General features: G+C 38.2%; 4 protein-coding genes across 5 annotated transcripts in view; 2 read left to right on the top strand and 2 right to left on the bottom strand.

The window, feature by feature from the left end:
* Nucleotides 1-52,214, top strand: part of znrf3 (zinc and ring finger 3) — a 78,697-nt gene extending 26,483 nt beyond the window's left edge. The window contains exons 2-9 of the mRNA XM_088618072.1: nt 13,466-13,588; nt 38,186-38,260; nt 40,626-40,757; nt 42,963-43,073; nt 44,044-44,211; nt 47,994-48,096; nt 48,246-49,916; nt 50,683-52,214. Coding sequence (XP_088474198.1) covers nt 13,466-13,588; nt 38,186-38,260; nt 40,626-40,757; nt 42,963-43,073; nt 44,044-44,211; nt 47,994-48,096; nt 48,246-49,916; nt 50,683-50,738 — 2,439 coding nt within the window. The 3' untranslated portion in view covers nt 50,739-52,214. The remainder of the gene's footprint in view (nt 1-13,465; nt 13,589-38,185; nt 38,261-40,625; nt 40,758-42,962; nt 43,074-44,043; nt 44,212-47,993; nt 48,097-48,245; nt 49,917-50,682) is intronic.
* A 3,842-nt stretch (nt 52,215-56,056) lies between these two features.
* kremen1 (kringle containing transmembrane protein 1) lies at nt 56,057-109,321 on the bottom strand. The gene is made up of 9 exons (XM_088617959.1): nt 108,923-109,321; nt 84,888-85,050; nt 78,215-78,306; nt 63,658-63,782; nt 62,500-62,653; nt 61,760-62,092; nt 59,814-59,981; nt 59,374-59,458; nt 56,057-59,089 (listed from the first exon to the last, which is right to left on the bottom strand). The coding sequence occupies exons 1-9, from the start codon at nt 108,987-108,989 to the stop codon at nt 58,933-58,935; spliced, it is 1,344 nt and encodes a 447-aa protein (XP_088474085.1). The 5' UTR covers nt 108,990-109,321; the 3' UTR covers nt 56,057-58,932.
* A 12,131-nt stretch (nt 109,322-121,452) lies between these two features.
* On the bottom strand, nt 121,453-139,623 carry susd2 (sushi domain containing 2). Of its 2 annotated transcripts, none has more exons than XM_088617841.1 (15): nt 139,094-139,623; nt 138,283-138,487; nt 137,348-137,499; nt 137,063-137,230; nt 136,563-136,737; nt 136,144-136,345; nt 135,739-135,824; nt 135,148-135,416; nt 134,471-134,614; nt 133,934-134,092; nt 132,930-133,181; nt 131,563-131,835; nt 130,764-130,940; nt 125,405-125,516; nt 121,453-123,174 (listed from the first exon to the last, which is right to left on the bottom strand). In XM_088617841.1, the coding sequence occupies exons 1-15, from the start codon at nt 139,173-139,175 to the stop codon at nt 123,138-123,140; spliced, it is 2,493 nt and encodes an 830-aa protein (XP_088473967.1). In that variant the 5' UTR covers nt 139,176-139,623; the 3' UTR covers nt 121,453-123,137. The 2 variants fall into 2 exon arrangements, with proteins under 2 accessions (XP_088473967.1, XP_088473968.1); XM_088617842.1 differs by having other exon boundaries at nt 121,453-123,190; nt 125,420-125,516.
* Nucleotides 139,624-139,663: 40 nt separating this feature from the next.
* On the top strand, nt 139,664-142,108 carry LOC148641495 (retinol dehydrogenase 14). The gene is made up of 4 exons (XM_088617843.1): nt 139,664-139,979; nt 140,302-140,544; nt 140,664-140,966; nt 141,434-142,108. The coding sequence occupies exons 1-4, from the start codon at nt 139,859-139,861 to the stop codon at nt 141,691-141,693; spliced, it is 927 nt and encodes a 308-aa protein (XP_088473969.1). The 5' UTR covers nt 139,664-139,858; the 3' UTR covers nt 141,694-142,108.
* Nucleotides 142,109-144,179: the final 2,071 nt, after the last annotated feature.

Here is a 144,179-nt window from a genome sequence, read left to right as displayed (position 1 = left end):
CTTTCAGCCCCAGGCTGTTGGAAGCCAGCTTTCCTTAAAGATGGAAAAGCAGTGGGATAAACCAAACCAAAATCCTGAGGCTGTTCTCGTCTGGAAGCTTAAGGTTTAAAGTGGAAGACCTTTCTGCTAAGTGTCCTGTGAGATCAGTGATTGGCTTAGACAATTGTGCAAAGCGAAGAAAAAATACTGCAGTTTTTGTATATGAATTACTTCGAGACGTGGTGTTGACTTTTTAAAAAGAACAAGGGAAGGAAATGCAGCATGGCGACTAATTTACTACATAACTACGGCCCTGTAGTTTTTGCTAACAGGGTAGTGATGGGCAGTAGCAACTGTGACAAAAACTCTTTCAAAGTGACATAGGACATGGTGGTCTCATTCATATATGAATCTGATCCGGAAAAAAATGCCATTTTGAATTCCTAGCTGAATATTCTACAGTAGACACTTGTTAAAATACTCCCCTGTAATCAAGATTATGAATTAAAATATTTTATGTTTTAGAGTTGGACTGGGTTGCCTCTAGATTCGAAGTTTAGCTAATCATGTCAAGAAAGCCCTCATCAGGAGTTTAGGAAATATTAGTTAAATTCCAGCTAAGTTATACAATTCACATACGTTTTGTGAAGATATTTTTGTTGTTGCATCATGTTGAGATTGATAGAGAGGGTGTGTCAGGCTTTGTTTGATAAAGGAGAAGAAAATAAAGACATATCTGTTATCGCAGAAGGATGTCGCCAAGATGTTTCTTACTTTATTGCAAAGCAAATGCTCATTTTCAAGACCTGGGGTTCCAGAATATGTATGCTATTAAAATATATAGATATGGAACATTTTTATTTTGACAGCAGCACAGAAAGAAAAGTAATAGTTCTCAAAAACTGTAAATATTCATCAGAATTTTTTGTTTTCCCCCTCTGGGGGGATGCTGTATAGTAGTTTGGGTAAGACATTATAACACAGGGTGGGTTTTGAAAGCAAATCTCAGTCTGGACAGTTGTTTCGCTCCCTAAATTAGTTTATTTTCTATCTGCTCTCGGCCTCTTAATGCCACTCTGGCCTCAGTGTCTATGCCCATGTTTTTCATTCCTCTGTCCAGAACTCCTAGTGGAGCTGTATTCTAATTCCATTCCAACAGGCCAGGCAACAGCTTGCACTGCATTCCAGAGTTCTGGGGGCTTTCCAAGAGACGAGGGGATGGATTTCTCAGAGCTGTAATGTTCAAAGGGAGGGAGACTTCAAAGGCGCTTCAGAAGCAAGGTGTTGATGACTCCTGTCCTCCAGGGTACCGATTTAGCTCGTTCTGGACTTCAAGAGTAATTTTAAAGATCTTTCCCGGCATTTGCCTTCCTTCGGCTTTACTCGTATGCCATGAACTCGGACGTTAACTCCGTTTTACACCAGGGGGATCCGTCTTTAAAAATAATTTGCTTTTCATCAGCGTTTAAAAAGTCAAAGGCAAATGGCACCAAAAGTGCCGCCAATGAAAACTGTCGTCCAACAGCAGAATTATTGTTTAAAAATAGGGTCAAGGTTACAGAACACATTCTTTAAAGCCAGGGAACATCCTCTAGGAAAATATGCAATGCTTGTAAACGATGATGATGCTATTAATATCGTTATAAGATTGCCACGGTGGGAAGCTGCAGCTTGCATATTATCTTCCTATTACTGCTTTGTACCGTTTTCTAAAGTGTCCGTCCATCAGCCTGCTGGACACCTAGAGGGATTTGTAGTGCACATTGCTATTTCCTGTTGACTGACTACACATATCCAGGTACAAATGGACTGCAGGGATAGGGGGTTCCTGGTGTATGTGTATAAAACACACCTAGGCTGCAAGTTAATTTTATGCCAAGCAGGAAAAAGACCTCCACACTGTGCTGTTTTTCTTGTACATTTCAGCGTGGAATTAATCTGTGCATGTTTCTTTTTAATAGTAATTCTGTGATACGGTTATGTGTGTGTGTGGTCGAATTGTATTCCAATGTATATCCTAGTAAAACGACGCCCAGGTATCCAGGCTTATAGGCAGAAAACACTCAGCTTGTCTGAGCTGTACTGGCTTCACAGCAACATGTTCATTTTTTTGCACGGAGAGAGGAAAGCGCCTAAATAATGGCTTTTTAGAACCCAAAATGAATAAGAGGATCAAATGACTTCCTCTTTGTAATAGGCAAACCTGCAGAACAGTGTTAGGGAGATTTCTAATGGACCCATTTACTCCACCGGCTGGCCTTATACTCTTGTGAAAGATGGCAGTGCTGAAACTGATACGGTGCTTCACAGTCTTACACCCCATTGATGGTTTCACTCATGGCTCCAAAAAGGCTAATAGAGTTGCAGGTTTTCAGGGAAAGTCCTCTTGGCTTTAAAGCTGTCAACTTGGAGCCCTCAGTATATATTGGCATATTTACATGATATTAAGTGTCCATTTGGAGTGTCTTCTTCCAGCATTGAAACTGCAACTGTGTTTGCTTACATGGTTACTATGAGGACGGGGTATGGTGGTAATTTCACGGAAGGCTTTGAGCTTTCTGTTGACAAGTTACTTGTAAGATTAGGCTAACAACCCAGCATTCCAGATTTTCTCTGCTCGCTGCCTAAAGTCTTTTATCCCACCAGCAAGCTGCGCCAGAACTGAATTACAATTAATTAAATTACAGCTTTAAGGGTGTTTCTTTGATGCATAACCTGTTTTTCTATAAATGTAATAAAACTGAAATTATAAACAGCGGTACTTTATGTAAGGGACCTACAGAAATTGGAAAGCTGGAGGGATTTTGTTGCACAAAGGAAAACAGCGCAGCTTCCTTTAAGTCCTCCCTCCGAAACATTAATATGTGTTCTCCTCTGTTTTTCGACTAAGGACCAGGCAGTGTCTGCTAGGATTCCACATAATGTTAAATCTTGTTCTTCAGAGAAGAAAGATTCTGACAGCAGAGACTGGGAAAAGTTTTCGGTTTTGTTACCGTGTCATCCTATCTTTTCTGCTGCCTGGACAAAAGAGAGGAAGTTTTCTTCTTTTAAAGCCAACGGAACCTTTATGAGATAATATTACACAGTAAATGTTCACTCCACCTGTGGGGCTTCTCCAGCTGCTTTAATGTAACTGTAGCTGTGCTGTTCAAGGCTGCGTGTCCCTTTGAAGTTATTTTGAGCACTAGGGAACCAAGGAGAGAGACAGTAGCTCTGAGAGTCAGGCTCCACCCTGCTTCAGCCTTTTCTTTAGTGCTTCTGAAATTGTGTTGCCACTTTTACAGTAGTATAGTATGTATGCATACACAATCTCCTAACTTGTAGTTGGATCGTTTCAATCAATTGATAATTGCATTAGAGGTTGTTTTTTCTTGCTAGAGTTATTCTTTTTGTCCTCTTTCAGTGCCTTTTTTCTCTTGCTTCCTGTCAAATGCAGCACCTCTTTTTTCCCCCATAGAGGTTAAAGAAGACAAAACGCAACAAAACGTCATGTGAAAGGATGAGATGTACTTGGGCTGTCTGTAAAGATTTTAAACTGTGAAATGAATTTTAAACGCTATTCCATAGACAGTGTTACGCAAACAGAGTAGCGGAAGCCTTTATTGATGTCAGTAATTTTGAGTTCAAATTATTGCTCTCAAATTTGGGAGCTAGCTTGTCCAGTATGTTAAACGGGTAAAATGTGTTCCTCTGTGTGGCCTGTTGAAATCTGTGGGCTTCAGGGAGCAGTGTGAGGAATTGGAGAAGTGCTTGAAAGAAAAAGAATGCCCAGTATAAAGATGACAGATAACACATTTTCCACATAAATACTAAAAGTACTGTAAGAATCTTGTTTTTTTTTAGCTAGAGGTGAATGCTGATCTGTACTATGACTTGCATTAAAGCCTTCATCTGTCAGCAGCCTCTCTATCCCCAGGAAGTCGTGGTTCCCAGTGGGAAGAGTTATTCATGCGGTCAGTGCCTGTGAATTCCAACACTCAGGCAAGGACTTAATTGGTTAAAACATGTGGTTGTACTGCTCTCTGTGGATTACTGACAAGAGCTAACCCTGTACTGCCTTTCACAGTATTTCTGTGGTGTCCAGGAGCTCAGTTCCTTGTTTATATGGCAAATTGAACCACAACCACAAAATGAAGAAGTAAGCAAACAAAATACCAAAACAGCCAAACTTACCGTGATGTTCCTCTTCCACATTCGCTCCACTGTGTCTTTGCTGTCTACAAAGAAGCATTTTATGGCAAAGTGATATTTTACTAAATCTTTGTTTTGAGTAAGGTTAAGCACAGGCTCAAATAACAAACAACTCTTTTCTGGCAGTTTTGACAAAGCGGTCAGTTTCTTCTAAATGCTGATTGTTAGCAATTCATGTGTCTTTGAAACAGTCTTTCATTGGGCATTCAATAGAGATTTATACTGTATATCTTTAGATCTAATTAAATTGTCGCTTACTTTTGTATCAGACAATTTACCCGAGAGCCTCAAGAAGATGGAAAAAAAATACAGGTAGCACAGCTGACTTGTTATTATGTCCTTTGACAAGATTAGTCAAACTAGTAACTGTTTTGCAGACCATTAAGTAATTAACCCTTGCTTCTTTTATTAATCCTTGGTAACAGGAGATGTGGTGTTGGTTGTGTATTCCTTTGCACTAGAAGTAGTATATTGCATGAGCTCATATTTTTGGAGAGGGAAAGGGGAGTATGGAGCAGAAAGGTTAAATTGCAAACACATAATTAATGACAAAGGGTGCGAGTCACTTCTACAAGAAGAGGAAATTTCATTTGTACCCCAAGTGTTCAATGCCACAATGAGCTAGGCAGCCTTTGTGTCATGTTCTCTCATGATTAAATGATTGCTGTGGGAGTTGTGGTTTAAGAGTGTGTATCCAAGTTTCTGAGGGCCCGTGAGGCTGACTTGTGGCCTTGATCAAATATTCTCTAAACCTTTCCTGGCAGGACAGTTTATTATTTCAGGAAACAATTCATCTGTTCCTGCCTGGTGTTCAAAGCTGGATTAGCAGGCAGATTTTGCTGCGTGTAGGTTCGTGTTGTGACTTATTAATATGAGCAGATAAACTGCTTTTCCAACATCTTAAAGCTGGCATGGAAGACTCATTGACAAGTAAAATGCAGAGGATATTTTCTGTCATATCCTGGGTTTGTATTTGTTCAGGAAAAGAATTCTGGTGGCGGTATTCGATAGGGGAGGGGAATATATCTAGAAAACAAAAGGGAAACATTTTACTGTTGCAAAAAAAAAAAAACATTCCGAAATGCTTCAGAGCCTTGAAATGAAATAGATTTCCAGTTATATTCATTTTTTAAACATTTAGGGATTTTTTTTCTTGTTGGGGACACAATGAACATTTCTTGTCAATTAAAAGTGCTTAGCTTTGCGAGCTCTACTGTACCCTGTATGGCACACATTGCAAATGTAAAGGTTTGAATGACAATGACAATGCACAGCGTCTGCAATCCTTCTCCCTGTTCTGCTGTGCATAGCTTCTCGCTATCACTTGTCGAGAAGCTAGTTCGGTAGGAGATCTTGAGTTAGGCTTAACTGTGCCCTTTAGCTGTAGCAGCTCCATAGCAGAGGTCACTGTGCCATTGTCAAATGATAGAAGGTCTGGTTGACTGAAATAGTTTATAGATACAACATGGCTGAACAACCTTTCTGTCTCTTCAATCCTGTATCAAATTACAGCAGCTGTGTCATCAGGATACCCATAGGCAACATCAGTATACATAGTAGGGTGAAATCTGTAGGCTGCTGTAGCAAAGGACTTGTGTGCTCTGCTCTGTAGAGCAGAAATTAGACTTATTCCAAGACGTGTGCGCTAGCCTCGGGCTTAGTGTTTCTGTCTGGGCTCTTACTGATTTTTTTTTTCTTCCTTCTGTCATGGCAGTGCAATGTATGACAGGATTTACTGACAGAACTGAGTTTCTCTGGGATCCAATCCTGCATTTCTTCAGTAGGCATCACGAAAGAGTCCCAGTAGCAGGATCGGTACAGACAGCATCAGACGCCGTGCTGCTGAGAGGGAGTAGAAAGATGAATTCAAAGGCAATTCATTCAAACTCTTTGTTTGGTCTTCTAGGATTCCAGTTTCACAATATGGAAACAGACATGCTGAGCTGTGGAAGGAGACCAAATGTAGTGTCTTCCTCTGTTGTCTAGAAAGAACTTGTTGCGCCATGGGTGCAGCATCATTTCATTAACACTCTTAATACAGCTCTCTCTTGTGTTATTCAGGGTTCATTATCTTCTAGGATTCTCGAAAAGAAAAAATCTGTTTGTTTGCCTTAGATGTTTAAAATGTTTTGCTTCTCTCCACTCAACAACAACACTTGAAACTGTTGTTGGCATCTCTTTGATTCTTAAGGTACCCAGTTATTCTTCTGTTCATATGCTGCTAATGTGTTGTGTGTGCTGTTTATGTGCGCGCATTGACACTACCGATATAAAAGGATTTGTTCCCCAGCTTTTAAGCAGCTTTTAATTGCACTTTGGGGATGCAAATACAAGCCTCATGTCTTTTAATAACCTGACATAATTGCTGGCAGAGCAACACCTAGGGATCATTTGCACACAGCGCACTGATGTCTTATGTTCAACTATTGATGCCTTTGCTAACAAGAAAAGAGGTGGAGGGCAATGATGAAGTCTTGCTTTGCACCACTTTCTTTCATCGTTCAATGGCTGGAGTTGACTTTGTACTCTTTAAGTTTTTCTTTTGTCTCAGCAGGGAAAACAACATCTGTTCTACAGGGATCACGAGCTCTAGCGCACACTGTTATTATTAAACCTTTTGGAAAAATCCTCAGTATAGTTCTGCAGCCCCACTCTTTTTACTCTACTTAGTCTTCATCTTTTTTTTAAAGCTGTTCCTTTATTCCTCTTATTTTACCAGGTACAGTATGTCAGATGAGGACAGCTTCTCATTAACAGGGAGGACCAGGTTACTATTTTACTCAGACGGGTATCTAATGGAGCAATTTGAGTAAAGGGTATGAACACTGTGTCTGACTGAGGATTTGAACCCATGATGCCCTGGGTCAGAACCTTAATCACTCCACCATGCAGTTGTCTATATCAGTTATTTTTTAATCTTTTTGCTTATTCATTAACCTGAATTTAGCTCCTTATTTGTCCCAAAGATCTGCAAACTGTGAGGTGTTACACTTAATCCACATAGCTCCTTGATTGGACTGATTGTAGTAATTCAGGCCTGCTGTAAATCTTTATTTTTATTTTACGTTGCGGATACAACACAACAGCATTGTTTGGCACATCAATACATCAGACCGTGTAAGTTGATTTACTTTGCCTGGTAATTGAAATAACATTATTTAAAAAAGTCACACCATGGCATTTTTTTCACCCGAATCTCCGGAATTTACAAACATTCACTCTAAACAATACTGTTTTGAATAAAGTCACTTTTTTCCATTGAGTTGCATTCTCACTCATTTTAATCCTCATTTTAATCCTGAGTTAAAAACATGTAGCCCATTTTGTAGTTAGCAGCTAAATGATCTAAGGATCTCGTCCAGCTGTTTCATCCTGAAAGAAGCCAGGGTATCGGGTTCAGCAACTCTGATACTCCCACAACCCTTTGTGTAAAGAAGAGCCACCTGTTCCCGGTTTTAAATGTACCTCAGCTTGAGAGCTGCTGCTGAGGCCCATTTGCTGTCTCTGGATTTTTTTCTCCAGCTCGCTCTGCGGCTGTGAATTTTCCCTGAATTTCTGATGGGCTCGCTCTCACAAGAGAAGCTCAGCGTGCTGCTGGAAGAACAAAAACATTAGGAATGATGGAAATTTAGGGGGATTTGAAAGCAAAAAATGAAGTGGTTGTTGTGGCGATGATCAAAGGCAGGGCGAATTGTGTTGGTGACAAAGAATAATGGGCCAAGTGGTGTGACTTGCATTTTGATTTCCTCTGAGAGGGGAAACTATAAAGAATTTCCTAAAGTAGGCATGTTTTGATCCCATTAAGGAACCAAATCGGGTTAATCCTTTTGGGAATCTTTTTTTGTGAGTTCTCCCTCTGTGCTTCAGTATCCAAGAGGTTATAATGTTGCACTGATTTCACCAATGAAACTGTGTGTTTTATGGAACAGTTTACTGCACTGTAGAATTAGATTTTGTTCTCGGAATAAATCGATAAAACAATAGTCCTGAGTCTCTAAAGTAGTAACCAAAACCAGCTTTAATGCCAGCCTCACCTTACCAGTTATAACTTAATTAAATAGAAAACATGCCCTTTTCTAGATTTTGCATTACATTTGAATGTACGGACAACTAATGAACAATTTTTTTTAACAGTGTTTAATTACCACTTAGTGAGGGTCGCAGAAGGGCTGGTTCTGAGAAACTAAGTAAAAAAAGGGGGTTATTACTGTTTTTAATTCAACATCGAGCTTTTATTTAGTAATTTTGCCTTTGATTGACAAGTCGGGCCCAGATCACTGCTGTGATTTCATTGAGTGTGTTGTCCGTGTAATGGGATACCCATGTGAAAGCTTCTAAAATATGGTACGTCCCCTCAGGCATGTCAGGAATGGAGGCTTGGAAAACCAGGGGACACCCCTTGCAGCAGTAGAAGGAGGAGGACAGGCCAGAGAAGCCTGTGACACAGCGATCATCATTCATCTGTCAGTGAGGCCTTGCAGGGATAGCTGGGGAGTTGCAGAGAGGGGGGGGGGGGGGGATGAAGCCATTTGATGAAACAAGGGACTCAAGCATCCGGTGTACAAGAAGAAGTGGAAAATGTTTAACAAGGTGTACCTCAGAGCCAGGCCAGTCCCTGAAGGTTCTGCTTCAGGGCGTTTTAGCATTCTGAATCGTGGCAGCTGACCCATTAAAAAAAAAAAAATAGATCAGTCACCCAATGATAGTGCAACAGCTAGCTTCTAAAAAAAAAAAACCTTTCCAAGTGAGGGTAAGCACAATAGAGCAGTGTTTGCGGACCATGAAGGCAGGCGGAGCTGCATAGCGTTCTATCAGACTGGAAGCCAGAGGTCATAGCACTGTTTACTTCCTGTCCCTTTTTCCATTGGCCAACTGGCCTCCTCATGTTTACCCCCTCCCTTCCCTCCCCCTCCGCTGTTGATATTCGGATTCCGAAATGGGCTTAATCTTTGTTTGATTTGCAGAAAGGTTCCTGCAGTCTTTGCACAAAAGCATAAAGGAGCAATCAGCAGGTTCTGTAAATTTGATTTCAGGATCCTCGTTTTTGCCTGCTCTGTGTGCGCAGGTGTGTCCTTTGCTTAATCGACCCTAAAAGTGCAACATAGGCAACAAATTTTGGTGGTGGTGGTGTGTGTGTGGGGGGAATCTCTCAATCTAAATGGTTTTCCTGTGGTCTGCTCCAACTGAGTCGGAAGCCTTCATGTTTTTTCTTGGCAATTTGCTTTTTTTGTTGTTGAGTTTTTGAATAAACTCCCTCACATTACAAGGACTATGCAACCCATTTTATCACGTGCCCAAAGTACGGGGTTTAAGAACGTCAAATTGCATAATTAGTCGTCTTTTAAATGCACGTTATGTAGCTTTTTACTGAGCTTTCTCTGTAGGAGGAAAGGAGTTTCGGTCATATGCCAGCCAAGCAAATGGTTTATGCAAAAGATTGGTACCACTTACCTGTAGGCATACTAAAAATATACTGAGCATGAATTATGTTAAGAATTTTCTATGCCTTCTCAGTCTTTATTCTGCATCCTCAAAGCCATCTTCAGACGGTAATTCTTGGAATTGGGTTGAGTAATTTTAATAAATGTTTATATGATATTAATGATCCCAAACATAGAAAACTCAGAAGTGTTGATCATTAATATTCAAGGTGCAGGTTGAATGTTATGCTTCTTGAATACTTTTACCAGCTTTGGTAACTGACTGAATTTGTGATTGATTGTCAAATTTAACTTCTTGTCCTAAGAATTGGTCATTTTGGATAGCAGAGATTCCACTTAATAGCCGGATTTTGCCAGATCCCAAAAGCTAAGCAATACCTGACATTGGCAGTCCTGGGGTGGGCAACGTCCAGTGATAACCAGATTGCTTGGCGATCTCGTGTTGATGAGTTGTAGGTGGCATCTTTCCCTTGGAACCAGAATTTCCAAACAGATAAACCAGTGTGGTAACGGGGCACAATATGGCCTCCCTAAAGCTCCCCCTTAATTCAGCTGGTGAAGCATCATCTCACTTCTTCACCTGATCTGCTGTGCAGTGCAGATCTGGTCATGTAAATCATACGGAGTGGTATGTAATGCATGCAGATGAGCACTTCAGTGGTGGATGAAGTCAGTCTCCTTTATGTAAGAATATGTGGGATCCTTTAAGTTGAAAATCATATCCTAATGTAAATAATACCTGTTAATATTATTTTCAGTAGTAATCTGTAACCCCCTCTTAAACACAGACATGGGACAATGAATATGATATATTATTGAGAATAAGTGCTGGGATCAAATCATTTTGTATTCTTATTGTATGTCTGAGACCTCGAATATCTACCATCATTCCTGGGAACATCTGGAAGGTCTGGAAATGGATATCTGGATTAAATGTTGTTTACTTGTTGTGTGCCTCAAAGGTGTTCATTAATGTCTTTCTTTTAATGAAACAAGCAGAAACTGCCTGCAAGAATGAAGTTTTATTGGGCCTTGTTTTAAGTTGAGAAGATAAATCAGAAAAAAACCTAACCACTGAATTAATCTACCAAATATGCCTAGTAATTCTAATGCAGCAGACCTTAAAATGCATGACATCAACCTGTTTATTTTTTCTTTACTCTGCCCTCAAGAACCTGTCACTAAATGCTAATAAATGTAAAAAATTAATTACTGTTTAATATGGATGAATTATAAATGCAATATAAAGTTGGTATTATTGAACTGCTGTTATTTGTTCTCATGTCTCTCTTTTCTCTTTGTGTATGCACTAGGTGGCAAAAACACAAAGCTACCTTAATCATATATTATTTGTATTAATTGGGTAATGAATAAAATGTAGGAAAAATGCAAAATGTCTCCCCTCCTTTACTTGTAATGATTTGATATATTAAGTGGTTTTCTAAGCTCTTGAGGAGTGCTTGAGAATCTTTTAATGCATATTTACCCAAGGAAAACGGGATTTTCACTTCATATCAGTTTGGGGTGTTTCAGATTTTATGCTTAAGGGGTTTATATAACTTGTATAAGTAAGCTGTTGGATATCTTAAACTTGTACAATTGTAAGAGCTGTTTCGTAGACGGATTAATTTTATTGTAAAGCAAGAAATTGCTGGAAATGGATTCTTCTACAAACCCTTCACAGACATTACACTTCACTCTGGTACTCCTTCTGACAGAGATAGGAAGAATGTTGAAAGGGAAGTGTAAAGTACCAAAGAGCAAATGGTGTGCTGTACTACTGCGGTTTTCTCTGTTTCAGTGGTTAAAAAAATAACATTCTGTTCCAGTATGAAAATGATGTGTCTCAGGTGGTGGATCACAGGCACAGTGCATAATGGTGGGCAAGGAGATGAGGACTCTTTGGAATCGGCCAGTCATTGAATGCCTTTTCAATTGGCTTGTTGCACTCCCAATGAGCTTTAAAGTGATAGAGAAGGGTCAAGGGGTCAGAGATGGAAAGGGCATCAGGGGTCAATCGGAGCCCTAAGGCTAGAGGGCTGTTCTGGCGCCAGGGCTACAAAGCTGGTTTATTGGGAGGGAGGGGGACTGTTTGGTCACTGGGCTAATAGGATAAATGAGAACGGGTCAGTTTGGCAACTTTAATGCAAATGCAGTAACTTTGTGTTCTTTAAGCAGGGAGGGCAATGAATGGCTTGGAACAGAAGGCTGCTTTAGCCATTAATCTGCTTTAGAAATAACAGAAGATTTAATCCAATTTGTTCCATCAGATGGCAAAATTGCCTACTTTTTTATTTGCCAGATGTTGTTTGGTGATTTTTCTCCTGTTCACTTTAGCGAGCAAAGGCTTTTGCATTTTTTTCTTTAGATTTAAAAGCACTTCCGCCTTTTCATTGTCGGAGTAATTTTCGCATTTTGCAAAGACTCTGTGCTAACAGAGGCCTTATTTTTGGTCAGCTTGTTGTGTATAACTTTCAGCTGAACAAAGTGTTTCACTGTTTGCATTTTCATCACCCGAAGTAGTGTTTCTTGTGAACCTTCTTGTTCGGCCTTACATTAATTAATGAAAATGCCTGTGTTCTTCAAGGGCAGAAGCTATTAAGACGTGTCTACAGCAGTGCCCTGTGTGCTTTAACAGTAGGGAGCATCATATTGGTAGTTCTATGCATTACTATTGTCTAGCTACACATTGGGCTCTTCTGCATTGTGTATTAAGGAAATAAGGACCAAGAGACTTAAGATTTTGGGGATTTTGCCAATTTAGCCCAGGCATTTTCTTTGAAATAAGGCATAATGAAAAATATAGGAATCATGCTCTCAGATTAATACAGCACATACTTAAGTATGGATAAGCTTTTATGCGGCACATGTGGATACTTTGTTCAGGAGCCATTATTATTGGTTCTTAATTTCTTACTTGAAGGATACATCTGTGTGGTCTTATTTACATGCTGTTCACTGTGACTGTAGATTGCTCATGTATGCGGTCATCCTCTCAACACCTTAAGTTTAGTCTTGGTATATTATACATCTCTAGGTTGGAAATAAGAGTAAAAAGTATATTTATATGCTGAAGTATAGATCTGATGCAATCTAGTCCTACCAATGAGTCAGTGTTTTTCGTGTCTGCCATTCCCTATAGCCTATCTCCCAGGTGAAGATTCTCTGTGGATTTTATGTGATTTGTGGAGAAATTAAGGGTAATTAGCACCGGGACAAAGAGGAGAGGGTGGGCAGAGAGAAGGGTTACAGTTTAGATGTCCCTCTAGGCTCCGACTGGAATGTACATGAGGACCTGAAAAGTTTTTCTTTCTATGATATGTTTTTATTTTTTTTGCTTCAATGTCCATGCTTTGTGGTGCCTTGCTTTTAAAATCCATGTTTGATGAGAGAAGCAGAGGAGTCTAATTGTCGGGTGCATGCAAATCAATAGCAAAAAAAAATGGTTTAAAATTTCATAGCCCTGGCCACCTCCGCACCTCTATGTCACCACTTCAGTTAGAGCAGAAGCACAGAGGGTTCAGAGGTACTGTGAACAGTTTTGAGGACTTTTGTTACTTTCAGAAAGACACGTAATTGTTGCAGTAATTCAGGCTTCCACAGGATGTACCTTGAATAGCAGCTGACATACTGTACATCACACACTATAAACTCAGGCAAAATTGAATTATTGTTTGTCTTGCATATTTCACAGCATTTGACACTGTATTTTAGCCTTCATTGTTTTCCAATTTAATGTTTTCATGTTTAGCATTCATCTGGTCTGGTTCTTAGTAATACAGGCTAGCCCTGTATTACTCAGTGAAACATTGCAGCAAACGGGCTCATCTTCTATTTTTGTCTACCTGTTGTAGATGCACCCTTTGGGACTATGTAACAATAACGATGAAGAGGACCTCTATGAATATGGCTGGGTTGGTGTCGTCAAGCTTGAACAGCCAGAGTTAGATCCAAGCTGTCTAACAGTACTGGGAAAGGTAAGTAGATATTTTCAAAGCTGATCTAAATAAATGTACAGTATGCATTTGCTTTGGGTAATTGTCCAACTAAATGTTGAAGATGCTTGTATGCATATAAAGGATGTGTTTTTTATGTGAAGAGTTTTTAATTTCTGTCTGGGGTTAATGTTGTATAGTTTTTTTTACCACTGTACTTCAAAACAGAAGAGGGAGAATGAGGCGTAAGAGATGATAGAAGGAAAGTATGATTTAGGAACGCATTAGTGATGTTTGCTGGTGTGAAAAGAGAATGTTAAAAAATTAGAGAAATGAGAAAAAATGTGTTCTGCTGAGTGGGCTGTCCTATGCACATAATTTCCAATTTTGTGAAACAACCAAGGCTGCATAAAGAAAATTCAACAGAGTAGCTTCTTACAGATGATGGAGTTGCTGTCAGATTGCAGAGCTCAAGCCAGGTTTAGGACAGTGAAGGAATGAGGTTTTTGTCGGTTATTCTAAAGCAGTGTTGCACAAGCGAGGCCATGCTCTTAAAAGCGTGGTTCCCGGTGTGCCTCAATACACAGCTGGTATCTGCTTAATTAATCTGGAAAAATCAAAGCAGCACAGTTCAGCTTGAAAGGCTGTGTCTGCTTTGGTCACTGGAGTACAGCAGGTGGGCAGGTGAGGCCTGCTTGTTTGTTTTCAGGAAGCAATTCGTTTGAGCAATTGCAGTTTAACCTTCTTGACCTCACTCAGGTTTACAACCTGCAATTTTATTTCTCTTATAGTTCCTAAAATCAGGAACCCAGTTGTGTGGACATGAAAAAGATTAATTGTTTTCTTACCCACTGAGGAGAGAACATTTGAATTCACAAAACAGGCTTAGTTTGCATATTAGTGTGCTTCTGCATCTTGATTAGCTTTACTAATTACATTATACTAATTACTTTAAGTAGCATTTATGGACTCCAGGATTAGAATCAAAGAAATGTGGGTTTAACAGATGCAATGTCCTACTTTAGTAGACATATCACTGATGATAGTAAGGATTTTTCAGTAATGAGAACACAGGACTTAATCGTCTCACAGTTGTACATCTCTGGGTGTAGAAAGTTAAGGCAACTGAAGTGAAAATGTGTTAATTAATCCTTTCCTGGTTCTTACTACTGTATACATTTTTAGCCTTGATATCCAGGGTCTTCTGACAGCTCTATAAATGCCGTGGCTTCACAAGCCTAACAAACACAGGGCTGTGCTGTTTTTCCTTGTACTTCCTTTGCTCGGAGGCGGGTTCGGCGGCCGGCTGCTGCAAGTTCTTTTGAAAATGATCTTCATTACAACATCAGTAGCCTCATTAGAACGGACAAAACGGCTTCCTTTTTTAGGACAGTGCTATAATTAGAGTGGAATTCATTGTCACATCTTGACAATCCCTGCCTGGGCCCAGCACAGCTGGGGGCCACTTTCCCAGCCACTGTTGCCAGACGCCCTAATCTACCCCTGCCAGTCTTTACACGAAGCTTTGCTTTTCTCGGGCTTGTCCCAATCTGCACTGTAGTGTGGCAGTGGCCCTTGTCTGAACTTTATCTGACACTTTTTAAGGATAAATAGTACTACTGCAGTGTTCTTTAGTCTAGCCCTGCCCTCACAGTACAGACGGGCACATCAGTGGGGGAAGAGTGCATTGAAGCAGCAGTGAAAAATGCACTCTAGCTTTTCGCTTATTTAGTTGGCAGCCAAACCAAAGATCTGTCTCTTCCGCTTGGCTGTTGTACTAATGCATGTCATACCTGAACAGAGCATATGAATTATAGAAAGTGCTGAGCAAAAGTCTTAAATGTCATAAACACAATCAAGTTGCAGTATATGTATGTTACAGCATTAGCAATTTGATCTAAGCCTCCACTAGCCTTCTCTGATATTATAACGGTTTACTTTAACTTTTATGAATACATCTTAGTTTGGGTGAGATGAAAGTAAGCTTGTCATTTCGAGTTCATATTGATCAAAATCTGAAAGACTCAAGGTAATCTACACGACAAGAGCTAATATGATGGGTTTTGATCACTAATCCATCAGATTAACCAATGAAATCTATTGGTCAGGTGTTCCTCATCACTAATACAATTTATTCCTCACTTAGACATCCATAACGATAACAGGCCATTTTTGAACTACAAAATATGAGTACTGTTACCTGAAAACAATGGCTAAACATTCAGTAGACGATCACTACATAGGGAAAGCATTGTGTGAAAAGACACTTGTACAGCAGTGTGTGTGATATAATAATTATAATAATTGCTTACACTTATATAGCGCTTTTCTGGACACTCCACTCAAAGCGCTTTACAGGTAATGGGGACTCCCCTCCACCACCACCAATGTGCAGCATCCACCTGGATGATGCGACGGCAGCCATAGTGCGCCAGAACGCTCACCACACATCAGCTATCAGTGGGGAGGAGAGCAGAGTAATGTAGCCAATTCATAGAGGGGGATTATTAGGAGGCCATGATCAGTAAGGGCCAATTGGAAATTTGGCCAGGACACCGGGGTTACACCCCTACTCTTTTCGAGAAGCGCCCTGGGATTTTTAATGACCACAGAGAGTCAGGACCTCGGTTTTACGTCTCATCCGAAGGACGGCGCCTGTTTTACAGTATAGTGTCCCCGTCACTATACTGGGGCATTAGGACCCACATGGACCGCAGGGTGAGCGCCCCCCGCTGGCCCCACTAACACCTCTTCCAGCAGCAGCCTTAGTTTTTCCCAGGAGGTCTCCCATCCAGGTACTGACCAGGCTCACACCTGCTTAGCTTCAGTGGGTTGCCAGTTGTGAGTTGCAGGGTGATATGGCTGCTGGCATATAAGATGTGTACAGCATACATGCCTATGCTATATGTATATAACCTGTGTATAGCATATATATATACTATAGAAATATACACTAGATTAATACACAGTATAATACATAATACTTATGTAATCATTTCCCCTAACATTCTTCTGTGAAATATTAAGAGTTGAACCCAATGTTAACCTTCAACCTTTGAATCTAGTGCTATGGAAGGTGAGTGTTACAAAGAGTGACAAGAGACACTTTGACTAAGACAAAGAGTTCTGCTCTTTTACAAGACAGGCTTTACTATTGACTTTTGACACTTCTTGCATATTCTCTTTATAACAGCCTTCACGGAGAATTAAATTTGCCGTTCAGCTGTGTTTGTTCTGAATACTGAAACAATACGCTTTTATCGCCTTTGTAATTTTTGTTTTAAAAATGCAAGTTTTTTTCTGGTGTTTATGCGTGTTGTTTCAAACAGCTGACTTGAATGGCAGTGTGTTAGACTGCAGTTGGGCAACAACACTTAATTCTGGCATTGTTACAGATGCCGTTAGTTACTTTTGTAATTTTCCATCTTGATATTCTCCTTTCTTTGCATTGCGCCAGTCCATAAGCTATGTCAGACTGCCTCAAATGGACTGTTTTATCTCAGTAGCTTGCTGCTTGTATCTTTCTAATTACAGTGGCCACAGACAAATAGCAGTGAGTCTGTGCCAGTCTGTGGACAGGGGCCGTTCATCTCAATCAGTGTGAGCAGGGGATGGAACCCTGTTAAATTCAGGCTGGCAGATATCAGATGCAATGGCAGCATCAGACCCAGCAACAGAAGGGCTAACTGTCCCCCTACATTTCCCATGTGAATTTGCGGGATTTGCAGGCAGTTGTGTTTAGGACAGCTTTTGGGTTCCTTGCTGTCATCTAAGGCCACCAGAACTCTTCATCAGTCACTATTAATTATAGATCATGTACTTGTCTTCTTTTGAGGTTAAGTGTCCTGTACAATGTGACGCATGTCATGGACAAGTCTGATGATGGGGCAGAGCAAACAGCCGCTCCTTTTCATAGCTAAGTAGCTTTCAGATCAAGATCGGTTTTGGCATAAAGGAGGAGAGGGAGCAGTTAAAAAGGGGGAAATGCCTATTAACAAGGCCTATGGAAATGTGGTTTGCCAATAGACATTGGCACAGGAATAAAATGCTGCTGCCCCTTGCTTCATTGCTTCATTCAAGGTACATTTTGACATGAAAGTTACATTTTTAAAGGCTAGTAACTCTTGCATTGATTAGCAAGTGAGATGTAAAACATTTGGCCTATTCTTCACAGAAGCTGTGTGGGTTCATCAGTGATGGAAATGGTTCAATTTAAAGTGTCTTCAAAAGGACAAAAATTGCAGACAGCAGAGTGGTAATTCTTAAAGCTCTTTGACGCTTGACGACTGAGTAGCCTGATAAAATCTTCCCAGCACAAAAGATTCACGGCATTCTTTGCTGCTGCTCTAGTCAAATGTCTCCTTCCTTTGCAGCCACATCTGGTTAATCTTCGACAGTGGTTGGAATACAGAAAGTCTTTTTTTTCACAAAGATCATTTGATTGTGATGGCAAAACAGACCTACAGCAGAGCATATCATGAATTCTATGAAATGGTATCAATGGTATAAAAAGGTGTCAATAAAAGTAGTACTTCACACTACATGTCTAGAGAAAGCAGCAGTATAAAAAGATGAAATATTAAGAAAACAGCAGTCAATGTTGCCTACAGATGTGTATGTCAAAATCTTTGTGGGTCGGAGTGTTCTCCTAACTTTTAAGCCCTGCTATGAAGCAGTTGTATCTTTCAAGTTTACTTTTCCAGGTAAGAATAATCAAAGAACTTTAAGATAAGCGAGCTTTTATCAAGTGTTCTACAGGCCTTTGATAAGTTTCTGGCTCTGTTTTATTATTCTGAGTAATAACTCTTGCCTGTTTGGTTCATTGAAAGCAGGAGACTAAACAGTGAAAATCTTTTCACCTGGCACAAAGTAATGTGTTTTCCATCTGAACTGAAAGAGTGAGTGGTTAGAGCTCTGTTTTAATTAAAAAATGTGGGCAGAGATGTTTTGATTTGAGATGTATTTTAGCACTTTGCTGTAATTATGTGGGTGTGCAGTGTGGCTTGTGAACCTATTTTGTATAGTACCTTACCAAGGTGCTGTGAGATGGGTTTTCAAATTATTGCTCAGCATTAATGGCTTTTCCTGCTGAGAACAGCCTACATAATGTGACTGTTTTTCTGAACAACTTCTGGAGTAAAGTGTTCTGGAGTGCAGTTAAAATGTTTTTTTTTGGAGGAAGGATTTTTCAGTAGGAGCTGATTTAAAAAATGTATGCATGCACTGGTTTCAGTGATATGCTCTTATCAAGTAATAAGTGGACCTCGAATGTTGATTTGTTTATTGATTTGTAGCTGCATTTGTGTGTATATATGCTTGAATTAACTGGAACACATTACAAATGCAAGGACATAGTCAATTCAGAATTGTTGAGGCAATAGATCATTTCCCAGATGCTGAGTGGGCTTCATCTGTGTTGTGCTTTGTGAATTGATATGGCCATTCAGTGTGTATACAGTAGATAGGTATGAACTTTCACATTAACAACCTTGTAATTGTTTTCATTTTAGTAGTGGTCTGTCAGAATTTACAGTTAATTTAAAATGACCAACTCTATTAAATCAAAGTGCATTTGAATGTCATTTAAGTATGACATTTAAGTAGGACCTTTTCATATTGTTGGTGAAGTAAAATTAAACACTCAAGACTGCGTGACTTTTATATGGGAGATTTTCTATGTTCATTAGTGACAAGCGTATTGTTAAGCTGAAACCTTGCGGCATTTGGCTTCTCTCTTATAAAGCCTTCAAAAGCACATTGGTGTGCAAGAATGGGTATCATCAAAGAGTGGTGCAGTCTTCAAAGCATTTCTGAAATTTGAATGAAAGACTTCGCATGTCACGATCTGTGTTCTTTATTCTTTCTTTGTAACATGCATCTTGTTAGAGGTTTTCTCAGTTTTTAAGAGTTGGTCACACATAAACAGCCAACTTTGTGAATAAGGATACTGCAGATGTTTTCATAGGCTGGGAGAGAGTTGCGTTTGTAGAAAAAATGTCTGCATGATGGAAGCCTCCTCTTCTCCTACCTGTCTTTACCAAACCTGCTAAAAGAACCCTTCACAAATCTCTTGGCTCCCTGACTCTGCAATTAACCAGAGTAAGCTTTTTTAGTCTAATCTTTTTCTCGATCCGTCATATAAACGTGATATCGTGACAACATGACTCTTTTAATGATTTCTTATGGTTGCCAAATACCATTTTTATAAGACCTAAAATTGTTTTACAAAATTATCATGTTGAGGCAATGGAAAAGAATGTGTTCTTAAGGGCTTTGCAGTACAAAAGCGGTAGGTCAAGAATGTGTTTTTGTTTTCCTTTTACCTTTCACCTTTCCACTGCTTTTGTGGTTCAGTTAATATTGCAGCTTGCAGTGCAGAAAACTGTTTGTGTCCCAGTTTTTTTTGTGAAGTATTGTTCACAAATCTCATGTCCCAGGCAGATTTTTCATCATTGGTCAGACTGGATTTCAGTTAGAAGATAATTCTGACACCTGGACCATTGATCAAGGCTAGCTTTGTTTACAAGAGGATTTTGCCTTCTAATCAGTGGAAACTCTCCATCAACTGCTTATTTGTAATTTGTGATTGCAAGGAAGGTCCAAGCTAAAAAACATCAGCATAGTTTTTCTGAGACTATGAAGACTAGGATGAAGATTAAGACATTCGTCACCAGTTTCAGTGCAATAACTGCCTCTGGATTTTAGTGCTTAGGTGAAGAGTGATTATGGAATAGAAAACACTGTTTTATTTTGTAGCACACGCAGCACACACAGCTAGCAGCCACTCACAACTCAGAACTGGCAACACACTGAAGCTAAGCATGTGTGAGCCTGGCCAGTACCTGGATGGGAGACTCCTAGGAAAAACTAAGGTTTCTGCTGGAAGAGGTGTTAGTGGGGCCAGCAGGGGGAGCTCACCCTGTGGTCTATGTGGGTCCTAATGCCCCAGTATAGTGATGGGGACACTATACTATAAAAAGACCCCATCCTTCAGATGAGATGAAAAACCGAGGTCCTGACTCTCTGTGGTTATTAAAAATCCCAGGGCGTTCCTTATGACAATGTATTTAGACAGCAGAATGATAGGCCAATTAACCTACTTTTTCATATTGGTTCTTTGGTTATTTGGTGGTTTTCATATTTGCTTATGAGTGTCCCTGCTATTTGCACATACCTGGTACTGACCGTGATTAGTGCTGCCCTGTTTTTCCTTCTTTAATGTAAATGATTTACATGTCCTGTGTCATATTCCGCTTAAGAGCACATGTCATCCAGTCCTGTTTGTCATGTAGCAAGGGAGGCTTCGATTCTTTACCAGTCAATACTAAATCGTTTACTCCCAGATGCCTAACCTTCCATTTTACAAATCAAGCTTTTAAGAATGCAAGAAAACGTCACAAATGTTCGCTAATTAGTAGCAGATTGATCTGAGGATCTCATCTAGCTGTTTCTTGAAGGAAGCCACAGCACTGTTCTTCCACAACAAGACTGGGTACCCTGTTCCTCCATAATTCCTCTGCTCTTTGGGTAAAGAACTTCTTGCTGTTCTCAGTTTTAAATGCACTTCCACACAGTTACAAGTGTTTCAGTGTTAATTGTATAAAGTCCCATAAAGTCCATTGGTTGACTTTCCCAGTGCCTTTGATGATTTTGAATAGCTTGGACCGCACGATCTACAAAAGTGAACAGTTTACTGACTTTCCCAGAACATAGATCATTGATATAAATTACAAAGAACAATAATTCTAATACACTCCTCGAATAACTTACTCCATGGTGCTTATTGCATGAATAACGTTTTCCGTGGTACTCCATGAATAACTTAATCCCAGTTTCAGTACTCACACATTATTTGTACTACTTCTTTGTTGAGTACAGTTCTCATATAGATGATCCTCTAGTTCTAATAAGTTCAGTTTATTTGCTTAAATGCTTAAGTGTTCCCATAGCCTTACATGTAATAAAATATTTTAGTTTGTTTGCTTAATTTATTTGAGGTTTAATGCTTCCCTCTTCAAAACACTTTTGTGTAGCCTGAGGTAAATGGAAAATGTTATATTTAAATAAATGAAGCGGCTTGGATCTTGCTGGCAAGAATAGGAGCCCTAGGATTTTTTTTTCTCTCCCCACTCATCTTAATACTTCTTTAACATGGTTTGGTCTACAGAGGGGAATAGAGTGACCCCGCAATTTATTGATCTGATGAACTTTGAATAGGTTGATAGGCTGCTCCAACAATCTGGGAAGGAGAAGGATGGGGAACATGCCTCCTGGCCTTTTTTTCCCTCATTTGTTTTTGCCTCAACTTGCAGATATTATCTCACTGGATTTTCCTAGCAGGGTGTCGAATGTTTTCTTGCTAGGCAGAGCCTCTCCCAGTAGGCCGTGTTTTATCTACATGGCCCCTGTGTATGAAATCATGGGTTCACAGGCTGGGAACCCACTGAGTCTGTTGCCATGGTCACTGGGAAGCTCCTAATGTCATGTGGCTCAAAGTGAGCCGTCCCCCTAGTAGAATTACTCAGCTTTGAATAGAAAGCACAATGAGTATTATTATACTCTGCCACTCGGGCCTCTATAAAAAAAGAAACAGAAGAAGAAACCATGGGGACTTGAGACGCAAAAGAGAAAAAAGAAAAAGAGGGGGGAAAATGTAAGTTAAGGAGCGCAGAGCACTGCTGCTGTGGTAGGACTTAAATCTTTAATCGGGCTGTGCCAATACGCGTCTAAATTGTCGGTTTACAGGGTGAACTCTTAAACTCTGAGCTTTTCCCTCACTTTGTTCTGTGAACTTCAAAAGGAGTGCACAGTCTTCAGGAGTAGCTTAGATCAGCTGTGGGAAGCTTGCTGGTAAAAATATTTTAAGAAGCGGCGTGTTGCCGAGAGTATGAATAGCTGTGCACATTAGGAAGGGGAGAGGAGCTTGGATGAGCCGGGCAGGTTGGGATGGGCATAAATTAAAGAGAGAGGGAGGTGGTGCAGGGGGTGTTAATCAATCTTTACTGGCTGCTTTCACCACAAGCCAGAGCTTTGTGTCCCTCTCGGATTCCTTGCTGTGCAACCCTGCTGTGCTGGGTCTTACCCACATTCATCGGAGGGCTTGGGCTGTGCAAGTCCTCTTCATGAGGAGTCCTCTGGGGAAGGTGGCCTGTGATTTAAGCCTTTCATTGTGATGCAGAGGGGGTGTGCTGGCCAGCTGTGACCTGAGAGGTTGAGCTAATGGAGGGAGAGGCAAGAACTTTGGAAAATAAGACACAAGCACACCTGGAAAGGGAGAAGCACTGAGCTTTCTTTATTCATGGTCACACTGTTCATGGACTAAATTAGATTGGGCTATTGTCTTCCTGTCAGAGGAATATATCGATATCTCACTGAAGTGGAGCCTGAAATGAGTGTCCAATTTATAAGCCAGAGGAAATCTTAAATAATTCTTATCTTGCATCCTCTTATAGTAGGTTTATTAGATTTTTTGTGACTTGTTCTATTCAAACATCACTGGCCTGTCATTGGAATTGGCAGAGGCTAGCGAATGGGGAAAAAAAATGCCAATGGATTCAAAGAAGCGTTAATGTTGGCTTTCCCTCATTGCCATGTATAATTAGAAGCCAAAGTCAATCTTGGAGAACCCATACAGAATAAGGCTATTAGTGCACATATGCAAACAAAGGGAATATGAGCTATTAGACTGTCATGCAAGATGTTAGGAGATGACCTCTGAAGAGACTTTTAATCAATATTGTCCTCTCCCAAGATCATTTGAGGACGACTTGCTGGGCCAAGGTGACACAACCACTCCCTCCTCCTCCCATCCTATTGGAATCTGGCCATATTCAGCCTGTTCTCATGCCACACAACACTAGCAGTGCTTCTGCTTCATCCCAAGGCAATTTACAGTTCAGCTTCGGCTGGCAATTATTTTGAACAGTGCACGGCACAGTTCACTTTAGGTTACATCTGGCTCCAGGCGGCTGCACTTGCTTTCTCAACCTGCTGATTCCTTGCGGAAATGTTTCTTGTTGCTGTAATAAATTCCTTGGAGAAGGTGAGGAGCGCTACTGTGTTGCATTATACTGTGAGCACCCTTCTGTGCAGCGCTCCATATCAAAGCAAAGCATTGTATTTAGGGGCAGGGTGTGGCATGATTAAATAAAGAAGAAAAAAAGAGGAACAACACAAAAGCACAGGATACCACATTGGAAAATCAACTTTATTATGCACAGGGTTATCTGACTGATATAGGTGACCTCGGACTCACGCCCATTTCTTCCTTATATTGACAGCCGTGTGGCCCCTTTCCAAACTCCTCAATGTAGTCCTATCGGGTTGTGCATTACAATTTTCATTTACCTGGCTGGGAAAGCACCGTATTGTAATTATTTTTTGTGCTCTAATTGGAAGGCAAAACCAACAGTTCCTAGCTCAACTAGTTTTCCCACTTGAATGCAGATCTTTGCTTTTGATATATACCTTTAATATGCAAACCGCTTGTTACGTCTGTTACTTTTTAATTAGAAAACGCACTTGTCTCTTCTTTAATCTTGAGATAATGCGGCAGGGGAAGTTGTTTCTTGTGAGCTTGATTATAGAATACACAAAACGCAGGAAGTCTAATAGATTGTTTTTTTTTAACACAAGAGATGGTGGAGATCAGAGGTATAATTGAGCTTTGGATGGGGCTGTCTTTCTGACACAGTTGAAAAGTATAAATGCAGCTCACGGGTATCTGAGCATGTAAACACTCCAATGCCAGTTGTGCAAAGCTGAGCTGCAGTTTCTTCATTAAACGTCTGTCCAAACCCAGTGGAGGAGATTGCACCCCTACTTCAGTGCTCTGTGCTCATTTCATTTTGCTCATTTTTATTTCTCTGGAATTATGAAATTATGAAAAGAGAATTAAGAAATTGTGAAAAATGGGGGGAATAAGGGAGGGGAAGTTGAAAGAAGTAGGCGGCCTATGGAACCGAAACCTTTTTTTCTCCAGCGCGTCTTAGAAAAATAAAAAAGGAGTGTCTTTTGTTACTGCTTCTTTTCTGCATTCATCAATTAAACTCATTAAATCTTCATCCATTCCCCAAAGCAATTAGCTCTCCCTCTTCAGAAGGTAAACCAGATGTAAGTTGTTCCCCAGAATTAGGATTTTGGCACTCCTAATTTTGGGCATGTATCGACAAAGAAATAAAAATGTGAACTTTATTCCAATCACCCAAGGCAGCAGAAATTGATCATTTCCAACAGCCAATGGTGAGGTGTTTTCTGTACATATTGGATCAAAAACTAGGATTAGGATTGAAGGATGCAAATATGTCAGAAAGGGATTCTTACTTTGAAATATTTAAACTCTGTGAGAGCGGAGTGTCTACTGCAAATAGACTTGTTTTTCTAATGCCCACCTCCGAATTTTTCTTTTTCGATTTGCTACTTAGGGGTTAAAAATCTCCCAGAGAAAGAGGGCTCTAAAGTTCTGAAGACAGTGTGCTGGCCTGCTGCTGTGTTTGCCCAGAGAGAACACTTTTTTCCCAAAAGCGGATATCATTACAAAGGAAGATGGAACCTCTTTTATGCAAGCAGAGACACAGTCCCTCTGGCAGCTCAAAGGGAAAAGATTAGGAGAAGAAGAAGGCATAGTGTATCCCCCTTTAATTAGGGTCTTCAAATTGCCTGCCATAATTCCACAACCTGCACATTTATATCTCTTTCTTCCTCCTTATAAATTACATTATCTTATATGGTGTTTAACATGGTTATGGTTCTTGGTGCACTAGAAGATTCCTTCCTACCAGATGTAGCTGCAACGTGGTGGCACAGCAGATGGTACAGGCTACAGTATTCTATAGTATTCTCTGTATCTACGTGAGGGATGCTGTACTGTGCAAATGCAAAGTTCATTCATATGCTTATTTTGTTGAATGTCTTTCTTTTTAGTGTGGCAAGTTGGCCTGCTTTGCTGTCTGACCACAAACCATAAAGGGCTTTGTTATTTTTTTGCTTAGTTCCACACTGAAGGGATTTTTTTGTATGTTTAAATAAAAGACAAGAGAAAAACCACATGTACGGTATTATCCCACATACCATAATTCTTTTGTCACAGCATCACACCTTTATGATGTTGCAAAATTACTAGTCTGACTGTTTTGTTGCAATTCTGGGAAACATCATTTTATCAGTGGTAGATAATGACCGACTCTTTAAAATTGTGATTTGCAGCAATCAACAGATTTGCAGAGTCCCTGAAGATGCTGAGGAATAATTAAAGAGCTGGCCCATTTACTAAAATGATGTTGGACAGTGCTAGTTCTGTATTTAAACCGCAAATTAACAGAGCTTTCATCTTTTTGACATCTTAGTTGTAGATCTTAATGAATAGTGTATGTAAGCTCTTCAAGATTTTTGGCTTGAATTTTAAAGAAATACCCACATTTACAGTTTCCCCGTTTTCGTTTCTGCCCAATCAAAAATGCATTTTAAAGATGCTTATTTTTTTCCCATCCAGCTCTTTAAATTGAAATAATCTTTTTTTTAAAACTGATCAGTTAATTGAGAGAAAATTCTCCATTACAACACTGACCTGGATAGTATCTTTTTATACAGCTAAGTGTTTTTCTGGAGCAGTTAACATACATTTGCTCAAGGGTAATGACTGTGCTTCAAGCAGGATTTGATCCAATAGTCTCGAGACCTGACCTTCACAATGTACCGTATATATAAATCAGAAAAGAGAAAGCATAGAAAGTCACCCTGATCTAAGCTGTATAATACATGAATAATTTTTTTGTAATTTTAACTCTTAAACCTGTGTATATTTTAGAAATCATAAGATTTTTTGCCCTTTTAGGTTTGATATTTTTTTACTTAGTCAATAGCTGCACGGCTCTTCATAGCAGATGAAAGCCCAGCTTGATGTGATAAAACCATAACTCCAACTTTTTGGGGGGGTATTTTTATAATTTGAATAAAATTGTGCCTTTAAATGTTTTTGCTTTGAAAAAGAAACATTCCGAGCTGAAAAAGTCTAAATGAAACTGAAAAGAAACTTTTTTCTTCTCCTTTGTCATAGCAAGAATGACATTTTCAGGATTTGGATTTCAGGACTTCTGTAGTTTTACCACTTTTTATGTGTGTTTAAGTTTAAAAGGGGGAACTTTTTTAGGTAGGGGAGCACAGAATGCCCTTCATCTAAATGAAAATAAACTTAGGAAAGGGCAGTTTGGATCCTTTTTGTACACAGCACTGCATTCTACAGATACGAGTGTTGGGAGTCAGCACCATAAAAAAAAACAAAACAAAACAAGAGGAAATTTAATTAGCAGCTGTCCATTACCGGCTGTTGAGCTTCCATCATGTTGCACCAATTACAAGCTTTCAGACTCTGCCCCGCTTGATTAGCAGTTGTTTTGGAATTTTGTTTGGGGGTTGAAGGGAAAGTGGAGTTTCAGGAGGAGGGGTTGGTTTCCAGGCCTCGGTTGTTTTGTTTTAACTTGAGCAAGAAAACCGAGCCTTCTGTCCTCTCAGACTACAGTTGTACACGCAGTGATCTAGAAAACACTGAAACCAGCCTCCTGTATGTGAATAATTTAAAGAACTCAAGGCTTTGCTTCCAGTGTAGCAATTCATGCATGCAAGTTGGAGCTGAACTCTTAACATCAAACAGACAGCCCAGCAGATGTTGTTATGCTGCAGCTTTGAGGCTGGAGTTCTGCCTGTCCATACTCTTCTTCCCTCTGAACGACATTCTGAATTGGTGACCTATTACTCCAAATTCCATCTTCCACTTGGAGCCTGAAGCCTTGGACGCAGCCCCTAAAAATGACCTATAATTGGTGGTATAGACATTAAGTCTTTCATTACCAAACTCCTCCCCAACCTCACATTTTCTTCTGCTTTCTGTTTTGGCAATGGGTCAATATTTAGAGCAGAGGGGAAATAAAGAGTTGCTTCACAATTAATTGCAAGACACTGCACTGCACCTGCACTATCTGTATTAATGTTCTCATAATGTAATTTGTCATCTTCGCAGCCACCTTGTTGAGAAGAACTTGACTATAATACAGCATGCAACCCAAAACCTTGTCTTCCCTTTTTATGGTCTACTCTTCTCCGCGCCCTGAAGCATTCCTTAACTTTCTTTTTTGGAGTTTAAAACAGAGGACTTTAGTTCCTTACAAGGCAACAATGCAACATCAGCAACAACAAAATGTTAAAGTGCCAAATTCCTTTCTGAGCCTTGGAACTGCATTTGATATTTTTAATATTTCAATAGGAATGAGGAGAAAGTAAAGTTGGAAGAGGTGAACGTTAAGCTTAATTATAATGCCAGAATATAGGGAATCTAAACACTGTTTTAAGATTATTTTTATCTTATTTTAAATACTGTTACAGATTTGTTTTTTCTCCAATTTCCCTTCTTGCCAAGTAGCACTCACCCATGGCTTTTGGTGGTGCCCCTAGTACAAACAGAGTGAAATTCAATTGTATAATTCTTGATTATGCAACTGCAGCTGAATAGCAACACTGCATTGTGCATTGGGCCTTGGTGGAGATTGCGAGAGCATGCCAGGGTTCGAGGTTGTTTCTGAGCCCTCCCACAGTCAACCATGTGTCCACTGGTACTGCTCAACTGAAGCATACCCATTCCCCTGTCAGACATGTAGGACGAAGTGTCATGCAGTTGCAAATAATTGCTCTGACCTTCCTTATAGTTTTCTTCTTTTCTCCTCTTTAATCTGCGCTGAGGCTTGCAAGGAAGTTTATTTTCTCATCACGGCTCATGTTGAAAACCACTCTTGCATCAAAGGGGAACAAAATAGACCTTCACCTCTAGTTTGTGATACCACTCTGGAGTTGTCATATAGATATATGACAAATTCATTTGAAGGAAATATATATATAACCAAATAATGTTTGTGGCCCATTATTTGCATTTATTATACATTTTGTTGCAACCATAACTGCGTGTGGTCAGTTTGTTCTGAAAATCTTTTAGAGCGTTTGGTGTGGGCCAAGCAATCCAGAGATTATTTAAACATCTGCATGGATTTCAAAATGCCTCTTTTCTGTTTTCTGTTTATAACCTCTTGTAATTCAGTGATACACATCATTTACACATACTTGCACAAATCATTGGCTATCAGATTTTTTGTCACGTTCAGCTGTTCCTCTATGTGCATATAATGTTTTGGTGAGAGAGGGAGAAAAAGAACTCAAAGGAAAGAACGATCAAAAGGGCCGTCCTCGTGGGACTTGGTAAGGTTTTGTCATACCTTGCTGTAAGAGAAAATCTCACATTTCTAACGGCTCTTGATGTGATGAACAGCCCCATTTCTCAGTAGTTGTCTCAATACATTCTTTCTGCTCCCAGAAGACGGTTCTTTTCGTTCTGAAGGAAGGCTGAGGGAGAAACTTTCTTTAATGAAGGCCTTTGGTTTATTCCTCTGGGGCAGTTCCAAAAGACTGTTTTTTTTTTTTGCTATGTTCAGAACACTCATGCTGTACAGTGTCTTTCTCCAAGATGAAGGGAAACTGGCAACAAAGCTCTCGATTTTCCTTCTGTGGATAGCTTTGCCAAAATGGCCTGTAGCCCAAGTTGGTATCAGGACTCTGAAATGAGGCACAGCCCTGCAGGGTTAAAACTGCTGAAGCCTGGCCGGAAATTATTGTACATTAATTATGCACTACTTCACTAGGCCACCAACGAGATTGGCACCTTTTTTGGACGGCTCTTGTTGTGTTTTTGGCCAAGAGGATGGGTAAAATTATAAATAACTCCTATAAATGTCAAAAGTTATTACAAAACGAGTGGTAGCATTCTGCTTTTGGAGATGCCTTCTCCACATTGCACTGTCTGTGCTTTTTACATTTTAAAATAAGCATGTGCTTGTCTGTTTTCAAGACAGGGGGAAAAAAACTACAAAACCGTGGATGTTAAGAATTTACCTGTGTGTGCATTTATGACAAGGGAGGAAAGAATATACCCTTCTGTCTTATTTGCTGGGTGGGGCGGGGAGGGGTGACTTTATACCATAATCAAGTGTTAGTGACACTGCTGCCTCACGGAGATAGTGTTCCTTTCTGCTGTGATACACAGATCAGGGTAAATCATGATCAAACTAGGTCATAGCTTTTGCCTTTTAGAGCTTTTTAAAGAGCCAGTATCCAATTTTTCTTCAAAGTCTTTATTGTATAAGCAAACCTGAAATTACTTTAGTACTTAGCACCCAGTGCTATAATACAGAAGCTTCATAAATAGTAATGCATGAATGCAATGTGTGGGTTTTAAGGTATGTATCTATTTATGTAGGCAGTTCCTTGGTACTCTGACTGCCTAGATGAGATCCTTTTTTTAAACCAGTTTTTCTTGTGATATGATTTTTTTCAGAGTTGTTATTAATCTGAAAATGGGTAAGAAAAAGTGGATTGCATGCTTATTTCTCAAAGGATACATTTTAATCACTTTTTATTATTAAAAGCGATTATTGTTTATAAATTTTTTTTTGTGATGCACAAGGGCTGCAATCATGAGTTGAAGTAACAGTCTGTGTTTGTGTGGTTGCACAGCTCATTTCAATATATTGAATATCAAATCTGACATTTGTTTTGTGTTTCACTAGTTTAGGGTAGAATGTATATTAAATGACCTTGCACAGTTTCTCTACTAGTCATTTTTTGTAAACTGCTTACAACATTTCACATAATAGTCAATTGGTAATGCATCGCTGCTTGTGTATTCAAGAGTGTACATGTGCCTTTGTGAAAAAGTTAATAGCTGTTTATGGGTTTCCATGAACAGTTCACAAACTAATAGGTTGTAGAATGTTCTAGGTTATGTAACAATGCAGTTCAAAGTAATCACTTGTCAATGTGTTTGGCACTCATGTGATTAATAAAGGTTTGTCTTATCTATAATAGGCCTTATTGTGTCAAATAATTTACCCAGGAGCTAGTACAGTATATGTTACTGGTCAACCGGTAACAGTCTCTGAAGCAAAATCAAATAGTGAAAGGGAACATTTAAAAAAAAAACTTTAATCTTATTAAACCCAAGGGCATGCAAAGTCCAGCCTTTGTACCTTCTCTTGCATCACTACGTAAACTCTGAACCTGGCAGAACTTATCCGGTACACATTATATACCATTGGTGAAAAAAGAAGGGCTTTCTTATTTTATAGTCCGCGTAAAAACAAACAAAGCTTGAGGGCTTTTAATGTGGACATACATCGCTTTTAAATGTATTTCAGCAAAACACACCAAATATATTCCGTGCTCTGGTTTTTCCTGATGTGCAAAGTAATACCAACGTTATTAAAACAAAATCTGGAAAGCAGTTACTAATTGTCCCCTGTGAAAACATGCCGGTTTTTTTAAATCTAAATACTTATTCTGTTTGCAAATATAGTTATTACTTCTGCTAGGGAGAATTTATACATCCTCAAGCACTGCGTTTCTGCAGAGTGTTCAATGTAAACAGCTGTAAAGTGCGTAATTTAAATAGGTGGTAATGGTTTAGTCTAAACAAAGTCTTTCCATGTTTCTGACGAGAATGTCTAGCAAGATGTTTCACATCCAGCCTGATGATGTTTTAATTACCATGTTCTCAATAGCATAGAATGGGGTGTGTGGTGGGGGATTGATTAGAGACTTAGGGGTAGCCATGTCATGGGAACCCTAATTCTATTAATACTTACTGTATACTGTTCTTGGACTGTTTTGTTCCTCTTTTCCAAGTCTTATTTTCCATGTATTCAATAAGGACTATTTTATTTCAAGTGCAAGAAGAGAGGACAGATGTAAATTATGATTTGTTTGAAAAAAATGTGCTTTTAATCTACGATCCTGGGTTATGATGCCCCCAAAGAATAATTAAACGCCAATAAATTGAAAGGCACAAAGCACCATTTAGAGATTCCTGAAAGAAAAGAGTTAATTACAGGCCTAGAAATTTGGGTTTATTTATATTCAGGGAATGTAAATAATCCCTTGGCACCTTATTTGAAAAAAAAAGTTTATAGATAACTTAAAACTGAGAGAGAAAAGTATGCCTTTATCTTTTAATAAAATAGAGGAGCCAGGAGGCAACATACAATTACAGTATAATAGTAGAGAGGAACCTTCAGAAGAATGAATTGCCTTAATTACACCAGTGGAGAAAGAGAGTTGGAATTTAAAAGCAGACTTCTCTGACTTTAGATGTTGGTGTGGGGAGGGGAGGTGGTGAAATATCCCATTGTAGTGGGGTGAATAGAATTTGCCATATAGGGCTTCTACCAGATCCCCCTTAACTCCTTTGTGCAGGTGTAGTGCTTTCTGTTCAGTTTAGAAATGCACTCAGCCTGGGCCAGCCACTAACCCCATCTCACCACGCATGATTTTGTTTTTTAGTAAAAGGTGCAGGCTGCGGCCTGATACGTTTCTGAAAGGAAGATTGTGTCAGTTTTCTTTTCGTGCGTGTGCTTTAAAAAGACTGCACTGGAGAGAGAAAGTGTGTGCGTGCGCAAGGGAGGTTGTGTATGTGCGCGTGCACGTCGCCTTGGTGGTATTCTTGATGGCGAGGGAGGGGGAGGCTGAGTTTCGTGTGTACGTGTGTGTGTGGGGGGGGGGGATGGTGCAGTAAAAGGGGTAAGAAAAAAAAAAGTATAATTGTTGAGGGGGCTTGACTTTGCGGTTCAAGCACTTTCATCTCCTGCCAGTAGAATCTGGAAGGTCAGGGCTAACTAAAGCCTGGAGAGCAGATCAGTGATCGGAAAACACGGGATGAATTCTCTTCACACTGAGCTAGCCATTCTAGCTCGGAAGCACTGCTCCCTTCCTCTGGAATTATCACTCCCAACAAGATTTTAAATTCAGCCTGGCCATGATGTTGACTTTGTGTCTGTTTGCTTTTGGTAGTTGCTGCAAATTTCGGAAATTATTAGTAATGGAAATGCTCCAAGCATCGAATTCCTATTGTAAGAATAGGCTAAATGTTTTTTTATTTTTATTTTGGGAACTGAATGATATTATATTAAGCGTGGGATTTTTGTGAGTAATCTCTTGCTTTTAGCTGTGCAAATCTTTATGAAGCGATTCAGTATTCACACTGTGTATTCATTTTTCTCCCTTAAACCACATTAGGTGTAAAGAAGCAAAATGTGCTGTTTCTTTGGTTAATGTTTTTACAATTGTTTTTTGGTGTTTAGTTACTGACCAACGAAGTGACGATAAATGTGACATAGTGACGTGTTTGTTAGTATCAGAGTGTAATAGCCGCAGTGGTGTTCTGGTCCTCAACACTCATATGGTAAAGCACTGTTTATGTGTTTGTGTTTTTAGTGTGACTGGGGGAGAAAAATTTGAATTCCTTTATTATGTACAGTCTGCAGGAATGGGGCAGAATAGAGGAAGGAAGGAGGAATAAACTTATAAACGTAGAGAGACGACCTGTGCTTAGCTGTTAACTTATTCTTGGTGAGTTTATTAAGATCAGTGTACTTCTCAAAGTTGTGATCACTCCACTATAAAGTAACTGTTGCAAAAAGATATCTGCTAAAAGTATCTTCTAGGTGAGCAACTGCTCCAGTTTTTTAAAACGCTTGCTGGTGATTATGCTTTATGCTGTAATTTACACTTAAGGGGGAAAAAGGATGAATCTTTTTGTTCAATTCAGTGGAAAAAAGGATGCTGGATGTTCTGCCAACACATGGACCACGCTAAAATAAGTTATTTCTGTTTTTCTGTTGTTGCTTGCTTTTTAGTGGGGGGTTGCTGTTCTTAATCTTTTACATTTTTAAACCAATTAAAAGCAAATCAGTCCACTATGTAATAAAGCCCCAAAATGAAATGCAGAAAATAAAAGTTCTAAAACCAACATCAGGGTTACAGAAACCATGTGCTTATACTGTACATGTGCACGTATAATTTCTTTCACATTTTGCACGCGGAATTTGGTTTGCTTTGAGTGAGTAGGTGCCGTGAAGATGTGCAATATACAGTACAGTACAAGTAGGCCTCCACGCACCCCAGCCTCCTGACTTTCAGGGGAAAAGGGAAAAAATGTTTTAAAACTGTGGAGAAGTGATGTGTGGCCTACTACGTGCCTCTAGGTGCATTTTTGCTGTCGTCAGGCAAGTCCCTACATTGCAGTGGCTGCCTAAATGTGGATTCTTTCTTTCTTTTTTTAAGCTCTTTTTACCAAGGCCTATTAATTATTAACTGGGATCGCAAACATCAAAGGGGCAGAGGCAGGCAGTGCTGAATGGACTACAGCTGAGACTGATCTGGGGGGGGTGGGGTGGTTCTCCCAGTTTCTTTTTGATCATGAGGTATATAAAATTAAAAAAGAAGACAAACACTTTAACCAGTACTAATAAAAGAAGATAAAGCAATAAAAAGTTGCTCAGATATCACAGCTTAAGATCACAGTCTGTTGATTTCTTCTTTTTTGTACTCAGTCTTTAAGGGAACCTTACTTTTTAACCACTTGAGGTTTTTTTGTAACAGCAGTGTGTGTTATGCTACACATTCTTTTTTACATATCCAATCCGTTTCCCTTCCCATCACGTTAGCCTCTTTGTGGATACTTGCACAGAATTTGCGTTTCAGTTTGCTGAGAGGCCGAAGGAAGAGATGATCTGTGTTTCGTTGAAGGAATGCTTTATTTCCCCCAGAGGGGCGAGCCTTTCACTGGTTTCAAATATAGAAAAAAAAGCAAAGCCATCGTTCTTGCGCTGTATACAACTTCAGTTTGCTTGGGCAGACCTAAATGTCAGAGCCAGAGTTCTATTTTAAAAACTGTGCTCCAGTGCTGTATTTACAAATAAGTGAAATTCCAAAACTGCGCATGGGGTCTTTCAATTAAACGTTTATTTGAACCTTTTTCATGACAGACCTGCATCTCAATTATTTAGCAGCGTTAAACGATCCCACGTTTGATACGTGGGAGTGCTGAACTGAGCATGTTTCTATTTACATTCTCTACGGAATCTTTAGATCGCCTGTATTTGCCGTCAGTCTTCACGAACTTTGTAGTATGACAGTGATGCTTTTTCAGGTTGGATAATTCAAAAGTTGGTGTGCTCTTGTTCATCGATAAATACTGTAGCAGCATGCGTTTTGCATGCTGTAGGAGGTGAATGACATTGGTATGGCTTGCATACTGTTCAGTTTAAATTAATTCTGTATTTCCGAGTAACACCAGGATAATAAAAATATTTTGAATTAAATATACAGTATTTAACTGAAAGTTAAATCATTAGTTATGTCTTGTTGCCATCATTTGCAAGAATGAGCTAAAGTTGATAAGCTCTCGACTCCTCTTATGATACTTTGAATTCCACATGCTCTATGAACAAAACAGCAGTGGTTTTAGGTGGTGCAGAACATTGGAACATTGGAACATCCTTATTAATTGAAAGCTAAATTGGATCTGATGGAGCTCCGAATTTGAAACCATTAGAATTAAAATCTACATGAGATTCGCATTACAACAGTGAGAACCATTGTATTGCTAGTGGTTTAAAGATGGAAGCAGATGCATTAAACAAGAATGTATGCACTCCTCTGTCTGTGTCAAGTGAATCATTCCCTGTGACCTAACTGGAAGTTTATTTAAAACTGTTAGTACAGTCGCTGAAAAGTTTCTATCCACAAATTGCTTCCTCTTTGAACTCTGTAATAATATGAGTCCTGGCCTCTTTTGTCTTGTTTTCAGACCACGAACTTCCTTTGGCCAGCAATGAGGTGAGAGCATGTGGAAACAGGCCAGCGCAGACTGGCGTTGTCCGCAGATAGATGGAAATGAGCACAAAATGTGTTCATAGGCTGACTTGCACACATTCGTACTTCTTTGTCCTCTCAGCAGGATTAATTAGGTTGATGATGATTCCCTGCATTTGTTCAGCGCTTTTCATCTCGATGGTTCTCAAGGAAGGGAACCCCAATAAAAACCACTACAGAAGTGCAGCATCCGCCTGCCCACCTGGCTGATATATGGCATTCTACATTCAGCATCCGCTCTGAACAGCAGATTACATGGAGAACTGAGTCGTTTCTTCACCTCTTGAATTAAGGGGCAACTTTATGGAGGCCAGACGGCGCACAACCAGAGAGGAATTTAGCCAGCACACCGGGGTTATTAGCAGACCCTGTATGATGCTCTGTAGAATGCTGTATCTCAGAATGTTTCCTACAGTATTACATAAATACAGGCCCTGCCTATCTTTAACTCCACCCAAGTGCACTCTGTACTGACATTTAATTTTATATTAAGATTAAATGCAGATTGTTCATCCCTGCAATTTACTGGTTTCATAGCAAACTAAACCAAGAAATTCCCTCAGGGACTGCATACTAACAACTATGTTAAGGATATGGCATAAAAAGCTTTCTCACTTCGAGCTTTAGCTACTGAACTAAATTGCAGGCATTACCTGTCAGTCTATTGATCTGTCTCCATCCATATATATTCATCTGAGAGATACTAGATTATGGACGGAGGTTCTTTAATGAGCATTTTCACGAGCAGTAAATCAGAAATCACTCCTATAGAACTGTGAAATTCTGTCATGCGCAGATAAATGTAAAATGTTTAGGCATCTATTTGCCGTAACAAATTCATTCCCTGGCACTCTGTTTTGTCCTGTGTCTCAAAGCACTTCTGATTGGGCCGCCCGCATCTATCATCCAAGCGATAACAGAATTAAAGCACATCTCTCCCAGCCACTTTGATCTCACAGCGTTTTTATTAAACTGAGAGTGAGTTGGAATGGAACCAGAAAGCTCAAAACTACAGGGATAAACTTGATCCCAAACATACTGTTCTGGTTCCAAAGTCAAGGAAATGCAGCTTTGAGTCAAGAGTTGGTAGATGTAAATATAAGAAATGTTTTCTGTGCATTGTTATACAGGCATTGTTTCTCTTTGAAATGTTTTTAGTTCATCTATTTTTTGGACTGAAGCAAGGGGAGTTTGTCAGCAAAGTCTTGGAAATAAAATGCTTACTTGCACATAATCATGGAGGCAAATTATGCATTTCATGTCGTTTTAATTGGATTTAAAGATTCATGCTAGAGTTTACTAATTTTGGTCATCTTATAATCAGTATACTTAAAAATATCTGGCTTTAGATCTTTTTCACTTTTCACGTTTTTCAAATTAGAGGAATGGATTTCTAATCATTAAAAGGATTGTTTAGTTTGGAGGATTTTCTGTTGTGTTTTAATACAATTCATCAGCAAGTGGAAAGTAGGATGGTGCATATATTTAAGGTGTGATATTTGCTGTTCATTGGTGGTTTTCTGTTTCTGCTTTTATTATAAACTGTAGTTGCACACAGAAGAAAATTCATCTTACATGCATGAACTTGTCACTCATTTATCTAGAAGGGCAAGGTGGACCTCTAGTGGAACAGACAAGGAAAGAAACAGTTTTTTCCAAATGTATGTGAGGCACCCACTCAATTAACGAACCATTATACATCAAGAAATAAACCTAGTGTTTGAGGAGGGTAATGTGAATTTTAATTATTTTGTTATATGAAGATACATTGCATGTATATTTTCAAGTTAAAGAAAACGCGTACCGAGGATTGCAAACACAGGTACCAAAATATATTAGAAAGGAATATTGCAGTGTAGGTCAAAAATAAGTTAAGCACTCTTATGGTAAAAACTGTCAAGGATAAAATGAAATATCTTTGAGACAATTCATGGAAACTTCTTGAAAATGGAAGGGAAATGGCTGATGTACTGCACGAGTTTGTTACTCTGGTGTTCACTAAGGAAGAAGTCAATCGCATACCTCAGGCAGCAGAAGAAAAACATTCAGTATGTAGCGTCGGCATAGAAGACACTGATGTTTTTTGGGTATGAGAAACATTCAAGAAATAATTAATTCCCAACTCACAATGGTATCTCTTGTTTCCTTGAGTACTGCTGGGAAGATGTTATTCAGAAGCTGTTGATGTGACTCTTCCACTTCAGCCCCTAAAGACTGGGAAAGTTACTTTGGAAAATTGGTAGTGCCCATCCATAAGAAGGGTGGGAAAAAATGAACCAAGAAGTTGTAGATCAACAAGCCTAACCTCTCTTACTTTAATGGGTATAGAAACAATTTTTAGAATTATGCTAGACAAAATCAAAGGATTGTAGGAGTATGGAACAAGCTACTGTACTTAGTCATTTTGTCAAAGTTAAAACCATGGCTTCTTTTAAAAACTGTCTGGGTGAGATCAGCGCTTCAAATAGCTACTAACTCCCAAACAAGCTACATGGGCTGAAGGGCCTATTCTCATTTGTTACATTTCTTTTAAGACTTCTTATGGGGCTTAAGAGTACCTTAATCAGGAGCCTTTCTGAAAATATCAAGTGTAAGATTGCATGTTTGCCATTTGTACCCATTACAGCTGTTTAAAGAACTCTTATACTAGAGAACCTAACTCAAGAGATGGACAAGTGTGAAGGTCTGAGGTCACAGTATTTGCCTCTTTATACTAGAATCTGATAGAGAAAAGTAAGTATAGATGTATCATTGCAAAGTATCTGAATAACATCACTGTTTCCCATAAGGTGCATCAGCCAGCTTTGTAGGGTATCTTTTTAGAACAAAGGCTGTGTTAAAAACATATCGCTTGATGATCTCTACGCAGTTCTCAATTATTTCTTCTTCCTGCAGGCAAAACGTGCAGTCCAGAGGGGGGCGACAGCTGTCATCTTTGATGTCTCTGAAAACCCTGATGCGATTGATCAGGTATGACTTGTACGTTAGTTGTACTGTAGCAAAGCATCCATTCAAGAGGTACAAAAGTACTTGTACCTTTTTAGACGGTTTGTGTGCTAGCTAATATTTGATGGTGTATATTATAGCTTCTCAGCCCCCAGTGCTTGTTAATTATAGCTTTCAAAGCATTTAGCATGGTGTTTGTTTCTATTTTAAAACAGCTTTGGAATAAGGTTAGAAATTAACACGATCTCTGTTCTAGGTGCTGTATTTCGCATCCTCACTCCATTATGTGTATTTCAGTGACATTACTGAATTGAACCAGTGAGCCTTTAAGTGGATAAAATGATTTTTTATAGGAGGTTTTGGTGTAGTGTCTTCCCTCCCTCTGCCCCATGTCTGTACAACAATAATTAATGACCAGCTAAGAGTTATTTTGAAAGTTGTGGGGGAGCAGTAATTTTTAAATTACACCAAAACAGGTCTTGTTACTTTTGTTAAATCTGGAACACAAAAAAAGAAACTGAGAACAGTGGACACTTTTTTGTTACATGACGGGCTGTTGGAGTGATAACAGGCTTTCCTTGCCATGTTGTCTAAGCCAATACCCTGGCTTCTTTCAAGAAATGTCTGGATGAGGTCTATAGACCAGTTGCCCAGTAGCCAACAAATGTGCTAAACGGCTGCTTTCTTTTTCTCCTTATTTTTTTATGCTCCTGCTTGAATACAGTTAAAACCTTATATAAATATTGCTATTGTCCATTTACTGCGAAGAGAGAGGTCTCAATTTGTTTTTACCTCCCGTTGAAAATCTGTACATTGACACAATAACCAGAGGCATTCCTTTGAGGACATACACCAGTTATTTAAAGGGAACTAGGCAAAATTATCTTCTCTTTCACAGATTTGGTTCTGTAAGTCCTGCGGGTAGGCTTGGCTGCTTCTTGGGTGCATTTTTGCTTCAGCTCTAATTTGGGAATGAATAACAAACCTAAAAATGGATGGCCTGGCTATACAATTACTAAATGTCCTTGACAAGTTAATTGGGCTCTTTGTGGGGCAGAAATTGTTCACTCGTAGCATACAACATTTTCTTAGTACCAGATAGAAAATCCTAATAGAATGATATGTTCTGAAGTGTTGTTTTATTATAGTGTTGTGATCTGCTTTTATTTAAGTACTTATTAGATAACTTATTTAAGGCAATTTATTTATGTGGCAAAGTTTCATCTGCTATAACAGGCTAGGAATTTTGACTTGTCCTTGTTACGGGCACGATAAAGGATTATTGTTTCAACCACATAAAACAATATAAAAAGTACAGTTCTCAGTTTCTTTTACTGCTTTACATTGGCGTTAAATTTTCCTAAACCTATAGTTGACGTAAATTCAAAACGACATGTCTGGGTGTTGAAGGAGAAAAGAAGAAAAGACAAACGATGGAAAGAGTGCTAATTAAAATCCCTGAACAAAATTGCGAGGAACATTAATAAAAGATTTATATCTCCAAAGCCTGCACTCCAATCTTAACACAAACAGGAACATACAATTAACTGTCTGAGACTTGTGTTTGAAGTCTTTCAGGAAGGAGGTTTCTTTTTTTGCTTTCAGAAAAGGAATTCTGTTTTCTTAAATTCCTTGGGATATGTATCGCTTCAGCAAAGCAGACATGGGGCACAGCAGTACTAGAACCTTAGGGACAAAACAGTAGAATTGCAAAACAAAATGTATTTTGGTTGGAAACTAGCTATTGGGGAGAAACAGCTCTCCGGATCTTTTCTTTTCAAGTTGTAGATTTTGTAGCATTAGATAAGAAAGCAAGAGCAGAGCTTGATCTGTCTTTATTTTTTTTTTCCAATTTCTATACTGAATGCTGTTTACATTCAGAATTTACGTTCCCAGCTGTTCTTATCACATAGGTCACATTACTGAATACTGGGCCTAACATCTTAGGTCTTAAAAATATGTATTAGAAAATGAGATTTACTACACTTCTGAGTATTCTGATTATTTTAGCAGTGGAGACTGGAGAATGAACTAATTTTCTGTTTGAAAATCTGTCTTATTTCCAGGAAGCTATTTTCCAGTATCTGATGGTTTTAAACATACAGTACCAAGCTTTTAAGACGTAACACTTTAACTACAGTGCTGTGAGTCATCTTGAGGATGCACAAATGCACAAAATGCATTTCTGGGACGTCCGTTGACCCGGATTTCAAATACACTGGAACAAACAACACAAGTTCTGGAGGTAGCAATGTCCTAACTATGTTGGGAACTAAAGCAACACAAGCTTTATATAGAACACAGAATAGAGTTTAGATGACAACAGAGTAAGAGACATTGAGCTTTCTGTGTCCCGTAATTTTGACTTCTGTGGTTCTTTCGCCTCTAGCTCAATCAAGGCTCAGAGGATCCTCTCAAGAGGCCAGTTGTATACGTGAAGGGTGCCGACGCTGTAAAGCTGATGAACATTGTGAATAAACAGAAGGTGGCTCGAGCAAGGATCCAACACAGACCACCCCGGGTAAGAGGGGAGCTCCGCACCGTTTTTTTTTTAAACAGTGAATGTGATCTTTAGAAGGGTTTTGCTCTTTGTCTTTTTAACAAAAACTTGGACTGAGTTTTAAGCTAAAGCCTTCTCGTTCCCTGAGGCCAGTTTCCTGTCTTTGAGACTTTGATACTAGTGAATCCTAATGCATCCAATTCGACTATACATGCTTGGCCTGTGACAAGCACCAAATTTGCCACTTCCTTGATAACACAGTGCATTTCACTTTGTGGCTTTTTAAAAATAAGTCTGATGCATTTACCCCGTGAGCTACAGACTGTTCAATTCCTCACTGTCTATGATTTCTAGTAGGTGATTTAGTTGGGTGACTGTCTTCGTCAGATCACATATGTGAACAAGCTGGACTGAACAGTTCATAATGGCCTACCCAGTAATTGAGCATCATTTTTCACTTGTAATGAATTTGTACATTTACACATTCTGTCTCGCCACAATAATTGATTCAGTTTCTGCTGCAGTTTACTTGTTGCTACTTGTTGCACTTTATTAACCAAGAGCACTGCAAGGAGATATGGTTTTGTTATTTTTTACTTTATTTTTATTATTTTATAATGCACCACATTTAATTTAGAATGGCTGGGATATGTTCTCTGCTTTCTGAAATGACACTGTGAGTTACCAGGGTTATTCTGCTTTTTCTTCTTAATTCATTCCTGTCTGGGTAGTTCCTTTATTTTGCTTTACCACAGTTTTGTTGGCCCTGTGCATGATTGATAAGCAGAAGATCAAAGGAATAGTTTTGCAAGGTAGTGGTTTGGAACGTACTGAGATTAGCTGCTGAGATTAGCTGCGGGCAAGAGACTTCATACACACCCTTTGTTGTGAGTGAAAGAGACAAAAAAAAAGAGGAACTCTCAAACTAGAGATGTTTTTATTGTTATTGTGGGGTATAAAATCCTAGCTGTTTCTGAGCCATTGTAGTAAGGTGATATAGCAGTAACCACCTGAAAATAAGGAAGTTTAAAAAACCTTGAGGTGACCTCAATGTGGACTGACATAAGAAACGGCAGTAAATAATGGATTTTGTTGTAAAAATGCAGCACTAGGATAAGATGTCCCACAATTTCTTGAACAAAAATATATAGGTGTTGATCTTCACCCTCCATATTTTTATTTCATGGCAAAGTTACCCGTGTTTTTCAGTCATTTTTCAAATTATTCTGAGATTTCAAAGCTTTTTCTGTTTTGAACAAATTCATTGGATTCCCAGGAACAATCTTCTTTTGAAGAGAAAAGATTGCTAATTACAAAGGGACGATTTCAAGTCTCAAGCTACTCGCTGGCTCGCTGAACTTCAGTTAATATCCGATTTAATCTTGATCCTGTAAGATAAACAGATTTAATTTTACAACACAAACATTACTGTAGAGTTGAAGTGGCATTAGTGCTTTGATCACTCCTGCTGTACACACAGACACATAACTACGAATCACAGTCAGGACCTCACACGAAGCAACATTGGGGTCTCCATCTAACATCTGCATTCAGATAGAATTGGATTGAACTTTAAGATGATTTTAAAATTCAAGAGATTCACTTGGGAGCAATCTCAAACTTAAATTAAGATGCTTTGAATGTCAAGCTGTTGTTTATGGTCAGTTACAGTGTATTCTGATATGGTTTTGTTTTAATTTTTCGAAACCTTAAGATTACATTTTATGTTTCTGTGTTTGAATAAATATTTCATATTTTGCTTTGTTTATAACACCAGGAAGGTTTTTGTTTTAGAAAAGATACCATGAAATTTCCCTCACAGGACAACGCAGGGAGTCTGTCCGAACTTTAACCAAGAACATCCTCGAATGTCTTACAGACACCCTTACCTATAAGTGCTTCTCAGGCCTTAAAGTTAGGGATTTGGGATGGATTTGGATTTTTAATCCAAATGATATGGTAGCCCCTCAGATTCTATTGTTTTGCCAGGGAGGTTTTGTGGTATTTTGTCTTCTGAGCCTTCCAAGATCAGTGGATTGTTCTGTATTACTGACAAAATAACAAAGTGTCTATGTAAAACAGCAAAATAAAGTAATATTTTTTCTAACATGTATAAATACTTCTATAACTGGATTAGTCAAAATTTCCATTCTTTCTAATGTACACTTATGTTCAGCATAATAAAAGATGTCGTATTGACAGCCTTTATTTTGTCTGTCTCAACAGCAGCCAACAGAGTATTTTGATATGGGGATTTTTCTTGCCTTCTTTGTGGTGGTGTCCTTAGTGTGCCTTGTCCTCCTCATTAAGATTAAATTAAAGCAACGAAGAAGTCAGGTAAGCGCACTTGAAAGTTTGCAGAAACTGTTGTACTCTTTCCGTATGCCTTTCCTGCTGGTGTTTGTTCTTGTAAAGCCAAGAAACGATTCACTTCAAGTGCATTTTTCATCCATTGATGGAAACAGAATGTGATAAACATACAGAACATTCCAGAATTTGGGCACAGTGTTCTTTAAAAAAACATGCTTTGTTTCTCATAATGCTTCCCCTGAAGCAGTAAATGGTGGCATAGTAATCATGTTTCACACCTTGAGAAATGAAGGTGTGCAGGAATAATTAGGGCGGACTGTACGTGCATCTATCTGTGTCCTCCATGTTGCAATCACTGTGCTAAATTAGCTACACAAGCGTGTGTCTGCACAGTAATGTTATATTGCTTGACACACAGCCGGTTACAGGCAGTTCTCTTGATCATGAGCCAGATTATGAACTGTCGTTAACACAGACACTTATCTTCTGTCCATTAACTTTCACACTGTTGCGCCATTCAGTAAGATTGAATGATGAAATAAAACAAGAAGATCAGACAGCTTTGTACAAATGTTGGTTTGGCTAGTTTGCAAAGAGTTTAAGGTGTTGGTTTCTCTAGAACATGAGTTTATTAGTTTGATCCTGAGGACTTTCACACCTCGTTGCTCCAGGTGATCTTTCTGTTACCTTAATTGACCTAATAACAGGATTCATTAAACATTTTTAGTTGCTTTCAGTTCTTGAACGTGTTTTAATTATTATGTTTCAGAAGTAAAATTAGTTAGAAAGAGGTTCCAACCAAGCAAGTTGTTTGGATTGGGTTCAATTAAGTAAAGAGCACAGCTGGAATGCAGTCCAGCTCTCCTGATCAGGGACCAGGGAAACCCTAGTATAGAGTCACTTGTACTGTTCTCGTAAATTGCCTTAATTATTAAATTATAGTTCAGGACCAGCACCTAATTACCATGTTCTCCTTTGCTATTTTACTTGACACCAGAGCTCTATGAACAGGATGGCCATCCAAGCACTTGAGAAGATGGAAACGCGAAAATTCAAGTCGAAAGGCAAAGGTCTTCGAGAGGGCAGCTGTGGCACATCAGACTCGCTGAGCAGCAGCTCCACCTCTGACTGTGCTATCTGTCTGGAGAAGTACATTGACGGAGAGGTAAGGGGGAGAAGGATTTGCCACTTTAACAGTGCCACAAGCACCCACAATTGCTCCCGATTACACATTTCAGCTTTCTTCATCATGTGTGGTGGTTTAGCCCCTTTGAAAAATAGAGCTTTTATCAACTTACCCATTAGGTTCTGAGCTAAATGACAAATACAGGCAGGAATGACTACTGTTTTTGTGTTTTGTCATTAAAATTCTTATTTGAAACTTTTAAATTTAATTTCTATTTATAGAGCACTTTTCATTTCAAAGAATTCAAAGTGCTTTATATAGAAATTGGGACCCAGTTCGTCAACAAGCAGCCCCCATAAGGGGGATACTTGGCAGCCATTATGCACCAATAGCTCCTCTGCACTACCACTGATGAAGTTTGCCAGATTGTACAGTCCTAGAGTGGACTTTGGCTAGGACAAATCTACACTAAATTAAACTACACTAAATTGACATTGGCACTTTGGTGATCAAGTAACCAAGACATCAGTTATATATGGCACTCCACCTACTAATACTTCAACTAATACTGGTCAGCAGTAACCTGGTTTTCCTTGGAGGTCACCCATCCCAGTACTGACCAAGCCCAGACTTGCTTAGCATCGTAAGATTTGATGGAATCAGGCTACAAGGTGTTAATACTGCTGCCAACCTTCCTACAAGAAAACTACCTGTGACTTCTACACTGTTGGTCATTCTTCTACTCAATGTGCTTTGAGAGCTTTGACCTTGTAAAAATGGGACTTAACCCACTTACTTCTGCCTGTGTTCGGTTACTGTATATGTACCCCTGTGGTGCATTCAGCGTCTCGTCTACTGAAGCAGATAGGTTACATCTACAACTGTCCTGATCCATGACTTGAATACAGCGTTGTGTGGTGAGCTGAAATATTCAAAGGGCAGGCCCTGGCCCAGCAGAGTTGTTTTTGCGTGGTTTTGTGTTGACATTTGGGCAGAAAAAGGTTAAGAAAAACAGTGTGAACAAAGGAAGGCACATTTGACTGGAAGGAGGAAGTGGTAAAATAAAAGGATGAATAGCACCAAAGAGATTAAAGAAAATGAAATGAAACGCAGAACAAAAGCACAGGAAGATCTGATGACTCATCCTGTGGTTTTTTTATGAGTTTATAAAACACTGAGGCCAAGAACTTAATGCTCGGTTGCTGTTCTGTGAAGCCTGGGAGTTGTCCTTGTTGCCTTCCTATCAGCAGCTCAAAGGACATCACTTCCATCCCAGAGCACGTTTCAGGGTGACCAGATCTCTCCCCCCCTTCTCAGACGGATTAAGAAGGGTCACAGGTTCACATGTGCCTAAGACAACCCAATAAGCTTGTCATCTTATATTGTTCACCTGTCAGTCATAGGTTTTGGTGAGTATGCTTTCCTGCCGCATGTTTGACTCTGCTTTCACGTTGGTGGTCACTCTTGATTAGCATGGCCCAACACCTCTGAAATTTAATAAGACTTTCTATCAGGCAGGTTCGTTTGACAGTGCAGCAAACATTTGGATGTTTCACGGGTGTAGCATCCATGATCAAAGCAAAAACCTTTTTGTTTTTTTTTTCCTTTCACTGGGAGAGCTCCGGAAGCTAAACCCATTGTTCTATACTACTTTACTGCCCTCTACAGGGCACCTGGGTGTACACTTTCCATCATGTTCCTAATAAAACAGTTACACGGCGAATACGATTCTTCAGACCTCCAGTCTTGCTCAGTGGCTGGCCTGAGGCTCTGGAGACAGATTTCCATCAGCATCCCTAGTTAGAACAATGCCCACACGTCAGTCTGATTGATTTGTTGGGACTGGTGGAGTGTGGATTCCAGTCCCAAAACATCTTTGCTCTCATCGCAGCCACTTCTGAAAACAGTCCCACCAGGAGGATGGGATTAGACTGCAGGTGTTTTTAAAGTCTTGTGAAACACATGCCACACCCTGTTCTCAAAGAGATCCAGTCAGTCATCTGTGGGGCTTCTTAATGTGATTAGTGGGTTTTACTGTGTAAGATCACAATGTTAATTGCTTCAAAGCTGACCGTGATCCATTCCATTATACTTAAAGTGTCTGCTTTAACTTTCCATAATGCTTTAACTTGCATTGAAAAACCAAAAGCATCCCAGATCTGCAGCCTTTTCTGTAGTTTGACAGACTGTTTTCATTTGTTGAGATTACTCCCAGCACCTTTGCATTTATTTTAATATAAACAATTGAGATTTAATTTCATCTTATGTTCATAATGCACAATCTTCAATGCATCACAAGCTTTCATCGTCTGAGGCAGTTTTTTAGGGTATTTATTTGATAGAAATACTTCTGCTCCTTATGTAGTAGACATCAATGTGGACCTTTGTCATACTGTGTGTGGCCATTCTTCCAGACGTTACACAAAAATGCTCATTTCTGGTGAGGAACATGTCTATCAAGAGCCTAGTTTGAAAGCACAGAAAACACTGCGGCTCTCCATCCTGGAATTGAAACCAGGAAATCTGTACGCATTTACACAAGTTCCATTTTTATAATTACAGTACCAGAAAAATGAATATACTGTATATATACTTCAATATAAATGAACAAAGAAGGGATGTAAATAGAAGCCATGAAATGTGGGTGTGGAAGCAAAGAAAAAAATATGTTCTGATGTTTGTTTGGGCTTTGTGACATGAAAGCTCAAAATGTGAATGTCTTAGCTTTTAATTAATCCAAAAGCCACACACAATTGTGCAAGAGTGTGTGTATATATATACATTTTGTTAAAATGGAAAGCTGTTTCAAAAGAGGAATGAAAAAGAAAGCAGGCTCAAAGCAAGTAACCATGGAAGATTTTCCCTCTAATCTATGTTTATAAAATAAAAATGTTAACAATATATAGTGAACATGAAGGCTTCTCCCTCAGGGCTGAAATCCTATGTTTTGGGTGAAATATTAGCTTCCATAGGTTGTCTGATTTGTGTCTGGAACCTAGATGCTCATCTGAGATACTGCATTTTCTGCCTTTGGTCCCTTTGCCATTTACATCTAATTCTGCATCTTTAATGCCAAGCATTTCCAGTTCCATTTTGAAAAATATTTACAGCCGTCCTAAATAGATAAGCTCCTAAACATAGACCAACTGTAATAACAATAAGCCAGTTTGTACCGTTGCTGGATTGAATTTTGGACATGGGTAGCAAAGAGATAGAGAGGCTGAGCTATGATTTTCTGTAAGCTACAGTAGCAAAGTGTATGAATCACCCTGTAAGTTTTGGGGGTACATTTTTATTAACTGAAGTTGGTGTAAACAATTCAGATTGGGAAGGGTACAGAGTGAAATACTTGGACCAGGTTGTATTGCCTTCAGTTGAAAGAGATGTGCAGAGCTCAGAAGTAGCCCGTGGAGGATTACTTGGCAGGTGGAAACAATTTTGCTTTATTCCCAAGCTCTCCTCTAATTTAAGAAATGGCAGATGGTTTGATATTCCTTGCCAGCCTTTTCAAACCATAACCATGCTGTGAAATGAGCTGGAATGTTCAAGACCTGTTTTCTTAAGAAAGTAATGGGTATTCTTGATGTGCTGCTTTTGCCTCTAGTGTAGCGTAATTGCTGCGCTGTGCTCATTACATGTTAAAGTGTTTCTGGTTTTTGTGGCAAAGCGGACGGGTTTTGGTAGCTGTGAAAACCAGTTCTATAGACTGAGCGGTGAGCTAAGTTTAAGAGGTTTATCTGCCGTTTTCTGTTGAAGTAAACAGTTTTCCCTGGAAAATACCGATTCTCAGAATGACAGCAGACATCTCTTCAATTTTGCAGGAACTGCGCGTGATTCCATGTGCTCACAGATTTCATAAGAAATGTGTGGACCCTTGGCTGCTTCAGCATCATACCTGCCCCCACTGCAGACATAATATAATTGGTGAGTTTGTCCCCCCCAAAAAATATATTTGTGAGTTTGTTCCATAGTTGATTTTTGGGCAGCGATGGCAATAAGCTAAATCGCTTTTTGCAACCAGGCTTGGGAAGTCTTAATGCGGTGCCATCCATTTCTCCTTTCTCCTTTTGCAGAACAAAAAAAGGGAAACCCTGGACCTATCTGCATGGAACCTGGAAACCCAGCCCACGGTCGACAGCAGAGAGTCGTTCTTCCTGTGCATTACCCGGGGCGAGTGCACAGAGCCGGCCAAGTGACTGCGTACCCCACTCGGACCAGCATCGACCCCCACGGCAACCCCATTACCGTTCTGACTGTGGAGCAGCACGGCGACCAGAATCTTTATCCGGCCCAATCCTCTGCTTTCATCCAGAGCTACCCTCCCCTCCACCTGGACCACCCATTGAACCCCCACCACTGTAGCATGGAGCACCGGGCTGCACCTTACCCCCAGCCTCATGCTTTCAAGCGGCCCAAGTTCAACGGGCGCAGCTTTTCCCGGGCCTCCTGTTTTTCTCAGTACGAGACCATGTACCAGCACTACTTCTTCCAGGGCCTGACCTACCCTCAGCCTGAGGGCCACCCAGGAAGTGGGCCCCACAAAGGCCACAGCCGGGCCTTCCAGCAAGGCATGCTGTACCCCACGGTGGTCCACATGGCTCCCACCTCCTCCTCCTCGCGCCTCGGCGAGAGCGGAAGCTCGTCCAGCTTCAGCTGTTACCATGGCCACCGCTCGGTGTGCAGCGGATACCTGGCGGACTGTCCGGGCAGTGACAGCAGCAGCAGCAGCTCGGGCCAGTGCCACTGCTCCTCCAGCGACTCCATGCTGGACTGCACCGAGGTGAGCAATCAGGGAGTCTATGGGAGCTGTTCCACTTTCCGGAGCTCCCTGAGCAGTGACTATGACCCTTACGTGTACCGAAGCAAAAGCCCTTGTCGAGGGGCAGCGGGAGAGGCTGGACCTAGCTTCCTTCCCGCCCCTCAGGACGAGTCTCCTGCCTCTTCTGGCCAAGACTGCCTCCAGCCCCCTGCCGGGGCTTCCTTCATCTCAGGGGACCAGCTATCCAGCTGTAGCCTGGAGCCGAACTATAGCAGTCACTCTTCACTGGAACCCAGGGAAACCAATACCACTACCTCAGCCAGGGCCCCAGAGGGCGCTGGACCAGAACTCCTGGGCTGGAATAAAGTGGCGGAGGAAAGGGATCAGGGGGCGGCCTACAGCTGCTGTTTTGAGATTCCGCCCTCGGCCTCTGAGAGCAAAGGTCAGGAGGTGGGTGGAGCCACGTTTCTGGGAACAGCCCGCTGTATGCAGGGGGTGGAGCCTAGGACCCCTTTAGGATCCACCCCTCAGAACTTGTACAGTGTTAACACGGACCACTTGTGCCCAGCGGAGCAGGGGAACTACGAAGGACTGCCTTGCTGTTTTTACGAGGAGACGAATGCTCGCCGGAGCAACGGGGGCTGCTATGCCGAGGACTATGCGGTGAATGTACAGTACGCGCGGACTGATGCCGACCCGCAGGCGTTGCAGAGGTGCTGTGAACTCGGTCAGCGGATACCAATCATCACTGAGGACATGGATTGTGAGCTGGGTTTGGCCCCAGGGCCTCAGACGGGCTTGCTTTCCGCAAACCTACCTGAGGAAGGGAGAAGCAGGGCTGGGGACCGGGAAGAGTCTAATGAACTGTATGTGCCCTCTGCGCAGTTTGGGGGTCAGATATTCCCCCATGAGGAGGAAACCAGGGCTCTTTTCCGCAACAGTTGCTCCAGTTTCCACAAAGCACAGGGAAACTGCAAAGCTGGAGGTGAGAGTTTTAATCACCCTTGTGTGAAAACAGGCTGCTTGTCCATTGTTTTGGCCTGAATTTGCCACACAGATTTTACTGCTGAGCCCTTACTTTTGTATGTTTATGCATCCTAGTAAGTATTGTCAGAATGTATTTTCGGCTGATAAAGTCCAGACTAGATAATGCCAGTGCCTGAAAAGAATATTACCACTGATTTTAAACCGCAACAAAAAAATAACAGCAAATATCTGCTACAGGCCTATATTTTGCCACAACTATGTGTGGAATGCCAAATATTGACATATGGTAGAGGGCACAGTATGAAAGACTATATATGTGCTGCCACACTGTTCTTTTAAGTTTTGTTTTCTAAAGTCAGTCCCAAAGAAAATGTTTTTTTAAGTTTGTGTTTAAGAAGGGATCTCGTTTTTGTTTTTGTCAGTACTGACTGGTTGAAAAGCATTGAAATGTCTGAAGGTGACGTAGTGTTCCTACTTTTGTTAAGCTAAATCTGAAAATAAGCAGTTAAAACAGTTCCACACTTTCCTTCTGCAAAGGAAAGAGTGGAACTTTTGATTACAGTCTCTGACCACTTCATAGGTTTTTGTAAGGAAATGCGTATCAAAAGGACAGACATCTGAACTGGAGTTTTGCAAATTATATTGATTCAGCTCGATAGATTATATACTTTAAATAGCATCTCCCTAAAATTCAGCATCACTCATCTCCTTTACTTCTTATGTGAACTGATTTGTCACTAACAATATTTTTTTTTTACCCGTAGGGTCAGGACCATCCCATGATTTGGAAAAAGAAAGCGTGGCAGACCCCAGCCTGTGAGGTTTTTAAGTTCGGTTATACGGGAAGTTTTTTTATTCTTTAAATTAATATTAAGACTCCAGTTTGTGTAAGACTTTTTGAGGGTTTTTATTTTTGTTATATATATAAATATATATATATTTTTTAGCTTTGACAAACACAAAAAGTGGTAATATGGAGAAATGTTAAAATCTTAATTTCCTTTAACCCCAGACTGTCGTGCTGTTCTTGTTTGTTTCGCTTTGTGTTCCTTTGTGGGTTATAGGAGAAGCAGTCTAATGGATGTGCTCTACTTGGTGTGTGAAAACCAGGCCACACCAGGACCCTAATCTATCGAACCCTGCTCTCCAGAGTTTCCACCCTACTACTTGACTCAGGGTTACTGCTGCCTTAGTAGCAAGCCAGCATTTAATTAATGTTCGCTCATTGTTGTGAATCAGTGGAGCTTGGTTTTAGCACTGTAGGTATAGAATTAACAAAAAAACAACTCTGATGGGTAAAACCGTTGAGAAAGGTTGTTTCAGTGGTGTGACAAGGGAAAGACTGTTTTCTGTGAGCCTAATATTTACGGTCAGCAAAGGACTGGTGTTCCATCTGTGTTTCCTACAAGTGTCATTCTGAGCTTTACACAGCCTTTTTTTCCTGAGGCAGGGATATCAACCCTACACCTCCTTTTCAGTCAGTTTTCTTCAGGTGTAATGTATAGGGTCGAGAAACTAGTTTTATTTCAGTGTGTCAGGGAAAGGCCAAAGCAAGGTAGTTAACCAAGATAGTAATGGAAGATTAATTAAATCCTCAAAAAGTGGCATTTAAAAAATATCCATCTGGTATCGTTCAATATGTTGTCAGCTTATGCCTTGTTTGTTTTACAGACTTTTTAATACTGTTTCTATGAAATGTATCCATACAGCTGAGAGACTACCAGTTCAAGAACCCTATTTATACGTGACATTTTAACTCAATGCTGTAATTCTTGAACACTAAAAGACTAATCTTGCCTTTTCTTAGAGATCTACACTGCAAAAATAGCATTTGTGAGGGTACTTGAGGCACTATTTAATTTTTTATTTGTAGCACTTAAAAAGGATTGTATAAAGAAAAGCTTGGTGTACAAAATTTGTAATATTTTTAATTTTTTAATATAATTATTTTCTCCGTCATTACCATTTTACAATGTTTTAAAAGGCTAGAAAATCAATCTGTGTATATTTCTGTATATGTATAGCAGCACATTTCATTTATGGAAATATGTTCTCGGAATATTTATTTACTAATATATTTATCTTTAAGCCATGTCTTATGTTGAGAGTGTATGAACGCTATTGAAATCTTTTTTTTTTTGAGAAATCACTAACATGAGACTTTGTAAATACATGATAATTGCACACAAAGATTAAATATTCTCTGACCAAAAAACGATTTTTAAATTTTAGTACTATACAGTTTTGTAACAAAGTGTACAAAGGCCCTGTAAAAATACAGTTTTATTCAAGTAAAGCTGCGTGGAGTCCTTCTTTCCAACCTTCTGTGTTATGTTCTAGGATTTGTTGCATAGAGTTTGGGTAAGAGTAGATCCATCCATTGATTTTGATTGATCTGCTGTATCCAATACAAGGTAGCTGGAGAGCTGGAGCCTCATTTCTACTGTATGTGTAAATACAAAACTTGCTGTTGGAATCACAGCTGAGCTGCAGTTGTGAACCAGATATTCTTAACCACCAGTTGACAAGCAGTCACACCTTTTTCAACACAGTTAAGACGGAGAAACTGGTGCATCCTCTTCTCTTCATTTCAACACAGGGCATCGACAACGCTACTTGAAAAAGCTTCCAGTCCTGATTAAAGGGGTTAGGTTTGCAAAAAACATGGACATTGTTGACTTTCCTGTGCCTTTCTTCTTATGTCTATCATTTTAGTTCATTTAGTTATGTATATGTATGAAACACAGTTCATACCATAGTTTTTGTGATATATTCACTGCGGTCTCACTAAAACCAAAATCCAATTTGTTCCTTTTGTTTGCAGTAGGTCGCCAGTTTCCATTTGTAACCACAGGGTGGCAGTCTTTCATCGTGAAAGGGTTTTCATTCCTAATACATTCTTTTAATGCAGCTTTGGACTTACTGTATAATAGTTAAGGTTTTACTCTTCTGATAGTAAGAAGAGAGGAAGCAAGTTACTGTCGTCACAATTTCAAGAAAGAACAGAACTGATTTTTAAGTATCCTTTTTTCTTACATTTCAGTTAAATTTTAGTTTAGTTTTTAAAGTCAAATAGCCCATCAAGAGGCATAACCGTGTCTTACATTTCCAGATTTATGTCATGTTAGTTGTGCAAATTCATGTCTGTCAGGTAAGATATCTAAGGAGAATGTCAGCTGAAGTATCTGCCTCAGACCTCTCTTGAAATATCGCATGCTTTCAAAAAGCTAAGCTAGAACCTACTTTTATTGCCTGCGCATATTTTTAAGTTGACATAATATAGGCTTTCATCTTTTATGAGCGTGTGCGTTCTTTTCCTTCAATATTCTGTCAGGTCAAATCATCCACAATGTAATTCATAATTGGTAATAATAACTTAAAGCCTATTAAAACACAAAAAGACTACTTGTGGAGCCTCGCGTGTCATGGTCAGTCCCATCAAGCGTATTAGTTGCCCAGCACCTGGAGATGAAACATGACACAGCTCAACTTGATTTGCTTTCATTTGAATGTGATCTGATAGGAGAGACTGTGCTGGAGGGGTAGTTTTCTGCACAGTGAAGAGAAACCACATGAGCTGTACTGACCTTGAGGTGGACACCAGCACCTGTTCTGATGTAGGTATATAGGTCTTCGGTAGCTTCTGGCTATTAGCTGATCCAAAAAACATCAATATAAAATATATTTTTAATTTAATGACGAATTTAGGCTAAAAATGTTATTAGCATGTGTCCAGTAAATCGTCGAGTTATGGAACAAAAAGCAAACAGTATTTTTAGACATTATTCATATTATTATTATTATTATTATTATTATTATTATTATTATTATTATTATTATTAGATTGTGGGCCTAAAAAAAAAACATTTTAATTTAGTGCCAGACCAATATTGTGATTATCTGGTTTATATTAATAGTAGAAAAACTCAGCCAATGTATTCTGTTCCATGTGATTAACATTAGTAATCTCATGATAGAAGATAAACCTGTTTTGGGTGTCCTTTTCATTTTGCACAAAAATGCTTAATTTTGAAGGTGCCCTATGCTTTTACTTTTAGCAGAAAATAGTTACATTTTTAACTGCAACAGTTTTTGTTGCAATTTTTGTTTAGAAAAGTGCTGTATTGTCAGAGATAAGTATACGAGAGATCAAATGAAGTTCCATTTCAAACTCCAGGAAACAATAGACCTCTTGTGCTGGTTTGTGAATTTCTGATCTGACCTAATGACATCCTTTTACCCTTTTGCTCAATGCAGCAGGTTTTGTTTCTGCTTATGCATTGATTGGTCTGAACCGTAGTTTCCCCAGTGACACCAGAGACCAGGTATATCATTCAGTTAATCACACTGTGTTTCATTCCTGCACAGAAAGGCACTGCTGTCTACTGCCTGAGACTTTGCTCTTGGCCTTCTTGGTGGAGAATAGAAGAGTGAGTGTTTCTCTCTGTCCCAGGAGGAAAGTTATTGTACCAACTTCCCTTGCAGAAGGAAACAAAGGTCTCACAGTTCTCAGAATTACAGGTATTCAAGATTACGGTCCGGGGGTCTCAAATTACGAGTTCACAGTAGCAGGCCCCTATGGAGAGCATTGAATGCATGACCATAGTGTCGGTGGCACTATGTTTTCTCTTCTATATCGGATGATACTGCCCTTGGATTCAGTATTGGGGAACTTTTGGAGACTAATTATTGCTCACGGAATCTGGTTCATTCGTAATTGAAGGGATGCTAGCCAGGTGCATCAGGGCTTGAAAATGTGTATATGGGTCACCAGCACCCATATGGATGTTAAGTTTCAAGGGTCCCCCCTCTCGAACACACATAGGTTACAAGACCCGAGTCTAGACTGGAGAGTTGAAGTGGGTAGCTGCATCAGCATGCCTAGGCTGCAAAGGAACAAGTAAAGGTTTATTCCATGCTGAAAAGAGAAGAAAAGAAACACAACGTTTCAGCTGTGGAGCCTTCTCCGGAAAGCCTTTTTCCTGGCACCCAAGGAAGGCTTCACAGCCAGACGTTGTTGCTTTTCTTTGCTTTCCTAAGGGCAGTTGCTGGAATGTGTTTTGGCCCTTGGAAAGCTTTTTTTAATGCAATTCACATGCTAGAGTCTAGGGGACATGAATGGATAAATAAGTGTTTCAGTTTACAACATATCCTTCACTAATTGTAGAATTCATGTATGTGCCATATGGCCCACAGTCCTATACTTAAGATAGAGGCTGTGAGTCTGACCCCCATGCAACATGGAACACATGGTAGAACAGGAACAATGGATTGTAGATCATTTACAGAAGACTTCAGAGCGATTTATGTCAGACAGATAATTATCAAATGGCAGGAAGCACTGATGTCTGAGTACTTGGGTCTGGGTTGCATTGTGGACTTTGTGTAAGGAGTTTGCATTGTCCTCCAGTGTTATAGGTCATATGGGTCTTCTCAGGTGCTCCTGTTTCTTGGTAGCTGCATAAACTGGCATCTCGAATTTGCTCCTTTGTACTGGTGAGGGCACTGTGGTGCACTGACACCCTGTCCAAAATTAAGACTCAAATTTGACCTGGTGTAAACCTCTCCATTACCATAGGTCCTAAAAGGAATAAATGATTTTGTGATAGTGATCGAATTATTAATAATTTGTCCAATACAACTATATACATATTTCCACTTTCTGGAGTTTGGACTCTTAAATGCAAGAGTACAAAGTTGAGGTATAATTCAGGTGGACACATGAAATGAAGCCTGTAACTATATCTCAGTATTTGTTATTGCAAGAAAGATTTACTTAAATCTGCCCCTAACCTTTGTCAAGGATGGTTGCCACATAGGTAAAATATCTTAAAATTTTAACCAAAATGAGTAAATTTGTTGATCTTCTGAGAATACTGGCACTGGTTACCACCACACCTCTTAAAATTTACCAAGATTGCAGCGCCAATTCAAAATAAAAAATTATGACCTTATTAATTTCGCTGAGTCAATGTTTACTTTTAATTTAACTCTGCTTTCAACGAAGTTTGCAATCCATATTGGTGTTGTTGATTCCTAAAATCCCCTCACCATTCTAAAACGGCAAGCAGCAATCCAGTAACTTACGTTTGAAACAGAAAAAAAAATACAGGAACAAATAAGGAGCTAAACAGTGACTTAAAAAACATGCATATTTATTTTACAAACGGAACACATTAAATAAAACTACAAATTAACTTAGCTCATATAAAAAGATAAGGATAACCCATTCACATCCAAAAAAGAATAATTTACTGCATAAATTAATATTCTCACTATTTTCATATACAATTCATTGGAAAACAAAAACAGTCTTTTAGACCTCTTGTCCAACTCTTGAATCTCTTGTCTTGCTTGAATATACCTTGTGATATTCTGATAAGGTCAAATTGCAGATGCAGGAAGTACATACGGCATTTCTTTTGAGAAATCATGAAATTCCCAAGTTGAATTAACAGAGGAGTTCTGAGGTCTGAGTAGTATTCAGTATGCAAACACAATGTGTACTTATCAGAATAAAACTTGTTCAGTATGCATGAACAGCAGAGGAAATTTTGGCTTGTCAAATAAGGTCACAAAATACAACCACTTTTTTTTTTTACAAAAATACACTAGTTTGTTGGCTTAAAACTACATCATACACATACTATCAAATATTATTTCAATGAACAGAGAATTATGTCAAGTTTATGGGATGAATGGATCTGAACAACTGTAACAATGTGTAAAATGTTGCAAAAAATATATATATATATTCTATCTGGTAGTTTTAAGTAGATACACGTTCTTGTGGAAAAAAAAAAGATCCTAAAGTATGTATCTTTCCCAGAGTGCAAGTACATGCAGACACTATGATTCTGATCTTTTCATGTTTTGAATTTGCATTGAAGAGTACAGCCTCTTCACAAAAGCCAAAGGGTAAAAAGTCTGCGAAAGAGTTTCACGTGAAACATGCAAACACAGTTCTCAACAGGTAATGTTAAAGATATTTAAATGACAGGTAAGTGCATGTTTATATAACTTGCATAATAGTTTCATAACAATGAGTACTGGAGACAACGTTCAGCAGGAGAAATGCCTCAAACCTTTGTTTTCTGAAGTTTTAAGTTTTCATTATTGCTCGTTTTATACTCCAACATCATGGTATTTTCTGATATTTCAGTGCTTTGCCTATTAATTCCATTATTTTTCTATAAATCAATGTTTACTAATATGCCAAGTTTAACATAAAGGGATGGCACACATTTTGGTGTCTTGTTTGATTTATAATACCCTTCTTCATCTATTTGACATTCTCAAATCCAACGTATTAAGATGTGAGATGTTGAGTACTGGGACGTGTGGCCCCTTGGAAATTCAAGTTGTGTCAGGGAAGTAGTGGACCACAAGATGTGGCTATGCTATGTTTCTGACGAGACATTAAATAAAACTGTCAACCCCATGACAGACATGAACGATCAGCAATCACTTTTCGCAAGAGTGAGGATATTGAACCAAGATTTACAACCAGCTCCAATGCAGATGTCGCTACCTAACACCCCTCTAGTTTAAATGAGGTTAGTCTGTTTCCTGCCTCGCTGCTCCCTGCCTTTTGAAGCTGCTCCTGTGGTCCAGTTGTTGTATGATGTGGTGGCTCACTATGGCAGCCACATTGAATTCCAAGAAATCTTCACTCCACCTTATGACTGGTGATTGAGCTGAGCCTTTCCTGGGAAGTGACTAGCGATCTCCAGTGTTAAGAGAGGCGCTCTTTGTATTGTAAGTTTAATCAAGTGCTAATATACAATCTAAGAAATTTGCCATTCAATTTCAGATTTGTTTGCATGGTGTGAGTCAAGGTTTCCATACTGAACTTGAATTTTAATCCTTAAATTAAATTCAATCCTTACAAAAGCCAATATGTCAAGTATGACAAGTGGCTTTTGTCATAGTGCTGTGGTCAGTGAGCATCACTTTTTTCTACTTTCAGCTCTTAGTAACATGTGAATTTTTATCACACATGTATTTAGTTTAAAGAGAGGCCAGAGGAAAGCTCCCTCCAAAGCTTCTGATTGTTAATACTGAAGTGTTATCGCATGACATTTTTTATCCATAAGGCACTTGAAAATGGTCAGAAAGGCAGGAACACCTTAGCACTCAGAATGAGAGAGTGAAACGTTTCTAGCAATCTTTAGGGGTTTTTAAATCCCATTTACCTGAAAAGACCCTCTGACAACATTGGTGTTTTTCTAGTTTCAGGAGTGGTTATATAACCAGGGCAGTCTTTTATTTGGTCTGAGCTCAATACGTTCAGATTATTTGTTTCTTTACTAATATTTATCTTCATTTTACCTTATCTTATTAGATCAATCAGAATTCGGCATAAAAAGCAAGAACTTACTTAAAGTACAATGTGTGAGAAGGGCCTGTTTTTTTTTTTGTTTCTATTCCATCAATATAGGTTTTTGGTCCCCTTTTTTGCCCATCTGGTGTTTTGAAGGTCCATGACTTGTTTTTTTAAAGCCGTCTTTCAGTGTCCTCCTGAAATAAACAGGATTCAACTCCGCAACTTACGGAACATCCACTGACCGTGTAGCCTGCAGTGTGACAGCTGTAGAAGACTGGTTGTGTGACTGAGTAAGGGCTCTGTCTGCTATGTATTGTGCCGCAGAGAAGCTCTTTTGAATATCAGTAAAAATGAATTGTCAGATCCCTCAACATCTCCAGTTCAATCCATGTGATGTTTTTATGATACTTGCACGTGCCCTCTGTCGACACCGGGAAACCATCTCCCTCTGCGTTTAAGGCACCGATATTCAAGGGCAGCTCGTACAAAGGAAGCAGAAAGTTAAACCACCCCAGCAATGTCTGGCAACACCCGGCCTCCTGTCTCTACATATAGGATTGTCGCTCGTTTGGTTTGGACCGTGCTGGATGCTGCTCTCCATCACGTCAGTCTGGTAACTGTGAGCTCGCATGTTTGAGAAGTCATCTAGCTCCCCTTGGAGAATGTCTTGACAGCTGGGCATGCCTCCTTAGTTTCCCACCAAGGGACTGAGGTCCCCGTGATGGTTCTTTAGCTTTTTCTTGAAGAAAGATATGGTGGAAGGCCTGTAGAAGATGATCCAGGGCTCAGATGCTGTGTTCTGACTGCAAGTGTCAGAGCCATTATTTGATGGTATCGTCGGGGATCTGAAACCGACAAAGTATCACCAATTATTGGCGTAGTCCACATAAAGATGGACAGTTTTTGATCAATCAATCAGGAAAGCTTGGTTCTGATCAACTTCCTGCTAGTACAGAGCTATGCAGATAGAGGCTAGAGCACCCCAGTACATTATCACAGTGAAAAGGCCATGTAGTACTAACATTATGAATTTTTAAATGTTATCACTATGTCCTATGCAATTTCTTTGCTTGTATTATGTTGTATACTGCATTATTTAAACAATGGCCTCAAACAAATGAATACTTACTTCACTGTGACGTGTAAGAGGAACTTCGCAACCATGGCTATGACAGTCAGGATCAGAAGAGCTGCTAGAGCATAGATAGTCCACACTGTTGGAGGGAGGGAAAGCAAATGGAAGAATGAACACCAGGTAAAATCAGCCTATTTCCAAGCACTTTTCATTTTCAAAAGTATACTTGTTTGTTTCTCCACAAAAATTGTGCATAGTGCGGATATGGGTGACGTATTTCTAAAATGAAAATTATGAGAGTAAATTAGGTTTTTTTTTTTTAAAAAAGAAAAGGTCCTGGGTATATACAACAAATTAATACAGGAACAATGCTCAGTAGATTGTGCTTTATAAAATAATCTATCCTTAATCCCACAAATGGCAAAGAGCAACAGACTCTTTACCAGAAAAGCAGAATTTGTATATTAACACAGCTAGCAGAAGGAGCTACTGACCTGGCATGTTATGGTCTGGTTTACTCGGGCTGGATGTGATGACATACAGGATTTGAGAGGATCTGGCAGCATTTAAACTGATATTAGCCTTTTCTGTTATCACTTCTGGAATGGGTCCAGTTGGAGTGACAGGCTCCTCAACCGATTTTGGCATCTGACCCCTCAGAGCTGATAAAACAACACATAGCAAAGCAATCAATTCAACTTCACTGCACTACACTCCAAACCACTGTCATTCGATTTAATCCACCAAGAGTGCCAAGTGACTCTAATTATGAGCCTTCAATGGCAGCAGAAGTAGAAATACAGTAGGAATGATTGTGCATGTAATTATATATAGAAATAAAGTTTGGAAAGGGCATTAATGGTAATACATTTTTAGATAATAGCTACAATAATAACATACAGTTTGGTTTTCTTGGCATATTTTCGTGTTCATGTAACTCAGTGAGGTAGGAATAGCCATGCACTTTCATTTTTATAAATGTATCCTTCATTTGCAACCAGTGTATTTTGTTTTAATATCAGCTGTAAATCAAATTCCAAGCAAACCACCATAAAACCTTTCAGCCTTGCTGAAAATGTTGCTGAGTGCTCAGCTTCAGAAATAAATCTGTGCTGCCATGTATTACTTTTTCCAGGATGGCCTTGAAAGAGCGGTGCATGCATCTAAAGATGTTTTTTCTCTACAAAAGATTTTCAAGTATATGTATTTTATTCTTTAAGCATTAGCCTAACTTTGAAATTCTGTTGGTCAGCTTTCAGATACAAATGCAGGACGTCTGCCTTTAATTGATGCCATTAAACCTGTCACTAATCATATTAGTGATATTTTATTTCCACATTACTACATTAGTTTGGTTAACAAGGTCACGGTAGTACAGATAAAAGCAGTAGTTCTTTCTGAGTAAGAAACAGGCTTTGTTTTAGTGTCTATTCAATCCAGAGAACTTTGTGATTTCAGATTTACAGCAAGCTCTCAAAGCATGAAGTGGAACAAATATTGTATGCTTGAGGCTATCACAGTGTTTGTATAACAAGGTTCAAAATATATCTGAAAATATTTTACATAACAGTGTATTTTAACTGTATGGAAAAAACAACATTGAAAATACATTGTCTTCATACATAAACATTTCATTTATCCTTCCTTTTAAAGACTTCACCAAATTAAATTGTAACTCTGATATGGAAATAAGGTATTTCAAAGTAATAGCTCCTTAAATTAACTAACATTATTTTTTGATAATTTAACTGTAATGTGTAGAAATATTCTGTAATATTACTCATGCTCTGGAATGTTTATTTAATTCCTCCTGCTTTTGTACATTTTATTCCAAACCTGTGCAAACATATACTGTACCAGATAGTGTTTGCAGACTTTATAACACATGCAGTTAAATCTTACACTACATGCTTGTTTTAATACCCCAGGAGAAAGGATTTTTACAGATGGATCTTTATTACTGAGTTTAATTTGTTTGGATAAACTATGCTTTATACTTTTATTGGGTCATAATACGTAATTTAAATGGTTATAAACAAGACTACATGATGGAAACACTAAACAATAAATTCACAAGATGCTGATTAGCACTAATTGTGGACTACTTAATGGTAACGTTGGTCTATTTGCAGTCCGGAAACCTGTCCTAAGAGTATTTCAAAGAATATCCAAAAAAATGGACGCTTTTCTGAAACGGTCTTTAGTCTTCTGAATTGGGGTATAAATCAGTTATTGAATGTGACACTGTTCTGATCTTTTTGTATTTAAAAATTACAGCTGGTGTGACCATTGGAGAAGCTACACAATTTCCATTCCTAGTTACAGAACAGGAGAGGATCTTCTTCAGTCTGCAGCTTGTGGAAGAGTGTTAACTGGAAATCAGATGCACCTCTCGAGGCAAAACACTTCAGAAAGGAAAAGATCAAATGATTCATGGTACCTTTGTAGACCACAGCAAACCCGTGGGCCTGGTTCGTTCTGTCAGAGTAGAAGTAGAGGATGACAAAGTCGGCTGTGATGTTGACGATGCTCCGGGGGTGGTTCCTGCCGTCCAGCCTGGCCACCACTCGATTGCTGTAGCCATCTAGCAGCTCCACCATGTCCGTTGAGTCCACGATGTCGAAGAAGGTGAAGTTGAAGAGGATGACCGAGGCTCCTGGCACCTGGATTGTCCAGTAGCAAACCCGGTTGGTCCCGTAGTTATCAGGGAAATCCGGAGAATAGATGACTCCAGATGGCGAGGTGTAGTTTCCACCACAGGCTCCCACCCGAGCTGGGAGACAGAAAAACATTAATTCTCAAAGCTAAGCAGCCTTATGAGCCTAAAGGACAAAATAATAACAATCTACACCCGCATTATCTCCTCGTGATCCTTTACTAATCTGAAAGTAATGTGTCAATCAATTACGAAAGGTATATACAAAACTATTTTATATTTTAGGCATAAACGTGTTTTAAAAATATATATATATTTCATGTACAAAGAGTAGCAAAAATGTCTTTGAAAAGCTCATAAGGTGCACATTTGATATTCTTTCTGAATGTCTGTAACCACCTGGGATATCACCGCAGTGTGAATAAACACACTGGTGACTATCGGAGACCGCGCAGCCAAAAATCCAAGTTTAGCCGAGTTTAATCAAAACACGTTACTGAAGGTTAAAAAAATATTCCACTCACTGTCAAAAATGATGACTCTCCCGTCACCTCCACAGGGCTGGGTGTGATCCCCGAAACATACATGATTACATTCTGTGCTAGCCGCTGCTCCGTGTCTCCGAAAGTCTGGGTCATTGCCACAGAAACAAGCATAGCCTGACTCCATCCCTGCAAGCTGCAGCAAGCACACTGTACGTGAACACCCTCAGCCGGAGAGGTATCACACACAAGCTTGGAGCAAAAGAGCTCCGAGTAGAAAGAGAAAACAAGTTGATCCTTTTACCTCTAACATAAAGCCCGCTCTTCATGTACTAACGTTTCGCCTTTCAGTAAGGCATTCTGTTAACACTCTAAAAAATGGTGCAGTGGACCACAGTTAGTCAGGCTACACAATCAAAAGAATGTTTAAACACAATTTTTCCTTGGATTGAAATCCCTATCTCCTGAAATGCACTTATAATGTCTGAAAGGATGTAAGATGTCATTTGTAGTGCGTTTTTTCTAAGACACTAATTCTAATTTGTTTCTTGCTGACTTAATTCTTCCCAAAGCGATATGGCAGGATTTCACTAGGGTGGTATTTCCATATGCATAAAAAAGACACTTCCTATGGTTTAACAGAAGCTGAATTTCTCTTTATCTAAACACTGAACATAATTTGGGTTGTGAAACAAGCTCACAATTTCCATTGCAACTCCTGATAACATATGAGATGAATCGTTCAATTTTACTGAGTATCCAGTTACCAGGTGGGGTCTATCTACTGACAGAGCTCTTTTGTCTAAAGGATGCGCTGTTTCAAATGATACATAATTTGCATGTCTGCGACATTTGCATATTGTTCAAGCAAGTTCCATTTTGGTATTGTGATGTGTCAATTTAAAACAAACAAATTAGTCAACTAATCAAATGATCCTTGTTCCACAGTTCAGCAGGCATTGAAGTGTTTTATTTCTCACAGCATACCAATTACTGACATCAAACATTGGAATCTGAATGTATTGGTTCTGTAGCTTTTAGTTGTGTTTCAAAACATAAGTTGTAAAGGAAAAACACCATTATTGTTTGCCTGACCCAGGTGAAGACAGGCTTATTATTATGTACTGTAGTTAAGCTAGAAAGGGAAAACATGAAAATGATATACATTAGAGCCATCTGCTGGATAAATAATGTAGTTACCTTGTATCTTTGTCGTCTGCAGAAGCTGATGCAGTTCTGAATGGTGAGCTTATTGGAGGTCTCACTGATGCCTGTCAAAGTAGGAGGATCCCCACTGTCTTTGAAACAGCCAAGGTTTCCTGGCACTGCCGAATCAAGAGATAAAAGGACAACAAAATACAAATGGATTACTGCAGGAAAAGGCTGTTGCATTGATAAAACCTCAGAAATAAAATTACACATTTAAACGTATATATGTCAAATAAAACTGTGGCCCCTTATAAACTATATTTTAACTATAGGAGTTTTATTTTTTATCAATCTACAAAATAAAAAAGAGCTCTGTAGCAATTATTTAATCACACCAGAAGAATTTCCAATGACACCAGATTTTGAGTTTAGCCGTCTCATGCTAATTCAGCTGAAAATGGTGAATTTTTTTAAGGTTTGCTTTTATTTCAAAGGAATAATCAGGCTTCGACCTCGTCATTGTGCGAAGATAAAAAGATGGTCTTCGTCTTTTTCTTAATGGGAGCGGGAGAACACCAGAATGAGGAAGCTCAACCAAGTTCAGACGTTCCATTTTTGCTAGTATTTTGAGATAATGGACTCAAGAATGGAGCTCACGGTTCACATGCATTTGTATTTGTTTATGGATGCTGTAACGATGCACTGAAGTCTCATTCTTCCTGTAGTCACAGGAGCATATGAAGCCAACAGATGGGCGCTGCAGACAAAACGCATGGTTTGTCAAGCACCCACAGGCTTGCTTTTGTTGCCTGAAGCAAGACAGTTATTAATGAGCCTAGAGTCTGGTGCCCCCTGTCCTACTGGTTGGCACCACAAGGAAAGACATCTGAAACATTAAGTCCTGCACTCTTTCCAGACAGACTTGATTAATATGGGAAGGGAGTCACAGCATTGGGAAGCAGCCTTGTAAAGTATGAGATAAGGGCAAAAAAAAAAAGTTCACAAGAAGGGAAGGCCTGACTAAGTGATCTTTCCTGTATTAAACAGACATGGTTCTGGAGGCTGGACAGCTACTGTTCTAGACTTGTAACAATTTAATACAGCTCAGGAACTTACACTAAAAACAGGAACAAGAATTACAGTAAAAAACCAGCATACAAATACAGAGCAACAAAAAGTCTGTTGGTGAGAACATAGGGTTAAGGTTCCCAAGACATATCACATGCAGTTGAATGCCAAATTGAATCTCTCAATCAAAATACACAAGCAAAAAAGAAAACATTTAAATTGATGTCTGATTAATTTTGCATATTTGTGCAATTAAATAAGTTGAAGGAATCACATGAGACAGTTTCTATTTTCTATTCTCAAGGAACCCAACATTTTGTGGTATTCCCAGCTATCTTCTTAAATTAACATGCTTCAAAGTCCAGCCTGAGGGTAAAAAAAAAAACTACACAGAGAAACTAAAATACAGTCAATCAGTGGGGCTTATCTTAAATGCTACGTTTAAGATAAGTTCATGTCCTTCGCTTCCCAAATGAACAAATCTGAACAAGGCAGTTTTCCATAACTTATGGCAAGTACAATGTGTAACACTGTGAATGCCAGGAATTCAAATGGATTAGGAAAGTGTCTGCTTGTTTCCTTCAGCAAAAGCAAACCGACCACATTTTTGGGGGAAAATGTGCAAATGAAATGAAATAAAGAAAAACGTTGTCCTTTTGATCTCTCAAAAAACCTGGAGCATTATTACTTATAGTACTAGGCTAAAAAAATAAACAAAAGTAACTTAGGAGTGTTAAAAAAACAAGCAACCAATTTTCTAAAAGGCAGTCAGTAGGTTGTTTCTGTGCTTTACTTTTTATGCATTCTGAAAAAAAAAATGCATTTATGTAGGCCTTTGCACGTGCTGGCTGCCACTTGCCAATGTAAACTTCAGCTAATACAATACATTCTATATTTGAATACCAGAGGCCAGCGACATGGTTATTTGTGCCAGAGTGAAATACTAGCAGGGAAAGGTGAGGCTTTTGGAAATACTCTACACTAAATGTGGTACAAAAGAATGATAAAGGATTATCCTACACAGAGCTCACAACATATTACTGATTTTCATTCCTTGCATACATTGAGGTGGAAAGACTATACCTTTGTGACGACAGTTAAAGAGGTTTTTTTTTAAAATAAGAAAACACATACTTCCATTACCAACATAAATATATATATTTAACACCATCATCATACATATTCATTTTTGGAATTTTGAAGTGATCTGTTGTCGACAGCTTCTTTTACAATAACTTAAAAAGAGGACTGTATTCCAATGCATTGTTACGCAAATGCTGTCTTCTAGTTTTGAGGGGTTTAAAAAGACTTCCATGTGCTTCAGTTTTATTATTAAGTCATGTCACAACCCTGGGCACATTCAAGGGCTTCTTGGCAATATACGGTACATGTACTAACAGTATGAAAGGATTTGTTCATTCCAAAGCAGGCGGCTCCTTTGACTGCTACAGAACGTATGATGTCTGAGGTTTGGATGGCTTTTCTCTCAGTGCAGGCTCAGTACATGTAAAATTAACACCAGGCTACAACACCAGGAAGCCTCGAGCCATTGAGGTATTAAACTTCCATTACATATTCAAGGCAGTAGAAGTGGCACTTCAGGGCTCCATAATAATGACAGAGACCGTCTTTACTGCTGGGCAGTTGGAGGCCACACAATATCAACTGCCCTTTCTGTCCATTCCAATGCAGCACTTTAGTTCTTATATTGATCCCGCTACTTATGAATTCAATAATTCAGAAGTTTCCTAGAGCAAACGTCTGTAATGGAGTGGACTGGGAAGAGACACAAAGTGAGAAGCCATGAGCAACAGTTCAATAGTCAAATGCGTTTAGGTCGGTTGAGATGAGTTCCACTGAATATTAGCTGAATTCTGGAGATAAAGGACACAAGAAGAAAGTGCTACACTACTTAATTGTAGTTTAGCACTTATCAGTCTTGCTTGGCAAAGGCAGAGGGACTGAAATCAGCAAAGAAAAAGGGCTGTTAGAGAGTGGAACGGAGGTAAAGTCTCACTAGACATTGTTCCTGAACCAGGGTTTTTGTCCATTTTCCTTTATGAGCCCTGGACCGCAGCCTCACAAGTGAGGAAAACAGTTCCCCTCTCTCCAGCTTTCCACTTGAGAGAGGGAAGCTACAATACAGCAGCAAGTAGCATTTTTGTATCTGACAGGGAATGGCATCCAAAACAATACAACAGTGGAAGATGCCAGGACTAGACCTGTAGCATTCATAGAAAATAAAAAAAAGATAAGCAAAAAAAATAGTCAGGATAACAAACAAAACAACATCAAAAAGTACTGAGTTGGCAAGTGCACTAGTACTTTTGGCAACATTACTGGCCTAACATGTCTGCAGTCAGCCTCCTCTCTGTATTATTAAAAAAGGTAATTACAGACATAAATTGTGATGACATCTGGAGAGAGTTTTGTGGAGGACTGTGGGTGTTTCTCTTTCAAAATACATTTTCGCTAAGCAGGCGGCTTCTTAAGAGTCACGCCCAGGCTGCACTGCCAGAGACATTTTTAGTTGAAAGAGGAAAAAAAAAGAAAAAAGAGGACTTGTCATACTTAATAAGACAGGCTGTTTTCCGGATCTTCCAAACAATGTGTGTCCCTTTCGGCAAAATAGCTGCAGACTATTAATGAACGTTTTGGCTCATATATGCGTAAATTGTTTCTGTAGAAGATCCGAGACATGAGAAAACTTTTCTATGCAAACATTTTTAATTTAATGCTCACTTTCATGCATTTAATCCCATAAGTAGTTGAGCGTCTGAAGAAAGGTTGAGTTACTCCAGGTAAAAGAAACCTGATTAAATCGTATGTAAATGAATAATTGTTATCTGAACTCAGACGTCTGGATTATGATTTTCAATCACCACGACCCTCACCAAGAGAAGTGAACTGAAAAAAGACGGGTGATTAAAAAACAACTAAAAACAGCAGGTTTTCAGCTACACAATTTCTTGTTATAGAAATATAGGAGTCACTTATTGGAGAAGCATTTTTAAAATATCCTCACCTGCCACTGAACCTAATATCAGAATTGATAGCTGTCAAGCAGGCAAAATGCTAATGAATACTTTACTGTATTAGTAAAAGAAATAAGCTAATGGACTACACGTTGGTGGTGGTGGAGGGGAGTCCCCATTACCCGTAAAGCACTTTGAGTGGAGTGTCCAGAAAAGTGCTATATTAATGTAAGTATTTTTGTGTTTCTTAACAGTGTGAAGAGCAGCAATAAAGTTAAACTTCCCATGAAGGTGAGCTGAGGTACACCAAACCAAACAAAACTGTCACATTGCAAGCTTTGAAGTAGCTTCTCTCCCTGTCTGTGTGTCTGTGTGTCTCATGGAGAGCAAGCTGGGATATCTGAAAAGACAAATTCCTAATGCCAAAAATCATATACTGTATGGCTAATAAAGTGATCTTATCTTAAGTAGTTGAACTTGTTTTGTTAACGTTCCTTTCAAACATTCTACAGCTCATAAGGAGCGTCATCTTGTGTTAATTATTGTCTAAATTATTATTATGTATTAAATGTTTTCATTGCAATTAACTAGATCCTCATAACTACTTAAAAATCAAACACAAAAGATCTTTCACCCGTAATCCGTTTTTCTGGTATATCTTTTTAATTTTTCATTTATTCTGAAAAGCTCCTCTTTTAAGAACGATTTTTAAATAGGGTGGGGCAAGTCTTCAGCCATGTATATTCAATCTTCATTTCATCAATGACAGTCGTTGAAGTGCAATAAGAATTTTGGAAAAAATAGCTTGGGGGAATATGGTTTGTTTACTAATCCCATTGATTTGATTTCCTGAAATAAATTTTAAAAATCAGCTAATTTTATTGCAGCTTTCTGGCTCAAAAGACATCAGTCACTGGACACCAGACACTGAATAATGTTAAATTTTGGCAAATTGCTGCTCTCCATTATCTCCACTCTATCATTGTAACATACATATTCTGCTTCAATTACCAATGTCCAAACACTGTGCAACATAAATTAATAGCTTTCTCTGCAATAAAATAAATAGAAACTGTCAATTCTTTGAAGTCCATTCATCTTCTTGCAGCACAATTTCAAAATGATTTCAGCTGTGAACAAGCTTTGCAGTCCATGTTACAACATGATCAAGTCAAAGACCAACGTTTTGCTCCTGGGGTTTTGGAGGATGACCAGCTGTTTAATTAAAGAGAGTGCAAATTTGTTTAAAATGAATAATTAGAAGGTTACAGAAACATGTCTAGAACAACATGTGATGAAAAATATCCAAAATATTTAAGTCTGGGTTCCCAACTATCTTGATTTTGTTAGGAAAATTAGAGTTGGATCTGGAAAAGATCAAGTGCTGTTTCTGGGTTTTTTCCTCGCATAAAAGATTTAGTGCTTCATACAGGCTTTTCAATCACTTCCACCTGCTTTCATGCTGGGGATTTTCTACATATGTATGCCAGAAGGAAAAAATTTTATGGACACAGGATGTGAAAAGCCAAAACATTAAAAGGTCGATTCTTTTAAATCCTCATCATTCCTAAATGTTACTTGACAGCTACTTATAATCGGAATTGGTTTGATAAATATTGCTATTGTAGCTAACTGTGGAATTTTACATGTTAGAGTTGATACATGCCTTGCTGGTAAAAAAAAAAAGCCAGTTCCTCTGGAGTCTATTTAAAAGGCATTCTTATGACACACCAGCATCACTGCATATTCAGCCTCTTCAAGGTCTCTGACCACAAAAACTCCAATGGGTACTTCATTTTTTGACAAGGCATTTGTTAATTCAGAAGTGTCCTCATTCAAGGATGCCTAAACAACACTGAAGAAACAGTGGCAACAACCTAACACCATAATAGAACAATGATGGTGGAACTGGCCTCTTATTTCAATGATGTGTTTCTTTGCTGCAGAGTAAAGTAGGAAGTGTATATGTTCCATGTTATCACCTCTTAATTACCTGAGCCTGGTCTTATCTCAGCATTTGTCTAGTCTGGTTTACCGATTTTACCACATGAATGGGATCTTTCCTTACACAAAGACCGTTTCCCATTCTTTATATATGACTGGCACTGTATCCAGTATGTCCATTTATGGCCATTTACTGCTTTCTTTAAAGCTCCCATGCTAATCTCTCTGCTAAAAGCAGTAATCTAGCTCCAGAGTTGGCAGCTGCTACACATCACATCTTACCTTATTGTCCTAATAGAGAAAATTAAATCTCATTCCCTGAAGTTTAACTTACTCTATTTGCTTAGACAGCAGGGAATTCACATTAGAGAACTAGATGGCGTTTAGACAATGATTCTTAAAATAAACCTGGGTCACATGATTACCAAAAACAATCTCTATAAAATATGATTAAACTACAGTAACTAGGAGATACAGGGATCCCAAGTAGTGTGAGGAGGAAAAAGACTTGATCAAGTTTCACAGCTCTCTGTTCAGTTCAGGCCTTGCTGTTGGCTATAGGCAGTGTCACAGATGCCAGGTTTCACACATTCTGAGGAGGCATGCATGTTGTCGTGCTGGTATGAGGGTTAGAGTGCTAAACTGAGTTCACTGAGAATTGCCAATTCAATTAAATTCCCAAATAAATGTTTTAATTAAATATAGGCCATGAGTAACATATTTTAGGCACTTTAGTGACAGTCTATTGCTCAGAGTCTCAAAAGAGAAAGATGCACTCAAGCATATCTTTCGTTCTTCTGTTGCACCACTGTGCAAAGGTTAGGAGATTAAAATCTAGTTAGTATCCCTCTCTTCTTGGTAAGGGAGGTTCCTAATGCTCCTCTGTAACTGCATGTAAACAATCTGAAGAATTTCACCTCCAGGCTTGTAGCCAGGATCACAGAATCCTGTCTGAAACTAACTGAAAAGCAGGTAATTTAGATAGGTGTCTCAAACTCATTAAATGGAGTCATTTTCAGATCTTACAAAAGCAGCTGTCCTCCCAGTGCTTTTCCTTCCATCTCATCAATCCTGCTCTCTGGACACAAGTAAAAGCCCCTTAGTTTCTGAGTCCAGACTACTTGGACATTTCTAATTACCTTGCAGTTCAGAACAGAAAAAAGACCATGTTATAAACATATAAAAAACTCCACCGAAAATGATCTCAGGAAAGAATGCTGTGAATATCTACTAAGCTTTCATACCTTATAGGTTTTATAATTTGCTTAGAATGAGAGAATTATATTTCTATGGAACTCCAGTTACTGTATATGGATCAGTGTTTTTTTGTCTCTGCCTTGAATCCCTCTATTATCATGCATATTTGTGCCAAAATGTAACAGATTATGGTATTCCGTAAGGCTTTAGAGTGGGGATTTGCATCAGAGTGTGAGCTGCTAAAAAGCAAGTAAAACTAAATTGAAAACTAAGGAAAACATTTAATCTGTGGGTCCTTCTTTAGCCTTCAAGAAGGATCCACAGCCATTGTATATGTTGATTTTACAGCCTGGAATTTACTCTGCTTGTTCTTTAGCAGATTGCAATATGCATCATAAGCCTCTTGAAAATCAAAATAATAACACCTTTTCCTTTTTTAAACACTTCAGGAAAAATTCATTTCTGCCTACTAGTAGTTCCCAACCCTGGAACTAGGGTACTACTGTGTGTGCTGGTTTTTATGGCTTTAACTGTTCAGGGCCATGGTGATGGTGAATAATCAATATAATTGTACCACTTATACATACACTTGAAACAGCATTCTCTGGACCCTACTTTTTCCATACAGGACTAACAGTAAGGAGCCCCTCCTCAGCTTGCTAATCCCTATTTGTGGGTAAACAACTCCTAATAAGTAATCAATTTACAGTGAATAGGAACAGGAGGGCATAACTATACATTCAACATTCCCACCTTTGAGAATCCATCTGGTGACACTTGCAGGCAGTACACCTGAATCAAAGATGTTCTGAAATTCGTAGAGGGGGGATACCAGTCAATAAATCCCACTGAAACTGTTCAAAGGCAAAAACAATACCCCCCTATTGGAAAGTGAAATCAGGTAGCACTTGCTTAAGAACTCTGGAGTTAAAACCTGGAGACACAGGGCTGGGAACTATCGTTCTTAACAATGTCTGTGGTGAACCGACATGAGCGACAACGTTCTAGTGTGTCCAGCTGGTCAGAACCTCTCTGTGTTTTCTAGTTCTCAGATGTCAGACGTGTTGAGAGTTAATGCATTCCATGAAAGAGGGAATTGTTTCACCAAAGTGCAGAGGACTTTCAACAGCATGAAGTGACCTGCTCTCAGAACAGCAGAGCATTTCGAGTGGATGTGATGACTTGGTCAATGAATTTCCCCTCACAGATGTTTAATTTTGAGAACATGCAGTAATGCAGCCTGGAAGATGAGCTGGTGTCTGCTAACATCCATTAAACCTCATTTTTAAAAATACCATACCATACCATCCATTCACCAGATTCACTTTAGAATTCACCTAGGCCTTATTAACGGTTTTATGCAACTAAAATAAGCATTTAAATGTTTAGATGTAAAGTATTTCTTAAAACTCTTTGTTTCTTTTCCCATTTTTATTGATTCTAGCTATTATTTGAAGTCATTGTCTTTTCTACATAAGCATAATTTGAAACTTGTTTGTAGCACATTGGATTTCCAAACTATTTCTTTTGGATTTTAAATCTAAAATCAAAAAGCAGCCAACATTTAAGATGGCCAGCTGAAGATGATTAATTGAGATTCTGATTTTCAGCATTTCTTTAGATGCATTATCAACAACCTGAATCTATAACTTACCTCTCTATACATGCGGTTTATGGACTAGTTTAGAAGGGTAGAAAACATGATGGGGTTATATGAAAGATGTAGTATTGTCTTTTAGAATTTGTTTTTACTCAGCCTTTAAACCTACGATACATCATAACAAGAATAACTGAACTTAAAGTTTCAGTTTTCAAGATAGGCACTGTCTACGGCATTATATCTTTTTATGCCTACATATTTAACCATTTGAGCACAAGGGTTGTACAGTGAGGTACAGTAAAGATTTCAAGATTTCAAGCAAGGAGGCAGTTTTATTTTTCTCAAAAGCTGCTGGGAAAAGAGAAAGAAAGTCATGTTCTTAAGAAACAGTATCTTTGACATGTTTACCCCAAAACTCTCCTCAGATGAGAAACATGCCCTGAAACATGAAGCAATTGTTATGCTTCAACTCAGAAGGGATTGTCCCCTGTATTAATACATTATGTTTACCAGTCTAAAGAAATATGACAGTGCAAGCCGATTCTTTTTTCTAAAGAAATGAATGCAGGCTTAATTGACCTTTTTGATATTCTGATAAATTAAGGTTCAATGTCAAGGTAGTTACCACTAAAAATAAGTACAGCATCTTCCCGAAAAATAATCTCTTAATTATGCAAAGCTTACTGGTCACCTTCACTGATTTTCATCATCAATCAAATTGATAGATTGATGCAGACCAACTCTGCAGTGAAGACATGGGTTCTTTATAATTTCCTAAATGCAGAGTCAGATAGATCTTTTGACAGCTGTGCCTCTTGCGGGATAGTGGATCTTTTGGCTAATTCTGATTAAATAGACTGGGCTACAGTCTGGCTGAATGCTAACCAGCCATTCAGAGCAATAAATAATAAAGTATTTCAATTTAAGATTTTAAATACTTTATTGTACTGCAGAGAAATAAGAGAAGATCCACAGCACAGGTCTGTGTATTAAATACAACATTAATAAAGTATCACTAACACACCTGTTATAGGACTGCCAGCATATACAGTCGTTTTGAGCAGCAACAGTACAGAAAACACTGTACTTGGATATAAGAATCGCATTCAAGGCTATTACTTGCATTCTGGAGGATTTATCTGAGCTTAATGTATCAACGCAGCACAATAACATAGTTTTTATTTAACATTGTTGCTAAACGAGCTATCCTGCAAAAATGCCTGGACAATACTGGGCCATTCCACATCGCACAGCTGTTGTGCAGATTCAATATGAAAAGATTGCTTATAGTCTGTAAGGTAAAATAAACCAATTTAAACAGGCATGGGGCCCTCTAGAGACAGATCTCAACGGCTCCAAAGATAGAAAAAGTTGCAAATTGTGAGAGTGTTGCGAGATAAAGAGATTAAATAGTAAAGAAAGAAAGGGAATGCATAAAGGAAATAAAAGGAAAGAAAAAAAAACATTTTAAATAAAATAGATGCCCTCCAAACTTGAGGGGATAGTGGAGGGGTAGAAAACAAAGTGTAGTTACCGTTCTGTTTCAGTGATTTATCTGTAGAATGCTGCAAAACTGAATCTAAGAAGCAACTGACCACACATAGATGAACTGTAAATTAATCGGCAGAAGTTTTAAAATTCAAACCCTGGATTAAACTCCAGTGGGTTACTGTAATTCAAGCAAAATAAATGGGAACATTAGACAATGCAAAATTCTTATTGTAATCCAGAGTTTATTCTACTTTGGGTGAGTTCATCCCAAAGCTGTTCAGTGTCACTGGGGTATTCTGTGGAATTATTGATGAAGATACCAAACAGCATGCTGGCTGATCCCACTACGCACTTCACCAATAGAAGCCCCATGTTTACCTTTTTTTGGTGGAATGTTCTGGAAGTTTGCCAGGTTTGTCTTTGTAAATATACTGTTAGGGAGCTGTAATTTAGCAGTGCAGTGATCTGGAAAAGGCTTTATGCTCATGGAATGTTCCAAAAGTCGTGTAGCAAGTTTTTCTTGGTTCTTCTTCAAAAGATATCACCTCACCTGTTCCCTTTTCATTACTCTGCTAATCTTCCAGACCATCCCTTCCATTTGTATGAAATCCCCAAAGCTCTCTTTTATTCTCTTCCTGTATACTACGTTTCAGGTCAAACCCTATGTTGTTTTCTTTCAATCGCCAAAGAAAACAGGACACAAACAGGATTTCATAGAATCCAAATTCAGGATGCGGGATATCTACATACTGTAAGACCAAGCGGAGAAGAACAACAATCTCTCTGCTGCTACAAAAATGCAAAAAACATAGCAGGCTTCAAGGAATATACACCTTTTTGTCTATTTAAAAATAGAACCTCACACATACAGTACAGTGGACTTAAAAAACGTTACATTGTTATATTAATCACTGGGACCTTTTTGTAGTCCATATAGTGAAATGACCAATACAACAAACCTCGCTTTGAAGCTCCTAATTGCAAACACTGACAACGTGCTGACGACTTACAGATTAAACAGGACACAGATATTCAGAGAGAATCCAAGAATTACAATGATACAGTCTGATCGCACATGCAAGTGACAGTTTAAAAGTGGAAGAGGAGCTGGAAAAAATGTAAAGTCATTTACAGGAACTGGGATTGAGAAAAGGTTTCCCCTGAGGTAAAGGGATTGCAGATAAAAAAATATAAAAAGCCAACAGACAACTTGTAAGATTTTAAGAACACATGATAACAACTAGATTAGGTCTGTCTGAAAATCTAAAACAAATTACGCAGATAATTCAATGTTATGTGTTGACTATGTTCGTCTAATTTTGGCTGCACTGCATGATGATTTATACCTTCTTTACACCCCATTACCCATAAATGTCTTACAGCGATAAAACCCAGTCCGTCTCAAAAATGCCGATAGAAAAAGAACCACAGTCCCAATAAATCAACTCCTGAACCGAGCCGACCCTAGCAGTGCATGTTCCAAACTTCATCAATTAAAGCAGTATTTTTCAAAGTACTTGTAAAGCTTCTCCTTACCTAGTTAATGGGGTTGGGGTTAAAATATATTTTGTTTGCGCAACCAAATACAAATAACAACAAATTAAGAAAAAAAACCCTAAAAAAACTTTTAAACTTTTCGGGAGCAAAGAGGTTTTACATAGACATGCTGTTTACATTTAAAATATGGTCAAGACTGGCTGCCCGAGGGGGATGTCTTCCTTCAGAAACATAGTTTTATGATCCCCATGACATACAATGGTGGGTAGACAAAGCCACCAAAGGATCCTCAGAGAGGCTGTGGTAAAAGTAGAAAACCAAAATTAGAGAGAAACTCTGAAGGGACCGGGGACACCCTTCTCTTTCTTCAAAACCATGGTTCAGATGCCAGGATGTAAGTGACACACAATACAGAGAGCGGCAGACGTGCACAGAAAGGCAGAGAACGACAATGCATCCACTGTGCCACACATCTGAGGCTGGGCAAAACGCCACACCGTGCTGTGACGCGTTTTTCTTGTTGACCTGCTAAACAACAGCTCATTCCAGTGGTAGTCCCCAAAGAGGGGGGGAATAAGATCATTGATATATTCTTTTTCTTAAATATCGTGCATTCATTTTTCCCATTTAAATGCAGAATGAGCGCTGGTTGTCTTGAACCTGGCCTTGGGAGGGCTGTAGTGTCCTCAGGTTTTTCCAGGTCTCTCTTAAAAGCACCAGCACTTGAAATTGATTCCATAAGCTGCTTTAGGTTGTTAAGAACTGGGCTATGATGAAAACCTGTGGATGCATTGGCCCCTCTCTAGTTCACTCACTTTGAATCTCCCCTGAAAAACGCAGAAGTTGGAGACAGTTCAGACTCACAGTCAGTGTGGTAGAAGGCAGAGACGCACAAACTGCTGACTATGCACTAAAAATGAATGCAAAAAAAAACCAAAATGTGGGAAAAATTACCGGGATCAGCAATGTGAACGCCTCTTTTGTAATGAATTGTAAATCGATAGGGAGAATTAGTTCTATAGCTATCATTTATTTCCAGAAAAAGTGACAGAAAATAGGAGGGTATGAAACTTGCAGAGACTTTATGGAAGAACATCTTCTCAGTTGTCACGAAACACAGTAATATGAACACAGCTGCATCAGATATGTGGTAACGACTGGATGTCGCAATACAAGTTGTGTCCTTACTGGTATATCGGACATTCCTGTTTAGAGTGTAATCAATTCAAAAGATCAATCTTAAAATGTTAATATTTTCGATCAATGAGTAAATAAAAAAATCTGAAAGGATGTATAAAGTATCATTTGCCTATTGTGTATAACATAAAAGGTGTTTGTGTTTATACATGTTTAATATGTGACTAATTATTCACCTCAAATGAACCCCATCTATTCCTCAAACAGTGTTGGAACCTGAAAAAATTCCACTGAGAGATGGGTTATGGCAAGGACGACCACAATATGAAATCAGAAAGCCAGATTACAAGGAAATTCAGTTACAGCTGGCTGTTAATAATGGGTGGCCTAAAATTGCAGAGACAAGGAATTGACTTAACACAGCAGCGACAGAGACAGAATGCCTAATACCATTTTCCCTGGGGGCTAATCTTGTAATTCAGACAAACATCATGGATTCATAACCCAAATGAAAAGGGCACTTGTGTGAAGTAGGTCAATTGTAACTCTCATTAAAAATGGAAATTGGCTTCTGTTTGCCCGTACACTCATTAAAGATCCTACCACGGCCTGTCTGCCAGCTGGTACAATGTTGTGCTGCATAAGATAACATCAGGTTGATGTATTAAGTGCCTGGGCCTACTCACACTGCCCTTGTGCTGTTAGTGTTTTACCCTAAAGGGCAGCACTGACATTTCTAGGAGTAAGGGTGGCCTGAGCAGTAACAAAACTGAAAAGGCCCCCCCATCTTTCATATTTCGCCCTGTCCCTAGGGTGCGTGTGTGTGTTCATTCCTCGTTATTAGCTGAGTCATACTCCAGTCTCCATCTTGGATTATTCACAGTGACATGGCATGGGATTGTTGTGAGGGTGGCCCATTGGCCAGACTCGAAAAAGAGTAACAACACAATTGATAAATACTAAGTTTCAGCTTCCTCAATATTGTTTCATCCCCACATATAAAGATGGTGTTTGCTTTAGGTTTCAAAATTCTTCTTTAGAACCAAATCAGATATGTGTGTGTGTCGAGGGGGATGGCAATCGATGCACATACACAGTTAACATTTCGTCAAATTTAACCACAACTTTCTTATTACTTTCTGGACAGATTATGTAAATCCATCAATTAACAACAGTAATTCATTCTGCTTATTATTTGTCAGGGACGTCCAGTATTTAATTCATGGTGTTGTAAGAATGTAGCACCAGTGCTAAATAAAATATGAATCAAACTGGCTCTCCTTCAGTGTCATACCAATCTGCAGTACAGCTATTTTCACAAAAGAAGCTTTCAGCTACTTTCAAGGTGGCGAGCCCTCAAAGGCACACAGTATCAGCTTGCAGGGAAAAGAGCATACTCCAAGAGCTAATGTAAAATTAAGCATGTTGGAACACAGTGTATAAGCAGTGGGAAGCAATTAAGAACCCCCCCCCCACGATATTAGAGCAATTTATTTTGCATACACAAATTGCACACTTCGCAAGCATTTTTAAAGACAAACAAAATTATTAAAAATACCCCCCACAAGTATTTGTATTCCTTCTTTTCATGTAGGTATACAGGTGTTCAGCCAAAACAGTTATTACTCCTTTTGGTTTTGATTGATGGTTTTGTGTTCTTGTTTGATGGGAGAAAAAAAAAAAAGAGGTCAGCACTTACTCTGGCAGGTCGGAATGTCGCAGTATTTCCAGTAAATCCCGTCTTCGTGATCCGCGATGTAACACCAAGGCCTGACATCCCCATCAGGATTTCTGTGGATGAGGAGAAAGCACGGTCACCCATAAAAGCAGGGGGTGGGGAGGGAAAGAAACATTTTTTCATCGCTTCGGATTTAACCGAGTTCATGCCAGGATGAATCCCTTCCTCTATATGAACCTCCCCTTGAGGTTCTTAGCTCCCTTGCTATGCATCTCCTCCACAGGATGGACAGCACAGACAAAAGACTGCCACAGCCAGCGGGGAAGGGCTTTGTTAGTGGCATCAGGGGACCTACGGGTTAGAATCGGCCTGTCAAATTGGTCACTGGGTTTTCTAGCACACTTAACAATCATAAGGCAGTCATAAGGCTTTCAAAGCCAACAGGGTCTGGATAGTTCACATGCAAGGTCTACAGACAGTTGTTGCATAAGAACAGTATCCCTTTCAAAATACACATACTGCAACTTCCAAGATGATCTGTTCCTAGGAAGACAGATCTTCATAATAAAGCCCACTGGAATTCATTACCTCGCTCTTTTCTTTGCCATAATATTGCACTAATGAGAAAATCCCCTCAAGCTATTCAGATCCAATTCTTCCTTTTGTAGTTAGGAATCTGATGGGTGTTACCTCCTCTCTTCTTTTGCTTTCTAGCTTCTTGCTCTTTTTCATGCCCTTTAAAAAAGTTTTAAATAGAAGGAGCATTGAGCCCAGCTATCTTTTATGAATGATACTGTTTTTGGTTTGTAATTGGATCCCACAATGAATGAGGTTACATGTGATGGTTTTTTCCCTCTCTGAAAAAAATCTTCTTGTCAATCCAATCGCAGTTAAGTTGCAGTGCACCGAAAAAAAAAGAAGGGCATTAGCATTTTAACGTAACACAATGTTTTAGGTCTGTCTTTAATCATAAAGTGCTGCATCCAATTAAAAAATAAACAAACAAAATTGCCAGTATATGTCTGGTTAAAGAGGTGGAGCAATACATATAAGTTGCAAGCAAATTACATTCACATTGATGCCTGTCACTGAAAGAGAATAATAAAAAAGAAAAATAAAGCTGCTTAATTTTAGGGATGTCTTGGGCAGGTTCAGATTAGTTTGGATTTCGTTTTGCAGAGATGTATAGTATACACACACATATTGCCATCTGTTATCAGCAATTCCCATATGCCTGGAAAGGTCCATTCCACGGCCAATGGAACTTATCCCTGAAGAACAGAGCGTAAGGCAGGACTACACCCTGGAAAAGAGGGTTTATACTTATAATATCTATCTTCTAGTTTAATCTGTTTGTAGTGGAAGACAATGAGACCATGAGGTCATACAAGACACTTCAGTGGAAGGATTTTGAGATCTAGAGGCAGGTATAAAAGATGCAGTAATAGTACTGGACAGCAGTCTTGTTGTATCATGGTTTTCTCAGGACAGGGTCTATTTCACCAGAATCAATTCAAAAGGAGTTTTCAGTTTCAGTTTTTTCCATATTTATCTTGTTAACCCCAGGAGCCAGTCCAAAATATGATCAGAACTGAAAGTGAAGGGTGGGCACAAGAATCTGTATTGAAAAGCCTTGAAACATGAAATAAACCAGGCCAGAGCTAAGGGTATTCAATTCTGGCTAACCCACACCATCTAACATTCTGTGTGGTTTTGCAGTAAAAACAATGTTGTGAGCCCAATTCATAAAACTCACAGTCCAATGTGAAATGTAACACCTATATTAGCAAATAGCAAATTCTGAACTAAAAAAAAATCACTGCCTCTCCAATGGTTGGAAATGGTGATCTCCAGAGCTGAATTTAGGTGAGAGATATGATTTTAATTTCCTACAACAGACATTCCGAAGGTCTTTGCAACCACAAAAAGACAACTTTGATCGTTAAAAAAATTCAGAGGCAAAAATCAGATGACAGATGTGCTGAATATATTTGATGCTAAAGGCATAGTCCTTGATCTAAACCTAAAAGATTAGAAGAGACATGAGAACCTGGATTTTCCTAGAGACAGACCTTTCAGATCCTGGGAGCTCAAGTACAAGGCTCACTCACTTGCTGTTTTGCAGTTTTAACAAGGGACAACAAAGATACCCAAAATTACAGTGCGGTAGCATAAAGGTGTCTGATATGTACAAATCAGGAGAGATTTTTTTGTGCAGGAGAGATATTTGGTCTGTTAAAGTAAAAGAAGGAGGAGAACACAATTAAAAACCTTGTACAAAAGGACAATACTTAAGACTGGCTTTTGCAGACATTCTAGCCTTTGAAGGAAATGTTGTTGGAGCACATTTTCAATGCTAAATGTTAAACAGAAACACTTCTTCTGGTCATGTGCAAAAGACTAGGGGCTGCTAACCAGGTGGTGTTGGTGCTAATCACTAGCACTATCAGCCTCACTCAGTCTAAATCATTCCAATCCTCTTCATTGTGCTCAGGCCAGATGGAAATATATACAAAACCTCTTGGCCTATTTTTACAGAAAATATACAATACATGTACCATCTAAATATTTATTGAACTCTACAGAATTATTCAGATTTCCACATGGGGTTAAGAAAAAATTAAAAAGAGGGGATTCAGTCGCTTCCAACTTTAAAAAAATAACTATGAGGCAGAGAAGGTGACAGAATTACAGAGGAACCCAAAAATGAATGGAACTGAATCAAAGACTTACTTGGCACTGAGCAAGATTTCTCAAAGTGCTTGAAAAAAGAGGAAAAAAAATCAAAAGCAATTATTTTCTACATACAAATACAAATGTTCTGAAAGGACTACCAGAAAACAGAGTTTCTGAATGCTTTCCTATTTCCTCTTTTCTGGACAAAATCCACCTTGTTTGAATATTGCAGAAAAGCTATGAAAGAATGGAATTTAAAGTAATCATAGAGGCATTCAGAAATAGGAAAAAAACTAACCATGTACCTGTTCGGGCAGCATTATGTCAATTAATCAACACAAAGCCTACAGCTCACGGTGACTCAGTTTCATCTTCTGGTTCTCATGCAAAGGTGACATGATGCCAACCTCTTTCCAACATCAAGTTCAAGCCTTGACAACAGATTCAAGCAAGACCAGCCATTTATTCCCTCTTGAGGCTCTTTGGAATTCCATTAGAAAGGAATCGCATCGCCCTTCCACAGCAGATGTTCCACGCCCTGACAATATGTGAGCAATGGCAAATTATGGAAGACACATTTAAGCATGCACCGAACTGAATATATTACAGCTTAATTGGGGTAGAAGACACAGAGTTTCCTCTTGCCCTTTAATGGCTTATTCTTTGGGATTAATGTGTTCTTTTTTCGGTCCAATTTCTCAATGTTTTTAGTCAAGCATTTTACGGCGTGCTATAAAGATGAAATATGAAAGCTGTTAGGGTTCTTATATACTGCCAGCCCTTTCTTTCATGTCAAACAGCATGAGGAAGGCCAACAACAGATCTCTGAGAAGGTTAAGCCCCCACCCTCAGAGAATCCCAGCTGTAAACCTCCTATAAAGAGCACGGCTAGTTTCTGGCAGACACACATCCACCTGTACAACATTCGAAATGTAGCTCTGTTTTTCACAAAGACAACGACCGGAATGTGCAAAATTCTTATCGAGCACAGTGCCCCATTCTAATGATATTTTTCCCCCTTTAACTCCTCAAATGTGTCTGATGTCATTCTAGCTCTGCCAGTTTTGTCTCTTTTAAAACTGCAAAGTACGGAACGCACCATGTAATTCATTTAACGTAACAGAAAAATCAAACAAAGGAGAAGCCTCTAACTCAGAAATGCAGGGTAAGACCAAAGGGTTGGGACTTTGTGGTCAAAAATTGCCAGCCTGGATGGAGCACTGTCCCTACGCTGATCTGTGAAAACTGTGCCTTGAAAAGGTTGAGGGACGCAGATATCAGGAGGCAATGAGATATATTCTGCATGACTCATGTTCATGAAAACAGCTTCCGTGTAGATGGTTGGTTATGTTGCTAAGATGAACCCCTTTATGGACTCCTGTCCTGAGGGTTTTTTTAGCAAATGGGTCTTTAATCTTCTACAATAGCAGTTCCTGGGAGGAGAGGAGCAGTAGTCACCAGTACCTCCCAGATGGAGAGTAATTCTTGCCACACAACAAGGGACTGCGCCTCCCTGCAGGAGCTGGGAACTCTCTGAGCTCTTAACCCAGGCTGTAAATCACACACAAAGACTGTGGCTCAAGCCCTTCTGATGCAGAAGGTCAACGAGGCAGTGTTCTGCTGTTTTAACCCAGGCACCATGTAAACTCATGGTGTTCTCACAGCTCTGCCTCCTTCTCTATAATATTTACTCTACGCACTACTCTCTGGACACAAAGACTAGGAGGAAGATCAAGGGAAGCACTGCCTAATACAAAATCAGGTTTTAATTCCATAATGCTTTAAGACTGGTTTCAAGGAATATGGATTTAGCTTTAAAAGTATTGATCGCTTTTCAAAGAGGAATTCCTGTCAAACCAGACCCTGACAAGTGCAATTGTTATAGTGACCTACTTATTGTCGGCATTATAAACTAACTGTTGAAAACATTATGTTTTTTGAAGAAATATTTATATCCCAATGATTGATTCGTGCAGAGTCTACTGCTTATACAGTAAATGAAATAGCTGCAGCTGAATAAACGTAGAAACACAATGACTTTTTCTCTTAGTCTGACAAACAAAAACATATCTGTTTTCAAACGCAGTCACAGTACTGCATAATTCACTGACAGAAGCTTCATGAGTTTTATGTCATCCATTAAATCATAACATTTTATGACCTTTCTTTTCAGTGGGCAAAGTTTCATTTGCTAGGTTTCCATCCTTGCAGTCAGATGGCAATCTAACAGTAATAGGCTCCTCTGTAAAATTTATGAACAACAAGGTTTCATTTTATTTTGAAGGATACAAGGTCAAAATAGATTAGAAAAGGCAAATTTATGTATTTGTTGGTCTGCAACATGCTTTTCTTTGCCATTTCGATTTTCACTCCCTTTGAAAAGCTCAGCAATATTTCTGGTAATGTAATTGAGCTGTTAGGTAAAAATACCACACTGCACCATGGACATCCCTACAGGTCTGGTGCACAGTTTTATTTATAAAGAAAGCTGAAAAAGATGTCGATTCATTGTCTTAAGCATTTTAGTGTTTTAGCTCGGTGTGCCATGAAGAGAACAGGTAAGAAGCAATGGAGATATTAAGTGTGTCAACACACTGAACCAAAACCATAAACTTCTTACAGTTTAGTCAGGATTACTTGAACTCAAACCAAAACCTGACAGGCTCTTGTTTCTTCAATGCCAAGTACTGTTTATTCATATAGAAGTATTACAAAAGACTATACCACCATCACATTCCCTGCCAATCTATCCATTTTCAGCATATGCTCTATCCTTAGACAGTTACAGTGAGCTAATTCCTGACCTAGACTCGACTGGATTCACTCACAAATGCATATGGGGTGCAATTTTGAGATGTTAGCTAACTTGGACTGGACACCATGTCTTCGGAATGTGGGTGGAAACAAGAGCACTAGTTTACCACAGGTCATTATTCAAACTTCACCCAGAAAATTCAGCAGTTCAGAACTGAGCCCAGGACCCCAGAGCTGTCCTCTTCCAGGACTCTGAATTGTTAAATATTCCCTACATTATAATTAAATCACAGCTTCTCAAAATCTGGTCATAAGTCATTACAAATTTTATTTACATAACCTACTGTGTCAAGTTAACACAAAAGAAGTAACACAAAATAAAGGGAAAAGAATCTTTCCGAGATACAGTTTGTTCTGAAAATCTGTGATGAAACTATCCAGAAAAGTTCCACAACAAATAGTTTTAATATATGATGAAAGACATACAATTCAGACATTAAAAGAGGTACAGTATGCTTTGAACCCCTTTAATGATAGATACTGTATAATTGCAGCTGGTGATACAGGTTTGACATTTGCAAAGCTTTAGGTACAGTTTAGGTACCTGGAAATATGTTCAAATAAGTTCTAAAGCTTCATGCCAAAAGCCTTAGAGGATATCCTAAATTTTAACTTTTGAACCTCAAGACAAAAACTCAGGGTACACCATTACAGGAAAAGCTGAAGCCAGATCTTTAAAAACATCTACATCTTGCGCTAGTTTTTTTTTTCCGTCTGTGTCCAATTAACTGCAATGCTGAAGTATCGTAGAGCAAAATCAAAAGCCTGTGTCGCATTTAAACAAATGAAAACAAAAGATAACATGGGAAGAAAACTTCATCAGACTCTGGGATGACTTTCATCAGAAGATTTAACCACTTTTTGGAAGTGATGAAGAGAGAGTGATGAAGTGATATTTATTTCAGTCTACAGCACCACTTAAATAGGAAGGTTTATAAAGAATGTCTGAAGGTTTTTATTAGTCTCCTTTGATTTCATTTCCATTAAAGGGAAGCAATCAAAATACTCACAATATAGCTATTCCTTTAAGACACCTTTAACATGTCGACATCACAATCCTAGAGAATAGGTTTCCATTTATCCAAATAATGTCACAAATACAAAAAATGATTAAAAAGTAACAAATTCTATCTCCTTCAGTGCTGGAACAGATCCGATGGACTTTCAGATTTTACAGCTTTGAAGCATTAAGCCAGTGTTTTACCTGCAGTAGTTGTGGTTACCAAGTCCCCCCTCTCCATTTGGGTACTTGATGGTATTATAGGGGTGCTGGAAGGTTTCATTCCAGTAAAGACATGGTTTTCCCCCATGAAGACATGTCTCATTTTGCTTGCCCCTGTAGTCTTCTCCATTTGCAGTGTAACATTCTGCAAAATAAAAGCATGCACTCTATCAATACACCTTCCTTGTTCAAACACCCAACATGGTCATCTCTGATATCTTTGATATCTTTGATGACGTATATACATAACTTCAATCCTACAGTAAATGCAAATAAATCCATAAACTACCCACGTTATGTGAACAATCAATGTCCTTGCGATATATGAAAGACCAAGAAATTAGACATCCATACAATATACAACACTTATAACATAAGTTTAGCATTTATACTTTGTGCGCGGGATGTATACATCTTCTGTAATTATATTTGTTCTATACTTGACACTCAGTAAGATGCAACACTGTGAATGAAAAAGTATGGCAAATATTTGCATTGCTTCAATTCACATCTCCCACTAGTTTGATTTCACTCATTTTTTTCATAATGAAAAACATAACTAAACAAAAAAAAGAATGGAAATGAAAAAGCAATGCCTTGCATGCTTGGATTTTAAATATAATGGAATGATAACCATATGGTTACTTGAGAGTTCATCTACTGCTACACCCCAGTTCCATGACTGAAATGCATTTGCTCGGTTAAAAAAAATAAACATTCTAGAACAAAACAATGAGAACTCAAACAGTCTTTGAAGGCTGTTCTCTGGACCTCATTCTTCAGTTTTCAAGCTAGGCAATTGAGGCCTTTTGTAAAACAGAGAACCAGTCCATGCCACAGAAGTTTCTCTTTATTTCACGAAAACGTCTGACTTGGATCTTCGAAAATCAGATTACAGGTTAGATCACCGAGTAAAGATATCCCCAAGCTATTTAACTGCCTGCCTTTGAAGGTTTACAAAGTTAATGAAGAAAAGATTGGGGTGGGGAAAAGGGACTGCCTTGCAATTCTCTGCAAGATGGTAACGCAACATTTTATGCTAAATTAAAAACAGTTCTCCTTGTGTTTATTTCAGTAATCATCTCAATATTTCACACAGAAAACTGAAAAGAAAAATGAAACTTAGCATTTTATAACCTATGGCATAAGTTTATTTTATTTTGTATGACTCTTTAGATACGCAATATGTCAAGATTAAACTTGACATATTGACACACTTGGAGTTGCTTTAAAATCTTCAGGCTATAGCTTTACTGGAAACAAGAGATGTTATCCATTGTCAATTAGCAAAACTAACACAGTAATCAGCATTGATGGTAAAATTGCTATTGTAGCACCTACCAATAAAAAGATACCTTTTAACCAAGTAATTATAGAGCAACCAGATACATTCCTAGACTTAGGGTAGACTAACAGTGTACACTAATAGGCTAATACTACTGATTTTTATAAGTCTTGAACACAGAAGACTGGTGAGGGACATGATTACTTCTACTTCTTCTTTACTGTCAAGGGTATGAAAATGATAAACAGAACCTAATTAGAGGATCATCTGAGGCAACAGGATGCTAGGGGTTAGTCAAAATGTATTTATAAAAATGTTACGTATTTAACTACAGTAAATTGTCAGTGTTCTTCTAACAGGATAGATAGCAGTGTAATTGATTTGGTATCATACACTCTATTTCTATATACTTAATTCTGATATTTCTGTTCCTCGTGAAAGGTAAATTCATAAATACAAGCTAAAGTATTAAAGATAAAGCACACTGAAAATGAGAATTGGTTCAGTTAGTGGAGTACTACAATGATCCATATTAGGGCCACAGTATGTCCTAATTTTGATTCTAGTTAATAAGATATAGTTCATAGTTAATAACCTAGTGAAGATCACAAATGATAATAAAGTACTGTAGGATGATCAGCAAACACTGTAAAAGGTGAAAAGGAAATCAAAATGACTTGAACAAATCTAAAGACTGGACAAAAACTTGGCACTTGTATTGTACGTGTAAACAAATACAGAGTGATATATGCAGGTAGCAAAAACATACTGTAAACTATATACAGTATAAGATGGAACACTGAGGGTGAAAAACATACATGTAAAAAAAGACTGAGATGTGACACATCTTGTACATCTTGTAATGTGGGGAAGCAATACAAAAAGTAATGTATACAGTATGTATGTAGAAATAGGATGTAGACTTAAAAGTGTAGAATTTAAATAATGCAATGCTGATTTAAAATTGTGTTAAAACACACATAAACATACTTTAACATGGTATAATGCACAAGTAAGAGAATAACCAGATAAATTACTAGGATTAAAGGAATTTCTTAACATAGAAGACTAGGAAATGACATGATTCAAGTCTACAAAATCTTCAAAAGCATTGACAAAGACAATGGAATTCTTCAGTATAAACACAAACCAGAGGACACAAAAAAAGCAGAGGGGAGTGAATTTAAAACTAAGAACACAAGACACATTTTTACACTAAGGGTTGTGGGAGTCTACTTGCAATCAAATGAGCTAGATGTGCTACTTTGTAGCTCTTCTTATATCCTTTGGGCTAGAGAAAATGAGACACCTTTGGGACAGCTTTTTTGGCAATGAATAAATGCACATCTGGCAGCTGCTTGTTTTCAGAATAAAAATAATTATTTATGATGCTGAAATAACAAGATCTGTTACCTACGTAACATTGATGACTTTTAAAAACGGCAGAGTTTACTTTGGTTACAACCTTTAAAACAGCTTCCCGGAATGGAAAACAAAATATTTGTATTTTCCAGCTTTATCAATTCAAAGTTCCTGCTGCTACCAGCAGGCATGCTGTGGTTTCATGGTTTCTTCTAAAAATGGAAAGAGAACCTGTCCTCCTCACATGTGTCAATCGCCAACTCAGCTTAACTTTGTTTCACCACCTCCGTAATAAATCATTCAGTGCATTTTACTTCTGCGGCTTCCAGATCCCTGTGATCCTAGATGGATACAAATCCTTAAAGAAGCTACAGGACTGTCTACCTGAAGGCTGTTTACAGATTGCCTGGAGAGATCAAAATGTAAGTTATTTTGGCTGCCATGATACACCAATCCCTTGACTTTTTCTCAAGCCAAAGTCTTTTTTATCTCTCAAACAAGTCTTTTCCTTCAGCCAAAGGTAGCAGTTGGAGAAGAGTGCTGGTTCCCTTGCTGTACTGCTTAAAAGAATAACCAGACCCAGCTGTATACTGCTTTAAACAGCTATCTGTTCAAGGAGATAGTCACAGTGTTGCAGGTTTAAACCTTTTTCTTTTTTTTTGCAAACCAGATTTGTGGGGCAGAAAGGGTTGATGAACTTCTGGAGGAAGTTAAAATACTGCACTCCGTGCTCTGAAAGCAATTTTGCTCAATGACAAGGCTTGAGCAAGTTGAACACGCCCTGCACTGGGTTTCAAAACATTTATGTTTCCTAATCATTAAAAACTAAGCTCTTGCAAGATGTCATTGTCTCCATGTGGCTTTCATCATCAACAATGCATTCAAGTACTGTACATGTCGTTTTAATTAAAGTAATTAAGTTTCTGTAGTCTCCCTCATTCTACACACCAACATTTCCTGAGCTGAACAGTCATGATGCAGGAATTTGTCACTAAAGCAAAGATATTATATTTCTGTAGTTAAAATACCAAACACTGAGACATTAGCACTTTTCTCTGATAATTACTCCTCTTCTTAGCAAATTAATTCTGGATGATCTCCATGTTGCTACAGTACATTTGTTTCATAATGCATTTTACAATTTACCACCAACAGATACGTTTCTACAGTATATGACTGTTTATGCTTTAACAATATTAAAAAGATCATGCCATGGGACTGCTGAGGATTGATTCTTATATGATTGTTTGCTTTAATCTAGTAACCATACCATTTTCTTGACCAGAATTTTAAAACATCCAACAAGCACTCTCAAAATCATTCTTTATCCTCATAATTATGTAAAATTATTGCAGAATGTTGCAAAAATTATACACACGAAAATGATCAAGTTGAAAAGACTATTGAATTTTTTCATTCAATTGTTAATTAACGATCTAATGTGGTTATGTGGATATTACATGGATATTATGGTAACCATATAAAATACAAATCTACATACACTTGATGCACCTTAACTTAATGAAAGCTTTATCTGCTGCTGTGGGCAACCTTATAAATATATTTCATTTGAAACTCAGGAGCTGATTTCATACAGAAAAGAGAGATAAATACAGATACAGACAAATACATAAATAGAGATACAAATAATAAATACAGATAAGATAAAAGAGAGATAAATACAGAGGACAGAATTAAACAAGATGTTCTTCTTTTAAAGGAATGCACTGCTATTTGTGGCTGCGTAGTGTAGATCATGAAAATGTTAAATAATGTATTATTAAAAAAGGTTTAATTACTTGATTAAAGCACAATTACAGTATACTGAGTATGGGCCTAGGTAGGTGAACTGAAACCCAGATGTAATACAAATACCAACTTAAAAACACGTTACTTAGATGTCTGCCCCTTGGAGTCACAACCAATCAGAAACTACACCAGAGCACAAAATCTGTTTGTGCGCCATGGAATATTCCAAAAGAAATTGGATCACATCAGATTAACTCAATCCCAGAATGGCTTAAATCCGATCCCTCTCAGACTCCATTAGCAGCCTAATTTCTGCATAGATTTAGAACATATCAGGTGGGAGTGACATTTCTGAAGAAACCAGTTCGATTATAAAAGTACCATTGCTCACACACACAGTGTCTAACAGTGGATAGACTCACAAATAAACCAGTGTCACTTAACCAAGATCTGGGTTCCTAAAGTAATTAAAATAACAATGTTAATTTTAATAAACAAAACTGCTGAAATTTATTTTACATTTTTATTTTAAAACAGGTTACAAATACGGTTTCGCTTACGATGTAAAAACATTCATTCCAAAACTTGCATTTTTCAGTAGTGGCAGCAGGCACAAAACATTCTTAGTTACAGTACATTACTGAATCTTCCAGAATGCTAGAAAAAAAGACAGAGGCTAACATATGGATTTGGTGGCATAAGACCCTTTAAAAAAACATGCAAACTCTTTCTTCATCAAAAATTGAGAATGTACAGAAACTAAAACTGGCAGAGGTTTTCTATAATGTATTAAGTCTGAAATCTCTCTGGAAGTTAAAGAGATCTAACGTTTCATTAAAATGTTTTTTCTTGGCATGCACTCATTGTACCCTTTTAAATATACTAGATATATAGTCTTAAATAAAAAGATTTGTCCTTATACTTAATATGAATTCAAAGCAAATTTAAGCTTTCTATTTTAGTTGAGCAACATTTTAGTTTTGGATTCAATGTCTTACTGTATTAACATACTGTAGTGGCTTCAGTAGCATAAGTCGACAAAAAAAATGATAAAAGATAAAAGCAAATGTGGCCAAGATACACAATTTTGTAGTGGTGTCAGTTAAGAGCCAGAAAAAACGGATTAAATTATTGTTAGAAAATCATTGAATATCTGGAGACCTTGGGTTTGAACAGCCTGTTCTTCCAAACGGCCACTCCTAGAAAAAGCACACAGCCTCCCAGTCTTCATTCAAAAGAGGTGTTTCCAGACTCTGTTTGTAATAACTCTGCCTCCGATTATTCATTTCTGTCATAATGTGATGGCTTTATTGTGGTTTGATCACAGGGCTTGATTGAAAACAGAGCCTCCCTGCATGAAAGGCAAAATTGCTGTCATGCATCTGAAGCTGCATATGAAAAAAATGTTCAGAGATGAGTCTCCCAATCCTGGGTGTTTAAGAATCCAGACTACTACACCCATCAAAATGAGAAAATGGATTGTTCCTCTGGAGATTTTACTGCAATTATGTTTTTAATTTTTTTTTGGGGGGGGGGGGGGAGAATTATGGTTAATTACTCCCATGTTACTGTTTCAAATGCCTTTCATTCTGTGTTAAGAACGGACACAGAGTCCTTTGCACAAAAAACAAAACAAAACAAAACAAAACTGGGATTGAGCAAAGCAGCCCTGAACTCCAGATTCTTTCACAATATTTACCTGCTCTATGCTATATGACCACGTTTTTTGAGGAAGTAATCTAAAATGTTCATTATGTTCATTAATAGTACACTAGATAATTGTTTGTCGTATTGCTAGATTGCATGTTACCCCGTGTTACTCGTTTCAAGTTTGGATCAAAAACATGCTTTATGGCTGTATTCCACAGCACTGCAATTGTGAAGCACGGTTTGCTGTTTAACGCATGGTTGATGGTTCTTCCAGTTCTTCTTACACTTTTGAACCCACCTACTACATGTACAGTAGTTGTACTGCACGCTGTTCACCTGGGTCACATACTGCATAATACATTTACTTGAATGCAAGAAATATGTGTTATATTGCAGGTCAGTTTGGCAATATGGGGTGTTCCTCAGGGCTCTGATCATTAGCGTCTTCTTTTTAACCTCTGCACTTCTAGCCAATCTTGGTAGATACCACAGTTCCTGCTCCACTCCTGTGACGATGACATCCACATATACAGTATTTTCTAACTTCACCTCTGCATGCTTGGAAGATGTGGAGGTATTGGAACTCTGCCAGCTAAAAGCTCTAATTGTTAACTTCACAGCACACCTTTAGATGTGGGACATGCCTAAGCCTGAGGTCCTCATTAAGTGAAACAGCTAAATACAAGATCTAGGATGTATCAACGATATACCAGAATACAGAACATCCATCTATTATTCCACATTAGGCATCCATGTTTTGGACCTTTGCTTTTAAATAGACACACCCATCTTAATTAGTATCTACAGAACGTTAATTGCCTTTTCTTCTCACATTTCACCTCAATGGTTACTTTAGCTTGTGTGAGTACTGGTTTTTAGTGTTTTTTCTGGCATTCTGATGGGAGTTCAGCTGACTGAGCAGTACAGATGAGGTGCCTCATATGGGTTTAAACGCAGTTCATTCTCATGCCAGCTTTGCCATAAGGGCGAATGGAATGCTGCCAAATTGTTCAGTAGCACCTATGTAACTTTCTCACCTTTCATTTAGCCTTAATGCCAAAGTGCAGTCTGTGCTTTCCCCTTCTTTTTAATGGAGAGGGTATAAAACTTTAATATCACCCCACTGAGGTTAACGTACATCAGAAGGACTGCCAAAGCTGCTCTTTTGATGTTTCACCTTAAAAAAGAAAAAAAGAAAAACACCTCAAGATGTATTTGGCCCACAAAAATAAAAGGACACGAGTGGTGCAGTGCCTTCTATGAAATACAGTGAAAATGTTACAAAAGAAAACCTTTTCCTTTTTAAAATTCCCAATGAAGAGGTAACAGGGTTGCCAAGTCTGTGGCAATGGGTTTGCTAAAAATAATTTGTTTTTTTTTGTAAGTGTAAAGAAACTTGACCCTTGTTGGTCACAGCTAGCTCCTTCTGTCCTGAATGACCTTCCTACAATCCTGGGATCAATGAAGTACTACCAACCACACAAGCATGGCAGACAGAATGACCTCCTCTTGATCTTTTGCTTTTCTTCATTTCTCACATGCTGCCATACGTGTGATAGCTGTCAAGAGTTGCAGCAGTGACTGAAAGGATCATTGACACAACTGTTAAAGTGGGCCTTGCTGAAAAATGTTTTCGTGCTGAGGAGAACAAATACATTCACACATCTAGGAAGACAAGTACAGTAAAGAGTAAATCGAAAACACTCATTTCCTAAGGGAGAAATTGCAACTAATAAGGACAGGGTCACTTCATCAGTAATAATTTAGTAATAATACTAAATAAATAATACAGTGATTAGATTTTAAGTACTACTGCTATTACTACTACAAATAATAATATGGTGCTTTTCTGGACACTCCACTCTGAGCACTTTACAGGTTATGTGGAGACTCCCCTCCACCACCACCAATGTCAATAATAATAATAATAATAATAATAATAATAATAATAATAATAATAATAATAATAATAATAATAATAATATAGTGTTTTGTTCAACAAACTAGTTTTTTTTAAACTACATTTATTTTTTGTTGTCTTTGGGCCAAAGTTTAAAATGACATTTTTGTCTACCCCCCAAAAATTTCCCTTTTCTGTCTTCAGAAGTTTTTTTTTTTTCCTGTAAGAAGGAAAGAAAACATTTGACTGAGAATTTCAAAATGTCAGGCTTCCTTTTTAGGCTGCAATTGCCTCCAGTGTGAAGCTCTGCCAGTGAAGTAACAGTTGGTTTAATCTACATTTCCTTGGTAATGGAAAAAAAGACATAAAGCGGCAATTCAAAAGACCACAGCAAACAAGAGATAAAGCAGTGAAAAGCATTACTTCAGATCTTAAAATTCATTCTGTGCCCTCTTTCGACTGAGATTTTAAATACCTGCTGGACCATAATGAAAACAAACAAACAGCAAGAAATATTTTAATGCATCTTTCTGCCAGAGAGTAGAGTATATGGGTACTCAGAGAGGCATAAAGTGTAGTCACAGTTTTGACAACTACAGAGCATAAGGGTCATCAGGAATAGAGACTCACTGTTGATAATCAGTACTACACTATTTGATGTGGGTGTTTTTTAAAAAACATGATGATGAAAAATGATTATTAAAACGAGTACGCTTTAAGAGCAATGATAAGTGGTAGCTGTGAAAAGGAAAGTGTCGCCTTTTGCTTTAAAGCTTTTTCCTTTTTTAACTTCACAATGAAAGAAAGAGTTTATTTTATTCGTCTTCACTGAAGCACGTTACAATGAAAGAAAGAGGCTGTTTTGTTCAACTCTGCTGCAGTTCAGCAATGTATCAGAAGGTAAAAACAAGCTACACAAGACCTCAGTGTTCGAAAGTCCATCACTAGTAAACGATGTTTCCAGTTTTATCTCTCATTGTAATTCATAGCAATTACAGGACACAATGGTTATTTCCATTTCAGCAATTAGTCTTTAAGGCTCGTATTTTTTGTGTCATGCTTGCACATCAAGAAAGAAGTTATTGCTGCTCATGAGCAGCCAAACAGTAAATTTTACAAATAGCAAGTACAGGTGGGTGTTGAAGTAATCTGCACATTCATTAACAACAGAGAGAGACAACAAACGTCAGAAAAATCTCTGAACAGTGTGTGTTCTTTCTATCAGTTTCAGTTAATCAGCTACGACATATGAGAATACTAATCAGTTTGTACAGTAGCATACACAACCTCACCCATGCAGGGAAGGGCTCAGAAGACCACAGTAAATAAGGATGAACAGTGTGGTAGGTATATAACTTTGAAAACCTTTTAGTTCTAACAATAAAGACCTAGGTCTGCCTTTATGTTAATCCAGCTGCTTTCTTCCTAAGAGTTCACAGAGAAAGATCATTTGGTGCAGATATCATGTTAATTCTAAAATTCTGCTTTGGATCAAAGTTAGCTGATCGCTTAAACACCTCAAAGGGGTGAACTGCGCAGGGGATTTTTCACAAACACACCTGTTTTAGATCCTTTCTTCAGGTTTACCGGCATGCTAGGAATGTCAATTGTTTAAGGTTTGAGGCTAGTGAACAGTACATTTGAGGTACATGCATGCAAGAACTGAATTTGCAACTGGGGAATGGATAGACTTCCACAAAGGTTTTAGATAGCACTGAGAGGCCTAGAGGAGTACAATATGAAGGGAAACTATGATTTTAAAGTCAACAGGTTTATTCAGAATGGAATCAATTACCAGGCAGTGTTGAATACAAATGGAATTAATCGTCGGTAGTCAATTAGAACTTTCAGGGCATATGTTTCTACAGGAGACATTGTACGTCGCAAGACTGTAAAGATTATCCAGGACAGTCCAGTCCAACTGCAAAGTCCAACTTTGCAGACACATAATTAAAAGTCACGGAGAGCAAAACAGTGCCGTTTCCTTCTCTGAAATTAAAAAAGTAGCCTTTGGTGACTGTTCAGTGATTAGTTTTTAAATGTTGTTTTTAGTTTAGGTTTAATTTCACTGTTTTGAAAGACTGGAGCGGGGAAGGGGAAACTTCCATCATCACTTCCTAGCGCCATGGGCTCCAGATGATTGGAACATCTCCCAGAATGCCACCATGGAAGAGTTTTGAACAGCACTTGTTTGAAGTAGCTTTAATGTTTATTTTTCCCTTGCCATTCTGTCCTGTTAGTAATTTTCAAAAGTGACACACTGTGGGACTCAAAAAACAAGTAATCAATTGTGAGTCTTCTCTACCTCCCCTCACTCATAACCTCTGTGGCACACTCAAAGCAAATCAGCCCCATAAAAACATTTTTAACTGTCTGTCTTCTTGATTGTTACATAATGCACTGCAAGATTCCGTTTTCCCACTGAGACTGTTAAAATCAGATACTTTTCTGTAGACTCCCTAAGTAAACAGAAGAATTTGAGATCACTTTTCATTCACATGGTAATGCAAAAATCTGTCCATTCCCAGCACTGTATTTTCAGTAGACTGACTATCAAGCATGTCCATACACATCATAAAGCTTTTTTATCATTTATTTGGCTTCTACTTTTATTCAAAGCAACTTACAGTTGAACATATTTATATAGCTAGGTATTTTACTATAGCAATTCAGATGAGGTATCTTGATCGCAGCATTTCACCTGAGGTTTGAACCCGTAACCTTCCAGTTACAGCTCCAGAACACTGATGACTGTGCCACGCTGCTGCTTATGTTTAGAAACAGCCCCGCGTTTGTTTTGTCTAGCTCCAGAAAGTTACAGATGAAGATATCTACAAGCCATCCAAATTCCACAGTACCATCAGATTTCAGACACATCTTATCATCTTTTTAATCTGGAAAAGTATTTTTTTCCATAGTCAGTAGAGTGTTGCTTCTTGGCTTATTGTAAAGGTCCAAACTATATTTATCTGATGTAATCTTTTCATTTATTTTTTGCCTTTTAAGCTGAGATTTTTTTCTGCTTTTTTTGCTAGCGCATTTCCAGTTTACTTTATTATCAGTTTTAAAATGAGTTTAACAGCAACGGGTCCCTAGTATTTTGCTACCTGTAGATGAAAACAGAGCTATAATTCATATTTTTGACATTTAAAGACAAAATTTTATTGTAGGCTTTTTCCATTATAGGCTACTATGATTTTAAAATATACAGTTTGTTCATTCTTTTTTTAATTATGTGTAGCAGTTATTGTTGATCACATCTTTATTGGAATAATATTAGTTACCTCAACAAATCTGCAATACAAAGGGAGTTTTTGAAGATTAAAAATGGAAATTGTGCACACATTCAAAATGAAGCAGTATATCCTAGTTAAACAGATACAGTATATCTTGCCCTATAAAACATTTTTTTACTGCAAAAACAAAAGTTTTACCAACTAAAGAACTTATTGATTTGTGCAACTGTGCTATTTTGAGACTCTAATGACAAAAATATTCTGTTGTTCTAGCCAGAAAGAGAGTGTTAGATCTACTGAATAGTTGTAGAGAATCATGATCTGTAGACAAGCAGATGTTTGTAGTCAATGGGGGTGCCATTTATTCAGTGTTCATGAGAACTGAATCAATTACAAAGATCTATTGAAAGAAAAGGTATCTGGTTACATGCGATCATCAGCATGTGACTGGTCTACATTCAGTGTCACATAAGTGGCTTCAATCTTCTGCCGCTTCAGCATATTCTCCACAAATGCTGGACTGACAACAAAACTGTTGATCCAGTGAGGTTAGGTTTCAGCTCATAGTCCATACAGCTCTCAAGTGTGTATCACATTACAGCAAATATTAGAAACACAAGCAGGCACATAACAAGAAGACAAGTATGATCACAGATTCCCTTCAAGCAAATATTATATAATGGTCCACATGCTTATGCCCATAAATGTAAAGACTTAAATGTGCTATTTACAAAATGTAAAGTTATAATACAGAGATCAAACTGTGGAAGTCTATTCCATTTTAGAAAAGAGTTCCAGGCTTATTTGTTTAAAAAAAAATGCCCATAGTTCTGATTTTCATGTGAACTGCATCGGCAAGCAACCGTGTCAGATAAAAATCCTCCTACAGAACTGAAAAATTCCATAAAGATTTTTTTTTAACCAAACCACGTATGTGGTTACAAACGTTTTCCCCCAAAAAAAGATTACTTCTGCTTGATGCGCTGCCATTAAAAAATCAATAAAAGAAAAATGGATGCTCTTTGAAAACCATCCAAAGGTTTCAAGTGGTTTTTAAAGAGCATATACTTCAGCAAAAGGAAACCGTTTTCAGCATGTTTCTATGGGAAGTCAATTATATATGCTGTCTGTCTAGTCCTATTTAGTCTACTGCTTCTCTAAGATTACAAATGACTGAACGCACTACTTGGAAGTCCCTGTAAATAGGTTTCTTTGGCTGCAACGGGAGTCCCTGATGTCTCCCATAGGCTAAAGAAAACTGCGTGTGCCTTGTTAGATTTTTGGAATGGACACCAAAAGCACCGCTTCCTGTTCGTACGAGTGTAAGATTGTGGCTTCCAGGATTCATAGTAGGCAGGGACACAAATGGTTTCCCCTTACATACTGCAACAGTTTGATCTGCTTCAGAACACCAGCGCCTCTCACTCTTCCACATAAGCCGACACCAAGGCTTGATCTGAGCTGAACATAAATCATCAGAATATTTATTTTGCCGATGATTGCCAATGAAAAGATCACAAAGCTATCATGCCTTAGAAACACTTGATGAAAAAAGCAAGCGTTTGAAGTATTTACAACTGTGAATATAGAGGGCAAGGAATCAGTGGAGATGTTAAAAGTTACCTACTGTATGTTAAACAATGGTGATTTACCTTGTTTAGCACCCAATAGAAAATTCTCTTTGATTATAAAGTGATTTATAATCTATAATCTAAAACTAAAATAACAGATAACCTGAAGAAAGGGGCTCAGGATAGACTATTCAGCTCTGTAGAGTATGACACTACACTTTTCAACAGCAGTGTGTGTTTTAACCATTGGGAAGGAGGAAAGGCGACAATTTGCTTCTTCAGCCACAAAGTGGTTCTGGAAGCATATCAAGGCTAAAGAGCTGTAGCTCAATTACTTTTCTTTATTCGGAGAACTTGTAGTTTTTCCACTGGATTGGCAGAACATACATAGCTGGGAACCCACTCTTTGAGCCAAACTGAACCGTCACGTAAAAGTTCACAAGACAGGTCATGTCCTGCACAGTAGCAATTCAATATCCTGACATTATGTTATTGGTTATGGCTCTTGAAACTAAGATACATGTAACACCACATAAACATATGTTTACCCAAAAGATGCAAATTTGGTCAGCTCATATTCAAGGATTTTATACATTTCTCCAGATATAAAAGTTATTATAAGAAACATTCCAACCTTGATTTTCTGAAAAATTAAACTGAATGCCCAAAAACTTATTCATAAAGCTGTGGTCAATTACCATGTTAAAAGGTTAGTTTAAATAAAAAAAGAGAAAGACAACAAACACAAACAGTAAAAGCATTGCATACTATTGTATGGTGTGAGGTGTGAACAGATTCATTTATAATCAAATTCTGTTTTTTTTTTCTGTAAAGCTCTGCATAATTGTTTAACAGTCTAAACTGGAAGACATATGAATGTTAAATTTCCATGAAGGAAAATTTATCATACTTCTACAATTCAGACAGTTGACAGGAACAGAACACATTATTTTGGAAACCTATGCACCTCATTTGCATTAAATAGCTTATATGCTTACAATTTTCTCCTACCTTATTCAAGATGTGTGCAAGATTTTACATCAGATCGTTACAATGTGTTCCTATTCACGCAACTCTCCGTCAACTAAAATGGCTTAAGATCAGCAATGGATAAATTCTTCAGATACTACACCTAGAACCTAACTTCTCTGCAAATGTGGTTTCAAAACCACTCAGATGCTCAGATTTTTCCATGTCTGAAGTATAATGTAGCTGCAAACATCCCTTTAGTGGTTTAAAAAGTTAATGTACTGTAATTGTGTGTGCAATAATAAGTATGCAGAAAATGCATAAAACAGTATTTTTTATTATATTACAACATACAGTACATATATTACATATAGTACATATATCCTAAACTGCTTAGTATGAGTGCCAGTTTAGTTCTATTTTCACTGTTCATGTGTGCTGCTTTGTGAATAGTATTTGTGTTCAGAAGTCTTAAATCCTTGCACACGACTCCACTGTCAATCCTTTACAGGTTTTCAAAGTTTAATATCAGTGCAAAGAAGATTAGAGAGAACCAAAACGAACATGACTCAGTTTAATAAAATAATAGAGTTTGACAGTTTGAAGGCTAGGTGGATGGCTGATGAGGCTGCTGAATGGATTGGTTTAATCCTGTTGGTTCCAGGCCAAAGCCTGTCTAAGCTATCAATTATCAGCGCTGCGTTCAGCTAATAATATAAACAGTAAGAACTATATCATGCTCATCACTCAGTGCATTGTCAATAGACAGAAGTCTTTTGTGCTTCTTCTCAAATATCCTTCTATGCTTGTCAAAAGTTCTTTTTAAAATATCCCTTAAATGTTGTATATTAAAACTGCAAATTAAAGCCATGATTAAGAGCAGACCAAAAGTAGGGACAGAAATGTCTATGATATCCACTACAAGAAAATGGCACTTATGTGACAGTGGATGACTCCACAGGAAAGTCTGGGCATAAACTAGTCCAGCTGGAATCGGCTTTAAAAGCATTATAGCAATAAAAACATTGTTAATGTTATTATAGGGTATGGTTAGACACCGTTTTGTTCAAGCGCAAATACTATTGTGGTTATGGTGAACGGCAAGTGTTAGGGAAGGCCAGAAAAGTAGCTCTGATGCCTGAACTATACACAGAGAAAAAACTTAAAATGGCTCTTCCTACAGTACATAAAACCACCTGTCATATGAAAGCTTTAAATCACATCACAGAAAAGTACAACAGGCACTATGCAAGAGATAAAACTGTAACAACAGAGAACGTAATGAGTAAGTGCCCAACTTTTGATTCATGCCAATATCTTTTTTTATGATTCTATTCAATAAGCTGCTAAGCTGATGTGCAGTTCTGTTCTATTACACTGACTTGTACATTTATAAAAAATGAATACAATTAAAATCAAATTACAGATCCCCTCAGAAAATCCCCCCAAAACTATTATAAACATGAGCCTACATTTAATGGCTCCTTTGACTGTTTTTGATTGAAGTATTCTGTAATCTTTCTCCTGTATCTTAATACCCCCCACCACAAACAACATTAAGATAATATTTTCACTGATGTCTCTTCATGCCTTGCACTTTGCACAAATGTTGAGTCTCTCAATCCCAATAACCCATCTCAATTATGTTGATCCTGGCTGGTACAATGGCACCATTAGTGACATACTGTATGCAATGTGCCTCAATTTTGTATCTTAATCCGAGCTTTGTTTAACTGCTAGTTTTACACATGCAAACTTTCAAACTTATTATAAACTCTATGAAGCGCAAAGCATGACTTTCTTCTTCAATATATATATATTCCCAATGCATTATTACTGTACATTGAAAACATAAAAATATGTTAAATAAAGCAAAAATTAAAATGTTTCATGTACTGCAGGTATCTGCTGTTCCCTTTTGGCTACATTCAAATATTAACCAGGGAAATATGAGATAACTGAATACAGATGCATTCAATTTAATATAATTTTTAAGCTTTGGTCTATAGATGTACAGTATTTCCAAGCACTCATGTGATGTATATTCAGTGCCCTTCAGCTTTTTTCTTGCTTTTTTGGCTGCGTAGTGATGCAAACGTACACTTAGAAGTTCACACACTTGAACATACAAATGCGTTTGGTACAATTATTTAGCCATGAAAACCTCATCATGTTTAGCACTGTGTAACTAATTAAACAGATCTCCATGCGTCTGGGTGATCTACAGTATGCTAATTTTCCTGCACATCAGCCATAACTGCACTTGCACCAATATAAACGTATTATTAAGTTTTGTAAGAGACTACTGAGTCACTGTATCCCCAGAGAATTCATGAGGATCTCTTTACTTTAACACTTTATTTAAAATTGATGTTGTCATCGGTTATGTCAAGAGCCATATGGATGTTTGTTTTGTCAATGTTAACATACTTTGGCATTTCATTAAAGATTTATTCTTGTTCCATATGGGCTGCGGCAGAGCAAGGCAGTCACAAGGCTCAGGATGCATGTCAGTGCTCTACAGCAAAGAGCAAATGAATGTGTCATGAGACAGGCATCAAATAAAACTGAGAAAATAGAAATCATAATGTAAATAATAAAGTAATAATGCTCTGACACAGACACAGTGGCTGCACAACAGCACAAATCTGAAATGCCAGACTTCCACTGTCCTTATTTTTATAATATATATGAAATAAAAGCAGAAACAACTTAAGCCCAATTAATATAGTACTGTTTGCTGAGTATCAAAGTAACTGTATAGGATACAGTGCAGGTCTGTATAATAATATAGACTAATACACACAAATTGTGAATTGGAACCAATAGCATGTATAGCATTTTGATGCCTCTCAGCTTACAGTACAATATACATCATGTTTGCATGTGCCTAATAGGGTCCAGCTACTCATTTCTTCTTCTTACTGAAGAGCACTGAACTTATCCTGTGCTTTCAATCTCAGCCCTGATCCCCTTCATAACTAATAAGCCAATGTAATGGACAGGATGTGGATAAACATCCGGAAGCTTAATAATTGTCCCAAACCAAGCACACTACTTGTCTCTTGGTGCACGTTACTGAAGACACTCAAGATTAGGTACCACCTTGGCCAAACCTGCACCAGGCACATCTCACAATTCACTGGTTTACATCTAGGCAAACCCTTGTACAAACATCTTAAATTTGTAACCCATTATAATTTTGCCATCAAAGAAACAATATGGAAAACACACACACACACACACACACACACACACACACACACACACACACACACACACACACACACAAAGGACTAAACATGTCTGCTGGAAAGACATACATTTGCAAGGCTCCGTTTTACAAAAGAGAAAAAGGCCACATATGAGGCTCAGACCCTTTTGCGCTATAAAATGTTAACAGCTGCAATTTCTGTGGTCTTCTGGCATTTGCCTGCTGTCACTGAAGACCTACTTCATCCTTACCCTTAATCTTCAGCCTGTACGTGCACACATTAATGCGAGATGGCCTGTAATTATTTTTCAAAGATCTGTCGTCTCAGAAAACAAAGATGTCTCTGTTTTCATTGCACTCTTTCTGCAGGAGGACTTTTGCAAGCATGAGTTGTAATTAAAAACAGAAAGATCTTATAACTAAAGGCAGATTCAGTGTATGGGTCCTATAAATCTAAACTACCAATTCTTCTGGGACTTTGTCACTAAAAATGACAGGTTCCCCAAGGGTTTACAATAGAATGTTAGACAAAGCCAAAGTTTCAAAACAAGGAAAGACATTCTTTTTCTAATATTTTCAGCAGACCCGACAGGTTACTACAAGGACCAAAAACAGCATCTGAATGTCTTAATACCTCAAAGAGGTTTAGGGATTTGTGGACAGTGAGATTATGATGAGAAAAGTTCAAGAAGCACAACCTTCACAATTGTCTAATTTATCCAGCTGTAGGTCTGTACTCTGCAAATAAATTCTGCAAATATGCAATTAAGAATACAGATGTGTACAGGCACACAATCTGTGTGCACTAAATCATATAGGCGACTACACTTGGAAGGAAAAAAAGAATCAATGATAAAGTGACTGAGATGCTTTGCTTCTGCTTAATTTCAGGCAAGAGGTCCGATATGTTCTTTCACAAAAACAGTCCTTACAAAGGTTAGTGTAAAAAATATGCCATCAACAGAGGAGAAAAACAAAATACTCATTAAAAAAGATAGTCATTACAAGATGTAAGATTCTTAATTTGATCCTTTTATTTACAGAACTGTAATATATTATTCTAATATTTATTTTCCCATTTAAAGTGCACTGTGATCTAAGGGTATAAATCACACCAGTGATTTAATGCAAATTAAATCACACATAATTCTGAATGCTAACATTGCATTGAAAATCTGATTAGAATACGGTGAACTCAACATCAGATAACACAGTCTACAACCAAGGGTGCCAAAAAACCACTATGATAACAAAAATAAAAGGAATACAAAATGAGCAGTTGCTCTTCTGCATTTCAGCATGAAAGCACGACTACCTAAGGATTCCCAAACAGCATGCACCACTAGCTATCTTGGTCCTGCTACAATTATTTGTCATATTTTACTGTCAGCTCTGATTTTCTCGCATGCACTTGACAAAATGTGTTCATTCCACTGGAGTGGGTGCGCAGCAGTGAAAGAGGACAGGCTGCCAAAAAAACGTGGTCTTAAATGTGCTTTTACAAAAAGAGAAAATCTCTCCGGGTTGAGAAAATTTATCGCTCTTCACACCCCTCGACAGAGAGTTTCAAAGTGACTTTCACTGGAGATAAGAAAAGAGTCCATTTAATTAGGTAGCCGTCCTTTGACATTTTGGCTCAGACACAAAGTCCAGAAAATCTGCAGCAACCAGTAGCTGAATGACTAGGTGCTAGCATTAGCCGTGAGACTGCTTACAGTCTGATTTTGCTTGCTTTGCTGTAATTTCATATCAGCAATACACAGAACTAGCATTAGGTCTAGATTTATGAGGTTAGGATTAAATTAGATGCATGTAAATATGAAACAATCACTCTTGCACTTTGGAAGTGTCATGCAAAAAATATGATCTGCGAGCAATAACCTTCACACTGTGTCTCAGAAGATGTTTTTCCTGAGCTGTTTTTTTTAAATCATAATCTGAAAAGCAAGAAGGATTCACTGAAGAGCAGCGTCTTGCCTTTGCTGCTATGACTTGTGATGACTGCTGGGAAGCATTTGGTCTGTTTATGATGAAATTCCTCTGTAAACACAATGTTATTGTGCCACTGACCATGTTTACAAGTGAATAAGCATTGGTTTGTTCTTGTTAAGTAACTGATGTGAAAAATTTCAGTTTAGCCCGTTTTCCTAAGAAAAGTGGGCTGTGATATTTTCTTCCTGGCAACATGAATAGAACCAAGGCAATAATCTAATGCTATGTATAGAAATCTCAAGTATATTTTAATCAAGTATCAAGTATATTTAAGACAATAAACAGGGAATAGATATTATCAACATAATTGAGAAAGATTGTTTTTTTTTTCCATTTAATTAAGGAAATGTGCCTTACAAGTTCTCTGACAAGATCAAGAAAAACACTTTCTCATAATCTCTTTCTGGAATGTTTGTCACCGTGAATACTGTACATGCATTCCCTGACATGTCAGTGATGGTTGTGTGTCTTTCCTCTGTTATTTACTCAAAATTGTATCAGCCGAACAATAAACTGCCTTGTTACTTTCCTATAGTGAATATAAAGACATGCAACTAAAGCCTTAGCGAGTTTAATATTCTCAGCTGCTCTAAGAAGCAAGAAAAAACAGTGTTAGTGAGTATTGTTCATTTCTAGTTCTTTAGAAAGTCAGAATGCATGTTAAACTATGGCTCCCATTGTAGATGCTGGGATTTTTTAATTTCTTTGTACCTCAGGAGACTTAGCTCTTTGATTACAGAAAATGCTGGATTCTTGTGATCTTTGAGATCTTCAAGCTTAAACCAATTAAAAGTAACATCTGGAAAAGTATTTGCTGAGTGCATCTGCAATAAAAAAGAGAAATATAGGGCCTCTTGGTACAAACATGATACATAAACAGTCATTGTTTTTGGTTCTCATTTTTCAAAAGAAAAGTCAGAGCATTCTGGGACACTTTGAACAGAGAGGTTTACAAGACTTGGTTTGTGGGACTTTCTTCCTGGAGAATGTAATGCAAAAGCCGCTTTTGTCAAAAATTACAGCCATCTCTAATCAGATGAATAGGAAGTCTTTCTCTAAAACAACTGCTCCCACTCTGAATGTCTAGGCAGTTACTGCTGCAAAAGAAAATAAGTAACTTCATTTTAACAAACCCTGAACTTTGCAATCTGGGACATTCATCTTGGAAATTACTACTTGAAGATTGCGCCCAATACTTTCATACTTGTTTTTCAACCCACTGGATCAGTTTGCTAGGAATCTGATTCAACAAAAAACAATGGTACTATTTCTGGGTGGGGAAATAGCCTTTTTCTTGAGGTGAGCTCTGCCAACTGTCTATTGTATGTTCTCAAAAAGCAATTCTCTCTTTAACCAGTCAACATCAGATTAACTTTAAAAAACAAAATACAGACAAATAGACACGCCAAAACACCATTAACTTTTCTTCCCAAATGTTACACTTCTGTTGACTGAAACACGTAGGAAATGAGGGCTGATGACAAATAAGTGTCTTCTGATTCCAGACACTCATTCAAAAGTTGAATTTTAGCCGTGATATTCCTCTGGGCTGACTGCCTGGCCACTTGATTGGTACGAAATTGCCACTGTGGCGGAGTCAGTGATAAAAATACCAGATACTGTGGCTTCCCTAACTTAATGGAGTGCATTAGGCAATACACAGTTCACTTGTTGCCATTACAGACTGGTAACAGAACTAAGACATCCCACCCCTCAACACAATCTCCTATTTCCAACAAGATGAGCCTAGTGTGGAGCACTATGAGAATAACGTATTTTAGTTATTTATTTGCCTAAGAACACTGTACGAAAAAAACTAACAATGAGAAAGGGCTACTCAGTCTGTGATTGCTATTTTTCTACTAAATTATTCTATCATTGCATCAAGTCTTGACTTGAAAGCTCCTATTTTCTTGACCTGCAAAACATGCCCTGGGACTCCATTCCATGCATTGACAACACTGTGTCAGTCAAAGAGCATTTTCTGGTATTAGTGCAAACTTACCTCTAACACGTTCTCAGCTACCCATGTTATGTTCACTGAACTTAACCTGAAATTCCTACTTGACTCTGTTGCCTTTAAAAGTCTAAAGATGTCAGTCAAGTCTCTTCTCCATTCAGTGATTAATTGTTAATAATTAATGTCATTTTGGTCATTAATTTGAAATGAATTTAGACAGACACCCTCATGAAATAAGGATGGAGTTCTTTCTCCAGAAGTGGTGTTATAGCAACACTGTCCTCAATTACAGAACTGAACTTAACTCGATTACTTGTAATTATTTAATTACTTCTTTCTCTTCCGTGACAATAATGAGGACTGAATGATGGGACAGTCCTAGAACTGGGTTCCAAAGCAAATTGTTCTCATGGAACAATAACAAAAACATGCTACCATTCGGTAGCTTATCTTTTTATTCAGTCATTTTCTGCACACCCTGGCCACTGGACAAACAGACACGACATGTACAGTAGGACTATAACTGAATACATGATTTCTCTTAATTGCTATGCTTTATCTCCCCTTATCATGGTTGCAGCCTGATCAGTCATTAACTAGAAATAATTTGTTATAATGAATTAAAAAATTAAATTTCCTGAATTTAGGGACTTAGGTGATTAATTTGCCTTTAGGTTAATAAAAGAGTCAATTATAATTTTTCATCTGGAGGCAAATCCAAATTCTTGGCTGCTGCAGCATAGACAACATAAGAACATATTAGCACCAAGGAGCAGTAGAACTAATAAAATAAATGGCATTATAATTCCCTGCCAAGTTCCACCAAATCTTACAAGAGACTTGTTGACATAATTAATTTCATATCCACCTACCAATTACAAGTGCCTTTAAAATACAAAAAAAGAGACAGGAATTCATATTAGATTATGTCCCGCACCAGCAATTTAATGATTACATTCAACTAAGTAATATTTAGAGCGCAATAAATGCTAAGAGACAAAAGGAAGTCATTTGGCCTATCTAGCTTGTTTGGTTGTTAGTGGCTTTATTGATCTGACAGTCTCAATTCAACCATTTCTCCAAACACAGGATGCCTTCATCAATGTGGCAGAGAAGCTAAATCCAATAAAAAAGAATCACTTTTTATTAGTAATCTAATTCTAACTACTAGATACAAACAGTAAACAGTAAAAAGTAACTTAACTGCACATTTATGAATGGCTGAATAGTAATGGAATTTTCAATTGTTAGGCAGAGTAATGCTTTAGATGTCAAATGCAGTCACTTGCCAGCACATTTTTAAGCAGAAAAGGCAGCACAGAACGTGAATTTAATAGCAAATAATAGCAAAATCTTACAAAAATGTGGTGGACTTATTGCACACTTGCGTTACTTTACAATAGGCTTTTAAAAACTGCAAAACACAATTTCAGTCAGAACTAAACTGGATACCACTTCACACTATAGATTTCTTACTTTGTGTTGCATGTTGGCCCATGTGAGAAACCGTATCTCTTTCCTAACTTAAAACATCCACATACAGTCATCAATGTGAGCTTGTGTTACTGTATGTACTGCAGAAAATTTGAATATTCCGCTCTAAAGCAAAACAGGAAAATGACTTGCTTCCCTGCAATTCTATTATGCAACAAACAATTTTAATAAAAATAAATATTCACGTGAAAATAGACAATAACAAACACAAACGTTTCATTCTAAATTTGTAGAAGCTTAAGATTTTTTCCCCCAACATTAAAAAAACAGAATGCCGTAGCTTTAAATACATTGTTAATACATAGGTACAGATGGCAGCAGTTAGGCACTGCCCAGATGGTGAAACCTCTAATTTGAATCAAAGGCTATAATTAAGAAACAAAAAATTAAAAAGCATAGCATGAGGATTTGCTTTTTAAACATGAAACACAACACAAATTACAGCAAGAGAAGTTTGGTTTATGTGGTCGTTATTAAATATTTAAATGAACAATTTCTTTCTTCTCTAAATAAGCTTCATTTTAAAAAGAAATTCATTTCCATATGTGCAATTTGGAAAGGCTATACCCTGCAGAGCTTTCTGTGTCTTGCGTCTCAACAATAGGTTTACTGAAGATGACTTCTCGTATGTCAGTTCGTGTGGAACGACTGGTTTCTCATCAAAGGTTTGAATACGTACTAATTTTGTTCATTTCCCTGTCTGGTGTCAATAATTTACAGTAGGGCTGTACTTAGCTAGTGTCTTGTTCTTAAAATTACTCAAGTACAAATTCCAATGACATCTGATTTTATTTGGCATACGCATGACATTCATCTAATTATTATCGTAATATAATGTATTTGGAAATAAAGGCAGACTGGACATTATAAATACGTGATTAAAAAAGTGTTTTTAATTTTGCTGTAGAATACCACATGGAGTAGTCCTGGAATGAAAACCAACACACCTCCCTTCCAATTTTAAGGCCAAATAAACAGTGTTGCAGTATTTAGAAAATTATCATTACAGAACATCTGCCTCTCTTGTCTCTGTACAGTACTATGGAAGAGCAGCATTTTCAGACAGTATACAGTATACACTTAAGATAGTATACAAAAGTATCGTGTTTTACATCTGCAGTTGCCTCAGTTGGTGTGTGAACTGCACATCAGATGTACAAGTACATTTTGAAGTGCTTCTGTCACCCCTTTTGACAACACTCCCATCGCCAAAACAGAAGCAAAATTAAAAATTTTACGCATTAATTCAACGTGAAAATGAAGAGCCAAGCATATTTTAGCTTTAAGCATACATTAATCGGGTTTCAACCCCTCAATCCATTTTCAGTCTGCCAGTCTTAGCGAGGGTCGCGGTAGAAGTTCAATATTAATAAAATGACCATCAGTCACTCGTCGCTTTGATATGACAATAGTAGACCAAGGCGTGATAAATGTTGACACTTCTCGCCACTCAGCTACAATTGTGTTACAAAATAACGTCAGTTGTCATTTACAAATTAACAGGAAGACGATAATGCATGCTTGAAAAAGTTTGTTTTGTTTAATTTTAACTCTGCAGTCCGGAGGATTAAATTGACCGTTCACGCTAATAAAACTCCCCGGTAGCTAGCGTCCGGAAAGAAGTTACAAACTTACCCGTTTCAAACTGAGCAGAAGTTGGGAGAAATCCAGCCAAAAGGATTGCAACTGTCAACGATCCCATCGCTCAACTTGAGAAGAGAGGACAGACGAGGTGCTCTTTCGTGGAGTCTGAGAAAGGAAGAGTCGCAGGTGACTTGTTTCGGACACAGCACGTCTCCGATCTGAAAAGTCAAGTCGCGAATGGTTTAAGTTAAAGCCAGCCCGGACCGCGTCTGATCCCCCAGCTACAAGGCAGATCCGAACCACACAGACAAGAGATAGTAGAAAGCAGGGATCCTATTTCTAATCATGTGACAGGAAATCGGGGCCACAGCTTCAACCTGCAAGATTGGGCATAGAGCGAGCGGTTTGCTGGCTGGTGGTATTAGCAGCGGGTTAGAGCTGGCTGTCAACAGCGAACTGCAGTTTTAGTGCTTGTGCGCAAGCAGTATCCGAATGGCTAAAATACCAGTTAACTTAAGCATCGCCGTAAAAAGGACTGTCAGTCTGGGGAAACCAGGAATTTCCGCTGAGACCGCGTTTGTTAATGTTTAAATGGAAGCGTATTGAATAACCTAAAGAGCCAGTGTCTTTATCGCGTTTTAATAGTATGTTTATAATTGATTCAGGAATAGATTTTCCTTCCCTTTTTAATATGTGGATTGCTTTTATATTCTTGTTAAAAAGCCAAGTCGCGACTCTCGTATGATTTAGCTAATCCCAGCAGCCCAAAACATTTTCTTTCACTGAAAACAACCCTGGGCAGCTTGTCTGCACTTGATAGCATTCAGTCCCTTGTTCACAAAATACAATAATTGTGCAAACGGGATGCCTATGGACTCTTATAACAAGGCATGAAAAGTAATTAATTCGCTTCGAGATTCTAGTGTAGAGTGATTGAGGTACCTCGGAAGGTAGGGAAACGGATACAATTAGCTACCGTATCTACCGTATGTATTGAAGGTATGTGTTGTTGTAGTTGTTTCATACCCTAACACCCAGGCAAATTAAAAATGTATCATATCCTTTATTATCCAGGCTGCTTACTAATGAACCTACTGTCTTAAGGGTCATAAGAACTCTGGACCTTGACCTAAATAGGAAAACCAATGGCCCAAACCATTCGATTGCATACCTATCTATCACACTAAATGTAATCTACACTTGGATTTGTGAATTCACAACACTGAATTTTATTGTTTTTTTTTTTAAAGTTTAACCGGTGAATTATTGCTTTTCCGTGTAATTGCCTCAGCGCCTGAGGAAAAGTGAATAGGGTGATCAATTGAAGGGGCTGCTCGTAAGGAGGATATTGTAGTGTTCAGATTTCAAAGCCTTCTTTGCAGAACAGGATAATTGAAGGACAATTATCATTGTGCTTCAGATGGGCAGAATCCCATCATGAGCTGAACTATCAAAGCTTTTTTCGTGAAAAAATATACTCAGATCAGAAGATAATTACGCGTATGTCTATGGGATTTTAAGGATTATACTTAAATTAATAATGTAATACTGAAGTGAAATTCAAATAAAAAAATAATTACTCAGTGGTATACAAGTTATCTACCCTTATGCTTTAGAAATGCTCAGAAATATGTTCAGGCACAGAAATGAGACATCGTTTCCTTTTCATTTCTTTATATTTTAAAGCTCAAATCTTAGCAGTATTAGCATTATTTGAACCAATTTCAATGAATTCCATTCAAGTATGCTATACGTATCCCTCTTGCGGACATTGTTTGTATTACAGCCAAGTGTAATTGAACTGAGGGTATGAAAATGGAATCAGTAGAGTAGTGGAGATTAAATATAGCTGATTAATAGAAGAATTTAGCAGAGCTTGAAATACGTTTTTTCCATAACCACAGAAGCAGTAAAATAATAAAAAATTAAGAAAGTTGGTGTTCACATCAAGATTTGCATCATCTGTTCATTATGATCAGAATCGTTATTGCAGTTAGTTTCAACTCTTAACCCTGAAAAGAAGAAAACGTTAAAACAAATAGAATATTTCCACCCAGACTACTCATTATTTGGAGAGTGGTCCTTGTGTATTAAAATAATTGGTATATAAAATAAATGAATAACATTAAAGGCATCTGAAATGCTTTCCTTTTTTTTAAATTAATCTCCCTTACAATGCACTACATGGAAAACGACCCTGAGCAATTCATCTCTGTATGTACTAGTATGAATTTCTAGTAGAGTTGGAAAAAAAACGCATCCAGTTGCTTTCATGGAAAGGCATTTTATAGGGTACGTTACCTAGATTCATCATTGGCCACCAAGATACAGTGTCTTAGATCACTGTCTACTGTACATAATTTATCCATTCATTCAATTGAGTTTAAATTGAGAGCACTTCCATTGTCATTGACGTCTGAGACACTGATAGCCAGGGGCTTTTGTCTGGTGAAATTTGTTTCTTCTTATTGTCACTTCAGGTTCAGATGACTGCATGAACTGTCACTAGAAAAGAGATTTAACGTGTTAGGAAATTGCAGTAACATGGGATGAAATATTTTCCATATATTCCCACTGCTATTTCTGTATGTAACGTAACCATTTAGAGGAGAAAACAATATCATCTTTCATTCCATAAATAATATATTTAAGAAAGCATACAAAGTCTTGGAAAATAATTATTGGTCAACCTTAGATGGAGACGCACAAAATTTGATGTTACATTTCACAGACCACAAACACGGGACAAGAAACAATAGTTAAAAACAACAACAAACAATTTGTACCGTACTTTTTGTTTTTCACAGAAAAATTAGAGGGAATATCTTTTATTCTTTTGACATGATCTCACAGAACGATAACCATTTTTCGTTGAATTTGTGCAAGGATAAGACAGACATTTGAGAGAGACAGAGAAAATGCTTGCTTAGGAAATGAATATAAAGCTGTCTGACAAACATGTCTGAACCTGTCTGCGTCAGTGGTATATTGCGTTTATAGTGTGACCTCTCTTTTTCTAAATTCTCTTTTGTGTAACATGGCCAGGCCACTAACCAGCCCCAGCAGAATTGCTGTGCATTGACAACTGTTTTTCAGCTGGGCTTTCTTTGTCCAGTTATATGTGTTCTACATGGGTACAATTCTTCATGTAACTCTGACGTCTGTGTTATGCATTTAAGCATTTTTTCCTTAAATTGCTAGTACGCTTTCGTGTGCTATGGACTTTGAAACCCTTTTAACTTGCATTTACATTCAGTAATAAACTACAGATTTAATTGCAGCAGTTTGACCAGTAGATTAAAAACGGCCAAGTCTACATGGTACTGCGTCTTGGCCTTTTCCCGTAGAAATATTATATACCCACTTCAAAAATATGCTGTTCCTTAATCAGGTTTCACCTTCAATGGTATCTAATTGCCTCCGCATGCGGTCCGTTCTTTTTTTGACCCACTTCTTCGTGTTTATTTTGATATCCTCCATGCCATCTGGTCCGATCTGCCCCTGTTCATTTACTCAAGGGCAACATGTCAAAAGGAATAACAGGAGATGTACGCTTACTAAAGGATTATTGGAAGCATGACTTGAGGAAAAACAGAAAGCAATTATCTGCTTATTGAAAAAAAATGAGAAAAATGTTTTCACAGATTATTCTGGAGTGGGGAACGATGTTGGTGTTCAGTCTTCGTGTTCCAATAACAATAACATTGGCAGTACCTCGAATTCCATGCAGCCATTCCCTCTGCACGATTAGAGATGTTCATCAAGATGTTCAGCTATACTTTACAGAAATTTCTTTAGTGCCATCTAATATCAAATGTTACTTATTTCCCCCCATTTTGTACCCATGAGTAAATGTTAAATTTCAGGAAAATATTATTTTTGTAACAAAACATTACTGCTTAATTTCATATGATGTATCAGCATTGTAAGCTGTACTACTGTGCATGCTCCATTAGTGAGGTTTTGTGGTACAGGATAGACACAGCTGTGCTTCTCAATTAAACAAAATTTGCTAACATGAGATGCACTGACCTTGTGTACAAGGTCAAAATCATTTCAACATTAGGAGCAAAGGCCTTTTCTGATGTTTCAAGTCTTATTAAACCTGGCATTTAATCATACTAATTCTTGACGTCTTGCAATGAATCAGCATGAGTCTGGTTCATACATCTGTTCATATGTAAAAAAAAGCTTCCACCATAAATCTGTCCCCACACAGTTTCCATCCAGTTCCAGGTATGTTGTCTGATCTGGTCTATGCCTAAATTCATTTGAAGTTGTGAGTAGGAAATGACTGTGTTGACCCTCATCACAATTTTAGAGACTTCAGTCAAATTTCCCTGAAGCTTTCTTTGTTCCTGGCCAGGAAGGTTCACTCCTCTGAACCTGCATTTATAAATCATACCCTTTAGCCCTGGGATTAGTCAAATTGGTATTGCTCCTGGTCTCTAATTAGTGAATGTTGACACCCTTTGGAATGTTACATTTATCTTTATTGTAAACCAGCTTCCTTTTACTTTAAGGTTAGGCAAAGAGGTAATATAGAAACACTAAGGAGGGAAAAGACTGAAATTTGCAAACATCTGTGCATCTTGGGCAGGTGCAACATATCCCTCCTACCATAGACAAGTGAACCCCAAAGGCTTGCTTTTGGAAGTCTGTTGATGACCCAGAGGTAAAGCCATTGGGGTCTTATAAATTATTATATCATGATGCCCCCTACAAATGACTGTCAAACTATTTTTACATTGTTGAACCTTCTTTGATGTGGGCATGAACATTTATTTGTTTGTAAACTGGAACTGAAATAGAGTTATTAGGGGATACACAGCTGCATTGTTTGGGATTATACCCACTGGTCTCTGTAAGCCTTATTGTCAAATCTGATTGGCAATGAGTTGATATGAACTCACAAGTCACTGGAGCAGAAGGTCAACACAGCTACATTCTTTTCTGTGTTTTCCAGATCCTTTTGTCAGGTCAGGTAATAAAGTATAAAATCTTATTGCTCATTGTTACACAACTCTTATCTTTTGTTGTTGGTAAATAATTGTGGGAATGGATAATGTTTCCCCCAAGGATGCACAAGGAACAGGAAAAAAAACACACATCAGGTTATGAATGCACTTTGTTAAAAAGCATTGCTCTTCTGCACTGCACAGCATAAAAATCGCAGTCTGAAGGAAGTGCCTTTCAACCTTCCAACCTTTATCCTAGCGAAAGTCTTGGCAATTATCATGGGAGCACAGATTTGAAGGCAAACCTGACAGTACATGACTCCTCTCACTATTAAGCCCATCCATCATACAGTAGTACCATGAAGAGCAGGGCAGTTTAGAATAGCCAATCAATCCTACTCTTTGTGGGTTTGGGTGTAACAGTAGGTGGAAATCGGAAAACACCTGGCTAAAAATGGAGAACATCCCATGTCTTTACAGACAGATAGCCAAGGCTTAAATTGAGCCCTGAACCCTTGAGCTGTGAGGCAGCAGGACTACTGACCTTAATACCATTCAGCCCAAGGATAATTCTTCAACAAATGCTAACAATTTTATTCGGTGCTTTGCCCTGCTGATGTCATTCTATGATGTCTTTACAAAAATATAACATTTCCTAGAAATATTTAAATAAAATAGTCTATAAACAAAATCGAATTCAATTGAAATTAATATAATGAAATGATTTCCCCCAAACTGGCTTTTAATAATAAAGTTAATGAAGCTGATTTAACCTTACAATTCAAATAGTCTTTTGATAGTAATGGAAAGGAAAGAAGTGGCAGTTATTCAACAAAGACAAACAAGTACAGGATGATTCCTCAAAGGCTGCCCTTAATCGATTTGGATTCCATGTACCACTTAAAAAAAAAATATCCAGGTGGCAATTTGTCACATGTCCTTGCTGCAAGCCGTTATTGCATTTTTCATAGAATGTGTTTTGCTAACTTTTCAAGATTTTTGTGTGTTTAGCCCGCTGTGAACAGATGGAATCTCATTTTCGGTGAAGAGTAAGAATGGGTGTATATATTGAAGCCTTAAATATAACTATATGTGTCAGAAACACCAGGAAAAATATAAGTAGCTGACACAAAGTTTGGTTATTGCCAGTATTTTAAAGTATAGAAGCAGGGGGGGCAAAATATGTTCTTTTAAAATGTTATCACAATGCACTGCCAAAGCTTGTAACAATCAGTTCTCAGCAAATGCTCTTATGTAACATGATGTATATTTCAAACCTCCTACGGACAGTTTATATTCGATTAATGTTACTTATTTATGCTTTACAATATGAGCATTGATTCCAATTAGTTCAAGTAAGTGCAAGGGAACAAGAAAAGGTTAATTCCATGTTGAAAAGAGAAGAAAAGAAACAACTTTTTGGCTGTGGAGCCTGTCCCGAAGAAGGCTCCACTGCCAAATGTTGTGTTTCTTTTCTTCTCTTTTCAGCATGGAATAAACCTTTACTTGTTCCTTTGGTTCCAATTGTTTTGCTGTATTCTTTTGTTGTTGCTTTTTTCCCCCACTTGTTTACTTTACGGTCATACTATACAGTAGCTTGCGGATCTAGACATGAGCCACCAGACTCACAAGGATTCAGTGTCCAATTTCTGATCAAAGTACTGTGAAATGAATTGACTTTGAGTCTGGTCATTAATGCAAACGAAGTAACCGCGTTATAGCCCAAATATTGTGAAATATACCAAATGTGTCATTAAAGGCGAAATCTACAGATGTTAAAACTTGAAATCCGGTGCAATGTACACTTTCTGCACAGCAGTTATAGAAATAAACCTGCCAGGGCATGTTCAATACTAGATGTCAGTTCTGGAAATTCATTCTACAGTTCAAAGGTTGTGTCTTAACATACTCTTTGAATTGGGCTCTGTCTGTTTGTTGTTATAGTAAGTAACATTGTATATGTTCTCCTGAAATACATCCTGAATATCTCCATCACATTCACACAGATACACAGGTAATGATCGCCTAGGTGGCCCTGGCAACACTACAAGTTTATAGGAGCTGCTCCTTATAATAATAGTTCTGGATGCCAAAGGCAATTCGTTTGCACTTATTTATTTGAAGCTTGCAGAAGCAATCAAAGAGCCAGCAAGCAGGCTTTACTCTCATTTCTTTTTCTGATGTGCCCCTAAAACAAGTAAGTGCAATCTTTTTTTTCTGAAGACCTGAGTTCACGTGATAGTCTATAGAAACAAAGGATTTCTTAATGTTATGGGTATGACTTTAGCTGCAGCACTGGTACATCAATCACCGTTTGAAACATGTTTATTGTACCATATAAATGAAGAAAAAAAACCATAGATAACTGTTAGAACCAGCTCCTAATTATTTAATTTAATTTTGCTGGCCCAATCAACAGTACTGCAATTTAGGGGCCATGCTTTAATTAAAATAAAATTAAGCTGCAAGGAAATGCTAGTTTTACTTCATTGACATTCTGTCCTTCCCTTCCCAAACTGCCTGATGTGTTTCTTCTATTAGTTTATCTTCCTCTGCAGTTTAGAAAAGATGTTTGTTTAAATATACACACACACGGATGAAGGTAGACCAGTGAACAGATTGTCTAGCTGGGTCCTGTTTTCACCAGTAGATAATGTAAAACTCTGAGCCCAAGGTTAGTGTTAATTTGCATGCGATGAATCAGTTCCAGCCCATTCTTCCTCTCTTACCTATGGGAACATTAGTACTATTTTATTGCTCCCATAGACTCTGAGGCAGCATGACTAGGGCTTGAACAGACTATACCCTGAATGCATGACTCATCCTTCACAGTCAAAGCCTCACAGTTAAGTTTCAGGAGCAGGCACCACTACTGTGGCTCTAGGCAGCACCACATTTTTGAATTTCATTTCTAATGAACTGTGATGATGATGAACTCCCACAAAATATATTACATGGTCAAAGCAAGTTGGCAAAAAAATACTTATCAGTTGGAATACACAGAGTCACAATATGCTTCAAAAAATGAATGAAGTCCATCATACTTATCAGAAAATTGCCCTCATCTGTGGTTTAAAAAATCTTCTGGTTCCTGGAGGTGAATTATCTGCACCACTCATTCTACTGTAAAGCCATCAGCTTTAGTGTGTTCATAGCCTGCAGTAAACAAACTCAGTCCACTTTAACGTCTTGGGCTTTCACAGCCTTTTCAATAAGTAGACAAGTTGAAGGCTTTAGCAAGGGGGTCTAATGAGGACATTGTGATGAAAGAAGATTAGATCTTTCTCAGGGCAGACATAATTTCATGTTCCTGTATCTCTTAATTCTTTTTTAAATGCACATCAAAAACATTAGGACTTGGAACACAGTTAAAAAAAGTGTATACAGTAGATTTTGTTGAAATATTTTGGACATTTTTGTTTTCTGTCAAACAGGGGACCTACTGTATACCACTGTAAGAACGAAGCAGGAAAACACTTGGGAGTTATAGAATATTAATTAAACTGAATTTTAACGAGTCACACCAAGTCAATGTAAATTTCTCTCAAATTACCAGTACAAAATACTGTATACTGGGACAGTGGAATTACAGTTAGAAGAATACATAAACAATCATGGACCACAGAAGAGCATTCAGACACCACTCCGTCTGGGAGCAATAGAACGATTTTTCCTGTAACAATTTTTATTTAATTAATTAATATGAACAAATTAATCTAAACAGGTATGCATCTGTTTATTAATTGTTTATTAGGTCAGTTCAATTTTTGCTTTCGTTGACAATATGATGCCAATATTTGTATTTTTCAAATAACCACATTACTATTTTATGTTTTGTGTACACTTGATAATAGTTCAATAATATTCATATTTGATCAATATTAATTCCCATAACACTTACAGTAGATACTATGTGCTCTTAAATATACACCATAACATTAAAGAGACATACTGTAAAGTTTCAATTGCGGAGCCTTCTGTCGTCACTTGAAGAAGGTTCCACAGCCGAAACCCTGTGTCTCTTTTGTTTTTCCTATCGGCATGGAATAAACCTTTAACTGCTCCTCTGCTGCCTATGCATGCAGACACAGCTACTTTACCTGCTAGAACTTCTATGCATACAGTATATAAAGTACTTTATATATACATATACATGCCCATTTCATTGGTAAACGTTTACAGTATAACACTCACAGGCCCTATTAAGGACAAAACAGAATTAGATGTCTGTTCTACCTCTAAATGTAATAGAATGACAATGGCTAATTAGTTTTAACTCCCAAAACAGACAGAACAAGCTGCTACTTTTTCAAAAATAGTAGGGTATTTTACTGTAATTTAAGACAAAAACATGTAGAGAACAGATATAATATTTCTGAATGAGCTGGCACAGATTCTCATGAAGCCAATGTTCCATCACAGATTGAAATGGTCACAGTTTAACTGCCAAAGATATAATTATGTGTTAGATTATAGTATTTTTAATCTATATTTGTGCATCATGGTTGGAAGTCATGATTATTTCTCAGTTTGTACATTAATGTGACTAATGGAAGAATTTTTTTCCAAAACCTAAAACGTTTCTTCTTCGTTGAATAAACATTGTTACAGATTTTGTAGGTACATAATTTGTGCATTGGGTAAAATTTACTTTGTACTGCGCTATATGGAAGTCTAGTAACCAGAATGTAACAAAGAATTTACTTGGCCTGCAGTTAATGTTCTTTTTTACAAAAATGATGGGCAATACCATCATGATTCAGGACTCTATTACAGCTAGTTCAAAGCCAGAGTGCATTATAAGTAATTAAAGGAACAAAGTCTTCTTCTAAAGAAGATGTATTGTGGATTGATTTGATGAGACCAGCCCTTTTTGGAACACTTCTTTACAATCCCCAACAGCTTTTAAAAGCACTTAAGTGCACTCGATGTGCTAATAACAGCACTTTGCTATCAACATGAATCAGTGGATATGTGTGGGTAAATCACTTTGAAAAACAGGCTTGATAACTATTAACTGTTGCAGGCAGCATTTAAAGAGATTGTTGGTAAAATAAGGCAGATGATAAATTCAAAAAGTATGCAAAACAAAAAGCAAAGTTTCACAAGAACATTACAGAGGTAAAGTATGCAACAGCAGTAGTGAGCTATCTTACAAGATCAAGGATAAAGGAACCCGAAAAAAAATCATTACATTAAGGTGTCATGGTTGTCTACTGACTCACAGCAGAGTTAAAAGCAATATTTAACAAACAATAACCATACAGTTCAGTATGTCCTAAATTTTCATTATGGAAATCATCTGACACACGGATATTGATTTAAACCTTTCTTTATTGTATACTGAGATTTTTTTTTAATTTCATGAAGCCAAACCATTATATTTTACGAATACATTTAATGTATTTAAACTGGTGTTTAAATGAATACATCTGGGAAATGCATTTGTAACCATACTGTTAAAGAACAAGAACAATGGTAAGTTGTCCTTGACACATAATTTACAGTTGCAGTTTCATGTAGCAGTTCATCTGCTTTTGGAATAATTGTCTGGGGGTAATTATTCACAACCTTAAAATTAAATTCCAGAGATTCCTGGCTCTCGAAGAAGGATGGTGTGACAGATATGGATTTACACTTTTCACACAGTGGGAGACACATGAGCACATCTGTGAGTCAGGCATGCACAAGCTGCCATTTTGTGTATTGTATTCTGCCTGTGTTGCAACTGGGGATTTGGCTTTGGTTGTGTTCAACAGAAGAGGCGCTAATTTAAAGTAAAAAGATACTTGAAAAATGAAAAATGATAAAATGATTGTACCTTCTGAATTTGAAAGCATGGGGAAATGGTTTATATATATAGTATGAGTTCTGAGAATTACAACTATAGAAACAACCATAAAAGGTAGTATCATACAGTACATACCAGTGATCAACACATTGCTCTTTTTTGAGGTGGGAGGACCCCACAAGGTATATACAGAGAATTTACTGTTTAGACCAGGAACCTCTGTTCTAGTCTATAAATCAAGATTGACTAAAAGATAGATGAGGTCATGTCTCGCAGTTTCAAATACATATAAAACTTCAAATACAACTTTAAATTGTTTGTTTTTTTAGCATCACCTGTACAGGTGCAGTAAGCACTTGCAAAAACTCAGTAATAAAACAAAGATTTGCTCAAAGCTAGTCAATGATGCATTTTTAATCCTACTATAATAAAAGGATGAAATTGTTTTTTGATTGGAAATTCCCTTTAAGAAGACAGGCTGATACAAAACAGTGAGCATTAACAAGGGTTTGAGCAGAATTACACTAATTACAGGGCTGCAGCAGAAGCATTTGTAAACATTACAGTTTTGAACAAGCTCCCACAATAACTCATTACTGTTTCTCTGTAGCTCTGGTACTAATCACAGCCCACCTTGCTTTCAATTTGTAAAAAGCCCAAATAATTAAATACAAATACGCACTCAATTCAGTGAACAAAATTAAAACACTTTGACAGCATTCCCTTATATGGTTTTGTCTTTATCGTATTCATTTGGAGATTGAGAAGTAACATTTCATGGCATTGTTTTTCAGTTCCACTAACATTCCTGATGACCTCTTATGCAAAGCAAACTCTTACGGAACAGTTTGACCTGTGCACTTAAGTTCAGAATATTTTGGACACTGATGCAAGTTTAGAATACTTTGAAACAGTGCACATATGTGGGTAAAGTAGAATATTTTGTATATTAAAGCTTAAGAAAAGTTAAACTAATGAGGAGGCTTCCCTGTCCTTGTCCTATACAAACTGTTTGTTACACAAGACCCATCTGTGCTTGTGGGGGTCTAAAGAACAAGAACATTTGTTAATATCCTAAAATTGGTTTGATATGACTGATTTACCTGCCTTTCCCAGCTCTTAAAGTGCTACTGCTTCAGAGAGACCTATGGGATTTTCTTCTACTTGTAGTAGCACCTGCCCAGGTGAGCCCAACTTTAATAACCCACAGTAAGTGAAAACACGGACTGGTGCTTTGCCCTATTCCACAAAAAAAAAAAACTTGTTCTGCTTGGCCAGGCAGACTGCTTAAATCACAAAGCACTGTAACCCTGCACCGATCACCTACCTGTAGCAAAGATCAGGTATCTCTCTAGTGCTGTTTTAGTGGCCCATGAAAAACAAAATACTGTGACAAATGTATTAATCCATTGTTGGTCTGCACAAGTTAATCATTGGAATTACTGGACAATCTTCTCCAGGTCTTTCAACCATCGTCTGCATTGCAATTAGTGTTAAATTTTCTGGATCCATTTCTTTCTGCTACAGTGAAAACTATGGTGGGACACAAGGTCAGACAAACATAATAAACAATTTTCAAATGCCTTATAGATCAGATCTGCACTGGATTGCACATGTTCTGCAGAGGGGTTTGATTTCAGGTCTCCGAGAAACATTCCATCTTTGCAACCAAATTCCCATTAACTTGTTCTGCTTCAGGAAAAGTAACACAGAATGCATTTGGCTTTGAACCCTCAATCAAAAAAGAATACTATTTACATCTTTTTGTCTTGTTTGAAATATTAATACCTAAATGTTCAAAGTTAAAGAGACCATATTAAATCAACACAGAGTAAGACAGGGATACTTCAGTTTTATTACACTATTCCTGATCCAACGTAGCAATGTGTCACACATTTCATCTTAGAAGGCATGCCGAAACACGTTGCTAAATTAAGGTTCTGTTGTACTGAAAGAGCAAGGGCAAGTCTATATTTCTTCTTATTTTCCAAGCACTTGGGAGAAAAAAAGAAAAAGAAAAAAAAGAAAAATTGTCTGTCACAATCTTCAGCCTGACAGCCAAAGTAAGCGTAACATGGTTCTATTACCGAGGATTTCAGAGCTGGAAATCTTGAATCTTAAGATTGCCATATGAATTATAATCACAGCCTTATGTTTTGCTTAAATAACAACAAACATTTCAGTGATTTCAATATTCAACGTGTGAAGTCTTAATGACAAGGAACAATGATATTTGAAGTTAATCTACACTTAAATTGCAAAATTTATTTTCATAGAATACTTTTTCAATAATTACTCATTTTCATATACTGTACATCTATCCTAGACATGAAAATTTTTACTGCTTAAAAATTCAGTTTTAATTAAAAAAGGGGGTAGATTAAGGCAATTAATTGTCATCTTAATTAAACCATTTTTAAAATACAAACTTTTCCTAGACAAATGTACTTAAACTAAATCAGTCTTTTAAATCAAAGTTAAACAGAAGGCACTTACAGACTTGATATTTTAAAAAAATTGGATAGTGCAACACTGTCTGGGTTTTTTAAAATCTGGAACTAGTTCAAAAGTGATGGGGTATCAAGAGTGTTATAAGGCAATAGAAGACTTTGTTGTTGTTGTTGTTAGCCAGAAATGTGTAGCTACAGTAGATAAAGCACACAAAACAATGGGAAGAATCACTGCATCATTAAAGTGTTCCAATACTCTCCATATTTGTCCTCCTGTCATTATAAACACACTCCTACATCAGAAAAACAAGACCATTTTCAATGTTTGTCTCAAATTAATGTTTCAGTATTACTGGGTATTCAAAGGAGATCAGCCATCCAGAGACTAAAACCCTTACTGACAAGCCTACTGTATATTAAAGAAGGGTAAAAAAGACAGCAGAAAGAGTTTGTTGCCATAATAATCAGAAAGCCCTCCTGATAGAAGTAAGATGGGAATTTTTAAACAAATATCACAGTTTCAGAGACATTGTTGACTCTGACTGAACCATGATGTGTAGCATTGTGGGAATGAAAGAAAGGCAGACATCCATGTAAATCTAAACCTACTGTAGCCTCAAAGCTACATTTTGTGGAACTTTATCTGAAAAAATTAAACATAATTAAAAGCAATTACCTCCCCCCCCTTAACAGCAACAGAAAAAAAGCTGCCCAGCTGAAACAACAGCTGTTTTACTGTTGCATAACAGTAAAAAGCCATCATGAGCCATTACTGCCAGCTGCAGTATCAAGGCAAGACATCACAATGTACTTACAGGTCAGACAGAATCATTCTGGGCTGCTAGGTGGTGAGTGGATGTGAATGAGACTGAAAATGCAGTTTGTAAATAATCACTTTGCCATGTGTTAGAGCCAAATAACACATAAACTATGTCACTTCACAAATTATTCAGAAACAGATCATCAAAATGAAGGCGAAATTTAAAACTGCAACTGATTTCCTTGGCTGCTTTAGCTCTTAGATGTTTTATCTTCAATGTCAGACTGCCGGTTGTTAGAGGGTTATCTCAGCGTAACATGGACAGTTCACAAACCACTTGTTTTGTGGTCCGCAGCCTTCCTGAAAGACATAGAAAATTCACAGTAACAGCAACAAAAATACTCAGTACAGTTTTTCTGAAATCCCTGTAGCGAAGAGACCAGCCAATAGTACAATATCAGAGCAGGATCACAAAGATGGCACTTTTTAGCACAAAAGCAATAAACAGATTGCAATGCTGTATTTAACCAATGCAAGTTTAAATCTAAAGACATGAATACTGATATAGAACACTAATATTTCCGTTTTGAAAGCATATATACTGTATACATAGTTGTAAAAAAAATCTGAGTTCTGAGATTTTAAGTCCCCATGACTTAAACACTAATACAACTGTTTGAGTATTGTTTCTTCGAAATGTAAGGCATTATTCCAGTAATTCTCCCTTTTAAGTGTAATATTAAGTTAATATTGTTTAAACTACAATAATACTGTATATTATTTTTCTAAAATGCTGTTTTTAAGCAATTGTTAAAATTAGGCATACCTAATACCTACCTAAAATTTAATCCATTTTACCTGACCAAACTGATGTTTCCTTAGCTTTTTAAAAAAAATGCAGCAGAATCTATACGGATTTGTATAATTTTAAACAATATTTAAATATTTTCTTTCTAGTTATACCAAAGCTTGCTGTCACAATGTTATGTAATACCCAGAAAAAATATAATTATCAAACATTTACAGGAGGTATATGAATTATGCTGCCTGATATACAACATTCATACACACTCTTCTAAGCATGGATGAGTCACTGGCCATGAGACTGTTTTAATCAGTTGTGTCTATCCTGACTGTACTACTGTACGTATTAACTCAGTTGAATACTGGGGGAAGCAACTTACAGACTACAATCTCATATAAGGGTTCAGGTGGGACTCATTTTCTCTTTTGATCTGTTATGCGGTGCACAGGAGAGACATAATAACATTGCACATGAACTTAATGACTTACTCCCCTGTGGTAAGACGCCATGATGGCCTGTCCAGGCCTGTGCAGAAACCCAATAGCTCAAAAATATTTCTGTTTGGGTCCGCTAAGTTACCTCATCAGCATACAGAGAAAGCTATAATGTGTGTCACTGAAAACTGGAAGTCATTCTGAAGACATTATTTATATGTGGTCACAGTGTTTAAGGAATACCAATGGCTACAAACTGTTATGTTAGTGATACAACCAAAAGTATTACCTGGTTATTAAGATTTTTTTTTAAATAGTCCTGTGGTTGAGTTTAGGCATGCTATTCTGTTACAGGTGCAGCTCCTGACATACTGTACTTAAACTGTGGTTGTGTCTCTTTTGGGGGAGATGAAAGATGTCATGACATATTTAAAGGAAAGCAGGTGTGTTCACTTCCCTTTCCTAAATGAAACTCTAGAATATATCAAGAAAACATTTGACTAAGTGCCTCAAAACCTTGACAACACCGTAAGGAAATATGACAATTATTAATCCTATTTTTAGTTTACAAAAGCAGAAGTAATGTATTTGAAGTTTATGAAGCCATCAAAACACAAATGTAGTCTGAGTTTGAAAGACTTTTTTCTCCCTTCCTGTACCTTCCATATATCAGTCATGGGACAGATCCACTTTGATCAAAACAGTAAATTTCAAATTAAGACACCTTTTATCTGCTTTTTACATAGAACAAAAAAAGGTTTTAGAATGAAAAATGTATGAGGTGAGAATCCAATTGTAAACACACAGAAGTCACTTCTGTAATAAATAAAAAAGTACTATTTTTTCCAATAAACCTTTGCAGGCCTGATTGCTTTTATAATATGGATCGTTTCATTTGTTAATAAAAGGAGCAAAATAATGGGAATTTGCAGATAAAATTATAACTACAAAATTAAAGATTTCAACTACTGAATGCCTAGCTTTGTTACATTTCAGAACTTGTAAGTGCATTTCAGCCGCCAGAACAATCTTGCTTAACTGAATAATAAAACGACAAAGCACTGATGATAAAAATGGTGATTTAGCTTATATTAATTTAGTCAAGCCACTGTCATGAATGACTATAAAGAACTCTGGAAATACAGAACTAAACAATGGATTGATCTAATGGTAATGATCCATAATAAGATTATACATAGGCACAGTATAGCTAAAATATTTAAAAAAACAGCAAAGAACTGAGAACTAAGATACGAACATCTTAGTTCTTGAATTCTATGTGGGGAAGTTGTGGCTAATTTCAAAACCAGCAAAGCTCCACTAGGAGTCTGAAAGATTTTCATACAGTACCTTTTCTGCTTTCTGCTATGGAGAGCAATGATCACTATCATGGTTATCAGAGTTATTGCGCCAAACACACTGCCCAGCACGATTCCAAGGGTATTATCTGAAAAACACAGGGGAACAGCATTTCATTACCTTTCTCCAAAGGCCCAAAGTGAGCACTCAGTCCTCACTGCACAATTTAGTTTTTGCCCCACTGGCACAGGATGATTTTGGCCCTGCAAGATGTGGTTATTCCCTTTAACCCTTGTTTTCTCTTCACGTTTGCTCGTGATTGAGCTGAGAAATTACAGCTTACTGGATCCTGGTGCTTTTTTTTTAAACACTCCTGGTCACCTCTATGCACTCCTTGTCAGCGCATGTCTGATTGTATCTGGCCAGACGTTAAAAAAATATTATGCTAGTCTAATTGAGATGTACAGTTTGCTCTTGAATGTCCACTGCTTCTCTGCATTAGGTCAGGTACGGCTGTATTGTTTGACTTTTATGTCTTTATAAAATGCAAAAAGGTTTATCGTAGTCTTGTGGTCAGTGTTGGATATTACAATATATACCACCTCCCTTCACTGAACATAAGCAGAAAGTTTAAGAGCAATACTCTGCTGATTCATCTGTAGCTCTGAAGATCTGTCAAACATGCCTGACAAACATGTTAGACATGTCTCATGTCTTAGAATCCACAGTATTAAACATCTTTAACCAGCAATTATCATGTTAAAGACGAATAAAAATGAGCTGGGACACAGTGGCATCCGCGACTGTTTTTTGGAACAACATATTACAGGAACCTGATAAACTCTGCACAGCTGGGTCCGTTAACTGGGATGCAAATTCCTGGGGGTTCTGACACCTCTCACTGGCCCCTGTAATTAGCCCTTCTTCCTCTGGACTCTTCCCAGTATGCCCTTGCTCTCCACTGCTGGTGTACAACACTCACGGGCCTGCTGCTGCCCTCCTTGCAGTTTCTAATTAAACTCTCAGTGTGGTGCTGCTTAGTAAGTTGTTGGCTGACCCACTGAAAAACAACTCACCGTCAAACCTGTAGCCTGGGGTAAAAATAGAGTGCCCAACACCTTTAATGTACAACAGTGTTCTGTTACCTCTGACCTCAGAGGTTCTCATTTAGGTATCAAGCCTCTTTCTGCTTCAGTACTGTGCCTCTGGATATTACAAATAAAATGCATCTCTAAGGTTAACCCGTCCACCTCTCAAGTTTTCTGAAGCATTGGCAAGAGCAGTCTGTAACAACTACTGTATCATTTCAGACATATTCCACTCAACTGGACAAGTGCTAGCAGCAGTGTAGGTCAGCCAAGAAAAAAAATACTGCATAATATGAAGTTCAGTTAAAGATAAGCATAGCCACTTTTGTATTTTGCATCAACCAAGACTACATTATTCTTTATTTCTATACGATGCAATCTGCTTTAACATTGCTTAAATAACTAAGAAAAATAATGTTTAATTTTTCAACAGGATCACATGGGGAGCATTAGCAAGTTAATTACAGTTGAACAGCAGAGGTTTGTTCCTCTGAGGTTAATGCTGAAAAATAGATGAAAACTATTAGGTAATTTTTTGTGCTCAATCTACAATAGTGACACAGAGGTTAACATACTACAAATGTCTATTGGACACACCTGAAAATATTGCAGATCCTGTAGTACAGCACTATATAAATTATTTTTGTGGTATAGTGCTTGCAGATAATTCTATTCTGAAAAGCCTGCTTTACCCCTGAGTGTTACTGAATGCTATTTATTCCACATTTCTTAGGAAGTGGAGTTGTTCTTTATTACCTTAAGTTTAATTACGTTTGTATACCTAAACTTTTCAAATGTTATCTAAACTCTCATATCTCTGTCACTAAAACAGAAGTGAAAGCATATTAAAGTGCTCACTTTACTAATATTGCCATGGGGGCACTAAGATGAAAATATGATAAAGGTCACTGGCCTAGCATTTAACTCAGGAGCTAGCAATTTGATAGTATGAAGCTCAGACTGCAAACCACTATTACAGTTTATTTCTTCTCATCATCTTAAGAAGTGGGTCTTAGATTCAAAGACACACATATGCCTGCCTGCTTTATGAAACCTTCACATTTGGAAGAGGAAAAAGCCAATTGAAAATAAATATCATGGCTTTTAGGTTGTTATCAATCTCATAAGGGATGCTGTGATTCTATCTTTCACACATTCCTCAAAGACATTTCACCTCAGAATGCTGTTCGTGCACGTCTTTTCAGTGAATTTTCATGTTAATGCTGACAACTCGTTTATCTGCCTTTGAAATCTCTCTTCTGAGCTCCCCTATCATGAGAGCCCTATTAAATCTATATACTGAAAAAACACCATCTAAAACCTTCTTCAAACAGACAGGTATGGAATCAAGGCAGGATACCAAATGCAGGAGTCCAAACAGCAGTCCAAACAAGCCACCAGTCTTTAGAAACTGTTACTGTTACTAGTGAGGGTGAAATAGGGCAAAATGATAAAAAATCAAAAAAGGAAAGCTGTGTTAAAGGAAGAAGAGATATAGAACACAAACTGAAAAGGAAAGGCCAACAAAAAGGTCTGTGGATATTTCTAGGTGATATATTTTTCCCTGGTGTTTGAAACTCTTCAAAGCTTATTATTTACAGTACATTGATTACTCATGTACAGTAATGTATAACATTCTACATATTTAGTCACACTTCATATTCAGAGGCCGGGAAGCATTAACCCCATAGTATGAAAACCCAACCTCTTTGGTTGGGATATTCATTACAACCCTAGGAGAAAGTCCTGATAATCTGGTTTAATTTCATAATGATGAGGACCTGATGAGGATAGGGCTAGAGGTAAGTAGATTATGGTAAATATTTTCTTTAAAGAAAATATAAAGCATGTCTCTTTAATGTGGGAAGGATAGCTATATACACAATATAAACCTAGTTCAGTTATATCTAGCTTTGTCACTTAGACTGTCTCATTTTCCGGCTCAAAAAATAATCCCTGGCTCAGCTATCCAAGGATTTTGTTGCTGCAGTTCTCTTTGTGGAAGAGAGCTCAGGATTTGGCTCTTTTAATCACAAAGCAGTGTTTACTCCCTGGATAGGGACCTTCCAGATTCCATGCACTGCAGGGCTTTTGCACAAAGGGATGAGCTTGCAGTATCAAATAACTGTTTTAAATGTCTCTGACTTTTTATGGAGTTTTTGTTGCAACCTGCCTTAACCGCAGTCATTGTGCTGCTGGAGCATCCCCCAGGACACCTTGAAAAGCGAGATGTTTTCATCTCTCGAGCCTGTTCTGATGCATGAGTAAATCGACCCCATTCCTGAGCTCTTTAATTGTTTTATACATGTGCTTTTTGCACATTAGATTTGATGTGTCCTTTCCCAAAACTAAAAAAAAAACCACAACCAAGTGTTCTTTAAGAATTTGAAAATGGTCCGGTTTGGTTTACCCATACCAGAAAGTCTGCTGTCCTTGAAAGAGCAGTTCAGTTTCTTTCAAGAATATGAACCCAAATGGTTTCCTATGCTTGACATGTTTCAACACACAAAGGTACAGGCCTGACCAGATACTGCAAAACCAGAGCTGTATAAAATCAATACAGATTCAGATTCTTCTGAGAATACAGAGTCAACATCCCTGTCATGTGTGATGCAGCTCTACTAAACTAAAAACATTCATATGAAGAGACAGGATCTATTACACCCTCATTAAATTTAAAACGCACACGCAATTATCTTACAAGCACAAGGGAAACATGCAAAAACAATAAATTGTTATTAGAGTGTTCCAGTAGCAAACTATGCATTATAGTTAAGACAAAAGTATCCACTAAGTACATTTTACTCTGTATTTACACTAGTATTCTGTCAAATTGAGCTCTGGTACAGATAACTAGAACTCGCCCCTTAAACAATGAACCAAAGTAGATAGTAAGCGCTTTTATCTTGATCAGTTATTATACATTATTCTGAAAGGGGCTAGTACTTTATGATATTTAATTAAGTGCAGGCTTAAAATCTTTTATTTCTTCAGGTGCTCCTGATTTCCTCCACTGACGTCACGTCTATCACTAGATATTATTGTGAAAAAGCAGAAGAAATACATATATATATATACAGTAGGTAAACTCATTAAAATTTAATATCTAATGCACAAATCTATATATCTGGGGTTTATCTAACCAGCTTAGTATCCTACAAGGAAGTTACCAGCTCTCCACAGCACACTGAAGATCACTAAATGTCCTGACTGCACGGAAAGAGCTCAAGCACAGATGGAATCAGGCAATATTTTGAGATATTATAACAGCGGAATCTAAAACCATTTAACAAATACCTTCTCCTGACAGAATAAAAATGCTTCCAATATGAATCATTTATGTTGACAGTAATGAATGTTATCAGATAAATCTTGAAATATAACGCCTAATGATACTAACAGGATGGGACTGAACAAAAAAAGGAAGACAAAAAGTAGAGCAAGAGAGGGCTTAAACTTTAAATGAATAGGCTGATACACTGGGCCGGAAAGGTTGCAGAAGTGCACTGTGGTAGTTTTCCCAGAGGGAACAATCTGTTCTTATTTATCTTGTTGTATTGTGAGCTGATGGGTAGTGTCCAAATCAGATACAAAGTGAAATTACCAAACAGATTCTATTTAAAGGACGTTTCCGGCTGGAATGTGATAAAGTATATATATATATCTTAAATTCTAAGCTCTCGTCTGCAGGGTAAAGCTGATGCTGAAATTAGGAGCAATACTGTGAGAATATGGTTTGAACAAGCTGTCTGCCCCCCCCCAATTTTCCTGGTGTCCCATTTCCATGTGAAGCACTGCCCTCTAATGGCAAACAGCAGACCTAACAGATGAAAACAACTGGCTGAGAAACTGAAACAAGGAACCAGGTGGTTTAATTCATAAAGTCAGAACAGGAGCTGAGCCAAAACTTAGGAAGAATGCTGGCTAAATGGTTTAATATTTCAGTTTTACTGCCCAGCTCAGCAGACAGGAATATTATGTGCGATTTTTAGTCTTCTCGGCAGGAATGCAAACTTTTAGCCCCCTGTAGTATTTTTGGGTTCCATTTCCTTAATGGAAAGTACTACATCAAGCGTGTCAACACGCACTGTAGGTCAGACTGAGATTCTTTGGTGCTGCTGCTTCACATTCCATGTTTCTGATGGAAAAGATGAACGTTATCTACCTCAAAGTAATTTAATTTTTAAATCATCATTGCCAGACAAAAGCTGAACACGAGGCTTTAGGAGAAGCTCAAAAGAAGCTAAAAAGAGACACTAACATTCAAAACCTGACCTCTATGAAGATCAAGCAGTTATGTGGAATACCTGATACACAGTGTGTGGTGTCACCAGACCAATTCCCATCATCCTGACAGGTGCGCTCAGCTGAGCCCGAGAGGACATGGCCGCCATCACAGGAAAACTTCACAGTTGCTCCTGCGAGATATGTTGTCCCTTCTTTCTTCCCATTGTTTGGTGGGGGGAGCCATCCGCATGATATCACTGGAGAGAAAGGCAAACTGTTACCATCACCACCAATCCAAAATCTGTTGAGCCCAGATCAGGCTAAATAAAATGGCAGAAAATTAAAACAATAGAAAGGTCACTGTTCAGAAAGGAGGTCATTCAGATCATTTAACTTTCTGGTGTTTTGGTAGCTAATTGATTTAAGATTCTCATTATCGAAAATAAACTGTTTCAGCAATGTGGCTGCCATTTCCTTATAGATATAGCATTAAGCTTGCTTTGTGAAATAGGTCAGCTGATTTCAATTTTTTAAAACTGTGATTAAAAGGATAGGCAGTCACCCTATAAGCACTCTCAGAAGAGAAACTTTCAATTTTAATGAAGGAAACTGAATAAGTTTCCTAAAGAAGGCTGCTGACTTTCATAATGTAACAGAACAGCTAAGCGCAAAGACTGCAACTTAATTAGAGTACTGCACGATTCATTTTTTTTTAATTTAAGTAAATGTGGACCAGAAGTTGTGTCTTTTTAAACAGCTGAAGGATGTTAATGTTTTGTAGCTGTAGGCCATTTACCAATCCACTGGTGATGAATTACAGAGCAAAATATGCTTAAAAGGCATTTATGTGAAGGCCCGTCACTTCAAAGAATTTGTTACCAGGCTCTAGGTCTTCCACGAGAGACATGTGACTCTGGAAGGAAATTCTGGTAGCGTTGCCCATCTTCAGACTCTGTGCCGTCAATGTGTCATACTTGCAGAATTCGTTGTCATTGCACAGTCTCACCATGTCAGCAAACAAAGGGTCTTCTGGGGGAACGGTGACAGTATAAGCAGGAATAAAACTCGAGTCATGCTTTTCTGCAAAGTAATAATTGTCCAGCAAGTACTGGTTGTCATAAGTGAAGAGGGAACTCTCATTAGTAATGGCCCCTGAAAACAAAAAAACAAAAACAAAATATATATTGCATTGCATTAATATATGGCTTTCAAACAAAATGAAACATTTATTTAATCAGAAAACCATGAGATTTGCTTTTAAAAGTAAACTACTTAACACTATAAGCCTTGTCAGACTTCCTGGATTAACAAATTAGTTAGTGATGCTGTTTTATGACCTTTTGGCAAAGATACAATTTAAAACAATATTGAGCAACAAATCTTAATTAAATAAATGAGTTAAACTTCAGCGTGCAAATGACTAGTGAAAGCATGAGGTTTGAACAAAATGATACCAGCCATACAATTAACGATGTTTAAGACTTAGGTCAGCTGTGTGCCAAACAGAGTGTGAAGCAAGGCTAATGATGTGCTCTTTTTGCTGCTGCGAGATACCAACAATGTTGACTTAACTTGTGCAACTGACTTCCTCTGATTTCACAGGATCATTTAACATAAAGCAGCACAGCACACATTTAATGCAACAAGCATGACAAAATGTTTTTTCTGGTGACGTCTGAAAAACAAATCTAATAGCTTAAATGTCACTTCATTGCATGAATTTCTTAACCCTCTCCATTTGAACCAGCTCTTCTAAATACATGTGCAGCAGTCAGCAGGGGTCTGGTCTCTGGTTCTGCTACCTTCACGAATTTGTTTCTTTTCCTATTGATGGGAAAAGAGCACTAGCTCTTCTCTTGAATAGAGACATGGGCAGAAAAGCAAAAGAGATGTATAAGGAACCCAGCAAGTCAGGCTCTGGTGTTAAAAAAACTGTAATGCGCTGAACAAACTACACACTAAATAAAATTTCAAAACAATCAGCATATAACTAGTTTACTGGAGGTCAAGATATACTGTACAGTACTGCATCTTCCTCAAATTACAAAAAATAATTCATTCATTGTAGTCTACGTGTTCTCCCTGTGTTTCCGTTTAGGTTTCTTCCTACGTCCAAATACTCTCAGGTTAACTGGATTCTGGGAAAATTGGCCCTGGTGTGAATGTGTGCATGTGTGAGTCTGTGTGTGTCCTGTGATGGACTGACGGCTGATGTGTTTTTACACTTCATTCAAAGATGCACTCACAATTTGCCCCAAAGTGAAATAGGTCCTCAGGACTGGGGCGTTCAGCTGGGAGAATCGTTCCATTCTTGAACACAAAGTCATCTCCGGGGCTGTCGTTCATTAATCCCAGCAGGCCATGCGTGTGGTTCCTGAACTCCTCTGGAAGGAGGACGCTTGCTGACATCACTCCTCCTCTCCCACGCAACTCCACCCCAGCGCCAGATGGAAACATGACAGTGACATTCTGGGGCACAGCTGAGTACAGGAAGACTCCTGTAGGGACACAGTCTCAGTTAACCCGGTTTTTACAGAAAATCATTGTGAAGGCATGTTCGTATTTAAACTGACATCCTACTTCCTTTTATAGGCAAAACTAAAAGCAATTACAGGGAATTCAAGTTTTAATTAAATTCAAATAGTCATTCTAATTAGTTTTGATCCTTATTCTAACCAAATCAAAATGGTGAGACCAGTTCTTCAGATTTGAATTTCCTTTCTTAACTTTAATGCTGCTTGTTTTCATGCAGTGCCCTCTGGTGGTTCAGTGGAAATTTTTGAATACTACAAATTTCACTGTTACCTATTTTTGAAATCACATTTTATAACTATTAAGTCTAAGCCATGCATTAATAGCAGTTTAACTGCATTCTTGTATAGAGAATTCTGAATTTTGTGTTATGTGTTATTCAAATGGTAAAAGCATAACCTGTAGCACACAAATTAAATTTGTACAACAGTAATAGACATTACATCTATTAACAGCTTATAATGGCATCATATTATTATTACGGCATCATAAATCAGGGTAAACTCTCCAAAACAAAATTTGTATGAATAGGAAGGAGAATCCAGGCATTTCCCTTAAAGTACGTAGGATCTCATATGCAAATTCTGCTTGCAAGTTATTGCTGCTTTATAAATCAACTAAAATGCCTGAGGCTGGCTTAGCTCTGATGAAGGTTGCTCCTGTGAAAATACATCTATCTTATCTGGTGAGTTTAGTGCTGGGAGGCAGACATGTCTACCCTTTAAGTCCATCCAACTCTGCTCAGAGAAGGAGAGGACTTGCTGGTTTCTCAACACCTCCAGATGGTCCTGGCGGTCTGTGGTGCGTATTTCGATAATGTCCGAGTTGTCTTCCTGCATGGCGACTGCAGACAAGCCAGTAGCCTTGGCAAGAGTCCCTGGAAGACGAAAACATAGAGAGGTAACAGGCAGGAAAGTTCCCGATAAAACATAATTAAGAGAAGCTGTTGAAGGAGAGAAAGAGAGAAGATAAAGAATTCAAAGAAACTGAACTGAATGGAATTGTGAGCAGTGTTGAATTTCTAGTAGTCCATGTACTGTGATGAGCAATTCCAAAGCAAGGTAAAGGGGTTTCAATCTTCCTCTAAGCTTTTTTTTCCATTATATAAACAAAAGGTAAGTAACAAAAAAAAATAGTGACATGTTCCTTTTTAATCAGGTAAAGGGCAAAATTTCACAACTAAAAGCAGTCCAAGACCCAAGCCTAGAAACAATCAAAGGATATTTTAGGTTACTGATGTGCAGCAGGTACTCACCATTCTCAAATGCCACAGGCTTTGTTCTTCCTTGTATGGTCAGGTTTTTGTGAGTTGAATGCAGGAGGTAATACTCTCCTCTCCCATTGAACGTATAGCTGGAGCCATCAAATGTTATAACATGGGGGTCTCCAAATACAATACCTGTGTTGAGGAAAAAAATACTTGACAATGATGTCAGTTTTACTATGGATTTAAATGGCAATTTCGATTTAGAACTTAAATCTCCATTTTAATTGTATTAAATTACCCCCACTTTAATAATGCTATTAAAATTACATAAACCGATTACTACACCCAGAAGTAAGTCCTTTGAAGTCTTAAACAAAGCACAGACATGTGCAGATCATTTTCAACATGCACTGTAAGAGAGGAAAGATTTAATGAGATCTCCACCTGTAAGCAGTATTCAATTGAACATTCAAGCCTAACTTATTGTGTATTTCTGTATATGCATCTATGAAAGTTAAGACTACAGTCCAAATGATGTGGTGGCTTCAAACAAACTTCAGAGATGTAAAGACACTAGGTGAAATAAAAAGCCTGATGTCATCCATCACTTAAGGTTCCACTAGATTTCTAACTCATTAATGCAGTCTTGTCTCCTCTATACGGGAAACCTCGAGCTTCCCTGTACATAAAGAAAAAGAAAATGCTTGTACGCAGTAAATGCCCACCAGGCTTTGGAGTCTTGTAAGTCTTGCAGTCGCTAGACGGCCGATGGGTGAAGTAATAGCTACAGTTATCTGACCAGAGGCAGCAGTAGTAGAAGCTGATGACATCATAGAGCCAGTGGGATACTCCTGGAACTCTTGGGGGCTTTTTGAAGGGGGGGGAGCCCCAGTCATGCCCTCTGTCTGGTGTACTTCCTCCAATAGAATCTGCCGTCAGCACCTGGGCGCCTGTGCTGTCATAGCAACACTGCTGTCCTGCTGCGTATTTAGGACTATTAAAAGTAACAACATTTCAGTTATCTTCATTTGAATAAAATGTTATTTCATGTAGAGAAGCTGTATAATACAGTATATTAGCATAGGCAGGCATGGGTTGATCCGACTTCCTTTTATAGGCAAAACTAAAAGCAATTACAGGGAATTTATGGTTTTGCAGGACAATTTGCAATTTCCCTACTTCTTTCTATTTGCATGAAAGCTATTACAAATGTGAGCTGAAGCTCAATCAGTCTGAATAACTACACTGAGCCAATCGGGCACTGTGCCTCACCACTCACTACTCCTGTACGATGATACTGAAAGATAGGCTCTCACCTGGCCTGTATGGCTCTCACACAGTGAACAGATCCAGGATGGTAGGTGCACACACTCCCCTTTTCAATATCACAACCATAATCTGTCTGAAACAATGTCAAAACAGGCCGCTGTTAACACACTGCTAATCGGTGGAAGACAGCCTGAACATTTATTTGTGCTACAAGAAGTCAAATATTCCAAAACTTTAGCATTTGTGATACAAAACCATGAGCTCTTAGTGTGAATGTTTTTAATTACTGTGATAATTAAATAACAGTTCTACTGGCCTGTAATTCTTTTTTTTTGTGCACTGCCTAATCTGAGACAACCGAATCAGACAGACCAGCCTTTTCTCATCAGCATACATTTCACCTGAGGTTAAATAAGTCCTTCACCAGACTGCATTTGTGATGCTGAACTTACATGGAACCTGCCAGTATCTGCTCTGGCCTGGGCCAATGTGCAGGGACAGTCAGCTATCTCACTGAGGAAGTTGGGCAGCTTGAGTTCAGTTTCATGCCACCTGAGACATTTGTCGAGCGCCCAGGCAGCAGAGTCCTTTCTGAACTCCTCCTCTAGATGCCAGGCCAGTGCATGAACCCCACTCCACATAGCATTAATATTCCTGACAATATTAAAAGAGGACAAAATTATTCTCTCTGCATTTTATACAGGATATGGTACCCATGTTGGCAGGCCAATTTCCGAAGAATGAATAGATTGAGTTTATAATTGAGAAGAAGTCAAGCTCTTGGTTAACCTGAAATATTAACAACACAGCAAATGTTAATACCACAGCAAAGATTAAATAAAAAACATTTTGGAAAAAATACATTTCATACCATGCTCCTTCTGGCTGTGTACTTGGGCTGACTCTTATAGCTCCAACCTCCCAGTTGGAGAAGGGTTTCTTAGCAGGAGATGGGACAAAGCCAAATGAGCCATTGTTTGGCACAGCTTTTCCCAGGGTGTAAAGAAATGACCACTCAGGCTCCCAGGAGCTAGAATAGGGCTCACCTAAGGAGAAGATCAAAATTCAGTGCATGGAGTGTTAATGTGTATTGCTATATAACCCATTACTTTACACATGTACTGTATGATCAGCAAGACACATTCTTATTGGTTGGTGAGCATGTTTACATCAGAACATAAGGAAGATTACCACCGACTAGAGGCCATTTGGGCTATTTAGCCTCTTTTGTTCTTGGTTGTTAACTGGAGGATTGAAGGCAGGGTATTGGCTTCCACATCATGGCTGGGTAGCTTGTTCCACACTTCCAAAACCCCGTGTGTGAAAAAAGTGCCTCCTGTGCTTGTGTTTAAATGCACTTCTGAAACATACCTTTTTCTCTGTAGCCCCACAGCTCCACATTGACAGAGTCAGCGCTCACAAACGAGGTGTTCCACACCATTGCTAAAGAGCCACCAGTGTTGGGAGTCCCGTAGTACTGCCATTTTGTTGCATTCAGCAGCAGGATTTTAAACCGAGGATCCATTTTGCTATGGTGGACTATTGGAAAGCACACAAGGTTTACGACCATACAAAGACAAAACACACACTACGAAAGACTGCAATAGGCAATTGAAAAAATGTCATAGGAAATATTTGTACATATGAATAGCACACCTGATAACCATGTGCCGTGCCGGTTGTAGTTTACTCCATTATCTGTTGACACTTCAAAAGGAATCCACCCAGTTTCGTACAGTAATGGTGAAATGCAGTGGCCATTCCTTTCACTATCAACATATCCAGTTGTCTCTACATCCGTATTAAACCTGGAACAATAATTAAAAACTCTTAAGTGGTTGTGGCAAATCGTCCCATTTTCCTAATTTTGCTTTAACACCAGCAATAACAATGACCAGTGTTGTACCCCTCTTAATACAATGATAAGAAAATGTTATTTCAGCTAATGTGCCCAATCTACCAATATGCTCATGCCAGTATGAATCATGTTTGCAACTCCTTGGTTAACAAAAAATGTTCTAGTGGTTCTTTATGTTCCTCTCAATGTGCCTCAGACAAAAACAGTGAAGGAAGAAAATACAAGGTTTATCTCAAACTGAGTACATAAACATAACATTCTTCAGGTGGAGACATAACAATGTACAACTCAGAAGAAATCGTGCTCAACAGCTGCCCTCACTATCCTAGTGGGTAATGTTTTATTTGTGAGTGTGCACTTATTGTGAAGGATGACAGTTCTTCCCTTGTGACCAGTCCACTCAATTTCAGGGAGGCTTAAGGACATTGTGAAAATGAGAAAGACTGCAACCCACAAATCCCACATCCTTAGAAACTCCAGGCTACTAAACAGATTATGTTGACATAGTGGGGAGAACTACTGTACATGACTTCAACCCATGCCTGCCTATGCTAATATACTTAAAATAAGGTAGCAACCTATATATCCAGTACGGTACATGGGTTTCATACAAAAAAAACCTGTAGCTCTTAACATCTGCAACGATTTCATGACTGCAAAAAGAGGTACTGTATATTATTACTTTCAAGTACGTATGTGCACAAGTAATAGTTTATTCGACAGTTATATCTACCGGCAGCGAATTGCAGAACTGGGCTCAAACGACGATTTAAGGATGGTGATGTCGGTACCACCCAACAGTGTTCCAGAATGCGGGGACACCTCCAGACAAAAATTCCTGTAATCACCACAGCAAGTTCCCAGTGGCTCGCAAGTCACGTGGCAAGAACAATTCCCCACATTTTTGCTGGCACAGTTGTTCTCGCACGTCTGTGCATCTGCAACAAAAAAAAAAAAACTGTTAATCATGGGGAATGTGCACCATCTTGAACTGCAAAGCTATATATCTGCCACACCTACAATACGCACATACAGGGTAAGTGAACTTCAACCAATGTCTCAGCACACTGATAAGTCACAAGTCATGCGTTTTGTTCTTTTCTAAATCAAACGCCAAGCACAGTAGTTCAAGAGATAGGCGACTTAACAATTAATGGAAAGGTGGACGTGTCAACCGGAGAATTAGCGTTATGGTGTAAAATGACCACGTAACGCAAAGTAGGACGTTATTTTATCTAGCACATGGAACTTTAACTGCAATGAGTAGCTATAAGAACATACGTGTTGCTTCTGTTTAACAGAAGAAGTGATTCTAGCAGTCGGATTTTACAAAGTATTTTAACAAAATGAGTTAAAACAAACAAAAGGTTGCTTATGTCAAAGTAATCATTAATGAATAAGAATATTAAGGGTGCCTTTCTGCGCGCGTCATTCAATTTCATACAGTATATGATTAATTTCAGCCCATATAAAAACAAGCACAAAACGTGCTAAATGCAAGCGTTAAAGAATTCTGCATTTATAAAGGCTCATTACAAACTCACCAGTTCGCTCTGGAACGCACGATATCAAAATGATGATTATTTCAAAAAGTAAGATGCCATTTATTCCGACCTTTCTCTTCATTTTACGATGACACAAGGAAATATAAAACGGATTTCATAGGCGTTAGTTCTGCCTTGTCTGATCAGTGAGTGGCTGCATGTATTTTTAACATGCAACCGTTATTTTAAAAGGAAGCTGTCCGGTCTTGTACAGTATGTGTACCGTAATGCTCGATGACATTTAAAGTACTTGCTTTTTCAACCTTGGTATAATAATGACATGCCTTTGAATTGTACCAAAGTTCAATCTGATAAAGAGTTCTTATCAATATCTGATGCGTCCTGCTTGTGTGGTTAATATTTTTTAAACCGTGGATAGAGGCAGAAAAATACGAGGACTGTCGTGTGCCAAGTGTATATAATGTGGCATTCCCAAAGACAAACGTAATGTTGGTATATTCTCAAAAACTGCAAGCACACACATTCACGTCTTCCACGTGTGCCCATTTACACTGGTAAAGGGCTTGCCTTGCATTCTGTCGCGAGGCGATGAAGTCATCTGTCTGCGACGCCTTGATATTTTGACTTGCAGGAGAAAACGTGAAGGGATCAATTAATGGTCTCCTGAAAGCTTATAACATGAGTCTCAGATCTTTCTGTGAACCGTCAGAGCTCTTACATTATTAAGCTCCCTGTCTTTAGGCTTAAGGGATTCCTTTTTGTTATCGATTGCTTTACTTGAGGTTTAAGTGCCAGGTGTCAGTGATGTATGTTGTGGGCACTGTTGTCACCTCCTTAGTTTTCTTTCTGATATTGAAATGGATGAAGAGGCGAAGGGTTTGTATGGACGTGAAAAGACTGGACGGAAAAACAGTCCTAGTTACGGGTAGTTGTTTATTTTGTTTCATTCATACAGTAGCTACTGTTTTAACAAATATTTTGAGTTTAAAAGCATTGTTTTTTAAATATTTTTAAATATAATATAAAAATTGTTACCACTACGCAATAATCCTCGGTTTAATGGGCTCACAGTATTTTCACTGCAATATGTCTGGTAATGAACAGTCTATTGAATAGCCTTCTCTGCATAAGTACTGCTACTGTACATGTTCTGCCATCTCCTGATAAATGTGGAATTTACTGTCAAACCGAATATTGATTTTTAACACTGACATTTATGCAGGAGTTTCGCCTTTGTTCCTTTGTAGGTGGCAATTCTGGAATTGGGAAAGAGACTGCGATCGCTCTTGCAGCCCGAGGCGCTCGGGTAATCATTGCCTGTCGCGACGTCCAGAAAGCGGAAGTGGCCGTGAGGGAAATAAAGACGAGGAGTCGCAGCCTGAACGTATCATATATGGAGCTAGACTTGGCCAACCTGCAATCCGTCCGAGAGTTCTGCCAAACATTTCTGCAGAAGGAGCAGCGCCTGGATGTACTAATCAATAATGCAGGTGAGAACGTCTTTAAGAATCTGATCTCCTCATATTGTCTACCGAGTGTACTGTATTTGCAACAGTTGTTGTCTTATGACTGATGGTTATGATGTTTCTGTTTTTCGTCTTGTTTCCAGGAATGCCAAGCGTTCTTGGCTGGACAGATGACAGATTTAGCATGTGCTTTGGTGTGAACCACCTGGGTCACTTTTTGCTTACCAGTCTCCTGCTGAACCGCCTGAAAGAGTGTGCCCCGAGCAGAGTGATCACTCTCACCTCCTCTGTGTACAAATACCAGAAGCTGGACTTCCAAGACCTGAACTACAACATCATACCGTTTTTCACCTTTTGTCGCAGTAAGTTGGCGAACATCTACTTCACTCAGGAGCTGTCCAGGCTGATGGAGGGCAAAGGTGTGACTGCCTACGCTGTGCATCCAGGTTAGTTGTCATTGTCGGGTGTGACTGACGTGTTCAATGCTAAGCATGCAGAAGCAGCCTGGGAAAACCTGAATTATCCCAGATAAGGCTGATCTGTTGCAGATAAACTAGTTTTAAATACTATTGCTTTTTTTTAAAGATATAATTCCATTTTATTATTATGCACAGGCATTACAGAAACCCGTAAAAAAACAGCTGCAAAAACCAAATCAAACTCTTTCTGTATACATTAATGTCAGGTAAGATATACAGAAAAGCTTAATTCATTGACACTCAATTTGACTTGTCAATTACACTAGATTGTAAAGAGTTCCATTTCTTATAATAAAATCTTAACATTCTGATTAATATACTGTATACTTAATGTCACTAATCTACAGGTATGCAAGCATTGATGGGATATGCTATAAAGTAAGCCAGGGAATGGGAGTCCATCGTTTGTATTCCTCTGTTTTTTTTCCTTTCAGGGTTCGTTCAAAGCAACTGGACGTGCCACTTCTCCATCCTGTTTCGGATAGTGATGCAGGTGATCATGTACATGTTTTTTGTGTCGTGTGAAGTGGGCGCCCAGACCGTCATTTACTGCGCCGTGTCGGACGATGTGCTTCAGTACAGCGGCAGCTTCTTTTCCGACTGCCAGCCCACACCACTGCGACCTTTCGCACGAGACGCCGGCGTGGCTAAAAAACTGTGGGAAGCCAGTGAAAGAATGGTAAAACTCCCCTGAAGGAGATGATCTAATACTGTACATGGACTTTTTTTTTTTTACAAGAAACACATTAAAAGCATTCTTTTGAGTTTTACTTGGGTGAAGAGGTTTATGGACTCTTTCAGTTGAAAAGAAACTCCCATTTCTCAGGGCAGCGTGTCTTACCATCCCATATAAAGTATGTTTTTTTTTGTTTTGTTCTACAGCTGATGTACTCTCACATTTTAACAAGAGCATCAGGGATTTGCAAAGTACTGTACTGTGAAAACAGAACTCTGAAATGGTAATAGTTTGTGCTGTTTGTTTAAATCATTACTATTCTTATGTCTGTGTCACTGTGGGTTTTCCAGCACCACTGCAGTTGTGAACAGGTATGCATACTGATTAACTGTGGAAGACTTTCTTCTGTAATAAAGAGTTACCTCCATGGAAATCTAATAGTAATGTCTGGTGTAGAATCTACTGTAGTAGTTGTTTAAAAGGTGAAGATAAACGTGTGATCACTTTACACCAGAAACATATAAACATCTGTATTTTCTTTCTCTGAACACTTATTTTTAACTTTTTAAAGAGCAAAGCAATACAGTGCAATACCATCTTTCAATTTTCCAGTTTATACTAAGGAACTCCTACTGTATAATAAAGTTAGACAGCTCCAATTGGATTACCATGCAATAAGAATTTGACCACATCCCCCTGAGCACATACTGTTTCATCGAGTCGGTTTTCTTTGCGTCATCTATCACCCATTTATCTTTCGATATCTCTAGGGGGAAATAGATTATCGTTGTGGGATTCCTTTTAATAAGAGATTTATTTTAAAGGAGAGCTTGAAGGCCTATTTAGGGAAGTTCTCTGATCGAGAGGTGGAAAGCTTGTTCACTGTCGGTGAGGTTCTGGCACGAGTGGGGAGACATCTGTGTGAGCATCTTATACTGCTGCTCCTCTGAAGGCTGCCAATTATGTTGTTACTGCATTCTCACACAGCTATCAGCAAGGTGAGAGCCGAGCCACTTTTTTAGCCCTCCAGCAGTGATTAGCAGAGTTTTGGTTTAGAAGATCTCTGCTTTAAACTACCACAGTGAAATCTTTTACTTCTGACATTCTTTCTAAGTCTCAAAGTAATGACAGTAACTCAATATATTAGGTATAGGAGGCAAAACGTCAGCTAAAGGTGGTGTTGTAAAAGGAGCTATTTATTCATTAACAACATCTGGCCAGAATATATGTGAGGCAGGGAATGAATACGCTTAGTATTGTAGAATGTTAGGAAATCTATTGTATTTACTTCAAACATGAAACTGTAGAATGGAAGCCTACTGTTTCATACAGCTGGCACCATGTGGGATCTGTATACGCCTTCCAATTTAAACGGCACAGCTGCTGGTAATTCAGCTTTAACTCTTTAAGCAAAAGTGTAGAAAGTTCAATTTTGATTATCATGTTAGAAAACTACTGTATATCACTTCTCTGGAATCAGTCCAGAGAAAAGCAACCATATGCATTCCTAGGCTAAGGGGTCCTACACAAACAGGCTAAAACAACTGAATCTTTTCGTACAAGAACAAAGAAGACTACAGTACACAGGGACCTGAACTAAGTAATTAAAATCTTGAAGGCATTGACAGAGTCAGTCCAGTACATTTCTTCTGTATCAACAGAGAAATACAAACTAGATGTCAGTAGTTGTTTTCATATTCCTTTTCTGCTGAAAGGTGGTTAGACTTGTAGTAGGTTCAAGGTAATAAAGGTTAGCTGTACATTAATATGCAATACAGAGTTTGATTGAAGGTATGTGAGTTATCAATCCATCCATTGTCAAACCGCTTTATCCAGTACAGGGATGCAGGGGAGCATGTGAAAAGTGTGGCAGGACACACCCTGGATGGGACACCAGTCTGTCGCAGGACTCACGCAGACTCAAACACACACACACTTTCACGCCAGGACCATTTTCCCCAGAAGCCAGTTAATCTAAAGTACCAGCATGTCTTTGGACTGTGGGAGAAACTGGAGTACCCGGAGGAAACCCACATGAACACTTTGATGAGGCAATGTTCCATTTCAGGTTTTCTGGATGTACACTTTTGAAGACAGAATTATTATGTGACTTTTCTGATTGATGCTTACATGATGAGTCTTTGTTACTGTAAAGCCTTTTTTTGGAGAAAACAGAGCTCTTGCACCTTATGGGGTATACCACACTTGACAAATAATATTTTAGTGGGGGGGGGATAGGGTTGAATATTTTATACTCATCTTTTGCTGACCAGCTTAAGGTTAACTTGAATATTTGAAAAGACTGTAAATCTAAATGGTGTTACAGGCTGCTCGGTGCATTTCAGTTTGCCATTGTATGTGAAAACTTTAATTGCGCTGCAATGCCACTTGATGGCATACTATCAGCGTGGTGAACTCTGCAGAGTATTTTGCTGGAAAGCCAAGCTGTTTAGGCACGGCAGTCTAATCAGAGCAGGATTGTAAGGCAGGAATTGTAACATTAT

This window comes from Lepisosteus platostomus, chromosome 24 (genome assembly GCF_059453375.1).
Source record: "Lepisosteus platostomus isolate fLepPlt1 chromosome 24, fLepPlt1.hap1, whole genome shotgun sequence".
In the NCBI taxonomy this organism is placed as follows: Eukaryota; Metazoa; Chordata; class Actinopteri; order Semionotiformes; family Lepisosteidae; genus Lepisosteus; species Lepisosteus platostomus.
Note: the sequence above shows the minus strand (reverse complement) of the source record. Positions and strands in the feature narration are given on the sequence as shown.

Bases quoted from the DNA above. Each gene is read 5' to 3' on its own strand.
- kremen1 (XM_088617959.1), bottom strand. From the start codon at position 108,989: ATGGGATCGTTGACAGTTGCAATCCTTTTGGCTGGATTTCTCCCAACT. The intron at 85,051-108,922 runs GTAAGTTTGTAA...TTTATTTTGCAG, and splicing joins TTCTGCTCAGTTTGAAACGG to AATGTTACACTGCAAATGGA. The intron at 63,783-78,214 runs GTAAGTGCTGAC...TTGATTCGGCAG, and splicing joins CGACATTCCGACCTGCCAGA to TGCCAGGAAACCTTGGCTGT.
- LOC148641495 (XM_088617843.1), top strand. From the start codon at position 139,859: ATGTATGTTGTGGGCACTGTTGTCACCTCCTTAGTTTTCTTTCTGATA. The intron at 139,980-140,301 runs GTAGTTGTTTAT...GTTCCTTTGTAG, and splicing joins AAAAACAGTCCTAGTTACGG to GTGGCAATTCTGGAATTGGG. The intron at 140,545-140,663 runs GTGAGAACGTCT...TCTTGTTTCCAG, and splicing joins TGTACTAATCAATAATGCAG to GAATGCCAAGCGTTCTTGGC.
- susd2 (XM_088617841.1), bottom strand. From the start codon at position 139,175: ATGAAGAGAAAGGTCGGAATAAATGGCATCTTACTTTTTGAAATAATC. The intron at 136,346-136,562 runs GTATGAAATGTA...TAATATTGTCAG, and splicing joins ACACAGCCAGAAGGAGCATG to GAATATTAATGCTATGTGGA. The intron at 125,517-130,763 runs GTATTCCACATA...TGTGTTTTTCAG, and splicing joins CACCACACACTGTGTATCAG to ATAATACCCTTGGAATCGTG.